Source organism: Geotrypetes seraphini, chromosome 16, assembly GCF_902459505.1.
Source record: "Geotrypetes seraphini chromosome 16, aGeoSer1.1, whole genome shotgun sequence".
In the NCBI taxonomy this organism is placed as follows: Eukaryota; Metazoa; Chordata; class Amphibia; order Gymnophiona; family Dermophiidae; genus Geotrypetes; species Geotrypetes seraphini.
Window position 1 is genome coordinate 52,643,144 of NC_047099.1, and position 113,214 is coordinate 52,756,357.

General features: G+C 43.9%; 4 protein-coding genes across 16 annotated transcripts; 2 read left to right on the forward strand and 2 right to left on the reverse strand.

Annotated features, from left to right (window-relative positions):
- Positions 1-7,522: 7,522 nt before the first annotated feature.
- MCOLN1 (mucolipin 1) lies at positions 7,523-28,897 on the reverse strand. 3 transcript variants are annotated; one of them, XM_033925208.1, is made up of 14 exons: positions 28,742-28,897; positions 24,411-24,622; positions 23,439-23,606; positions 21,974-22,130; positions 21,736-21,826; positions 21,412-21,508; positions 19,195-19,294; positions 18,580-18,686; positions 17,789-17,938; positions 15,690-15,791; positions 12,766-12,888; positions 11,611-11,817; positions 10,175-10,305; positions 7,523-8,131 (listed from the first exon to the last, which is right to left on the reverse strand). In XM_033925208.1, the coding sequence occupies exons 1-14, from the start codon at positions 28,794-28,796 to the stop codon at positions 8,089-8,091; spliced, it is 1,743 nt and encodes a 580-aa protein (XP_033781099.1). In that variant the 5' UTR covers positions 28,797-28,897; the 3' UTR covers positions 7,523-8,088. The 3 variants fall into 3 exon arrangements, with proteins under 3 accessions (XP_033781099.1, XP_033781098.1, XP_033781100.1); XM_033925207.1 differs by having other exon boundaries at positions 21,403-21,508; XM_033925209.1 differs by lacking the exon at positions 12,766-12,888 and having other exon boundaries at positions 21,403-21,508.
- A 1,543-nt stretch (positions 28,898-30,440) lies between these two features.
- On the reverse strand, positions 30,441-36,218 carry TRAPPC5 (trafficking protein particle complex 5). Of its 5 annotated transcripts, none has more exons than XM_033923473.1 (2): positions 36,080-36,218; positions 30,441-32,459 (listed from the first exon to the last, which is right to left on the reverse strand). In XM_033923473.1, the coding sequence occupies exons 1-2, from the start codon at positions 36,113-36,115 to the stop codon at positions 31,890-31,892; spliced, it is 606 nt and encodes a 201-aa protein (XP_033779364.1). In that variant the 5' UTR covers positions 36,116-36,218; the 3' UTR covers positions 30,441-31,889. The 5 variants fall into 5 exon arrangements, with proteins under 5 accessions (XP_033779364.1, XP_033779367.1, XP_033779365.1 ...); XM_033923476.1 differs by lacking the exon at positions 36,080-36,218 and adding an exon at positions 33,899-33,997; XM_033923474.1 differs by lacking the exon at positions 36,080-36,218 and adding an exon at positions 33,847-33,985.
- Positions 36,177-53,262, forward strand: PGLYRP2 (peptidoglycan recognition protein 2). 7 transcript variants are annotated; one of them, XM_033923466.1, is made up of 6 exons: positions 36,177-36,289; positions 40,035-40,248; positions 44,251-45,195; positions 48,914-49,124; positions 49,849-50,143; positions 52,776-53,262. In XM_033923466.1, the coding sequence occupies exons 2-6, from the start codon at positions 40,185-40,187 to the stop codon at positions 52,782-52,784; spliced, it is 1,524 nt and encodes a 507-aa protein (XP_033779357.1). In that variant the 5' UTR covers positions 36,177-36,289; positions 40,035-40,184; the 3' UTR covers positions 52,785-53,262. The 7 variants fall into 7 exon arrangements, with proteins under 7 accessions (XP_033779357.1, XP_033779356.1, XP_033779358.1 ...); XM_033923465.1 differs by lacking the exon at positions 36,177-36,289 and adding an exon at positions 37,039-37,128; XM_033923467.1 differs by lacking the exon at positions 36,177-36,289 and adding an exon at positions 37,068-37,128 and having other exon boundaries at positions 40,076-40,248.
- A 4,315-nt stretch (positions 53,263-57,577) lies between these two features.
- RASAL3 (RAS protein activator like 3) lies at positions 57,578-112,810 on the forward strand. Its single transcript, XM_033923462.1, has 18 exons — positions 57,578-58,052; positions 69,189-69,307; positions 70,253-70,334; positions 75,625-75,716; positions 87,187-87,272; positions 89,713-89,842; positions 91,700-91,798; positions 95,862-96,428; positions 97,502-97,646; positions 98,638-98,782; positions 99,534-99,770; positions 103,553-103,754; positions 104,639-104,742; positions 105,623-105,953; positions 106,278-106,403; positions 108,294-108,493; positions 110,003-110,087; positions 111,549-112,810. The coding sequence occupies exons 1-18, from the start codon at positions 57,584-57,586 to the stop codon at positions 111,699-111,701; spliced, it is 3,372 nt and encodes a 1,123-aa protein (XP_033779353.1). The 5' UTR covers positions 57,578-57,583; the 3' UTR covers positions 111,702-112,810.
- The last annotated feature ends 404 nt before the right edge of the window (positions 112,811-113,214 follow it).

The window sequence follows — 113,214 nt, forward strand, 5'->3', positions numbered from 1 at the left end:
CAGGAAGTAGGGGAGAAGTCAGAGTGAGGCCTGTAACTCCCTGCTAAAAGCTATTGGAGCACCAAAATGAGGCTTGGAACTTACTTGCTCTCAGGCAGTAAGTGAGCAGTCAGAGTGAAGCCTGGAACACCCTGGCACGAACAAAAGCGATTGGAGCCCCAGAACGAGGCTTGGAATTCACTCGCTCTCTGTAGCAATACATCGTGCTTTTTCTATTTGAGCAGTACCAAGCTTGATTGGCCATCAGGGTACATAACATTGTCCAAGACTACTTATACATTGCATAGAGCTTTTGTCCTGGATCACTGAGCACAAGGAGATTAAGCAACCTTGTTTACAGTCAAGTAGTGAGGAGGAACTGGACCATTGGTCTGGCTCAGTAAGGCTATTTTTATGTTACGTTCTTATCTATAGGTGAAGCCATACAAGTCTTAAAGGTAGGGTTACCAGCCATCCAGGAATTTCCTCCAGCATTGGAGGGAGGGGGGGATGGGTGGAACTGGGCGGCTTGCGGGGCAGGTCTAGGGGTCCGGATTTTGCAACAGTAAAAATCCAGTTACGTGGCCCCCAGACTCGCCCTGTTCCACCCAAGTCACGTCACCTTTCCACCCCAGTCCCGCCCCCAAACCTCTTCTCCTTGAGCTTGGAGCTGCGTTTGGAATGCCTCTGAGCATGCGCGGGTGTGACGCAATGATGTCAAATGCCCATGCATGTGACATCACTAAACTAAACTAAACCTTAGGTTTGTATACCGCGCCATCTTCACAAGCATAGAGCTCGGCACGGTTTACAGGGTTAGAAACATAGAAAGATGACGGCAGAAAAGGGCTACAGCCCACCAATGAAGGGTTATAGGAAAGGAGCTAGGAAGATAAAGAGGGACAGGGAACCAAAAAGCGGGAAGTGATATATTTTTGAAAAGAGCCAAGTTTTCAGGTGTTTGCAGAAGGATTGGAGGGAACTTGAAACTCTGAGCGGGGATGTGAGGTTATTCCAGAGTTCTGTGGTTCTAAAGGGAAGGGATGTTCCTAGTTTTCCTACGCGGGATATACCTTTTGTAGAGGGGAATGATAGTTTCAGTTTTTGGGAGGATTTAGTGGAATTAGGGTTAGAGGAATTCCAGAAGAGTGGGATAACGGGAGGGAGGATGCCATGTAGGATCTTGAAGGCTAAACATTTAAAGAGGACTCTGGAGTGAACTGGGAGCCAGTGAAGTTTGGACAGGAGTGGGGAGACGTGGTCGAACTTGCCTTTTGCGAAAATAAGCTTGGCCGCGGCGTTCTGGATTAGCTGAAGTCTATGGAGTTTTTTTTTAGTTAGGCTTAAATAGATGGAGTTGCAATAATCCAGTCTAGAGAGGATGGTGGATTGAACAAGGACGACGAAGTGAGAATGATGAAAGTACGATTTCACTTTCCTCAGCATATGAAGACTATGCCCTCCCGAGGTGACCTGGAGTTCAAAGCTTTTCAAAACCTGGACCAAGTGCCGGGTTTGGAAAAGCCGTCTGGACAGTCCTAAAAAGAGGGCATGGCCGGGTAAATCTAGACATTTGGTAACCCTGTCCTTAATTCTGGACAAAAGCCATCCACATACCATATTTTTCGGACAATTTTAGACGCACTTTTCCCACCCCCAAAAAGGGGGTGCGTCTTATAGACCGAATATACCGCGTGTGCCCCCCCCCGGTACTTTTTTTAAGTGGTGATGGTCCAGCGCGGTCGGTCTCCTGCTGGACAGCTGCCTCTGCAGAACGACGCACAACGCAGGAGCACGACCTTTGCGCTTCCTGCCTGGTCCCGTGCCGCTTTATGCGCAGGACCAGGCAGGAAGCACAAAGGTTGCGCTCCTGCATTGTGCGTCGCTCTGCAGAGATAGGCAGCCGTCCAGCAGGAGACACGCTGAACCACTGCTACTTAAAAAAAAGGTAGCGGGGTGGGGGGGGGGGGAGGCGGCTTCAGGCGGCAGGCTGCTTCTTTGGGCTGTTTCGGGCTTTGGGCTTCCCAGCACCAGACCATCAGATGCACCTATGTGTAGAGGAGAAAAAACCAAGAAGAAAAAAAATCTGAACCAATTCTTTTTTTCTTGTTTTTTCCTCTTCTACAGGTAGGTGCATCTTATGGTCCGAAAAATACGGTATATAGGGAATTTGGCATCTTGAACATCAAAGGATCACATGAATACATTAAAAATAAGGGGTGGGAGGGAGACAAACTTTATAATTTGATTTATTGTTGAATATTAAGTGTTTTATCTAAGCTTAATTGATTGTACTTGTTGATGCACTTATTGTAAGTTTGAAAAATGAATAAAGAGTAAAAAAAAGAAAAAAGATTAATTATTACAGGTGCATACTCTCTTTCACCCCCTTGACTAGGGTTACCAGATGTCTGGGAATACCCAGATATGTCCCCCTTTTACAGGACTGTCCAGGTACCTGGACCAATTTCTAAAACCCAGCAGTTTGTCCGGGTTTTGGAAGGCCCCGGGCTCGAGGCTGCGTCTAGAGGGCTTCCGAGCATAAGCGGACTTATATGTTTTTATTCTCGACTACGTTTGGAGCGTTTTTGTCCCTTTGACCGACGGATGCGTAAGAGTGGCCATCTGATTTGGTTAAACGGAATGTTCAACCTTCGCCATACACAGCTTAGCTTTCCGTGACACCTTTAAGCTGTTATTGCTGGTATTACATGACGTACCCTTCCCCCTCCCATCACAGGTCTCTCAGTCCACTTCCTCACTTGTGGACACTACATCCACCAGGTCCAGGTTGAAAACAGACATTGAGCATCACCAAAAAGTAAGTGACCGGTCTTGTTTATTTAGCAACCCTTCACTGGTAATGGGGGCACACTGCATTGGCTTCAGGTACCGCATATACTCCAAAAAAGGAGAAAAAATGATTGACTTAAATATAAGATGGGCGGCTTAATATTCCAATGTCCTGCAACCCAGCCCCCTTCCCTCCCTCCCATCAGGGTCTGCACCCAGCCCCCTTCCCTCCCCCGATATCCTACATGCCTCCGCCGCCCCTTCCGTATGACCCAAGTACCTGGACTCCCTAGTGATCCTGAGGTGTACTGGGCAGGAGTGAGCTTTCCACGCTCCTACCCCACTGCTGCGAGTTCTGGCAGTTCAGCTGTACCGAGCACAAGTGTGCTTCCCACGCTGCTGCTCGACACCGAGTGGCTTCCTGAATGGCTCCCACAAATTCTCGTGAGATTCGCCGCAGCCATTCAGGAAGCCGCTCAGCACAGAGCACCAGTGCAGGAAACTCTCTCCTGTTCGGTAAAGCTGAACTGCCAGAACTTGCAGGAGTGCGGAAAGCTCACTCCTGCCCGCTACACCTCTGTACCACTAGAGTCCAGGTACGAGGGTCATACGGAAGACTTGGTGGAATGCAGGATATCGGCAGGGAGGAGGTATAATGGAAGGACAGGGAACATAGCCTGGTGACCCGAATGAGGCCTGCCACAAGTCCGGAAGGGGAGCAGGCGGGCGCTGACCCAAATATAAACAGAGATCCCCATTTTTGGGAATTCAGTGTGTCGAGAGTCTGAGGAAGTGCGTAACCCAGTGTGTGAGTCTCAGGCAACAAGTAACTGGTGCTCACTTGTTTTTTGTGCTCTGTGAAGGAGATGCAGTACCTCCGACTCTTCCCCCAACCCAGCCATCCCACCAGGACCAGCCCCATCAGGCACAACAAGAAAGTCACCAGTATCTCATCAGTGGATGATCAGTAGGAAAACATGGGGAGGCTTCCTGATTCGACTTGGGTAAGGAGCAGTGAACCTCTTGTAGATGGCATCACGTGCAACATTCCTTTCAGTTCTAAGATCTGTGTCTGTGTGATGTTGACACAAGCAAAAAAATCCAACAAAACTGCAGTACTATGTCAATTAAACAAAAGCGAAACCTGCAGGGGTGATGTACAAAATGCCAAGGCTTTAATAAGAATCAACCGTTTGTATCTGAGGAATGTAGTTCACATGGGGTTAGAAGCCAGGACCAGACACGGTCTGTGTTTCAAAAAACACTTCTTCCTACGGTGTCCTAAGGGCTTTAAAACCACATCCTAGTGAACCATTTGGTATACAACAATTTTGGTGAACGGATGATAGAAAAGAGAGTCCAGTAGGCTTTCAGCATTGGACTCTGTTTTCTATCATCTATCCACCAAAACTGTTGTATACCAAATGGTTCACTAGGATGTGGTTTTAAAGCCCTTAGGACCCTGGAGGAAGAAGTGTTTTTTGAAACACAGACCCTGTCGGGTCCTGGTTTCTAACCCAACTTGAACTACATTCCTCGGATAGAAACTGTTGACTGATTAAAGCCTTGGCATTTTGTACATCACCCCTGCAGGTTTCTCTTTTGTTTGTTTTCTGTGTGATGTTGTACAATACATAACTCAGACTATAGGAGGCTGGGATGGAGTCTGAACTGCGTGAAATTATTTATAAAGCTCTGCATGTGGTTAAACCGGTCCTTCTAAGAGAGCTTGTGTACAGTGATAGAAGGGCTTAACCTTGCCACATGCTTTGATTTCACCTACAGACATACTTAAAAACATAAGTGTTACCATACTGGATCAGACCAAAGGTCGATCAAGCCCAACAGTGGCCAGTCCAGGTCACAAATACCTGGCAGAATCCCAAGGAGGAGCAAACTTCCAAGCTATCTACCTCCAGGGCTAGGTAGTGGCTTTTCCTCCAGCAACTTGTCCAAATATTTTTTTTAACCCCAGAAACACCACCTGCTGTTACCACATCTTCCATCAATGAGTTATCAAGCTTAACTAATTCATGGAGTGAATAAAAAGCCATCATTTTTCCTATTTGTTTTACAAGTATTACCATAGAACTGCGTGGAGTGTGTCCTAGTCTTGGTGCAGTTTGAAAGAGTGAACAAGTGACGCCAAATTATGCATTTATAGAATTGTTAAGATGGTTGTGATCGCAGCCGAGTACCTGAAAATTTTGAGGAAGAGCATAAGACTAAAGCTTCATGCAAGATGCCCAAATACTCTTGCCCAAGACAGCATGGTAGGCAAGTTCAAATGGACAGACTGTGTTTCTCCCTAGTAATCCAGAGCCACCTGATCACCTGAACCTACGATGATGAAATGTTTACAAATCAGCTCCGTGGAGGGATCTTTTACTTCTTGTAGTGCAGAGAGAAGAAGGTGTCACTTATTATCCTTTATAAGTATACAAGAAAATGACCACACTCACTCCTCAGGACATACCCAGCCTATCGGGTTTGCAGGGCACCCGCAATATACACGAAAGCGACTTGCAAACGAGGAAAGCAGTGCACGCTAATTTATCTCATGCATTTTCATTGTGGCTATCTCAAAAACCAGACTGACTTGATGCATTCCAAGGACTGGATTGAGAACCCCCGATACAACCCAGTTATCCTTCCCCCTCTTCCCTTTCTCATGTATTCCCATCCCAAATAAAAGCACAGCCCAAACCACCACCCTGGCATCAGCACAGGAAAAGAATTTCTCCGAGCATAGAAAAAAAAAAGTTGCACGCTACAACAATATTCTGAAGTCTTTATCGCAGAACTAAAGAATTTAAGTGTTGCAATAGAACAGTGAATATCTTGTGTTTTGTGTCAGTCCTTCCTGTGTGTGTACGCACAGTACATCGGTACCCTGAGCATTGGTTGTGTATTCCCTTGACTCATACCCGTGCCCGACGTGGCCAGTCTTCCGTAAAAGTTACTCCACTGCTTAAAACTTAAAATCTTATCAGATGTAAACACGACTCTTGTCTTTCTTGCTCGCTTGTGCTACATATTAGAGCAGTGGTCTCAAACTCAAATCCTTTGTAGGGCCACATTTTGGATTTGTAGGTACTTGGAGGGCCGCAGAAAAAATAGTTAATGTCTTATTAAAGAAATGACAACTTTGCATGTGGTAAAACTCTTTATAGTTTAAAAATCTTTCCTTTTGGCTAAGTCTTTATAATAATATTGTCATTTATAGCTAAAGAGACATATGATCAAGAAACTGTTTTTATTTTACTTTTGTGATTATGATAAACATACCGAGGGCCTCTAAATAGTACCTGTCGGGCCGCATGTGGCCCCCGGGCCGCGAGTTTGAGACCACTGTATTAGAGGCTTTGTGTTTCAAAGCTCTATACACTATCACTGCTAGGTCACAGCAGATTGCATCAAAGGCATCAGACATTTGTTCCTATCAGCGTCAGGAGCAGTGTGAGGCATTCAGTGCGGATCCCTGTGCTAAAAAAACACTATCACGGTTTAATGAAAGGAGGCCTTAATCTTAAGGGTGTTGAATTTTCCTAAATCCGTCCTTATCTCCCCATTAGATTTCTTAAAAAAATATCTGATTTTAAATATTCTTTTAATGCCTTTTAGCTCCAGCACACTAAACGGAGCAAACGTTTTTCACGGCATATTGCAACTGCCATTTATACTTCTCTAAATGTTCGCTGGCGCGCGCAGCTTCTTCTAAGTGCTGCTTGCGCCGCCCTCGGTTCCCTTCTGATGTCATGTCCTGGTCCCGTGACAGGAAGTGACGTCAGAAAGGAGCCGAGGCTGGCGCGAGTAGCAGGTGAAAGATGCTGCTCACGCTTGTGAACATTTACAGAGGTACACCAGGGAGCAGAAAGCAAGAGGAGCGCCGTTGCCAGCAGTGACTGACTTTTGCGTACATGAAGTACACATCATCTAGTCTAGTATATATTTATTTTATGAATTATTTATTCTAGTATATATTTATTTAATGAATTTAAAAATTAAATTCTGGAATCTCGCCATGGCACACAGCGAGACACTGTTGTAAGTGTATGGTGTGGATTCTGGGAAATAAGTATGTGTTTTATGCTCCAGATCAATTCAGATTTTTTTGGACCTTAAGCAGCTCGCTGGGGGGAATATTGGTTAGCAATATATGGAGAAATTAGGTTCTTACCTGCTAATTGACTTTCTTTTAGCTTCTCCAGACCAGTATAGAAGCTTACAAGCGGGTATATATCTCATCATGACCAACAGGTGGAGATTGAGACTGAGACTCCACCTGCTGGTCATGATGAGATATATACCCGCTTGTAAGCTCCTATACCGGTCTGGAGAGTGCTAAAGGATTTCCTTTTTTTGTCTCCTATATCTAGCCACCCACTTTCCATTTAATGGTCTAAGGAACAGTTTATTTTTCTTTTTGTTTCTTTATTAGAGAGTGGTTTCCTATCAATTTTACTGGGGAGGGTGTTTCTACAAGTGTAATATTGCTTGTTATGTTATTGCAAGACATATAAATAAAATGTAAAAAAAAGAAAAGTGTTGAAACCCAGGGACTCTGTAAAAAGGCTAATGTGTTCCTGAAACACATTTGCTGTGAAATTAAAAAAAAAAAGGGGGCAGCTGTGACCCATATATTACTTCAGCTTATGGGCTAGGGAACAGGACAAACCTTTGTAGAAAAGTTTACGTGTTTCCCGTGGCCTAATTTAAAGGAAAGAAAAGAGGCAGTGGAAGAGGCAGGAAGGTTGACAATATTTTTTTTTTAATTCCTCATCAAGTTTCTTTAAATGTTCAACATCGCAACATCCTCTGATTCTCTTTGATGGTTTAGCTTCATTTGACTTGGAAATTTAAAAAAAAAAAGCAGCATAACAGGTAAAAACATTATAAATAGAATTCTTTTTAAAACCTGTAAAATGCAAAATATTATAAAGCAGGGCACAAACGAGTGTGAAGCTAAGTTACTTCACTATCTTTCACTCTCTCCCAGTCCAAAAAGGGGCATATTCCCTTATTTTCACATGGCAAAAGAGGACAACTTATGGCTGTAAGTCTTGCCTGATGACTCGTTTACAGTCCAAAAGAAAAAGGCGGAATACAGCTTGCTATCTCAGAGTACGACATATGCTCTGGGCAATGGTGTTTATCCTCTCATGTTCTGCTCTCTGTCTCTGGCACAGCAGTGTCCTTGCGAATCAGGGAGCTACCCAACCCCTCTAAAGAGAGGATACGTCATTGGTTTGGGTTCGTCCGGTTTCTGCAAGCTTGGGGATCCTCAAAGAAGTGTCCACCTTGCAGACTGGATGTTCAGTTAACCAAGAGGTCGTCATCTTCTTCCACTACAGATGATCTGTTGAAGAAGAAAAATATGTTCTCAGAGGTAACCGAGAGAGATTTCACCAGCTCTGGAGCAGCATCACTCAAGGGCATCATTCCTCATAAAAGACATATTAGTGTACAGGACAAAACAGGAGACAAACAACTCTGTAAAGTTAAATAAACTCAAAACTAAAGTAGTTTGGTTTGGTCTGACAGATAATTGTCCAAATTCAGTTTTTACACTATTATCCAAGTTTATTTAAAATTTGATAAACTGCTTAATAAGAATCTAAGCGGTGTACAAAAATAATATATATTATCTGGAAAGTCTATGAAGATCAAAGAAAACTAACATTTTGGGTATAATAATAGTTTAACAAATTATACGAGGGCGCACAACATATAATATGTTCATATTCAACTTCCATCAATACATGTGAACCTCCACCTTCCCTCTTATCGTACCCACCAAACCTATTAACTTCAATGACCGGTATATTCCTGAAAATAAAATATTACCTTCCTATTGTATATACTCGAATATTCATGTACATTCTTGTATATTCCTTGTACATTCTTGTATATTTCTATCAACTTCAATGACCTCTACATTCCTAAAATGTTAATTCCAATTATCTCATCGTTTGTAATTTTAATTAATTGCTGTGAACTGCCTAGAACTCTCTGGGTATGGCGGTATACAAAATAAAGTTATTATTATATAATGATTCAAACTGTTGTGTGATCGTGGCACCGAGGTACTCCCCTCTTCAAACCCAGCATGCACCCAAAAGGAGGGAGAAAAAACCTCAAACTAATGTAGCAGTATAGAACCAAAAGGTACAAATCAAAACTGCTTTTGATACTTTCACTGGCAAAAAACTCCCTCACAGAACAGTTCAGGTTTAGATAAGGGCAAAGTCACCCGGAGGCACGTTCAAGGACTTAGCTGACAAAAGACGACTTGAGCTCCAACGCTGTCACTTCTTCTCCAATCTTCCAATCTTAACTGCACAAGCCTCGAACACTTATAATTTCAAAGTGTGACTTTGGACAACTCTGGATTAGAATCTATTCTTATAATGATTCAAAATGTTGTGTGATCGTGGCACTGAGGTACATCTCTCTTCAAACCCAGCAAGCACCCAAAAAGAGGGAGAAAAAGCCTCAGACTAATGTAGCAGTATAGAACCAAAAGGTACAAATCAAAACTGCTTTGATACTTTCACTGGCAAAAAAACTCCCACACAGAACAGTTCAGGTTTAGAAAAGGGCAAAGTCACCCGGAGGCACGTTCAAGGACTTAGCTGACAAAAGACGACTTGAGCTCCAACGCTGTCACTTCTTCTCCAATCTTCCCAACAAGCGACCTCATTTCACCAATGTTTGGCTCGTCAGGGGAACAAACACTACAGCCTTGTTTGTTCCCCTGATGGGCCAAACGTTGGTGAAACAAGTTCGTGTTGGAGCTCAAGTCATCTTTTGTCAGCTAAGTCCTTGAACGTGCCTCCTGGTGTCTTTGCCCTTTTCTAAACCTGAGCTGTTCTGTGAGGGAGTTTTTTTGCCAGTGAAAGTATCAAAAGCAGTTTTGATTTGTACCTTTTGGTTCTATACTGCTACATTAGTCTGAGGCTTTTTCTCCCTCTTTTTGGGTGCTTGCTGGGTTTGAAGAGAGATGTACCTCAGTGCCACGATCACACAACATTTTTGAATCATTATAAGAAGAGATTCTAATCCAGAGTTGTCCAAAGTCACACTTTGAAATTATAAGTGTTCGAGGCTTGTGCAGTTAAGGCAGAGCTTACAGGGACAGTAGAGAATGACACGGGGACAAATTTTTCCCCATCCCAAGGGGAACTTATTTTCCTATACAATGCCGGCAAGTTCTTTTCCTGACCCTGCCCCAGTCCTGCAAGTTCCGTCCTCATCTGCACAAGCCTCAAACACTTTAAAATCATACATGTTCAAGGCTTGTGTAGTTAAGGCAGAGCTTACAGGAATGGAGCAGTCACACACATGCAACACACAGAAAAGCTCCTGGCACTGTTAATATTTTTGCTTGAAGCCCACGTACCGTTTACAGCAGCAGAACAGAGAGCATGCTGAGCTGCCAGTACCACGGAACTTGCCTGACTTGGGGCTGTCTTTGCACTCAGCGATGTAGGCATACAGGGCCGTCACCTGCTCATCCCCGGCGCTCTGGTGCTGGGGATAGGAGAAAAGGAATGACACGGGTTAAGGAGAGCAAGTGGAATGCAGGCTTAATAACCCCCAGAGGTGCCCATCACAGGACAATATGGAAGGAGACTCAGAAGGGATTCTACCAGGGGTGGGCAACCTAGATCCTCGAGGGCCACAACCCAGTCGGGTTTTCAGGATTTCCCCAATGAATATGCATGAGATTTATTTGCATTTACTGCCTCCAGTATATGCAAATAGATCTCATGCATATTCATTAGGAAAATCCTTAACATCCAACTGGGTTGCAGCCCTTGAGAACTGAGGTTGAATACCCCTGGAGTATAAAATGTTTATGGGAAGATACTTCTTAAGCCTCGGGGACCACCTAGCCAGTTAGGTTTTCAGGATATCCACACTGAATTTGCACAAACTTGATTTGCATACACTGTCTCCATTATATGCAAATTTATTTCATGCATATTCATTGTGGATATCCTGAAAATCTGACTGGCAAGGGGGTACTCCAGGACTGAGTTGAGAAACGTTGCTCTAGGGCTGCCAACAGGTCAGGTTTCCAGGATACCCACAACAAATACAAATGGATCGAATCAAGGCTCACGGGATTACCACTCAACTTTTTATGTCGTTGAATCCTAACAGACTTGGAGCTCCTGTAACCAAGAGAACCATCTTATGTAGCTGGCAGACTTTATCTCCTTTGCATATGCTTGGGCTGGGCCGACGCTCGAGCAGCCCATTTCATTCCACACCTATTGAGGACATCTGTAAGGCAGCCCACCTGATCCTCAATCCATACCTTCTCTTCCCATTACTGTTTAGAGAATCATTCCAGATGGGATAATTAGTTTGGGCAAGCTGTTCTTCAAAATTTGTGTCACAGTCTAAGACAGGGATCTCAAAGCCCCTCCTTGAGGGCCGCAATCCAGTCGGGTTTTCAGGATTTCCCCAATGAATATGCATTGAAAGCGGGACATGCACATAGATCTCATGCATATTCATTGGGGGAAATCCTGAAAACCCCACTGGATTCGGAGGGACTTTGGAGATCCCCTGCTCTAGATCGGGTGGGCAACTCCGGTCCTCGAGTGATGGAATCCAGTCGGGTTTTCAGGATTTCCCCAATGAATATGCATTGAAAGCAGTGCATGCACATAGATCTCCTGCATATTTATTGGGGGAAATCCTGAAAACCCCACTGGATTGCGGCCAATGAGAGAGAGATTTGCATACAACAAAAAGTAGGGATATGTTGAAAACCTGACTGGTTGGCTGTAAAGGGGGGGGGGGGGGCTACCCACGAGCACTGACCTTGATTTTTTCATACGAGCCGGTGATGAGGGCGATGAAGAGACTGAGGACCATATAGATGAAGAGACTGATAAAGGTGTACAGGTAAACCTGGCTGAAGAGCCACACCAGATAGTTGTTCTGCTGCATTTCCGAGAAGGTAGCGAACATGTCGTCGCCGTTGATGAGCGAGAAAAGGCACTCGGACACCATAGAGAGAGACCGGAACTGCGAGGGGGCGGAGAAGAGAGCAGTTACATCACTGAGCAGCAATGGGGGACGAGGGAACGAAAGATACCACCGAAGAGGAACAGGGCAGGACGTGGAGCCCTTCAAAAACAAGGCCTACCCCTCCAATGTCCCACAGACATGCAATATAGGGAACATGAGTTTTATTCCAAATTTGTACTTCACAGCCTCAATATTTCTTTTTTTTAACTGTTATTAAAACTTAATATTCTACTTATCACCACAAGAAGTCCTAGAGCAGATTACAAAAAAACAAAACAAAGCCCGTTTTGTCATTATTCACCCCCCACCTCCCTTTTGCTGCAGCACAGAGCGCTAAACGCTCCGACGCTCGTAGGCCCCAGACATAGCTCCGAGCTCAGGGAAAACGAGACAAGGTTCGTGCGGGGGCAGAGAGGTGCTAAAGCAGGAAGTGACACATCGTGTATCCTTCAAGCCCTGGTGGCTCACACGGAATCTGGCCATGGCATACAACGTGCGATTCACTGTTGTTATAGACCTAAAGGTTCCTCCCCATTCAATTCGAGCAGCTGAGTAAGATGGAGCCAGACCAAACAAAGTTTTGTAAAATAAACAATAAAATGCAAACAGTACTCTTGTCTGCATTGGAAGCCAATGAAGTTCCATATAAAAAACCGACACATGGTCAAATTTCTGCGAGAAAATAAGTCTTAACAGCTGTGCTTTGCACAGTTTGTAACTGTTTCATCGGAGTGGAAGAAACAGGAAGATAAGAAACAATGCAATAGTCCAGCATCCCCGATATCAGAGACCGGACTAATAAACAAAACTGAAATCTCTCAAAATAGTTAAGAACATATGGTAAGTTGCGCAACAGTTAAAAAGGATTTGCAAACCACGTTACTGATCTTATCGCTTGGCAGCTGGGATTCTGCAGGTCTGATCAGCCGAAAGCTTTTCCAGTACCTTGATGTGGTATGGCCCCAGCACGATCCAGCCACAGAAACAGTAGCCAAGATAGATGACAGCCACACAGCAGCAAAAACGGATCACATTGGGGAGGGCGACCCGCATCGTTACAATAAGAATCTGCAGGGGCAGACGGAACAGAGGGGAGGAGACAGGTTTATATATTTATTTGAAACACTTGCAGCCCGCATATCAACCATCTATGTGGATAACAACGATACATAGATGATAAAACAGAACATAGCAGATTACAAAAATAACAGCATACAATAAACAACTTACACATGTGCCTTAAAATAAAAAACTATCAAACAGAATAGTGAACGATGTATATCAACTAAATTCAAACAAGTTACTGCAACAGGTTGATAGTACTAGAAATAGCTATGTGGAGGAAAAGATCTCAGATTCACCACTTAGGAAACATGTATGTTTTCTCCCTAAAGCATTGTGGTGTTGGGTCTCTTTCTTTTTTTTTTTTAATATCTTTATTCCTTTTTACATTATACAAACAAGTGTACAATAAATCAAGTCATACTATACATTCTTCACTTGAAACTTTACAATCATCTTATACCATAAATTACCTCCCTCCCTCCCTTTCCAAATATTTTTGTAACTACTCATCCTAATGTCATAAAACCCACCCATCCACCCTCCCACCCTATACATACTAAATGGGGATAAATTCAATTATTTATTATAGTAATCAATTAATGGTCCCCACACATCTTTAAATTTCTTATAATATCCTCTCTTAATCGCCAATGTTTTTTCCATTTCTTACACATGTCACACCGAACTCCACCAGAAACAGTAATTCAACCCCCTGTAGTCTTTCCAATTGTATGTTATTTGTTGGATGGCAACTCCTGTTAAAATCATTAACAGCTTATTATTATTCGAGGAGATTTGACTTTTGGGTCTCTTTCATTGATCAAAAAAACCTCCACTTCACCATAATAGATGTCTTAAATATATAAAATCACTTATCTGCAGAAAAGAAAAATCACTTATGCAAAAAAGAATCGTTCTTAGCTTTGGCATTGGAGCACTCAAGCACTTTACCGGTGACAGGTCAAAAGCGCGCAAGACAATCGCGCGCGGACAAAATCGCGCAGACAACTCAGCGCAAAGACAATTGAGCGCAAGACAAGTAAGCGCAGACAATCCAGCGTAAGACATTTGAGCGCAAGACAATTGAGCGCAGCGACAACTCAGCGCAAGACAGCGCAAGATAACTCAGCGCAATGACAATTCAGCGCGCCACTAGAGGCCGCTTGCCCATCGAAGGACACGCGCACGTACAGCACGTGAACACATCATCACGTCAACGTGTGTTCAGTACGATTCCCTTGACTCTTTGCGTTTTCAACATAAATCACGTGAATGTGCGCAATTGTCTATGAACCCACTTTACCTGCTTCTTCAGCTGCAGATAAGTGATTTTTCTTTCCTGCATATTTGACCATTACCTATTGGTTTTTGGTAGGAGTTTCATTCTTAGATTTGATATAAAATAAGTTAAAAATTTTAAAAAAATATATATATATTTAAGACGTCTATTATGGTGAAGTGGAGGTTTTTTGGATCAATGAAAGAGACCCAACACCACAATGCTTTAGGGAGAAAACATACATGTTCCCTACGTGGTGAATCTGAGATCTTTTCCTCCACATAGGTGTTTCTAGTACTATCAACCTGTTGCAGTAACTTCCTTAAAATAAAAAGCCAAGCAATTACAAGATTACACTTTTATTCAAATGCGCTAACCAATTTAGAGCGCAGTAAATGCTAAGGCATCCATTAGATTCCTCTGGCCATCTTAGCATTTAGTGCACCTTAATAAAAAGGACCCCCCAGATTTGAAAAGGCAAGTCAAAAAAAAAAGAGGTTTTCAAACTTTTCCGAAATGCCAAAAAATCAGAGGTCGGACGGATAGAATCTGGAACCGGGTACTTGGTACACCGTTAACCTCCCACCCCCCGAGTCACAATCAGGGAAGGTCAGGTATCAAAGCAGTGGTACCAATTGCATTGTTCAAACTATCAAGCCTGGAGCAAGAAAAAAAACCCCAGGGACATAAGTTTTATTCCTAATTTGTAATTCACAGCCTCAATATTTATTTTTTAACTGTTATTAAAACTTAATAATCTACTTATCACTACAAGAGGTCCTAGAGCAGATTACAAAAAAAATATATATATATTTTTTAAAAAATTATTATCCCCCTGTTCATAGGAATTCTATGAATGTCGGAGAATTTAGCACTCTGGGCCTTGGCAAAAACCTCTTCCACAGTTTAGTTAAAAAAAAGGGGGGGGGGCGGGGTTTGAAAACTATAAAAGATAATCAGAATTCATATTCAATATAGCAAGATAATGAACAGCTAAAAAAAAAAGCCAAACAAACCCAGGCTTTACATATTTTGTTAAAGTCTAAATATTGCAGCTAAAAATGAATCATCAAAGGAAATAGATTCCAAGGGGAAGTTCCATCGGTGTCTGCAACTCAGCTCCAACCCTAGGCAAAGCTCTATGTAACCTTGAGCAAGTCACTGAGTGGGTAAAACTGTGCAAATGCACTTTTATTACATTTCCTGCTTCATATGGAGGTAAGGTTTGGAACTAGGAGCCTCCTTTTCAATTTTCAGATAACACAAATGCACACGGCTGCTTTCTCTGGGGATAATTTTCAGAGTGAAAGGATGCACAGGCCATGGAGTGCAAAAAGTGTGTGTGCTTTTCCCCATTGTGGACAGCTCTGAATAGATTCCTTTAATTTTACAGAGCCTTAATTTAACTCTTGAGGTGCCTGGCCTGTGGTGGGGCAGCATGTATGCATATGAGGGAACCTGGCACCGCTCTCTCCTCCACTGCATCTGTTCTTGTAACAATTAGAGTGTAAACAAAGTTACCCACATTGTACTTCTGGAAGAAACTGAGGTAACGAATAACTCCGACCCAGACCAGGAGGGTGGACGTGCCCAGCAGAATGCTGCAAACATCGTAGCTGGCGAGGTTCTGCAGAGACAAAAAGCAGAACAATCATGTAGCAGATGACAGAAGATAGGAAGCATTTGGGTCTACCCTGCCTGCCTATTTCCCTCTATTCTATCTGTGCAGTGTAGAGGTTAGGGCAGAGGTCCATCAGTGTAAGGGTTGAGGGTTTGATATCCGCTTTTGGTGTTTGTGGTTACTCTTTTCTTTACTCAATCAATGTGCAATTAAACTCTAGAATTTGTTGTCGGAGAATGTGGTGAAAGCAGGGTTAGCTTAGCAGGGTTTTAAAAAAGTTTGAATAACTTCCTAAAACAAAAGTCCACAGGTCATTATTAAGATGGCTTGGGGAAATCCACTGCTTATTTCTAGGATAAGCAGCATGAAATTTGTTTTGCTTGAGACCTGGGTTGGCCACTGTTAGAAACAAGATACTGGGCTTCATGTTTTAATGTGTATTGTGCTGATACTGTATTTTTCAAACTGTGCCATAATGTGTACTGTTATTTGAATATTTTTACAGCTGTAATTTGTCTTTTGCCTATGTCTTATTCTTGCTGTACAATGTCTTGGATGAATTTATTCAAAAGGTAAAAGCATCCTAACAAATAAATAAAAATTGTGATCCTAGATCTTTCTGGGTGATCTCTACCACCTGCTGGGAGACTTGAGAAATACTGAGTGGATGGGACTCCGCCAGAATTCCGTAGTTCTCTGTCTCCACCCACTTGCTGATACGGAATGCATAACCCATCCATCTAGGGAGGTCTGGAGGGACACTAAGGAAATAGAAATCATAATCCAATACCATTCTGGGTGACTGAGCTAATTTTATAACAATAAAATCTTATTTTTATGTCACTACTGGATGTACGTGGTGCCAAACAGTGGCGATAAGTATTCAGATCCTACACATCCCTATCCTGAAAGGCTTCCTAGTTTAAGTGGAGACTGATAACAGACTAGTTATGTTAGGAGGAAGCACAGCTAGTTGTACTACAGCCGAAAGTTTTGTCTCAGTCTCCACCTGCTGGTCAGGGTGAGCTATTACCCATCAGTGAATTGTGCCGGCCTGGAGAGGTGCTAAAGAAAGGGACCTGCCCAAGGTCAAGTGTTAGTGGGAGAAGTGGAATTTGAATCCTTGTTTCCCGGCCCACTGCTCTAATCTCTGGTCTAACCCCAAGTTCCCTCTAGCTTGGGCAGGGCCATGACTTAGGGACGGATGGGGGCAGCCCCCTGGGGTGGAAGTGCAAGCCTGGCCTGGTAGTTAATGAAAAGCTGGGAAAAATGTTGCTATCTTCTGACCTTCCAGGCTGGGGGATGAGGGTGAGAGATGAAACAACTGCAATGGCGCTTGCCTGCCCCAGGGACTAAAGCGCTTGGTTGAAGTGTTGTGTATGGGCCTACAGTACAGCTCAGTGAAACCCATCAAGTGCCCCTTGACCCAAATACTAACAATTCTTTTATTTCTGAAGCTTGACACCCCACCCTACCCCCACCCGATTTCTTTTAAACCATTTTGGAAGCATAGGGCTGGATTTTTGCCCCTCTCCCCTCAAATGATGCACAATTTAAAAACAAAACATCCCTTGCAACGATATATTTTAATTCCCCAGTACTCTTCCCCAAGTTTGCAAATATTTCAAGCAAGATAATGAAAGCCATGGCTTCACAAACTGATCAAAAATGAACCTCTGCAATTCTGGAAGGTCCCTAGTTTGTTTCCTTTTCTTGGGTCTCCCCACTCCTTGAACTGGTTGGGCATGCTGCCATGTCTACATTCAACCCCCACCCCATGAGGAAGGAAGTCATGGTCAATGCTTAAAGGTGACATCTAGGACCCACAATTAGAAGTGGGAGGAGGACTTCTCTACTTGAAAAGCCCACCCACAACCCCCCTTCCTCCGCCATTTGCCTGCAAGCATCCAAATCGCGATGCAATGAGGGCCCCTATGCACTTGAGATCTCACTCAGATGTGCCCACCCTCCGATGCCCCTCAGAATTAATTCCATTACTTCACCTTGGACTCTATCCCAATCTTCATCACGGTGCCTATCAGAGTCAGGAAATCACTGATGATAAGCAGAAGGTACCAGCCGTTGATGAACTCCATCCGCTCCCAGAGGGACACACCTTGATTGTAATGAGCCTGGAAGAAGCTGGCAAACTCCTGCAGGGAAGATTGAGTAAAAGCCACACACTGACAGATGCTGTTTATGTACCTGTGTAGTTTGTTGTCGATTTTAAGCTATTTTATGTTATAAAGATTATGGATTTTTGTTGTACACTGTCTAGAAGAGAAAGTTTTAAAACAAATAAAGACTTCAGATCACGGGCCAGCCAAAAATAGCAGCGGCAACGGGTTGACACTGTATTCTATAACACAGAGCTACAGCAAAGCAAGGAGCTTTGGATCTGTACAGGATTAATGGCCTTACCTTTGAAAAAGCATCACTTCCGGGTCACGGGGCCTGGAAGTGACATCAGAGGGAAACCCAACGTTGGCACGAGCAGCATATGCAAGAGAAGCCCCTCGTGCTGGCGAAGATTTACAGAGGTACGTGGGGGAAGGGAGAGAGCGAGTGTGGAGAGGGGGCTGGGAAGGAGCGGTGCGGCAGCTTAGCACAGCCAGCTCACTTGAGGCAACGTGATTTCCCCAAGATCAAATGGATTCAGTAACTGAGCCAGAATTAACAGGAGCTCAGCTCCATTCAATTTAATCGCCCAACTTCTCTTCCTCCCTCCCTATCAGCCTCACCACATATGAGATGACCTTTTTCATTTCTCCTCCATGCATACCACAATACTCACATGCTGTAAAACCAGACCCCGAAAGATAGAGCGACTGCAGAGAGCAAAGGATAAAATGCACACGATGATTACCAGGACATCAAAGACAAGACGCGAGTAGTTTTTACCTAGGGGGAAAAGGAACAAATACACACATAAAAAGAAAATAAAGCATAAGAAAAAAGTATTCCTTTGGTCCTCCTCCTAGTGCATGCAGAAATTATACAGAACACAAGAGCCCAGAGCACCTAAAGAGACTTAGACCCTCCCCCTTAGAGCCTGGCACCATGCAGGAGAGGATTAACAGTATGCATTGCAAAGGAGATGAGGATCAGACGGCAGGCGAAGTGGACTCTAAGACCAGTGGTTCCCAACCCTGTCCAGGCCAGTCGGGTTTTTAGGATAGCCCTAATGAATATGCATGAGAGAGATCTGCATATAGTGGAAGTGCCAGGCATGCAAATCTGCTCCATGCATATCCATTAGTGCTATCCCGAAAACCCGACTGGCCTGGCGGTACTCCAGGGTAGGGTTGGGAACCACTGCTCTACAATACATGGTGCTATATCAACTATAATGCCAGATGTGTAGAAAACAGAGAAGTTACAGCTCGGTGCTCTCCTTTGCTGCCCTCACCGTGCCCGTAGACGCTGGGGTCTTTACACTGCTTGATAGTTGCCTCGTTGTCCAGTCGGACCTTCACTTGACCGCTATGAGCTTTGTTGTCAAAGGTGATCTGCAGGAAAAGAAGAAGATGGAAGAGAAATGAGAAAATCAGGATTCTGGGACAGCAAAAATTAATGACAGTGTAATCAGTCTGTAGTTTATTTTGCTTGCTGGAGATGCTCTGTAAGTTCACAAAGAAAGTGTAAATTGTATTGTATAAAATAGTGTTCCACCGCGAATTTGCATTCTCCCTCATTTGCGGTCTGCTACGACCGCCTCTTCCTGTAGTAAAGTCGGGCTACACCAATCAGGAGCTGCGTGCCATAGCAGCTCCTGATTGGTGTAGCCCACCTTTACTACAGGAAGAGGCGGTCGGAGCAGACCACGAGTGATTTTCTTCACCCGCCGGCGCTCCAGCTGCCCTCTCCTGCCTCCCTTGCTTTTTGACAGGCGAAAAACCACACCTCGAACAGAACCCTTACGAATTTTGGGGGAATACTGTATACCAAAACATTAAGCACTACATGGGAATTTTATAACATATGATAAGCTTCCAATGTTAATACAAAAGCTAAACAGATGAAGCTATTAGCATATAATATAATTTTCATATATTAAATTCTGAAAAATGTAATATAATGTTATTCATTTATTCTAATAAACTGAACATAAATATAAACTACCCCCGAGAAAACCACCAAAAAGATTGATCATTGTCCACTGCAAGCACAATAATAATTAAACTAATATATCTTGATAAGTCCCAATCAAGTATCTTCAAAAAAGTCCCGTGAAATATTTCTGTCAATAACTGGTTCACTGAGATCTTCTTTGTCCACAAATAAAACCTATCCCTTTTACAAACGCATAATGCGGGTTTTTGTAAAAAAAGGGGCTAGAACAGGTACAAGTGGATCGATTTTTCACTCCGTCAAAAATGACAAAGACTAGGGGACACTCGATGAAGCTACAGGGAAATACTTTTAAAACCAATAGGAGGAAATTTTTTTTTCACTCAGAGAATAGTTAAGCTCTGGAATGCGTTGCCAGAGGATGTGGTAAAAGCGGATAGCGTAGCTGGTTTTAAGAAAGGTTTGGACAAGTTCCTGGAGGAAAAGTCCATAGTCTGTTATTGAGAAAGACATGGGGAAGCCACTGCTTGCCCTGGATCAGTAGCATGGAATGTTGCTACTTTTTGAGATTGTAGAATCTTGTTACTCTCTGGGATTCCGGAATTTTGCTATTCTTTGAGATTCTGCATGGAATATTGCTACTCTGAGATTCTAGAATCTTGTTACTCTCTGGGATTCCGGAATTTTGATATTCTTTGAGATTCTACATGGAATGTTGCTACTCTTTGGGATTCTAGAATCTTGTTACTATTTGGGATTACGGAATCTTGTTATTCTTTGAGATTCTGTTTGGAATGTTGCTACGGGTTTTGGCCACCATGAGAACGGGCTACTGGGCTTGACCCAGTAAGGCTATTCTTATGTCTTGGTCACCACCAGACTGTGTTTCGCTGAAAGCGTCCTCAGGAGTCAAGACTGCACACGGTTCGTTAGGCTGAATACCTTTCTTCCAACAATATTTATTCTACATAACTAGCATGAGTGGGAAAATTCTCCTTCTTAAAAGCCTTCTCCTGATCATTCATCAAGGTGATTCCAGAATGGACAAGGTTGAATGGTTCCAGAAGTACAGGGAAGAGAAGGGAAGCGGCATATGAAGCCAGAAGGAGGAGGGGGCGGAGAAGGGGCGCCTCTCACCCTTGCTATGCCACCGACTGTAACCCAATAGAGATCAAATTAAATTGAGACAAAATCCCTCCTGACTTAGCACCTTTTAGAAGAGGATTTCCTCAAAACCAGTCTCAAACTTTTTAACTCCCATTCCCTTCAAGTTTTTTCTCATTGTCACCTTTCGGGTTAAACCAAGGGTAGAAAAATGACACAGAAACATGCTGACCCAACACTTCATAGATCCAAGCAATAAAGAGAAGTGGAAGGCCAGAAGTCGCCCAATGGTTCAGGAGGAACGGCCTTGACCTTCCTACCCCCTCACTGCATATGTCACCCCTGACCTGCTGTCAAGCACGCACGCCTTGGCTGGAGTGGTGGGGATGGAGAAGCTCAGACAAGCTTGGGAAAAGAGCACGCACGAGAGCAGCGCGGTCACCTTACTCACGGTGATGGTGAAAGTGTAACAGTCCGGTATCTCGTTATTGATGATGGTCTGGATATTGATCGCCTTCAGTTTGAACTGGATGGTGACGTTGATGAGTCTGTGTAAAGAGATAAGGGGAGGAAAGGTGTCAGAGAGACTTCCGTTTTATAGGCTGCAGGAGAGGATAACTTACATATGGACATCTGGAACACATCTCTAGGCCGTACAGAAGGCCTTACGAAAACAGTGCCATAGGCCGGCAGGTCAATCTGATCACCCAAATTTCAAAACACAGGGAAGAATAAAAGAGACTCGAGTTAACAAAAACCCAGAAGTTTTGCTTACTTGTGAAACTTAAGTGTGAAATTCTTGTAATTGTAGGCGTTATCATCCATCAGTGGAGGGATCTGCTCCATCGGATCTACTCCTACACAGTCTGTGGGAACAGGGGAACACCTTATTTGATAGGCAGTATATCAAAGAAAAGTGAACTAGGTATGAACAATTATTAGCAGTGTGATATCACAATGAAAATTATCTGAACAGTGCTGTCGAGAAGCATTTATCGGGGCAGCCCACTCACCTTCGATGACCTCGGGATCGATGTTAAAAGTGTCATTTGCCGGGTCGATACTCCCCTTCCGGTAATAGTGCTGGCACAACACCAGGGCTGATTGGTTCTTGCCCCGAGGGTGGACATAGGCATATCGTCCTATTGTCTCATTGGGAAGCTCCAAGTACTGCAGGGGGGAGAGAAAAAAATTCAGCAGGGGATCAGGACAGGTAGGACATAGTGCATTCTGTTCAGCACATGCCAGAGAAGCCTGCAGTATCACACCCAATGATCCAGCTTGAGCAAAATCAAATGTCAGAGGTCCGCCTAATGTGCGACGGCAGCCAAAAAAGCAAACAGGATGCTAGGAATTATTAAAAAAGGGATGGTTAACAAGACTAAGAATGTTATAATGCCCCTGTATCGCTCCATGGTGTGACCTCATCTGGAGTATTGCGTTCAATTCTGGTCTCCTTATCTCAAGGAGGATATAGTGGCGCTAGAAAATGTTCAAAGTAGAGCGACCAAGATGGTAAAAGGGATGGAACTTCTCTCGTATGAGGAAAGACTAAAAAGGTTAGGGCTCTTCAGCTTTGAAAAAGAGACGACTGAGGGGAGATAGGACCGAAGTCTACAAAATCCTGAGTGGAGTAGAACGGGTACTAGTGGATTGATTTTTCACTCCGTCAAAAATTATAAAGACTAGGGGACACTTGATGAAGTTACAGGGAAATACTTTTAAAACCAACAGGCGGAAATTTTTTTTGCACTCAGAGAATAGTTAAGCTCTGGAACACTTTGCCAGAGGATGAGGTAAGAGCAGATAGCTTAGCTGTTTTTAAGAAAGGTTTGGACAAATTCCTCTGGAAGAAAGGTCCAGAGTCAATTATTGAGAAAGACATGGACGAAGCCACTGCTTGCCCTGGATCGGTAGCACGGAATGTTGCTACTCTGGGGATTCCATGTGGAATGTTGATACTCTTTGGGGTTCCGGAATCTCACTCACTCATTGAGATTCTGGAATGTTGCTACTCTGGGGATTCCATGTGGAATGTTGATACTCTTTGGGGTTCCGGAATCTCACTCACTCATTGAGATTCTGGAATGTTGCTACTCTTTGGGTTTTGGCCAGGTACTAGGAACCTGGATTGGCCATGATGAGAACAGGTTACTAGGCTTGGTCTGATCCAGTAAGGCTATTCTTATATTCTTACACATAGAGACATCTATGTACCTTCATGCACTAAATGACAAATAAATGCCTTCCTTCTCTACTAATCAAGGCAACTAGTTATAAAATGACCCCCGAGTCCTTGAGGAGTGACTTAATCTCCCTACATTCAGGCTCATCTAACTAAGCTGTTCGAGACAGGGACACTGCAACCACATGAATCGTCTTGTCTGGCACTATAGTATTTGCTGATGGAGTGTGAGCAATCTATTTCACTTTCTCAGGATCTGTTGAAACAGTGTTGTCTTATCGTCTCTTGCTCACCTGATTCACAGCATAATTAATGTAGTCATAAAAATCACTCTGGGTGTACACGGCGTATGTGTCATCAGACCCGTCGGCGTAGTCTTTCAGGAAGAGATGCCGGAAGGCTATCGTGTTTTCTTCTTTGAACGTCACGACCATCTGGTTACTGAGCCCAAAGAGTATGAGCTACGGCAAGAGAAGGGAGGGAGAGGTAGGTCAGTCACACATCTGGACATGAAAGAACAGGAGATGACGCTGGAGAGGAAAAGGGAGACCTATCTGCCCTCGGCACAGACTTCCTCCGGCCAACCTCCAAGACGAGCACAGGCCTGCCATTTTCCACAGGATAACTTTTAACATCTCTCCATACAAAGTATTACTCAGGTATTTATTAATAAATTTATATACCGCATACAACTATACCGTTTCCATAAAATCTTGTTTCCCTACGATTATCACATATAATATAGATATGTCTAAACAACAGCGTTAATCGTCCCCGTTATAAACAGGGATAGAGCACAAATTCAATCAGCTGCTGTCCTGTTTCTTTTTCCTAATTCTGAATTTGTAATTGGCCAATTTTTTCCTCTTTTAGCTCTCTCTCTCTTTGTATTTTAAGCTTGCTTTTATTGTAAACTGCCAAGAAGGTACTACCACAGGTGGAATATCAAGTATCAAATTAACTATAACTGGGTGCCTGTTTGCGACACACCCTGAAGTTGGAAAACACAAGTTATCAAGTCCAACTCAATCCAAACCCAGCCTACGTTCTTCCCATCCTCCTTATAACTTACAAAAATAATCTCTTATACACACACTTCCATCCATTCATCAACATAATCTTGGCTCCCCCTTTCTGATGTTTGTTTAGCTCTCTCAAGCTTCCATGATTCACTAACACACATATAATCCTAACACCACCCACTAAATCTACTACTTTCTCCCCCAGAAATTCCCCCCTCCCCCTATAGGATAACCAGGACTTACCTGAATGGTAAGTATGAGAATTTTGATGACTTGCAAAACTAGCTTGTAGGGTTTCCTGCCCTTGGCTCGGAATTTATCGCAGGGGCTCATGAAGAAATACTTGAGTCTCCTGCGTAGCACTTCCTCCTGGGGGGTCTGGAGTCCTCGTGTTTTGTGGCAACCTCCATCCTGAGATCCATAGTTGTTCACCGAAGTCAGCAGCCGTTCCTTCTCTGTAAAAACAGCAAAAGAGCATGCACTGCCCCTGTCAATGCAGTCAATCTCGCTTATGATCCTAGGAAGAAGAATTCTAATTTTGTTTCCTTTAGTCCCTCCAGACTGGTTTAGAACCCAAGCGTTTCTGGACTGGTCTGAAAGGATAATAAGGAAATTAGATCTTACCTGCTAATTTTCTTTCCTTTAGTCCCTCCAGACTGGTCCAGAACCTGTGCATTTCTGCATTGGTCTGTCGGAGTACTAAGGAATTTCACCTGTTCCTCAAACCTATCTATATAGGTTGCAATCACACAGAGGTGTTCTAATGACATGAAAACAAAAGAGCTGACCAAAGGGGCCAGCTCCCAGGGGAGTCTGAATATGTCTCTTGCCTACGTTTGGTTTAATTCTCACTGTACACCATTTCAGGTGAACTTCTAAAGGCAGTAAATCAATCCAAAATACTACAAATAAATAAATCCCGTTAGAAAAGGTCTTTCCGCTGTAACTGCGAGAGCACTCCTGGGGTAATTCTGCACTGCTGCACATAGCAGAATTTGCACAGAACCCTGCAGCCTGCTTTTGCAGGACAAATATTCCCTTTCCAGCTGCCTCCCCTCCCTCCCAGCACACTTAGGGTCCAGAACGGCAGAGGAGGAACTGCACAGCCGCAAGTCCGGCTGCTTCTTCCTCTGCCACCTTGGTCCCTGGCGGTTCCTTTAAGCCATGTGGCTGTACAGAGGCCCACGAAGCGTAAAGGAACAGCAGGGCCTAGGATGGCAGAGGAGCAAGAAGCAGCTGTGCATCTCCTCCTTTTGCTGGCAAGGAGTGGGGGCTGCTGGAAAAGGTCAATAAGGTGTGTGTAAGAACATAAGAAATGCCGCTACTGGGTCAGGCCCGTGGTCCATCGTGCCCAGTAGTCCACTCATGCGGCAACCCTCTGTTCAAAGACCAGCGCCCTAACTGAAACTAGCCCTACCTGCGTACGTTCCGGTTCAGTAGGTGCTTGTCTAACTTTGTCTTGAATCCCTGGAGGGTGTTTTCCCCTATGACAGGCTCCGGAAGAGCGTTTGAGGTCTGTAGGAAGATGCATGGGAAACTCTGGGGATGGTAGTGGTGGGAGGGGGGTTATTTCATGCCAAGAGGGAGTTGCCAGCACTTACAATGAGGGAATTTTGTGCATTAAGATGCAAAATTCTGCAAACTCTATATATCTGAGAAGAGCTAAACACCAGTGGAGAGAAAAGAGGTGATGGGTTGTCCTATCCAAACTTTGAATGTTGGGTCTCATGGCTCTCTATGAACCTACTTTCATACTGATGCCCAAGTAAAGTAAACAGCTCTGGGCTAAATGCCGTCACTGAGATTCTTTATTTTTGATCATGTGAAATGAGGCATCCCTCTCGCCTTATGATCAAGTTTTGGGGGGGGGGAAAAAAAAGAAGTCTTCTAGAGGGGTGCTGAAAAGTTCTCAGCCCAACCAAGAAGAGAACGAGGTGGCTATGGTTCAATCAACGATCAGAAACAATGTCAAAACACAGAATTTTTCTTCTGCAAATTGGCACTTAACGAAACAAGATCACACTCTTTTCAGCTACTGTGGCAAAATAACGCTCAGAGTGTAGGAAGTCGGTTGGTTGGGCTGAGAACTTTTCAGCACGCTTCTGTATGTGTATATATTGCTACAGGACAGCAGTTTCCCTGTTTACTGTCATTTCCTTTTAAAAGGGGGAACAAACTGCTGCTTGCCACACATGATCTGTGATTTTATCCCAGCCCTAAGACCCTGCTGCTTCATAAGCAGATCTGGATGAATTCTGGGATGTACCGTATTTTTCGCTTCATAAGACACACTTTTTTTCTGTCCAAAATTGGGTAGAAATTTCGGTGCATCTTATGAAGCAAAGGTAACTTTTTAAAATACCCCCACCCACCCCGTCGTACCTTTTTAAAATGTCCCACTCGTTGGGGGTACGCAGGCTGACTGCCGCCCGCGCCACTGTTCCCCACCCTCCTGCCCGCCGCTGCTCCCCACCACTGCGCTGCAACTCCAAGAAAGGAAGGGCCAGCAGACAGCGATTGCACATTGCCGGCCCAAAAGCCTTCCCCCAACGTCAGTTCTGACGTCGGGGAAGGCTTGTGGGCCAGCAACGTGCAATTGCTGCACGCTGGCCCTTCCCTTCCCTTTCTGGAGTTGCGAATCGGCGGTTGGAAGGCAGGCTTTGGCGCGGGAGGACGAAGGACAAAAGCTGGAAGGCAGTGAGGAGGAGGGGGCACGAACTTGGGACATGGGAGGGAGGACAAAGGGCAAAGGCTGGAAGACAGTGAGGTGGAGGGGGCACGAACTTGGGACATGGGAGGGAGGGAATAGAAAGGGACAATTGTTGGGCCTGAGTGAAGAAAGAAAGGAAGGAGACTCATGAAATCACCAGACAAGAAAGGTAGGAAAAATGATTTTATTTTCAATTTAGTGATCAAAATGTGTCAGTTTTGAGAATTTATATCTGCTGTGTGTATATGAAAAATTAAAGAAACAGCCTGGCAGGGAAGGGGGAGACAAGGTGCAGAGCCTGGTATATATTAGTACACAATTTGGTTCAGAATGGTTTTTTTTCTTGTTTTCCTACTCTAAATCTAGGGTGCGTCTTATCAGGGATCTCAAAGTTCCTCCTTGAGGGCCATAATCCAGTCGGGTTTTCAGGATTTCCCCAATGAATATGCATGAGATCTATGTGCATGCACTGCTTTCAACGCATATTCATTGGGGAAATCCTGAAAACCCGACTGGATTGCGCCCCTCAAGGAGGAACTTTGAGATCCCTAGTCTTATGTTGTAGTACGTCTTATGGAGTGAAAAATACTTGCTTGCAAGTAACCTTTGTTTTTGTACACAGTTGCCTGCAAGACAAATCCCACAATTGAACAGAAGAAGAGAACCAAGAAATATTAAAACCTCACGAAAACAAAAAACAAAAAACACCAACTTGATCCAGTAATCACCATTCTCATCTGATAGCATCACATATTGTGTAAGGAATAATTATGGGCATCTGTAATCCTTCATTTGGTCATAGGGCCTGCCTGGTTAAATTGTGATTTAATGCTCACTCAACCAGTTCGAGCTTGTCTGCTCTGCCCTGCCAGGGATCCCTTCACCAGAGGCCAATCTCTGGCCCCCACCAAGTCATAGCAAATGTATTTATCCAACCTGGTAGACAGCTCGTGTCTCTGTAAACCCATTAGTCAGCCCTTTTTCGATTTATTCCTGGTTTTATTCATTATACTGCTTTGGGCAACTCCTCCAGGCTGGGAAAGCAGTATAGAAAGGAATCAGACTGGGACTGACTGGTCTTCACCCAGGGCTTAGCCACAGAAGTTAGAATAGTGTTTCAATTGAGACATAAGATAAAAATGGACCAGATGGGTTCCTCCCCCCCCCCCCCCTTCTTCAGCACCAGCCTAAGGAAAAAATTATGTAGAACCTTTTGCCTGCCTTTACCATCCATGACAGCTCACCCTGTGCCCCCCACACTGGCAGCCAGCCAGATAACCAACCAGATCCACCCAATGCACAGACCTCGCTCCCTTTCCCCGTCATCTACAGCCCCCAACAGCTCACCCACTACCAAAGGCAGCCCTCTTCCATCAGCTCTCCCCAATCTAACAGGCCATTACTGTATTTTTAATCCAGAGATATTTGGGAGTGTGTGGCGCAGTGGTGAGGGTTACAGCCTTAGCACCCTGAGGTTGTGGGTTCAAATCCCTCGCTGCTCCTTATGACCCTGGGCAAGTCACTTAATCCCCTCATTGCCCCAGGTACACTAGATAAAAGAGTTTGAGCCCACTGGGACACATAGGGAAATATGATAAAAGTACCTGAATGTAAACCACTTAGGATAGAAGTGGTATATAAATCAATAAATAACAAATATCCCCCCCCTCCACCCAGCCAGCAAACAGCTCCCCCTCAACATACCATGGTACACAGCTCATTCTCTTGGTTGTCTCCACATCCCCCCCCCCCCCCAAGATATCCAGATCTCTCTTCCTCACCCCCTCCAGACAGACCACATGCCTTCTTCACCTCATCTCCCCCCCCAGCCAATTCCATCTCGCCCCCTCCTAATGCGACTCACCCGAGGGCTCCTGCGCGCTGCACCCGAGGCTTCGGCTCCCCCCGCCCGAGGCCATGTCCTGCGAATGCGGCGGCAGCCCCAGCGAGCCCCTCACGTGACCTCCGCAGCCCGACCCCGCCCATCGCCCGTCACGTGGCCTCCCGGCCAACCCGGAAGAGCGTGTCCTTGCGTGAGCTCCGGGCAGGGTCTAGACTAGAGAAACAGAAACGACCACGTGCGCGCGCAATCCCCGTCCCCCAAACAGCGAAAGAGCAGGGGGGGCAGACCTTTGGTTCTTCCCCCCCCCCCTGCAAAACTGCAAAGTTGAAGCCACTCCAAAAAGCACATGGATTCGGATCGTTTTTGCAGTGGAAGACCATTGCCCCGCCCCCTCCTCCTTTGCTCAGCTGCGATTTTCCCTCCATTCCCTCTACACACCTCAGTCACTAATCAAGAAACACTGGGGGTCTTTTACTAAAGATCAGAACACAGGGACCAGGTTTATTCCTATGGGGCCTGCTGCAGATGACATGAGCTCATCTTTAGGATCTTAGCTCACACCTTTTTATTACTAAGTCAAGGTAGAGAATGACAGAGGAACTCATTTTCCCATCCCTGCAAACTCTGTCATCTGCACAAGCCTCAAATACTTTAAAATCATAAATGTTTAAGGCTTGTGCGGTTAAGGCAGAGCTTAAACAAATTAGACAGGGCCAGCGACAAAACTTGCGGGGACGGGATGGGGAAAAATTTGTCGCTGTGTCATTCTCTAAAGTCAAAGTGCCTTAACATTCAGGGATGCTGGGTATTTCCCTGTTCCTACAGCAATCACAACCTAAGGGCCCCTTTTAGAGAATGACACGGTGACAAAATTCATCACCGTTCCCGTCCCCGCGGATAACTGCGGGAAACCATGTTCACGTCATTCTTTAAGGAGAGAGGGAAGAATCAGAGTATGAATGGCCACAACCACTGACCCGCAAGCTTTGCTCTGCAGAATGCTGGTGTAGAAGGAATGAGGTTGAAATAGACATTAGAAAATGACATGGGATTATTTCCCGCGGTTATCCGCGGGGACGAGAACGGTGATGAATTTTGTCACCGTGTCATTCTCTAGCCCCTTTTACAAAGCCATGGTAGCGATTCCAAGTGCAGCAAACACAACAAAGCCCGTTCAATTTCTTTGAGCTTTGTCACTTTTGCCACACTGGGAATCGCTACCACAGCTTTGTTAAAGGGACCCTAAGTTTGTATCCTAGCTTGGCAAGTGACTTAACTGCTCCACTACTCTTCCATTCAATATAGCAAAATAAAGGGTTCCTTTTACTAAGGCATGCTAGCCATTTTATCATGTACTAAACGCTAATGCATCCATTATAGTCTATGGACGTGTTAGTGGTTAGCACGCACTAAAACAGCTAGCGTGCCTTAGTAAAAGGACCCCAAAGTGTATTAAAAAAGCATGCAAGAGGTTAAAATTAGAAAAAGCCCTACCTGCCCTCAATGTAAATTCACTCCATAGATTCAAAATGTTAAGAGGCAACTTACATTTCAGGGTCTTCTGCATCAATCATTTGCAGACCCTTAAACTCCAAGGTCTGAGATACAGGCCTGGTTTTGAAATCACAATTAACTCCAAAAGATCACCATTCATGCTTCAGGCAACTAGATCCTCTGTTTGGTTTCATGACGAGAAAGAAAGATGCCATTTCACATCCAATTCTCAACAACATGTTCACAGCATTTAGTTTTATTAGAATACAAATTTCCATCTGACAATACAAAGAAGCCTTCTTACAGTTATGGTAGGGAATGAGGATAAACCCTAATATCCCCTTCCCCTTGACCTATGTCAGACATACATAGCTAAACATCATACTCCTTAATCCATATTACTATCCTTGATGTAAAGGGGTTGTGTCTTATTTGGAAATAGGTGAAGATGGAGATTTTTCCAATTAAATAAATCTACACCAAATTATCTCCCCCTCCTGCACACACATCCCAAAAGTCAGTATCCATTAGTTTGACTTGGAACTTTTATTTTCCCCTGGGAGGGAAGGAATGTTTGGATCTCATTTGCTCTTAACTTCCGTATGCTCCTACACTACACTTGATCTTAGCCAAAAGGCAAGTTCCCCATGCCAACTGGATGCAAGATGATACACTTCTTAGTCTTCACTCCCACTACTCAAAGGCATCACCAGATCAAGTTTTCAGAATATCGCTAATATATATAAGATTTCATACAATGGAGATAGTAAGCATGCAAATCTCTCTCATGCATATTCATTTAGGAAAAGTCTAAAAACCTAACTGGCTGGCAGCCCTTGAGTACAAGTGAAGCCTGCTCCAAGGGTAACCCTACAATGCCACTCAGAATGTGATCACATTCAGCTCCTCCTGTAGAAAAAAAAATCCTCCTCTTACCCATATGCTTTGAAATACAAAGAAATCACTGCTCAATATGTTCAATCCCCCCCCCCCCCCCGACACACACACAAAGCAAGAAGTGAGACCAGAGCCTTAATACAAAACCATGCAGCTAGGTCTCAGGACCAACCAAAACTGAGTATTCAGAACTCTCCCAGAAGTTGATTAAAAAAAATTCCTTTAATATGTAGTTGCAAGTTTTATTTTTGGAACAAGCTTTACCAGCTTTTAGAGACTTCCTCCTGCAAAACCAATTGCTACATCTGGCAACATAGCAAAAGTCTGCCCAAAAACAAGGTTATCTGTTTCGGATGATGATGGATAAATCTGTTTCTGTGGCACTACTGAATTTCTGCTGCACTGTCAATAATATTTGGATGAAAATTTGGAAGACAGCAATTTGTCTTTAGGGACCCCAGTGGACATCTGTTTGAGGGATTCATCACAGCAGATCTTTAAAACTACCTGTGTTTTAATAATAGGAGTTTTACTATACCTGTGCATTCATCATTACAGCAAGACTCCACATTACCTGTGCTTAAAAGTTAGTCTCGAGTTATTCGCTTACCATTCTTTTAATTTGATGCAGTTCCTTTCTGTCTCATGTTATTTAATTGTAAATTGTTCTTTACATGTACCATGAAGGGCAGAATACTAAGTACACTGAACATTACAATAAATATACTAGTTAGCTACCCCCCCAGACTGGCTCAACTCCCCTCCTCTTCGGTTCAACTTAACGCCCATCCAGTGCCTTGTCCCGCGCAATGACAGACTCATCAAATTTGATCATCAAGGTGGTGCCCTTGTGCCAATGGGCAGTGACCTTAGCTGGGAAGCCACTGTACGAAAGGATAGCCTCCACTATGCCCGCTGTGAAGGAGGCGCAGTTGAGGGTGCTGTTCTCTTTCGGTACTGAGATGTAGGTATTGATCAGAGGCTCTTTCTCGATTATATAATAGGTCTTGTCATCATCATTGGCCTGTTCCAGCTTGTCGGCCTCTTTCCCAAACAGCGCCTTCCACACATTGACTTTGATGAAGAGGAGAATGTTGATGACTTTGGTCTCCCGCTTGCCATTCTTCTCCCGCATCACCAGCACGTCCAGCATCCGAGCCCCCACCTGCTGGCCCAGCTCCGATAACTTGTTCTGGAGTTCCGAGACAGAGTACACCCGGTTTTGACAGTACTGGACGATCTCAGAGAAGAGCAGGGTGAAGGCGCTGAGACTGACCTCGGTCTTGGGTCGTGTCAGAGACCGCTCCAGGATAGCGGACTTGCCTCTGGTGAATCGAGCATCCATTGTCTACAAGAAAACAAATACTTAAATAAATAAATATAATTAGAATCTATCACCTGCCTTATCACTACTGCTACTAATTATAATTTCTATAACTCTACAAGATGCATGCAGCGCTGTACATTAACACATAAGTTCAAGGCAAGGTGCAAACCCCCCCCCCAAACAATATATAAAATTTCAAACAATGCATAAATAATAATATAAGAAATAACAGAATTCCAGGCAACTAAATAAGATACCCTTAAATTGCTCTATGCTCCCTTGGGAAAAAATTCTCAGAAACAAGACTACAAATGATGCAGTTTGGATCCTAGTAGCTGTACTGGTGTGAAGAAAGCTAGGTTCTTTGCAGATTGCGAGATCTTTTGTGTCCCCTAACATAAAATTGTTATGTTTCTAAACTGGCTTCCTGGTAACTACCATGAGCTGACACAGTAGATATCATTTCTCTGGGACCAAAGAAGCACAAACTGAGCAACAGAACAAAGAGCATACTGGGGAAGAGAAAAATTTAAAATAAAACACGGAAAACAGAGAACATTGAAGGGAAGTAAAGACAAGGTTAGACAAGTTCCTGCTGAACCAGAACATACAGCAGGTAAGGCTAGACTCAATCAGGGCACTGGTCTTTGACCTAGGGGCCGCCATGTGAGCGGCCTGCTGGGCACGATGGACCACTGGTTTGACCCAGCAGTGGCAATTCTAAAAACCAAATGACCTATCTGGTCTGCCTACCCATGAAACTGGGAAAGTTATTTGCAACTGGACATCCCTTGAAAACGTCACTATCATCGTGGTTCTGTTTAGGCAAGAGACTAGAGATCCCAGCAAAACCCGAGATACTTCCTAGAGCAGATTGCAGAACACTGGCTAACTGAAAACTTTCAACGGTGTCTTTCAGCCCCTACAAAAATAAAGCAATGTTTCTGGCCATAGTAGATAGATAGATAAGCTGTAGGGGTCAGAAGGACAAAGTCTGGGAATCCTTCGCTTTGGGAAAGGGAGAGTTAGAACTAAGGCCTTAACTTTGATGGGGGGGGGGAGCGAGAGGTAAAGCCTGGGATACGCACAGGGAATCGGATATTGATTTGACATTTTTGGTAATTCGATTCATTGTAAGCTTTTTCGAGCAGGGACAAATCGTGGTGGAACCCTTAGCTTGGGAGGTAAAGCCTGGGATGCAGAGGGGGCGGAGCCTGGGGAAGGCGCTGCGCGCGCGGGGGGTCTCCGGAAGTCGCTGAGCATCACGGGGGCATTTGCAAAGTCCTTGGGCCGCCTCGCGCTCCGCCTCCACCTTAGCAACGGGGCCAGTTGTCAGGAGAGCGCGAGAAACACAGACGCGTACACAAGACCCCCCCACCCCCTCTCCCTCGGGTCCTTCTCGCTCTACCTTCGCGCTCCCTCTTTCCGTCCGCGAGAAGCCGGCAACGGCAGTCACTCACGCCAGCCCCGGAGCCTTCCGGCTGTTGCGTCCCACCCCCGTGACGCAACTTCCTCCTTCCGGCCGCCGGCCACTGGCTAGGGGAGATGGGAGGCGTGGCTATTGGCTGTGATCCCTAGACCGGGAGGGGTGGGGTGGGATGGCGAGAGATGATGACTCTGGACCTACAGAGACGGAGAGAGGCTGGACCGTAGGAGGGTGAAGGGGAGAGGGAGTAGGTGGTGGAGAGACATGTTGGACGATGAGACTGAGAGAGAGAGGTTGGACTACAGGTGCAGAGAAAGAGAGAGATGCTGGATCAAGGGGGGAGAAAAGAGGTGCAGGAGGGAGGAGGAGAAAGGTTGGACTACAAGCGCAGAGAGAGACAAGGAGAGATGCTGGATCAAGGGGAAAAAGAGAGATGCTGGAGGGTGGAGGGGAGTGGGGGCAGGGGCATGCTGGACCATGAGTAAGGGGGAGGAGGTTGAGAGACATGCTGGACCCGAGTGAGAGATGTTGAAGAACAGGTGGAGAGAGAGAGACCCTGACAGATGCAGGATCAAGGGGAAAAAGAGAGATGCTGGAGGGAGGAGGGGAGTGGGGGCAGGGGCATGCTGGACCATGAGTAAGAGGGAGGAGGGGAGGAGGTTGAGAGACATGCTGGACCCGAGTGAGAGATGTTGAAGAACAGGTGGAGAGAGAGAGAGACCCTGACAGATGCAGGATCAAGGGGAAAAAGAGAGATGCTGGAGGGAGGAGGGGAGTGGGGGCAGGGGCATGCTGGACCATGAGTAAGAGGGAGGAGGTTGAGAGACATGCTGGACCCGAGTGAGAGATGTTGAAGAACAGGTGGAGAGAGAGAGACCCTGACAGATGCAGGATCAAGGGGAAAAAGAGAGATGCTGGAGGGAGGAGGGGAGTGGGGGCCGGGACATGCTGGACCATGTGCAAGAGGGAGGAGGGGAGTAGGTTGAGAGACATGCTGGACGCTGGACCCGAGTGAGAGATGTTGAAGAACAGGTGGAGAGAGAGAGACCGTGACAGATGCTGGATCAAGGGGAAAAAGAGAGATGCTGGAGGGAGGAGGAGAAAGGTTGGACTACAAGTGCAGAGAGAGACAGAGAGAGATCCTGGATCAAGGGAAAAAAGAGAGATGCTGGAGGGAGGAGGGGAGTGGGGGCAGGGACATGCTGGACCATGAGCAAGAGGGAGGAGACTAAGGGGAGCAGTAGGGAATAGATGTTGTACTGCAGGTTTGGTGGGGAGAACAGAGGGGAAGAAATGCAGGACCAATGGAAGGAAGGAAGGGAGAATTAATGGTAAAGAGATACCAGGCCATGAGCAGAAAGGGAAGGGAGTGGAGAAAGAGGTGGTGGGCCCATGGGTAGAAGGAGGGGAGATAGAGATTTTGACCTCTAGACTTAAGATAGGTTTGAGGGTGGGGAGGAAGGCTGAGAAGGGGGAATAGAACAGTGGTTGGCCCTCAGGGCAGGGAAGAAAGTGTCCTATGCTATGACTTAAAATTCACCACCAATCAATCACTTTTCCTGAGTAAGAAGAGAAGGTTAACATACAGTATTTTCCAACCAAGGCTTAGCAAAAGCTTACAAATAAACACCATTTCAGACAAGATAACCTCAATCGTACACCTAAGAGAAATATTTGGATATTCTGGGAGCTGGAAAGCAGTTTTAGTGAGGATCATTCCCACAAAGACAAAAATTAGCCTTTTGCAGAGATGAGGAAAGTGCTCTTAAGTTCTCCATACCTCTCCCTGTGTTGCACAAACTGCATAACCTTTTGAGTCTGAGGTTTGTTTTTTTTTTAAATGTATATTATTTTGTAACTCGCTCTGGGCGCGTCATGGGTAGAGCGGGCTAAATACATGAATAAATAAATACATAGCCTTGCAGTCAGTGCACCAGGACAGAGAAACCCAATTTAAATCCCACTGCTGCTCCTTGTGATCCTGGACAAGTCACTTAACCCTTCATTGCCTCAAGTAAAAGCTTAGATTGTGAACCCTCTTTGACGCAGAGAAATACCTCTTCAACTAATAATAAAAATAATGTGAAATAAATCCGAATAAACAAATATGCTCAAGAAAAGAGATTAAACTCACAAACAGTACTATTTGTTTTAATTATCATTGTTAGATGATATAGCATTGTTTCTTGACAATATTTTTGTTTGTCAGACCTACATAGTGTTTAGAACAGCAGAGACTGCTTGCAAGCATGTCCCCTGAAGAAGGTGTCTTCGAAACAGTGAAACTGGGATCCTTGTTGAGACTTTTTGTTTTGAATAGACTTCATTCTTGGTTGAAAAGACATCTCCCTTGCTTTTTCTTGTTCTTCTGTTTGTACATCAGGACGAGGGGCTCTTCTGCCTGTTGAAATGAAATTGCAAAGAGGTAAAACTTAAAAGCATGTAAAGTACTCTAGTTCTGTAGCTTCCGTTTTTGAAAACGATTTGTTTACTCAATTCCTTTAACATATGAGATGATTCCCTTTCAATACAAATTTATCTTCGGCTTATTAAGAACATACGCATTGCCTCTGCCGGGTCAGACCAGGAGTCCATCGTGCCCAGCAGTCCGCTCCTGCGGCGGCCCCCCCAGGTCCATGACCTGTAAGTGGTCCTTTACCTACAACGTGTATCCCCTATTCATTTAGTGTCCTGTAAAATTACCCTCTATCTGTACCCTTCAAACCCCTTCTCCTTCAGGAAGTCATCCAATCCCTTTTTGAAACCCAATATTGTATTCTGTCCTATCACCTCTTCTGGGAGCACATCTCCCTTGCCTTTTCTTGTTGTTCAGTTTCATTCCAACATCAGGAAAGACTTTTTCATAGAAAGGGTTGTAGATGCCTGGAACAACCCCCCAGTAGAGGTGGTGGGGATAAAACCAGATATAATTTAAAAAGATGTAAGATAAATACAGAGAATCCCTGTCTAACAAGAGAATGGGATCAAAGCAAAACAAATGATATAGAGGGGTGTAACCTGCGTGGAATGGGAGATTTAATCCTAAACAAAGGCTCATTGACTGTTCCTGTTTACCCATGGTGCCCCTGTTTCTATTTATCCATGTTATAGACAGCTATCTCCTCTCTAAACAAAAGTGCCCTAACTTGTTTGGGCTTTCATCATAAGGGAGGTGTTCTGTCCTCCTGCTGCTGCCTTTAACTGGGAGGAGGTTAGAAGAGAGAGAATACGGAAAGAAAGCGATTCCACAATCCGAACTGCCAGGTAGGGACGAGGAACCTCTGCTAGTGTTGATTTGAAGAGGCTGCAATAATCTCTCAATATCCTACTTCAAGAGAAGGGAGATAGTGCCTGGACCAAGCCACCCATGGGTAGCAAGGCTTCAGGCAGGACTGGGCTTCATGTGGGGAAATTGCACAGGTGTACAGGAACCGTAACTGACAGCAGGTAAGGAGCAGCACGGTCCATCTAGTTTGCAAAGTAGGTAGAGTCCTCGCTGTCACTCTGTGCAAAAAAGTGCAGGTTACCTCTTCTATATGTGCCTTTATTTATTTGCAAAAACTTAATATACATTTCTTGCAAAGGAGGGGGGGGGGGGAGTTTCTTCCTTGAGTAAAGAAGAATTTGAGGTCCAGGAGAGGAATGAGGGGAAAATCCTCTCATTGATAGTAGAGGGGTTCACTACAGGATCACCAGGAATTTTCTGGTCCTGTGTGCCAATGGAGTGAAAGAAGAAACGTTGGTCATACTTTCAGTGTCTATCTGGTACAATTTTGGGAGGAGAGAGGTCTTCGTAGCCTGTGAAATGAGAACGTTTACATGACAGGGTCTCTGGTTTGGGCTCCAATGGAGTGGGAAGGGACAGATCCATAAGGCTATCAGATTGAGGTAAGGGAAGTCACAGAGGTTTCCAATACTTTACTTCCAGAATCTCAAAAGCAAAGCTGTGACCTGAGATATCCGAACAGAAGGGACCTTGGTATTACTCTCTGCTTGGAGGGCGTAAGAGCTGGTGACTGACTCCCCGGAAACTGTGTTTAGGGTCTTCTACCAAAAATGCTCTTCCATTCAGGAGAGGAGGCCACCCAGGGCCAGATGCACTAAACAGGATCAGTAAGACCGTGTGGGTCCACTCTGATCTGATTTTTGGCTGATTCTAGTTTCAAGTTTATTAAAAATTTGATTAATCGCTTAATCCACATTCTAAGCGATTTACATATTATTAAAATTACAATAAAAAGGGGAATAATACACTGAATAGAACTGAACATACTATTGACAAAAAAAAAACATGAGGAAAAGCATGGGTAAAAGTTACAATATGTTTTAAAGATAGAAAAACAAGTAGGGAAACTACATAAGGAGAGGGAAAAGGCTAAATGTTTCAGTGAAAGATTAGAAGTAAAAGAATTATTATTAATTAGTGTAGAAATGATTAACCAGAAAAGGCATCTTTAAAGAGAAAACTCTTCAGCTTACCTTTGAATTTTTCTATGTTTGTTTCTTCCCTTAAATAGATAGGGAGAGAATTCCAGGTTTGGGGGGCTGAAACAGAAAAGATAGCTTGTCGTCTAGTGTTTATGAATTTAAGAGAGGGAACCGATAGAAGATTCTAAAAGAGCTATTGATGCCCTAAACATTTTGCATGCAAATTATTTGCGCGGAGGTTCGTCATAATCCTCGTCTCTCCCATCCAATTGATCGCTGTGAGAATGACTGCAAAGATGGCAGGGGAAGCCCCAAAGCAGCCTCCTGCCACTCAGCAGTTCGGGGCAGAAAACATTTTTTTAAAAATGGGCACAGATGCTATGTGTGTGTTACATACGCACAATTTCTGCTCACATGATGCACCGGGGAGGCAAAGGCCCGTCATTTTGTACTGGCGGTCCTCTGGAGCAGGTGGGACTGCATCCCTCCTGCTCCTAACTTGTGAAAAAGGTACCGGGTGGATTCGGGGGGAGGGTTGAGTTTGGGGGAGCATCCGGTGGCAGGAGGGAATGGGCATCCCTCCTGCCCCTTTTTTCGGAGGGGGAGGGGATGGTTCAGGGTGGGCTGCTTGGCATGGGGGAGGAGTGGGCATCGCTCCTGCCATTTTTTCTCGTGCAGAGGGGAGGTGTCGGCAGGAGTGGGTCTCCCTCCTGCCTTTTTTTCTGCTGCAAGGGGAGGAGGGGTTGGTTCTTGGTGCTGGTTCATTAGAGGGAACATCAGGGAGGGTTGTCATCAGCGGGATGGAGGATGCTTTTTTTTCTTTAATGAGGCAGATATTGTGCATGTATAACACGCACAGCATCTGTACCCATTTGAAAATAAAGGGTTAAAGTATGGTTAGACAGGTAAGCGACTGATCTTGACCAGTTGTTTTTTTTGGGATCGCTAAAAGCGATCACTTTTTTTTGTGCATCGGGAAGCCATGTTAGAGCAACAATCACTCTTGCTAGTTTACATGGCATTTCAATATTAATGAGCTTATTTGCATGGTCAGATCGGAGAATGAGCGATCGTTTAGAAAACCATGCGGTGAGCCATTTTCTGCATCGGGTCGGTAAATGTGATCGTCGCTAAACCAGTCAAAACTGGTTTAGCGACAACTGTTATATGATCACTTAGTTAAGTGCATCTGGCCCCCAGTGATTAGATCAAGGATTCCCAACCCAATCCTCAGGTTACACCCAGCGAATCAGGTTTTCAGAATACCCACAATGAATATGCATGAATTTGCATATACTGCCTCCATTGTATGTAAATCTCTCTCATGCATATTCAGTGTGGATATCTTGAAAAATAGATGGACTGGGTTAGAGCTATGGGTTCAAAACCTACCTCTTCCACTCCTTGTGATTTGGGGTAAGTTACCGACTCCCATTGACTCAGAAAACTATAAGCTCTTTTGAGAAGGACACATTGTACCTGAACTCGTACAACACTGGTTTCATCCAATAAAACTGTACAAATAAGTATTATTTATGTGAGCTTGCACCTGCTATATAGGGTGGTCAGGAAAGGGGATTTCTGACCTGAGTCAGTCTGAAAATCTATGAGCCCAAAGTGAGTGGAGGTGCAAAATGTGAGCCTTGCTCAAAACTTTAGTTCTTCAAATCCCTTCCCTTAATAATTCCAGTGGCCTAAATATGACCCTTCAAAAAAAAAAAAATCTCTTGTTTGCTAACCAGGTTCAGGATGCTGAACTTTAGCATTTACCGATCTTATCCAGGATTATTTTGGCTCCGACTACTTTAAAACAACAACCAGTCTCCATCCCCACAGTGACAAATCCAGCAGCGGCGTGAACTCCTGAAGCCACGGTCACTCCTCGCTGAGCCATGGCTGCCTCTACCATCCGTAATTTGCTCCTCTGTGTCTGCATTCTGGCCAAACCCACTCGTGGTAAGAATATAAGGACAGATTCCATTTATTTAATGTTTTAGGGGTGCGGCTGGGTGGCTGTTTTGCCCTCTGCTACCATGTGAAGAAAAACGCAGCGTTTGGCTTGGGGTCATTTTGTCTTATGACACTTTGCTGATTTGCAAGAAATTGCTTTTGGTTGCAGTGTTTAATGAAGAGTGGTGCCCGCTGTCCTGGGGGTGATGGAAGAGATCAGATATGATAGAGAGAAAGGATATGAAATCAGAGGGAATTTATTGAATCTTTCTACACAAGAGTTATTAGGACAGTTATTGGTAGTGTAACTGTGTCCTAGTGTAATTGTAGTGACATTAGCAATTAGCATTATTAGTGGGAGAGTGTGGTGCAGGGGTTCAAATCCCTTGCTGCTTCTTGTGACCTTGGGCAAGTCACTTAATCCCCTCATTGCCCCAGGTACACTAGATAGAGTTTGAGCCTGCCGGGACAGATAGGGAAATATGATAAACCTGAATGTAAACCACTTAGGATATAAGTGGTATATAAGTAATTAAAATATAAATAAATATGTTGTTTGAGCTGATATTTTTAGCAGAAGCAAAGGCAAAAACTTGAGTGCTAGTAGCTAGAAATGTCAGCTCAAACACCAATTAAAATAAGTTGGTGAAAAATTCTCTCTGTACACTATAAAATTTCATTTAAAAAAATATAAAAATTTCTAATTTTTGATGGTGGTGCTCGTTAAATCCGAGGTGAGTTGATGTATAGTCAAATATATTTTATTGAGCAAACAAGAAAGTAACAGTACACGCAACAATGTACAAAACCAGCTCAACAGATTTTGAAATGGCCCCAAAAGAACCCCCCCATCCCAACCCAAACCCCCACCCCCCACCTTCCCACCCCCGGGTCCTCCTTCCAAAACACAGCAGTTAAGGATTAAAAGAGAATCAATACATGAAATAAAGATAAAAGAAAATACAAAATAAGAATCAGCAGTTAAGTATCCGGCTACGAGCCAGAGGGGTCAAAGTAGTCCAAAAAGGTTCCCAAGTACTCTGAAAAAAGCGGCCCTGGCGAGAAGACAGATCTTTCACATCCTTCCTCTCCCACATCAGGAGAGAAATCATGCGGCATCTCCACAGGGAATAGTCCGGAGCTTCAGCCTCAAGCCATTTCAACAAAATGCATTTCAGAGCAATCAGGACAGTCCACTTGAGGAAAGTTGCAACTCCTTTAGAACGAGGGAAATAACGAGGAACAGTCCCAAACAAAAGTAGAGGAGAGCTGCGAATGGTAATGTGCCAAAGGTTCTCAACAAAAGTAAAGATAGCAGTCCAGAAAAGCTGAACCCTAGGGCAGGTCCAGAACATGTGTCCCAATCCCGCTTCCGGAGCCTGGCAACGTAGGCAGGCAGCGCTAAGACAGAAGTGGGACAAATAAGCCCTTTTAGGAGAGATGTATAAACGAAAAATCAATTTAAAATGTTGTTCCCAAAAGGTAGTGTATTTGCGAAAAGTAGGCAGTCGACGGACAGCCTGAAGGAGCACATCAGAGGGCAATTCAACAGCAAGATCGGTGAGTTGATGTATAAAACCCACATTGGTAGCACTCACTGAAATCTTTTTCTCCCATATTTTATGCCGATGATCTAATTGTTATTTAAATTACCTGTATTTGATTAGTGTGTTACTCCACATCTGCCATCCAAATCACACAATCCTTCCACAACTCAAGGACAGTCCAGTGATGGAAACTACCGGAAGGCTCTCTTTGAGACCATCTTCAAGTTTCAGGAGCCCAGGAACAACCTCCTGGGCAGCCTTCGACAAACACCCACATACTTCCAACTTCAGGAAAGCACTGAAAACTCACCTTTTTTTCCTCAATGCGTCGACCCATTCCTAGGGTTACCAGATTTTCTGTCTGGAAAATCCGGACCCCCGCCCCATTGTCTAGTTTATCATCCCCCTCCTTTACAAAGCTGCGCTAGCGTTTTTAGCGCCAGCCGCTGTGGTAACAGCTGATTACTGCTGTGGCCGGCGCTAAAAACGCTAGCGTAGCTTCGTAAAGGAGGGGATATGTAACTATAACATTAATCTAGAATGAACACACTATATTACCTGTGAATGTTAACTTCCCTTCCCCTTTTATGAAGCTGCGTTAGACTTTTTTTTTTAATCGCTGGCCGTGGTGGTATTAGCTCCAATGCTCATAGAATTCCTATGGGCGTTGGAGCTAATACTGTGACTGGCGATAAAAAAAGCCTAACACAGCTTCATAAAAGAGTTAATTTAGGAAGTATAAACTGTACTATGAAATGCCACTGTAACCTGTTTGGCATCCTTCCTCCCCTAATCCCACTATCTTATAACTCCTCGACTCCTGTCCTGACTCCACCAGACCCACCTAAAGATATAAACTATCTTTCCCCTCTCTACATGGTATTCTCTATGCTGGTAAATTGGGAAAATCCCTCCTTTTCAAAATCACAGGGCTTTGGAATGATCTTACTATCCCGCTGGGAAACCTGGGCTCCCTCCAATTATTCCGTAAGCAACTGAAAACTTGGCTTTTCACTAAAATGTAATTCACTCTTCCCCCCCCTGTACGCAACCCTACCCTTATTCTTTTCTTCCTATATTTAAGTTCATGTAAACCTTTTCCTTCTCTTCCTATATTTAAGTTCTTGTAAACCTTTTCCTTCTCTTCCTATATTTAAGTTCTTGTAAACCTTTTCCTTCTCTTCCTATATTTAAGTTCTTGTAAACCTTTTCCTTCTCTTCCTATATTTAAGTTCTTGTAAACCTTTTCCTTCTCTTCCTATATTTAAGTTCATGTAAACCTTTTCCTTCTCTTCCTATATTTAAGTTCTTGTAAACCTTTTCCTTCTCTTCCTATATTTAAGTTCTTGTAAACCTTTTCCTTCTCTTCCTATATTTAAGTTCTTGTAAACCTTTTCCTTCTCTTCCTATATTTAAGTTCTTGTAAACCTTTTCCTTCTCTTCCTATATTTAAGTTCTTGTAAACCTTTTCCTTCTCTTCCTATATTTAAGTTCTTGTAAACCTTTTCCTTCTCTTCCTATATTTAAGTTCATGTAAACCTTTTCCTTCTCTTCCTATATTTAAGTTCTTGTAAACCTTTTCCTTCTCTTCCTATATTTAAGTTCTTGTAAACCTTTTCCTTCTCTTCCTATATTTAAGTTCTTGTAAACCTTTTCCTTCTCTTCCTATATTTAAGTTCTTGTAAACCTTTTCCTTCTCTTCCTATATTTAAATTCATGTAAACCTTTTCCTTCTCTTCCTATATTTAAGTTCTTGTAAATCTTTTCCTTCTCTTCCTATATTTAAGTTCTTGTAAACCTTTTCCTTCTCTTCCTATATTTAAGTTCTTGTAAACCTTTTCCTTCTCTTCCTATATTTAAGTTCTTGTAAACCTTTTCCTTCTCTTCCTATATTTAAGTTCTTGCAAACCTTTTCCTTCTCTTCCTATATTTAAATTCATGTAAACCTTTTCCTTCTCTTCCTATATTTAAGTTCATGTAAACCTTTTCCTTCTCTTCCTATATTTAAGTTCTTGTAAATCTTTTCCTTCTCTTCCTATATTTAAGTTCTTGTAAACCTTTTCCTTCTCTTCCTATATTTAAGTTCTTGTAAACCGTGCCGAACTCCACATCTGTGGAGATGATGCGGTATATAAACTTAATTAGATTAGATTAGACTAGACTAATTACTACTATGTAACTCGTTCTGCCTAAGTGTTATGTACGTTACCTTGTAACCTGTTCTTAGCACTCTGGAGAGGATGGGATATGAAGTGAATTAATGTATTTTATAGAACAGCACCATGAGCAAACACCAATTATTGGTATCTCTAATGAGAATATAAGTTAGTAGTTGGGCAATGGATGATTTTCCCGCTTGTGTCCTGATTCTCTGCTTGTCTGATAATGGAGGGTGGTCAGAGTGGTTACAATCTACACATTCCGCCCCCACTGACGGTCTGTTTCCATCATTTGTTTTTAGGCACTGTCACGTTCCACATGAACAATTTCATCGATGTCCTTGAAGAGCTAGAAACGCATCTCGCAGCCTCATCAATGCTAGCAGTGATAGAGCTTCTGCAGGAACTCGGCGACTGTGCCAGTGATGACTTCCACCGATATGTCCTTGGTAGGCCTTCAGCGCCAGAACTGAACCTGCCCTCCCAAGCCAAAGAGCAGAAATCCCTCATCCGACTTCTGATGAAGCACGAAGTGGGGCCTTCCACGGAGAATGGGGTGGTTCTAGTGCCAGATGGGACCACTGTAGCGCTGTGCCCTCTCATTTCTGGGCTGGAAGCTGGGCTCAAGAGGAACCGTGATGTGCCTCTGCCAGATGTGAAGGAAGTTGTGGACCACTTTGAATCCTTAACCCTCAAGGATGGTGTGTCATCTAGCACTGTAGACAATCTTTACTCTGCAACGATAGCAAAAGACTTGGGTTTGGCTTTCTTTGAGTTCCAGGAGAACAAAACCCAGACGGCCATGGGCCCTGATGGATGCTGGGATGATGTGTCAATGCCCCGGGTATTTACCCTACTGGGCGATCCTTCCCCTGTCACCAATGCATTCGTCAATGGAGCACTAGATGGCATCATTCTAGGACATTACATCAGCGAAGGGAGCAAGGTTAGAACCCCACGTAGAATTAGCACTTTAGGGAGCAAGGTTGGAACCCCAAGTAGAATTAGCACTTTACTAAAAGACTATTACAACAATGATGGTGTGGCCGCAGACATGACTCTGAGGAGCAATTTCAGGCGTAAAAACTTTCTGAAGATCACCAGCCTGGAGAAGTTAGAAAAAACAGTGAAAATCTCATTGATCCTGTACAGAACTATCATGAATATCTCCTTTCCCGGCTCAGAAGACAAAGAAGAGGGAAACTTAGCCAGCAATGCAGTTCAGGAATTTCATCAATTTTTTCTAGGTACATTACACATTAAAAAAACAAAAAACTTTTAAAGCTAAAAGAAAGCAGGTAAAGCAGTCAAGCAGGTCTCCTGTAGGATTATCATCACATCCAAATCAACTCAAAAAAGTTGATTCAGCCTGAATTCTTTTTTGGTTATTTTTTATTTATTGTTGTTGTTTCTGTTTTATTTTATCTTTTTTTTTTAATGTTGATTTGTGGTTGCGTTTGTTTGTTTGTTTTTGTTTTGTGGGTTTTTTTTTTTTTTTTTGGGGGGGGGTTGTTGGTTTTTATTTTATTTTTTTGTTTTTCTTTGCCTCATGGCACGCATGGAGATGTAAGTCTGCTTTTCTTAAGAAATGTAAGAGATTACATTTCCGGACATACTACAGAACAAACCTAGACTTGGATGGACCTCTTCAGGTTGACCTGACTAAGGTGGCTCTGCCAGTATCCAGTAATCTTACCACATCAACATAATTGCACCAGAGCAGTTAGTCTCAGAAGTATGAACTAGAAATATGATGGCAGATAAAGGCCAAATGGCCCATCTAGTCTGCCCATCCGCAGTAACCATTATCTTTCTCATAGAAACATGATGGCACATACCACAAGGCTCCGGAAAAAGGAGGACAGATTGAGACATCTGGGTTTTACTTCAGTTGAAAGCAATGGAAGTAAGGAGGACAGATTGAGATAAATGGGTTTTATGTCCATCAGTGGTATTTATATACCACAATACCATTAACTCCCTGTTTTACGAAGCCACGCAGCAACAACCCCGAAGCCCTTTAAATCTCTATGGGCTTCAGGGCCGATACTGTACTACAGCCGCTAGTGCGGCTTTGTAAAACAGGCCCTAAGTTCTATGCAGTTTACAAAATAGAATAAAAAACTGCAGATATACAGTTGAAAATAATACATTAATTTCCTAAAAATCTTGTAAACCAATGCGTTTTCAATTGTCTCCTGAAATGCTGATGTGAGCAAGAGGTCGCTATTAGAGAATTCAAATCTTTATCCCATATTGCAGCTTGAAACGACAGGAGATAAGAACATAAGAATTGACGCTGCTAGGTCAGACCAGTGGTCCATCGTGCCCAGCAGTCCGCTCACGCGGCGGCCCTTAGGTCAAAGACCAGTGCCCTGATTATATTTTTTTTATTGATAATCTTTGACTGAAAGAAAGGTAGATACAAGATGCGTGTGTCGAGAGTGCTTTGAATTTACAAATGTGAACAAATCCACAAGATAATTAGGTGCAAGGCTGAACAGTACCTTATAACAAATGCAACCAAATTTAAATTTCACACGAGCCTCGACTGGCAACCAGTGCAATTCATGGAAAAAAGTGTGACATGATCAAACTTTTTCAGATTAAAGCTCAGTTGAATGGTAACATTCTGAATAGTGCACAATCTACATAGATTTTTTTGGTAACCAGCAAAGTAGACAATATTACAATAATCCAACTGGCTCAGAACCAATGACTGAACCAATAATCTAAAAGATGAGACATCAAAATATGCTTTAATGACGCGTAATTTCCACAACGTGTGGAAACCCTTCCGTACCAAAGTGTACCAAGGTGAAACATGGCTGTCTCAATCCATCCTCCTTTTTCTGGAGCCATATGGTAACCTTAAATATGAAAACACAAAAAGTGGAACAAAAGTTCTGGATGTTCAAGAAACATCTAGTGTAAAACTTTATTAGTCCCAGAAAGTCATACGATAAAAACAAAAAACGCTTGGATACCAAAAGTCTATGTCCGAGTTATACAGTAATTTCACCATATGATTAATGTTCACAGGATTTATCACGAAAACTGGACCCTACACGGGTTTTGTCAGTACTTTGCCTTCCTCTGGGGTCCTGATGACGCATAACCTGGGATTAAGCGATTAACCAATATTCTTCATAAATCATAGTTATTCGGCTTCTCCACTAACCATTTGGGTTTAAGATCAAACTCACAACGTCATTCGTTTGTCTCAAGGTTTCACTAGGTTCTAGTTCCTTGGAACTGTGTCACTTAACCACAGCAATTTTGCTTAATCTCAGGTTATGCGTCATCAGGACCCCTGAGGAAGGCAAAGCACTGCCGAAACATGGCCTGTGTAGGGTCCAGTTTTCACGATAAGTCCTTCGAGCATTTATCACATGGTGGAATTATTGTATAATTCTGACAAAGACTTTTGGTATACAAGTGCCTTTCATTGTTAGTACCATATGACTTTCTGGGACTAATAAAGTTTCGTACTAGAAGTTTCCTGAACATCCAGAACTTTTGTTCCACTTTTTGTGTCTTTGGATCCATCGTTCTTGTTGTGGAACATCAGTCCTTTCTTCCAGGTTTTGTGCTTAACCTAAAGTATGACCCACATATCTCCACTAAGGATAGCACCTGTAAAGTAATCCAGAACAGGATTCATATGTTCCAGTTCTCATTTTAACGCCAAGCTCAGAGTTATGTGTGGTTGGGTGAACCAAAAAAAGGCAGCTTTCTCCTGGCAAGATTTTGCAATGGTACAGAGGATGTCATATCTTGCAACTTCTGGAAGGGATGAACAATCCATGGGAAAATAATCTACAGAAGGGATTGTGGAATGTTTTGACCCAAATGGCTTCATTTTAAGTATCAGGCAACACCCCCCCCCTCCCCCAGCACTTTCTTTCAAAGACTGTGCTTACATAAATTAGATCTTTTCCCAACAAGTTTGGTTTTTCCATTCCAAAGGTTGCTGGACAGAATCCTAGAAGCAATAGGTGCAGCTGTTTCAAAACCACGACGCTAAATTGGCTGTGGGGTTTCTATACTTTGGCCGTTAGCTGGATTTTAGGAAGTTGACGTTTAGCATGAACTGGCAGTGTGTAATGCTATGAAATCTACACTGATCCTTCCACTGGCAGCGTGGCCTGTGTGAACAGAGGGCATGCAGTGCAGAAAATGTGAAAAAGTACCAAGGCATGAAAAAAATGAGGAAGCCGACAAGTTGTTACGAAAGGAGTAGCAAACCTTTGTTTGCCAAATGGCTGTAGAATCAGCACAAAAATAATCCAGGTCCTGTGTCTGCCACCCATTTATTAATATATGAAATTCAAACATTCCCTTTAGATCTCTGACCATGGAACACATAATTTAAATGCACTTGCAAAGATCTAATGAAAGATTCTCACAGGTTAGTGGGTGATTTAATGCATTGAACCGCAAGGTAATGACGGAATAGAAATCTCTAATGTAATGTAATTTCTGCAGTAGCCTGTTTTATGTATTAACATCCTTTAGTCAAAGGGCTTCTAAAGTCTCTGTAAATGTGATTCTTCAGGTAAAATTTGTGCACTACGGTGATTCTATGACTCCCATCTCACCCCTACTCGGTTTCCATTTAAAACAAAATAATATTTTTCTGTTTGTTTGGTTCCTGCAGAGTAACACTGGCATGCAAAGCTCAGAATGTGTTCTTTGCAAGCAGGTAACCTTGGATAGTAGTAACACAGTCATAGTTCAATGAGCTGTCCGATATCGCATGCTCCAAGTTTGGTATCTTGATTTCCCAGTGAAATTATCTAATATATATATATATATATATTTATTTATTTAATTTTATTTTCATTTAAATAATAGGGTGAGTAGTTGCACAGGTATTACCTAAGGTCTGTTTACACAATAATATTAGTCAGAAGAGATGGTCTGGATCGCCCTGGTATTAAAATTTTTTGGACTTGGTTTCAGAATGTCCAGCAATCATACCACGCTGCATGTGGGGTGCCAGGCCGTTCAAGGGCACCCCCACCCTCCTCACCCTACCCCTGGAATTCCTCTACATTCATCACACCTATGAGCCCAGCCGCCCATGTACGACCTTCCCGGCCTGTTCAGCAGACATGAGAAGCATGCAGCAGTTCCACCAGAAGGACCGGGGCTGGAGCGACATTGGATATAGGTGAACTACAGTGTGTGCTTACTCCTTCCCATCTGGCTCTTATCAGGAACCATCATCATACACATCCTTTCTCCTCATTTCCTCCTATCCAGCCCTCATGCATGGCCTCCCTTCTCACTGCTTTCTACTGAGCTTTCATCAAGGAATTCTCACAACCTACTGCCCAGCTCTTATTAGGGAACCATCACACATGGTCTCTCTCCTTATGGTTCCCACTCAGCTCTAGTCAGGAAATCATATGCTGTCTCTTCTTACTCCTATTTTGGCACTAATGACGCTGCTAGGTCCCTTCCGAACATATCAGAAGTGATGTTGTGGCTCTGGGAAAGAAGGTGAAGCAGTCAGGTGCACAGGTCGAGCCTCCCTATCAGGGGTAAAGGCCCGGGCAGAGACGCTCACATCCTAGCCACAAATGTGTGGATAGTGTTGTCGAGAGCCATCCCTGTACTGTTCTGTGGCAGCAGATGGAGCATACGGTCACAAATGTCTGGGTGGGTGGGATAGGGTTGCTAATTGGCTCCAGATTTTCCCAACAGGGTTCAGTCCAGATTTTGCATCACTGCATGCAGGGACTTGTAGGCTTGCTTGTCTTAGGGAATGCAAGGGAGAAATCAGAACTACATGTCTCTGCATGCATTGGGGTAAAACCTAAAGTGGATCAACCCCGTTGGGCGAATCTGGAGCCACATGCTTGCTTTAATGAATGTCACATTATTTTTTTCAGCTTCGTTGTGGGCTCGGATGGCTACCTCTATGAAGGGCGGGGCTGGTACTGGCTGGGAGCTCACACCAGAGGTCACAACACCAGAGGCTATGGCGTGAGCTTCATTGGGAACTACACTGCCACTCTACCAGAAGCATTCTCCCTGGAGCTGGTTCGGGATAACTTCCAAAAGTGTGCCGTAAGGGGTGGCAAATTGATCAGCACCTTCTCCATTCAGGGCCATCGGCAGGTGGTGGCTACTTCCTGCCCTGGAGATGCGCTCTTTGCAGAGATAAAGACATGGAATCGATTCAAGGTATGGTCAATCTAATCTGTTGGTGCTGTAAAATGATGGAATCAAGGTTCAGTGCCAGCCCTGGGCTTTGGCTTTATGGGCTGACATGAAGTTAGAAAAGGTTGCAACCTAGATCCAGATTCACCTGAAAGGGTTGATACAGTCCTTGGTTTACCCCATAGCCTGCAGGAATTTGTGGTTGTGATTTCATAGGAACATAAGCATTTCCATACTGGGATAGCTAGAAGGTCCATCAAGTTCAATAGCCTGTTTCCAACAATGGCCAATCCAAGTCACAAGCACTTGGCAAGATCCCAAAACCGTAAAACAGATTTTATGCTGCTTATCCTATAAATAAGCAGTAAATTTTCCCAAGTCCATCATAAAAATTGTTTATGGATTTTTCTTTTAGGAAATTATCCAAACCTTTTTAAAACCCTGCTAAGCTAACTGCTTTTACCACCTTCTCTGACAATGAATTTCACAGTTTAATTACATGTTGAGTGAAGAAATATTTTCTCCAATTTGTTTTAAATTTACTACTAAGTCTGCATTGCATGCTCCCTAGATCTTGTGTTTTTGGAAAAAGTAAACAAGTAATTCATGTCTACTCCCCTCAGTATTTTGTAGACCTTTGTCAAATCTCCTCTCAACTGTTTCTTCTCCATGTTGCCCTAGCTGCTTTCCATATAGAGAAGTCGTCTCATCCCTTTTATCATTTTCAACAACCTTTTCTGGATCTTTTCTAATTTCCCCATTGAATCCCCTAAGTCCCTGCATGCAATGTGGTAAACCCAGAACTGGATCAGTCTTATTAGGTAAATCTGGATCTAGTTGGCAACTTAAATTTAGAGCACTGATGGAGGGAGAGAAACAGGCATCTTTCCTGCTCAAGAATTTCAATTTCCATGTAATCGGCTGAGAATTTGTGGAAATGTGCTAAAGGGGTCTATCATTTTTGGCAAAAGCCCCCCCTATAGTTCTCCATCAAAAAATTCAGCCTTAACCCCCTCATAGTTCCAATTTCCAAATTTATTTGTTATTTGATATACCGTTTATCAAGAAATACCTAAACGGTTTACAAAAATATAATGTACTTAAAAAACTAAGAAACATATAAAATCAATCAAAAGAAGAAAAAAATTTGCAAAGGGGGACATATAATAACAGAGACTGACTGGAACAATAGGGAAGAAGGGAAGCAGGAAAGCAAAAAATACATCGAAGTCAAAAGAAAAAAAGGGGGGAGGGAAGAGAAAGAGCAATGAGCACAATAAGGAGGGGTTTGCTTCTAAAGACGCATTTACCTTTCTGGGCTTGCAGAAAGTGCAAACTTCAAAGGAAAGCGTTTCAGGGGTTGAAGGCATCCCTAAAAAAGGAATGTTTTTCATTTTGATTTGAATTTGTCCAGCGAGGGCTCTAACTTAATGTCTATTGGGAGGGAGTTCCAGAGCGAGGGAGGTGAGACCCAAAAAATGGTTTTACGGGTGGTATCGTAGAAGATCTCTTGCATTGACGGAATGGCTAGCAAATGCTGATTGGTTGATCGTAATGTCCTGGGGAGGGGGGTTTATAGGGGATTAAATGTTTATCAATGAAAGTAGGTGTATTAGTGTGGATGGTTTTGTATGTGAGTAGAATTATTTTATAAGTTATACGGTGGGTGATGGGGTAACCAGAGGGCATCGTGGAGGAAGGGAGTGATGTGATCACATTTTTTTTTTTTTGCCCAGGGTCAGTTTAACCATTAAGGCAGACTAGGTAATTGCCAAGGGCAACATGTACAGTGGATGGGAGAGATGCAAAGAGCAGCTGCAGTAAAATGAAAACAAATCCTGACAGCCACAGAAACTCAAAGAACATCAGCCTATCCTTTAATCTCCTTTACCCTGTCTTCTCTCCCCTTCCTCTCCCTTTTACCTATCCACCTCCTCTGTCTCCCCTCTTACCAGTTGCCTTGAGCCTGTATGAGCGACGCAGAAATAGAAGATTAGATTATCCTCTAGGGGGCGGTACAGGTTTCAAATAGCCTCTTGGAAAGTGTCCTCAATATGTATGCATTTATGAAAAAAAAAAAATTTACTATTTACACATAGGATGTTCAATTATGCAGTTTTAAAGGGCCGTTCTGGGACTCAAGACGTGTGGTGTTGGGCTGATCATAATTAATGTGTTTAATTATCAAAATTTAAGGGTGGGGCCTGAAAATTAATTGAGGTGTGTACAAGGTTGAAGATTTGTGTAAGTTGCCTAATACATAGGGTTACCGGACGTGTCCTGAAAGGTTTTACAAAACCAGGCAGTTTGTCTGGGTTTTGGAAGACCCTGAACGCGGGGCCACATATGGAGGTGTGTCCTGTGAGCGTTGGGAGTAGCGCAGAGCATTCAGCATGGTTCCCTGCACTAATAACCACTTTTATGGGGGGGGGGTGTTAAGGCACCTTTTTATGTTTAGTGCAGTGACCATGGTGGCACTATCCGTCTGGTAGATGAATGAACACAGCTACCAAGGGATCATTTTTGGGCTCCTTTTTTTTTTTTAATATCTGAAACCGTTTTGGCTGGATTTTGAAATGAACAGAAAACAACCAAACAAACCCATCGTCTAGGCTCTTTCTCCTGCTAACATCTTTCCTTTTCTCCTCCATTTTAGGAGACCTGAGCTTTAGGAGAAGATTGGCCAGGGCTGGAAGCTGAAAATGGGACAGGGCGCCATTAAAAGACATCAACAATTCGAAAAGTACCTTTGAAAAAGAGCAGGTCGTAGTACGTTCCCAATCATTTTTTACAGTCAAAGGCTGTACTCAGAGAAGACGCATTAACTGACTCTTATCATACCCAACCGCTTCCAGGGAATGGTTAGAATATCAACCTCATATAATAATAACTTTATTCTTCTATACCGCCACAATCTTGCGACTTCCAGGCGGTTTACAGTCAAGAGAGCTGGACATTCAGCGAGTTACAATATGCAGATAGTCAGAGGAAATACAGAAACTTTAAGAAAGCAAAAAATAAAATAAACAGTTTGTTAAGAAAATTTCCGAGAGGACTTGTTTGAGAGAGGTCGCGAATTGCAAAAAATACAGCGAATGTTATACATGCATTTTAGAAAGCTATTAAAAACCCAACTGTTCTCAGAATTCTTGCAATCCCTCCAAAGCAGCCTATTAAGGTGAAACTATTGTTAACCTGTTGATGCCAATGGTCAGCTCATCTCTTTTGCAGTATATAAATAAAAATTTATGTTATGTTACAGCCCTATATAACATCCCCTGTAAAACCCCTGATTAATGATATGAGCGCCAGGATTGTCCCGAGCCGGAAACACGCCCTGTGCTACTTGCTTCCTGAGCTCTTATCCTGCATTGAAGCCAAGCAAGACCCAATTTTGGAGCCCCCCACCTCCCTTGCACCCTGTGAGGCTGCACTGCCCCCACATAGCTTGCTACGGCCGTGCTAATTGGATCTTTATCAAATCTTACAGAGTTTATGTCCAGCGAAGTTACTGACCTGTAACGGAAGTTCTCCGTGGACAGCAGGATGAGTCAGCCACAAGTTAAATCTATCCGAATTGGGAGCGTCGGATATCGTCACCGGCGTGTGGCTGACTCATCCTGCTTGTCCATGTAGAACAAGGGTGTCAAAGTCCCTCCTTGAGGGCCACAATCCAGTCGGGTTTTCAGGATTTCCTCAATGAATATGCATGAGATCTATTTGCATGCTCTGCTTTCATTGTACGCTAATAGAGTTCATGCATATTCATTGAGGAAATCCTGAAAACCCAAATGGATTGCGGCCCTCGAGGAGGGACTTTGACACCCCTGATGTAGAATTTCTTCTCCCCTCCCTGTCTCAGCTGCACGCTACATCCCCAATCCAGTCTGGGTCCAAGAGGCAGCACAGGTAACTACACTGTGGACTCACACCTGGCACCCTACTCTCTTTTCTGTGTCTGTTTCAAATGGGGGATGGAATGTGTTGCCAGTTCAGCCCAAATCGACTGAACTGTCAAATCCAGGCCTGATTTTGCCCTGTTATTTGCATGGAGATTTAGTTCTCCTTGTGTAAGGGGGACATCAGACCTAAAACAGGGACCGTCCAAACCCATTTCTTACAACCCAGAGCTTGTTCATCAAACCTTGACCAATAAGAACATAAGAAATGCCTGCACCGGATCAGACCATGGGTCCATCTAGTCCGGCGATCCGCACACACGGAGGCCCAGCCAGGCATACCCTGGCGAATACCTTAGTTACTCAATGTGTCTTTCAAGAAGATATGCATCTAACTTGCCCTTAAATCCTGGAATGGTGGTTTTCTCCACAACCTCTTCCGGGAGAGCGTTCCAGGCATTCACCACTTGCTGTGTGAAGCAGAACTTTCTGACATTTGTCCTGGTCCTGTCTCCCCACAGCTTCAGTCCATGTCTGAGTCACCTTCGACAATGTGAATAAAGGTGTTTCCTGTTCTATTTTGTCGAATCCTTTCAGTATTTTAAAAGTCTCGATCAGATCCCCTTACAGTCTCCTCTTCTCGAGGGTGAAAAGTTCCAGTTTTCTGAGGCGATCTTTGTAGCTCAAATTCTCCATACCTTTTACCTCTATAAATAATATGTAGCAGCAAGAGATGCACCTCAGCCTTGCCTGCTGGTGAGTGATAGCTGTTTTGTGATTGGTTAGAATTAAGTGTCTGTGATGTCACATGAGCAGGTGAAAGTGGGTCTGTGACATCACAAACCTTTCAAACGCAAGGGGGAATAAAAAAGAAGGCTGGCACCGTTCCTAGATCGGCTGTTTCGGCCTTTGTTATTTCCATTTGAAAAATTCATTAAAAATTGTTTGAACTGATACCGAGGTTCATCGTGTGCAAGTTAAGGGAAAGCTATAATGGAGGAGAAAATGCTTAACATTAAGTACAGTGTGAAGCCCCAGTTCCCTCAGGGCATCAAGGATGGAAATGTTCACAATCTTCAGGATTACCATTGTGCATATTGTGTCGCCAGCGGTTACTTGCGTCTCAGGACAGCTGAGCGTGCCCTTGATCAGCTCTCCACATGCCACTCAAATCAATTCCCAGAGAGCAAAACCACAAATATTTTGTTAGAATGGCCCAAAATAAACTGACGTCAGAACAGTCTAAGGCAGTGGTCTCAAACTCAAACCTTTTGCAGGGCCACATTTTGGATTTGTAGGCACTCGGAGGGCCTCAGAAAAAATAGTTAATGTCTTATTAAAGAAATGACAATTTTGCATGAGGTAAAACTCTTTATAGTTTATAAATCTTTCCTTTTGGCCAAGTCTTAATAATAATATTGTAATTTATAGCTAAAGAGACATATGATCAAGAAACTGTTTTATTTTACTTTTGTGATTATGATAAACATACCGAGGGTCTCAAAATAGTACTTGGCGGGCCGCATGTGGTCCCCGGGCCGCGATTTTGAGACCACTGGTCTAAGGCATGTTTCAAGACAAATTCTCTTTATTTCTTCAAACAAAAATAATGGACCACTTTCATCAGGATGGAGACAATATCTTTGCAGTACATTCACCAATACCAAGCATAGTGGCTTCAGTTCAGCCAAATAATGGGCAAAACAAAGCCCTAAAGCTGGGCACAGATCAGTTACTTCAAGGTTTCATAATACACCAGTGATGCCTTTCCCAGCACTGATACTTTAAGGGGATAAAAAAACCAGCTTTCACTTTGTGGCTCAAACAGTCTGTTCTGGAGAGTTCACTCTCCAAACAAACCTTAGCAGATAAACCAATAATCATAGCTTGTGCAAACGTTTCTTCAGCAGGTAAAAAGTAAGCACTTGGGCCTAGATTTTTAAAAAAATACAATGGGCTACTATCGCAGCCATTCTGGTAGCGATTTTAAAAAAAGCGAGTCATTCTCCATAAAACGCACATGCAAATAAGGTTGGCAGAGGGTAGTGAAGACTCGTTAAATTTGCATGTGTCCGTCGCTGATGATAGCGATGGGCACATGCACAGAATAAATGCAAAAACAAAACAAAAAAATCATAACAGCGGGAGAGATGTCTACTATCTCCCGCTGAGAACCAACACCCCCCTGCATTGGGAGAGATGCCCATTCTCTCCTGCTACAACCCCTCCCCCCATACCTCTGATGACCAGCACCCTCTCCCCCTTACCTTGATTTAGTTGACCGGAGGGATGCCTACTCCCTCGGCCAGCTGGCCCGCCTCTTCAAAATGGGCCTTCCCCTTCCCGGTGCATCCTGGGATACACCAGGGAGGAGCCTGAGGCTCTGATTGGCCAAGGTTGTTTAAGGCCCCTCCAATGGGTGGGGTCTTAGGCGTCCGGGCCAATCAGAGCCTTAGGCTCCTCGCCAATACATCTGGGGAGGGACCTAAGGCTGTGATTGGCCCAGACGTATAATGGCCAATCAGAGCTTTAGGCCCCTCCCTGGTGCATCCCAGGATGCACCGGGAAGAGGAAGGCCTATTTTGAAGAGGCCGGAGGAAGTAGGCATCCCTTCGGTCAGCCATCTAAATCAAGGTAAGGGAGAGGTCGTCAGAGGCATGGGGGGGGGGGTGTTGCATGGCAGCGGGAGAGAATGGGCATCTCTCCTGTTGCTGGGGGGGGGGGGCAGAACAGGGTGGGGTTGGGTGGGTGGAACTGAGGATGGGACCACATGTCTGGATTTGACAGGCCTAAAATCTGGTAATCCTAGTTGAGAGATAAGGGAATATCCGAAGGGGCATGATGATAGAAAAAGGAAGAAAACTAGAGGGGAGAGGAAGTAGTGAGAGAAATGAAGGAGATGAAGGGAGAGAAGAGAGGAGAGAGAAGAAAAGCAGGACAGAGATAAAGGGAGAGAGGAAAGTAGGGAGAGCATCTACAATGCCTGAGGAGAAAACAGGCAGCAAAGGAAAACAGACAGAGTCACATACCCCATATGTCATGGGATATTTTCCTTCTTGCTTCTCAGTCTGCCCCTCTTCTGTCTCTCACATCTCTCAGCTGCCCCCTCCACCAAGCAGGCTTTTAGCTGAAGAGGTATTTTCTCTGGGTTGTTCAGCCAAGCACAGTTTCCACCAAGTGCTTCCATCACCAAAGCTCTGCATTTCCGTGCATGCCACTTCATGCCCCCTGTTGCATGCCATCTTCTTCACTGTCAGAGAGCCAGGCCTTCACCACCTTTCGTGTGTGTTTTCTGCCAACAAGGTTCTTCTTCAGGCATCAACCCAAAAGAAAACCACATACATCTCAACATTGTCTGCGCAGGGCTCAGGAAGTCAGTATACCTCCCCTACTTCCTTTTGAGAGGAAAAAAAAACTAGCTTAAAAGAAGTGAAAGAGAAAACCCTCAAAAGTCAGGCAGACAGAGCTAAACCAAGAGCTGTAGTCTTGTCTCTAGGATTTGGAGAGGAGCATAAACTCAGAATCTTGATCGCTCACATAGAGGATTAATAGAACTACATCTGCAATGGAAGAAGAGAAAGAGCAGGTTGAAGACACGACTCAGTCCCAAACAAGGTTTCTCCTAAGGTCCTATCGGTGGCATTCGAATGTCAAAACTGAGCAGAAGGGATCAGAAAAGGGTCTCCACACTACAACCCAGGGCAACAGCAGCAGTAAATGGAGCAAACTGCAAAGCTGGAAGCGGGTGCATAGCCACCCAGAGACTGCAGCAAGGGATGATGCCAAAGCAGCCAAGATCGATCCTGGCAATGCTGTGGCATCACAGTCACCAGAGTCCAGGGTGGCTCTTAAGAGATCCCTGTTCCAGAGGGCATTCTCAGCTCCTGACAAGGGGCACAGAGAGCCTAGCAGGAGCCAAGAGAATTGTGGCGGCAGCAAGATCAAACTAAGGAAGTATTTTCAGTCTATGTCTGGCAGGTTGGCAAAGAAGAACACGACCAAGCAGGTGCAAGAGTCTGCAGTGAGTGAGGAAGGTAAGAGAACCTTCTAACAGTATCACTAACTCAGTCAGCTCACAGAACAGGGTTTCCATCTTCCAAAGGCAGCACTGCCAAATCTGCTTAAGGAAGACATTTAGCTTGGGGGTAGAGGGGCACATGTTTATATCCTGTGACATGACTGAAGTCACAAAATAAAGCAGTGTCTAACTAGCCCATGGGGTTGCAGCAGGGAAGGGCAGACCTGTTGTGTATTTGTCTCAAAATCTTCTTCCCTCAGAGCTGTGATACCATAGGAACCAGCTTTGTGGGTGCTTGAGCACCCCCAATATTGAGCAAACTCCTTGACTGTGAATAGGGAGGGGTAACTTCCACTGGATTTAGCACCCAATCATTTTGAAAAGTCAGACGCTTTGCTTGATACCATGAGCCACGGCTGGCAAAAATTAACTGAGGGAGTCAATGCAGTTACCTTACATTAGAGCTGAAGTTCAGCATAAGGTTTCCTAATGTAAACATAATGGAAAAACTTTGCTCCTCAGTGCTGCAAGCAAATAGACCAAAAAATGTGTGCTAACATGGGTTTGTGTTAGTGGCAAATAAAAATATTGTGTTGGCACCCGGAATGCACATTGCACTCAGACTTCTTGAGTCCTGCATACTTCTCTGCATCTGTGCAGAATAGCTAACTGCTTCATTTGCATGGATTTAACTGTGCTGTGTGCTAATGTCTACTCAAAGCTTTGTGCACAGTTAGCTCATGTGCAAAAAAAAAATCAACCCCAGAGCTAGTCTGGGTGCAAAGTCTAGCGAGGTGTGCACTTTATTCTACCAGCCCCCTGAGTCTGTTGTCCCTAACCTGGGTTGCACAGGACAATCATTCTTTTTGTGGACTAGCGATTAGGAAACCATCAGGAACAGCCGCTCTCTCTACCACTTCCCATCTAGCCCCCATCAAGCACAGCCACTCTTTTTGCTACTTCTCATCAGGGAATCAGCACACATTGCCATTTTCCTTACTGCTTCTTATCCAGCTTGCATCAGGGAGCCACCACATACAGCCGCACTCCTTTTACTTTTTTCCCCATTTGCCTTGCACCAGGATGTCATCATACCAATTCCTTTTATCTCTTCTCCCTCTCACCCCCCAGTTTCCACTGCAGCACTCTCTATATCAGTGGTCTCAAACTCAAATCCTTTGTAGGGCCATATTTTGGATGTGTAGGTACTTGGAGGGCCGCAGAAAAAAATAGTTAATGTCTTATTAAAGAAATGACAATTTTGCATGAGATAAAACTCTTTTTAGTTTATAAATCTTAACCCCCCCCCCGAAGGCCTGCATGTTATCCCCTTCTTTGCAGCGTCTTCCAGCTTCCCCCAGGCCTCACGGTCTTAGTTTCCGCTAATTACCACAGCCTGCAGAGAGGATTGCTGGTGCTGTAGCATTCCTTGCAGGCTACTATTGGCCTCTGCAGCATGTTCCCTCTGCCGTGGTCCCGCCCCCTCCTCTGACATCAGGGGCAGGATCGCGGCAGCCTGCAAGGATTGCTACAGCACCGGCAATCCTCTCTGCAGGCTGTGGTAATTATCTGAAGGTAAGAACGGGAGGCCAGGGGGGAAGCCGGAGGACGCTGAAAAGAGCGGGCAGCACTAGTGCAAACCGCGGGCAGCATGTGGCCCCTGGGCCACAAGTTTGAGACCACTGCCCTATATGATCTTTGATATATAATATCTTCTGCTGACCACTGGGTGTCACCATAACAGCAGTGATGGGCTCTCCTTCATGCAGGGTCTGTGAGTGCTAAGTCTGCAGCCTTCTTTCCATCCCTATCCCAATCAGCTTGAGCAGAAATTTCTTGAGCCTGGATCCAGAGTCTCTTGTGTGTAGCAGCAGTGAGGGTTGGCCCAGATCATAGGGCTCTGAGACTAGAAAGCTTGCTGCTCACAAGGAGCACACAACCTCCATAATTTTATAAGGCATAAACAGCCCTGAGCAGGCAAAAGCTTTTGAAACTTAAAATGTTCTACCCCCAAAGTTTACCATGTGGAGCTGTGCTATTCACTCCCTGACCTCTCAGGCTAGCAAAGAATTAGGTTTATAGGATATCCACAATTAATATGTTTGAGAGAGATCTGCATACAGTGGAAATAATAGAAATGCAACTCTCTCCTGCAGATTGATTAGGGATATCCTGAAAACCTGACCTCCAGGCTGCCTTTTAGGACTGGCAGTGTACCATAGCTCTGGAGAGTGACAAGATGCACAGAGAACCACTGCACTAAGGGAAAGAGGAAGCCAAGATCACCAAGTTAGTTTGTAAAGAGGCAGAGTATGGGATCTTGCTAAGGTTGCCAGCTGGATCCAGATTCACAGGACAGGATTGATCCAGTCCTGGGTCTCCCCCAGTGTATACTGGGACTTGTAGTCTTGTTGATCTTGGGGTATGCAATGGGAAAATCAGAACTACAAGTCCCAGAGGATCAACTCTTTCCTGCGTATCTGGATCCAGTTGTCATCCTTCAATTTTGCAGAAATCTCACATCCTAGCAACCCGGGATTACTTCTGCCTGGCTTGCTGCGCGCCACATTACTAATCAAATCTACTGTGTTATAGAGTTGCAAGCACAGTTCAAACCATGAGCTGGTGTGTTTTAAATCACACTAGCCACACCCTCCGTAGGCCTCACTTGCTTGACTTGGAGAAGACTTAGAGGGGATATGATAGTATGATAGAGACTTATAAGATCATGAAGGGCATAGAGAGAGTAGAGAGGGACAGATTCTTCAAACTTTCGAATAATAAAAGAACAAGAGGGCATTCGGAAAAGTTGAAAGGGGACAGATTCAAAACGAATGCTAGGAAGTTCTTCTTTACCCAACATGTGGTGGACACCTGGAATGCGCTTCCAGAGGACGTAATAGGGCAGAGTACGGTACTGGGGTTTAAGAAAGGATTGGACAATTTCCTGCTGGAAAAGGGGATAGAGGGGTATAGATAGAGGATTACTGCACAGGTCCTGGACCTGTTGGGCCGCCGCGTGAGCGGACTGCTGGGCACGATGGACCTCAGGTCTGACCCAGCGGAGGCATTGCTTATGTTCTTATCCTACATCCCCTTCACACTCCTTACCTTATGCCTTGAGCAAATGACTCAGGTCAGGCAGCAGAAGCAGGCATCCTACAACTATTGATTCTGATCCAGTCATTCCCAGGAAAATATTAGGGGATAGCATGCCCTCTGAGTCAAACATTGACACAGCATCCCAGCATGGCATTAGGGAACACTCTTCCTTCCGACCCAGTGTCCCAGCATGATCCGGATTCCAGCACAGTGTTAAAGGACACTCTGCCCTCTGGAGCAGTACTGACCTGTTACTCCAATCAGGCTGTTTAGGAACTTCCTACTGATCCAGCAGTATGGAACAAGAACATTGGTTCTTATAGCCAAAGGACTGTTAGAATTTATAAATGGATTCATTTCTGAAGAAATTAGATTTTCTGTGGGTTCAAGACGTGACCCATTCATGGGAGGCTTCTTTGTTCGCATCGTGTGGCATTTCATATTTGGAGAATCAGTGTCTGTGGCAGCAGGATGTGGTTTTGCTGTCGCTGTAGATTTTAAACTGTCAACACTACCAACATCCTACTTTTGAGTCAAGAGTCTGGATGTCTAGAAGTGTATGTGTGAACCTTGTTAATTTTGTGTATGTGGGTAGCATATGTGTGAAAGGATGTAAGTGTGGGTCGGTGGGCATAGACACTGCTAGCTTTATGTGAGTGTATGTATGTCTGGACGCAGCCCGGGGGGGGGGGGGTGCCAGGGCCATCTTCCCTCACTCTATCGCTGATCCCTGTTTCTCCTCTTATTCTTTAAAGGCAATTTTAAGAGCAGACACTTAAATTTAGGCCATAGCCATGTGCCTGCCTTAGAGAATCATAGTGCTTAAATGCATGATTGGCGCTAATAATTGTGTTTAACCAGTAGACATTAATCTATAAATGGTGCACCTAAATCGCTTAGTACATGTGTCAGGGGGATATGCCTGTGGGCGGAGCATGAGTGTGTTGCCTAGCAACACATGCAACTTCTAGAATACTTAATCAGTTGTGCTCATTGTGTGGTGCACTTATGCCAGACATTGACCTGTCATAAGCAGGCATGCCTAACTTTTGGCATTCCAATGTGGCTTTGCGCTAAAGCACAGTTACTTACCGTAACAGGTGTTATCCAGGGACAGCAGGCAGATATTCTTTACGCATGGGTGACGTCACCGACGGAGCCCACGGTACGGACCTTTTTACTAGAAAGTTCTAGTTGGCCGCACCGCGCGTGCGCGAGTGCCTTCCCGCCCGACGGAGGAGTGCGTGGTCCCCAGTTAGTATAAGCCAGCTAAGAAGCCAACCCGGGGAGGAGGGTGGGACGTAAGAATATCTGCCTGCTGTCCCTGGATAACACCTGTTACGGTAAGTAACTGTGCTTTATCCCAGGACAAGCAGGCAGCATATTCTTTACGCATGGGTGACCTCCAAGCTAACAAAGAGGGAGGAGGGATGGTTGGCCATTAGGAAAATAAATTCTGAAGTACAGATTGGCCGAAGTGCCCATCCCGTCTGGAGAAAGCATCCAGACAGTAGTGAGTAGTGAATGTGTGAACTGAGGACCAGGTGGCCGCCTTGCAGATTTCCTCAATGGGTGTGGAACAGAGGAAAGCAACAGAAGCGGCCATAGCTCTTACCCTGTGGGCCGTGACAGCACCGTCTAGTGACAGACCGGCCCGAGCGTAACAGAACGCGATGCAAGCGGCAAGCCAGTTGGATAGCGTCCGTTTAGAGACCGGTCGACCCAAACGATTCGGGTCGAAGGTCAGGAAGAGCTGAGGGGACAAGCGGTGAGCCCTTGTACGATCGAGATAGTAAGCCAGGGCACGCTTGCAGTCAAGACTGTGCAATGCCTGTTCTCCGGGATGTGAATGAGGTTTCGGGAAGAACACAGGCAAAACAATGGACTGGTTGAGGTGAAAAGCTGAGACCACCTTTGGAAGGAACTTTGGATGGGTGCGCAGAACCACCTTGTCATGGTGAAAAATAGTGAACGGTGGATCGGCAACCAGTGCATGAAGCTCACTAACCCTCCTGGCAGAGGTGATGGCAATGAGGAAAAGAACCTTCCATGTCAGAAATTTGAGCGAAGTTGTGGCAAGTGGCTCAAAGGGAGGTTTCATGAGGGCAGACAAAACCACATTCAGGTCCCAGACGACCGGAGGAGGCTTCAGAGGTGGTTTGATGTTGAAGAGGCCCCTCATGAATCGGGAAACCAGAGGGTGAGCCGTGAGAGGTTTTCCTAGGACAGGCTCATGAAATGCCGTGATGGCACTGAGATGGACTCTGATTGAGGTAGACTTGAGGCCTGCGTTGGACAGGGAGAGTAAGTAGTCCAGAACAGTTTCCACCGCTAAGGAGGTGGGATTGTGATGATGACGGAGGCACCAAGAGGAGAACCTGGTCCACTTCTGATGGTAACATTGGAGGGTGGCCGGTTTCCTGGAGGCGTCCAAAATGAGACGGACAGGCTGAGACAGATTTCCTGAAGAGGTCAGCCCGAGAGAAACCAAGCTGTCAGGTGGAGGGAAGACAGATTGGGATGTAGTAGAGACTGATGTTGCTGTGTAAGTAGAGTAGGAAACACAGGTAGAGGAATGGGCTCCCTGGAGCTGAGTTGAAGTAGAAGGGAGAACCAGTGTTGACGAGGCCACCGGGGAGCTATGAGGATCATGGTGGCTCCGTCCCTGCGGAGTTTGGATAAAGTCCGCAACATCAGAGGTAGAGGAGGAAAGGCATAGAGGAACCGATCCGTCCAGTCGAGAAGGAATGCATCCGGGGCCAGACGATGAGGAGAGAAGAGTCTGGAGCAGAACTGGGGCAGCTGATGGTTGTGAGGAGCTGCGAATAGGTCCATCTGCGGAGTGCCCCAGCGAGCAAAGATGGAGTGGAGCGTGGGAGGATCCAAAGTCCACTCGTGAGGTTGAAGGACGCGGCTGAGATTGTCGGCCAGGGAGTTCTGTTCGCCCTGGATGTAGACCGCCTTGAGGAAGAGACTGCGGGCCGTGGCCCAGGTCCAAATACGAAGAGCCTCCTGACAAAGGAGGCGAGATCCTGTGCCGCCCTGTTTGTTTATGTAGTACATGGCGACTTGGTTGTCCGTGCACAGGAGCAGAACCTGAGGACAAAGAAGGTGCTGGAAGGCCTTGAGAGCATAGAACATGGCTCGTAGTTCTAGAAAATTGATGTGATGTCGACGCTCCTGTGGGGTCCAAAGACCCTGGGTGCGTAGGTCTCCCAGGTGAGCTCCCCATGCATAAGGGGAGGCATCCGTGGTGATGATCATGGAATGTGGGGGCAGATGCAACAGAAGGCCCCTGGAAAGGTTTGAGGAGTTCAACCACCATTGTAGAGATCGCTGAAGAGATGATGTCACAGAGATGGGATGAGAAAGAAGATTCGAGGTCTGTGACCACTGGTCGGCCAGAGTCCATTGAGGTGTCCTGAGGTGGAGTCGTGCTAAGGGAAGCACATGCACCGTTGATGCCATGTGTCCCAGGAGGACCATCATCTGTCGAGCTGGGATGGTGTGATGAAGGAGCACCTGATGACAGAGGTGGAGCAGAGTCCGTCGACGATCGGAGGGGAGGAATGCCCTCATTAGTGTGGTATCGAGAACTGCTCCGATGAACTGAAGGCGCTGTGTGGGAAGCAGATGCGACTTGGGGTAGTTGATCTCGAACCCCAGTAGATGGAGAAGAGAGATGGTATGTTGAGTGGCTTGTAGCACAAGAGGAGACGTAGGAGCTTTCACTAACCAATCGTCCAAGTAGGGAAACACTTGGAGGTTGTGAGACCTGAGGAAGGCCGCCGCCACAATGAGGCATTTGGTGAACACCCTGGGTGATGAAGCGAGGCCAAAAGGTAGCACCTTGTACTGATAATGGCGATGGTGCACCTGGAATCGCAGGTAGCGACGTGAAGTTGGATTGATTGGTATGTGAGTGTAGGCCTCTTTGAGGTCCAGGGAACATAGCCAGTCGTTGTGAGAGAGATGAGGGTAAAGCGTGGCAAGGGAGAGCATTCTGAACTTCTCCTTGACTAGACACTTGTTGAGGTCCCTGAGATCGAGAATGGGACGAAGGTCTCCTGTCTTTTTGGGTACCAGGAAGTAGCGGGAGTAGAATCCCTGACCCCTTTGATCTGGAGGTACTTCTTCGATGGCATTGAGAAGGAGGAGGGATTGAACCTCCCTCAGGAGGAGGGGGGTTTGAGTTGAGAGAGAAGCAGACTCGACGGGAGGATTGTCTGGCGGAAGAGTCTGGAAGTTGAGGGAGTAGCCGTGGCGGATGATGTTGAGGACCCACTGGTCCGATGTGATGACCTCCCAACGGCTGAAGAAAATGTGGAGCCTGCCTCCGATTGGCTGAGGAAGAGGCAATGAGGGTGGAAGACTGGCTAAGCCCTGGAGAGAGGAGTCAAAAGGGCTGAGAAGGTTTGGCAGGAGGAAGAGGCTTTGCAGGTTGATTAGGCTGGGCACGAGCCTGGGTGTGTTGGTGCTGGCGGGCCCGCCTAGGTTGCTGTGCAGGTGGGTTGAGCGGTCTGGCAGAGAACCGGCGTTGATATGATGTCTGCGGTCTATAAGGACGAGCAGGAGGAGTCTTTTTCTTTGGTTTAATGAGAGTATCCCATCTGGTCTCATGGGCGGAGAGCTTCTGAGTGGTGGTATCCAGGGACTCTCCGAATAGTTCATCTCCCAGACATGGGGCGTTGGCTAGACGGTCCTGATGGTTGACGTCTAGATCAGAGACCCTGAGCCAGGCCAGGCGGCGCATAGCCACAGCGATGGCAGATGCACGGGAGGAGAGCTCAAAGGAGTCATAGACAGAGCGCACCATGAACTTCCTCAGTTGAAGCAGGCTGGAGATGTGCTGCTGGAAAAGAGGGACCTTGTGCTCCGGCATGTATTTTTGCATGGAGGAGAGTTGCATTACCAGATGTTTCAGGTAGAAGGAAAAATGGAAGGAGTAGTTGTTTGCCCTATTGGCAAGCATGGCATTTTGGTAGAGCCGTTTGCCAAATTTGTCCATAGTTTTTCCTTCTCTGCCAGGAGGGGTGGAGGCATACACACTGGTGCCCTGAGTCTTTTTCAAGGTGGATTCTACCAGGAGAGACTCGTGGGGCAGTTGGGGTTTATCAAAACCTGGGATTGGTATGACCCTATAGAGACTGTCCAATTTACGGGGGGCCCCAGGGACAGTTAGCGGGTTCTCCCAATTTTTATAAAAAGTTTCCCGTAGGATATCGTGAACAGGTAACTTTAGGAACTCCTTGGGAGGTTGATCGAAATCCAGAGCCTCCAGGAAAGCTTGTGACTTTTTGGAGTCAGATTCCAATGGCAAAGACAAAGCCCCTGACAACTCCCTGAGAAATTTAGAGAAGGAAGATTGTTCAGGTTTGGAAGTGGTCTCGGGTGCGGAAGGCTCTTCGTCCGACGACGATGCATCCTCCTCGGTACCGGGGGGGGATTCTTCCCATAGGTCCGGGTCTCTGACATCGGTGGTTGCGTGTCGAGAGACCGGAGTGGACGGGTCGGCATGGTGAGTCTTAGACAAAGACTTGCCTGAGCGTACCGAGACATTCCCTGGCGATGTAGACCTGTGTCTGTCCCGATCCCGGGAAGAACGGTGCCGGTCTGGGTCTTGGGAAGACCGGTGCCGGTCCGGGTCATGGGAAGACCGGTGTCCTGCTCGGTCCCGAGGAGGATCCGTCGTCGTTAAGGCGACTGGCTCGGTATGGGAATGGAGATGCGGTGCCGAGAGAATGGGCATGGAAGAGTCCATAGGTACCAATGGAGTGGATACCGGTTGGACGGTGCGGGGCTCGGGCCGGTCTGGTACCGAGAGCAGCGGTGCCAAGATAGATGGTAAGAGCTGCTGAAGTTGCTGGTGGAGTTGCTCTTGCAACTTGTCCTGGAGGATGGCCGCAATGCGGTCATCCAGGGGAGGCACCGGAACCACTTTTTTCTTTTTTGGTTCCTTGGGTGCCGCTCTACACTCCGGCGATGAGGGAGCCGATGACGAGGCACTCACCGATATCGGAGTGGAGCGTTTCTTGGCCCGGCGTGGAGCCGAGAGGACTGGTGCCGTCCCCGAGGTGGGAGGGCGCTCAAGGGTGGAAGGCTTCTTAGCCGGCTTACCTGGCGCCGGAGGCGCCGACGTCGTCTCAGGCGTCGTCGAAGTGGTCGGTGTCGATTTCGACGGTGCCGCAGATGAAGATGTCGAATCCATAGACGGGCCGGTGCCGAAAAGTAAATTCTGTTGGATTTGACGATTCTTCAACGTGCGCTTTTTAAGAGTGGCACAGCGGGTGCAGGAGTCCGCCCGATGCTCTGGTCCCAGACACTGCAAGCACCAATTGTGTGGGTCAGTGAGGGAGATCGGGCGTGCACACCGCTGGCACTTCTTAAAACCTGGTTGCGGGGGCATGAATGGAAACACGGCCTCCGCAAAATCAAACCCCGAGGCCTGGATCGTGGCAATAGGCCCCGCCGGGGTAGGAACGAAAAAATAAAACAAAAGAAAGATTTTTTTTTTTTTTTTTTTTTGGAATTGGGAAGAAAAAAGTACCCGAAGGTGAAAAACCGAAAAAAATAACGCGAGCGGGAAGGCAAAAGGAGGATTTCAACTCTGTTGAAAAAACACACGTCTTCTTCGCTCCGCGGAAATGAAGAAACTGGGGACCACGCACTCCTCCGTCGGGCGGGAAGGCACTCGCGCACGCGCGGTGCGGCCAACTAGAACTTTCTAGTAAAAAGGTCCGTACCGTGGGCTCCGTCGGTGACGTCACCCATGCGTAAAGAATATGCTGCCTGCTTGTCCTGGGATAATACAGATTATTCTCGCTTTACGACCTACCTGTTTAACAACTGCACGGACTTACGACCAGGGGGTGGAATTAATTTTTCCACAGGAGTGTACCTTTTTTTTCTCTATTCAGCCGCACTGCTCTCTGTCTCTTCAAAGGCCTCCGGCAGCTCTCCCTACACGCTGCTGGCGGCTGACCTGGAAGCCTTCCCTCTGATGCAAACACGTCTTCCGGATCAGCGTGTAGGGAGAGCTACTGGATACCTTTGAAGAGAACAGAGCAGCTGAACAGAGAAAAAAATGTACACTGCTGTGGGAGCTCGGGAAAGGGAGGGGAAGAAATGCTACATGGGCTGGAAAGGAAGGGAAAATATGCTGTATGAATGGGGGAAGGGAGGGGAAGAAATTCTGCATGGGCTGGGAAGGGAAAAGATGCTGCATGACTGGGGGGAAGGGAGGGGAAGAAATGCTGCATGGGCTGGGAAGGGAAAAGATGCTGCATGATTGGGGGGAAGGGAGGGGAAGAGATACTGAATGGGTTGGGAAGGGAAAAGATGCTGCATGATTGGGGGGAAGGGAGGGAAAGAGATGCTGCATGAGCTGGGAAGGGAAAAGATGCTGCATGATTGGGGGAAGAGAGGGAAAGAGATGCTGCACGGGCTGGGGGGATGTGGGTAAATACTATCTCGGTAAGTGGTGGCTCTTCGCTTAACAACCTAGTCGTAAGAACGGAACTTGGTTGTTAAGTGAGGAGTGTCCATATTCTATAATGGCTTAGGCATACTTTTAAACCACTATAGAACTGGCATTAAGCACGCCACTTTGTGGCGCAGAAAATGAGGTGACAATTTATAGTATTTACATTGTTATGTCTCTTCTCCTTTGTAACCTTTGATTGAAAACAGTCCAGTAGCACTCTACTGTGATTAGTGATATATCAAGCCCTTGTAAACTAATAAAAAAAGGGAAAAGTATGCATGATCATCCCCTGAAGAGAGCTGGATTGAAAGGGATAAGGAGAAGCAAATAAGAAAGTGTAAGTAGAGAGGTGACAGATGATAAATGTTTGTATTGTTATTGAGATTTATTAACTGCCATTATGAAGAGATTCACCCAAGGTGGTGTACAGCAAGATGACTCCCTGAGAAGAGCAGGAGGTGGGGGGAGAAGGACAGGAAAACAGTTCTGTACAATGATTCCTGGAGAGGAGGGCGATTATAAACCAGAAAAAAATCGCCATTCAGAGAGATCACTGTGTTGTTACAGATGGGTTCTCTCCTGTGCCTCGAATGCCCCTGACTCCATCACCAGAGGTGCCCGTCTGGGACGTCTCGAGCTTCACTTTAATGGACGGACAGCTGATGCTGGTGACGCACGACGAGGAGGTAACTGTGAGAAGCATTACATACGGAGATCTGAGAGACTCAGCCAATGAGATGCCAGGATAGGCCGTGACGTGCCCTTTCTATCTTGTACAAATTTCTTCGGTTACTCCTTCTGTATCCCTAACCCAGGGGTGTCACACTGCAGTCCTGGAGGGGTGTAAACCAGGCAGGTTTTTAGGCTATGCCTAATGAACATGCATAAAATATATTTGCATGCACTGCCTCCGTTATATATAAATATATGTATAACAATAAGGATAGCCTGAAAACCACAATGTTTTAATAATAATAATAATAATAATATAACAGTTTATATACCGCAGGACCGTGAAGTTCTATGCGGTTTACAATAATTAAAAGATGTTACAGATTGAATGGATTTAACAATGTTCTGCCGGTAAATTGATTGAAAGATGCTACAAATTGAGTGGATTTAACAAAGTTAGAAATAGTTATTGTGGGATGAGGTTAGTTGCCTAAGTACTTTAGGAACAGATATGTTTTTTTAGGCGTTTCCTAAATTCGCCATAAGTAGTAGATGTAAGCAATTGTTCTAGATCGGCCTGGTGTGAGAGGAGATGTTGATGATGTTTTATGAGTATTATGTTGGTTTTAATGTCAGGGTTTTATGTTTTGATTTTGTATGTTCTCTGTTACCCACATAGATTTTCGGATATGCAGGATATAGATGTCTTAAATAAATAAAATAGTCTGAAGCCCTCTAGGATTGCTGTCTGACAACATTCCTCTTGGACAATTTTCCCTGTAATGCAGCCCCTGGACATGATAATAATTTGCTCTCCATATAGTGCCCCCTCTTCCAGTATGGCCACTGGTCCCTGTATCACTGCTTGCTTTCCATGTGGTCCCTGTCTCCTGTACCATTGCTTGCTTCCCATATTCTCCCCTTCTGCCAATGACAGTGACAACACCCTCTCATTACAGCAGTCCTTCAGAACCCGAAACAGAACCGGCAGCTGTATATCAGACAGCGTCCTGCAGCCACTCTGTAACAGAATCGATCCAGGTGAGCAACCTAAGGCCTTCTAATCTCTCTTCCACAGGTTTCTACCAAGGCCACCAGTCAGTTGCTCTTAGGGATTTCCCTAGCATTACCAGCATTGTAGTCAACGGGGAATGTAATTGACAACAAATGTCCACCTTTCAGTCACTATTTCCTGGTGTCGCCATGAAATTTCCCGCCCCTGAGTTTGAGCGGATGCCCTCTTGTGGCTGAGGATCTCAAAGGATTCTCAGCCACAAGAGGGCATCCGCTCAAACTCAGGGGTGGGAAATTTCATGGCGACACCAGGAAATATTTCTTCACCGAGAGAGTGGTTGATCCTTGGAACGAGCTCCCGGTGCAGGTGATCGAGGCAAACAGCGTGCAAGAATTTAAGAGCAAATGGGATGCCCATGTGGGATCCCCTAGAGGATTAAGCCAAGGGAACTGTCACCAGGAGTGGGATCCCTAGGATAGTAGACTTGGGGGTGGGTCAGTAGAATGGGCAGACCTGATGGGCTAGGGCCCTTATCTGCTGTCATCTTCTATGTTTCTATGTAGGCACCACCTTTCCACTGCAGGATTTGTTTCTTGCGTAGGTTGGGGATGGGGAGAAAATATATTATTTATGGACCTCAGTGGCAACTCGTTGCAGATGGGCTCCTGTTGAGCCGTGACTTGCCTGCCTTCTCATTACACCTTCCATAAATTAATTCAATTACACAGAGATAAGTACAACAATTAGAGTCATGTGGAATAATATACATTTTATATTGGGATTTCCAAAAATATACAAAATTTGTTTTAAATTAAATTGTGGAAGGATCAATGATGAGGCAGGTGAGTCACAGGTCAACTGGAGTCTGGGTGAAATGAGTGGTGGCATCTGTTCACTACTGAGTGCTGGACAATTTAATTGAAAACAAACAAAAGTCCAATGGGTCTGCAGTGATGAACGAACCAAATAAAAACCAAAGGAAACTGCAGACGATGTACAAGATGTTAGGACTTTATCGAGGCCAATCAAAACGTTGTAGCCCAAAGATTGGTTCACTTAAGTAAAAATCCAGGACCCGACATGGACCATGTTTCAAAAAAACTCCTTCCTCAGGGGTCTGAGATCTTGTATTACTCAAATGAACTGAACCAAATGGAATGCAACCATGTAGAAAATCAGGCTGAATGAGCGGCGAAAGAATGCAATAGTAATGTCTTCGTGTAAAACTATCTTGTACATCGTTTCTGCAGTTTCCTTTGGACAATTTAATTGACTATGTATGTATCTTCAAGTGGCAGTTTCTTATTTTTATAACAGGAAATTGAAATTCCTGCCCACCTCCCACCCCAGAAAAAAAAAAAATCCTAAGATATGGTAAAGAAGATATTGGGTAGAAGCTGTCTTTGGGTGACCTGGTTTTCTCTCTCTTTCCCAAACATACTCTGGCTTTACCTTTCCAAATTACAAGATGCCACACAATGGAGAAGATCTGAGCAAGCACCTTTTTATTCCTTTATAGACTGGGGTGAGGAACTTCCCTCAAAGAAGCAGAAAGTAACAACTCACAACTGCAATGGGTATCAAATCAGGACCATCTCAGTCCAATGCAGCCACCCAGTGATTTCTGGGTTACAGATACTCCAACTGATGCACCATTAAAAGGAGATCAAACCAATATAATCCTTCATTCCCTGGATGGATGATGGATTTCCAATAAAATCTGTCTAAACCTTGGGACCTGGGTTGGTCACTGTTGGAAACAGGATACTGGGTTTGATGGACCTTCAGTCTGTCCTAGTATAGCAACTCTTATGTGAGCCAAGCATAGGGCAATCGAGCCATTGTGACATCACTGATGAGGTTGGCTCTTAGGCACTGGTGGAATGAAGCATTATGACATCACAATCTCAGCTCTGGAATGTTGCTACTCTTTGGGTTTCTGCCAGGTACTTGGGACCTGGGTTGGCCACTGTTGGAAACAGGATACTAGGCTTGATGGACCTTCCCAGTATGGCAATTCTTATGGTCTTAAACATATGCTACTGGAAGTTTATTCCATCACTGAACAGTCTTCTTCAAGTTTCCCTTCAACTTCCTCTGAAGTCCACATCTGGGGGTTTCAAGCTAGCAAACCTTAGGCTGATAGTCCTTGTATGTATTCCCATTTTCAGAAGCCTCATCAAGGGAAGAGAGAAGATGTCTCAACCGCTGTTTCCTCTAAGTCAAGTGAGAGTCCTCCAACTGCATTACTGCCAGTGGGGTGGGGTGCTTTGATACTGTGCTTTCGAAATTACTCTAGCAGTTTGCTTTTCTAAATTTTTTAGCTAAATTTTTACTTATTTATTTATGACAGAAGGCTGTGGAACTTTGTACATTTCTTTGTTCTGATGCAGCATAATGTTGCAGGGGTGGTACTGACATTCACATGGTCCTTGTGTATAAAGGTTGCTTACCTCTGGCTTACAGGGAGCAGTGACCTCAGGTCCTATGAATCCTCTATCCCAAGCTGTGTGTCCTCCTGCAATCTTTCTCCAGCTGTTTCTAGCACATTTGCTCTATAATTGCACCAGCAAGAACATATTCCCATCTAGGTTCAGTTTCCAGATTGGTCTCTCTCTCTCTCTCTCTCTCATTCTGCTCAAAAGAGCTTTATGCAAGTTATCTGCTTTCTTGATAGAGCACCAGTGAGGCTAAACACACTGAAGGTGAAATGAAAATTAGGCAGTCCTGCTCAGTGAAAGGCAAACCCAGAAAAAGCAGTATAGCAGAAGGAGCCTATTTATTAGAGTTAAAACATTGTAAAACGCAACACAGCTGCGTTTCAGCTTCTGCCTTCCTTAGAGGTAATAAGTTCTCAGATTTAGGTTGCAAAGGATCAATATTGCAAATTCCTTTTCTGTCTGGTTTTAAAATGATCGCAGTAGCACGACACAGTGGGTCAGAAACAAGGAAGCATTAAATACTGACTCCTTTCTGATGTTTGTGGAGCACTTAAAGTGATCATGATTCTTCAGTTTCTTTTGTCACCATAAGTGTGTCACAGTTAGCCTCCCTGTTGCTGAACTGCTATGTGGTACTTCTGTGATATTTTTTAAAAATCAGACAGAAAGAGAATTTGAAGGAGCCGAAATGCAGGCATGTTGGGTTTCCAGTGTTTTCATTGTGCTCTTTCTGTCAGACTGCTTTTTCTGGATTTAGCATTCTTTGTTCGAATGGGCATAACTCCCACCTGACCTTTCAGACCAGTCATATTCACTTGAGAACCACTCAGTGCCTGGTGTCCAGCACTGGAGAAACCATTATTCTCTCTCTAAAATCAGGACCCATAACCATGTGCTCTTGGCACTAATGATGTTCCAGCTCACTGAACTAGGCCACCCAGCACCCTAATTTGGCTGGGGATGGAAACACTCAAGATCCAAGCAAGAAAGCATTTCTACACAAAAAATATGGAGGGTGGTATATGAGAAACATAGAAGATGACGGCAGAAAAGGGCTACAGCCCATCAAGTCTGCCCACTCTGCTTACCCACCCCCTGTCTATGCCCTAATGACCCAATTTCCTTATCTTGACCCTCGTAGGGATCCCACATGGGTATCCCATTTCTTCTTAAAGTCTGGCACGCTGTCTGCCTCGATCACCTGCACTGGAAGCTTGTTCCAATGATCAACCACTCTCTCTGCTGAAAAGCAAAATGGTAGGGGCTAAGCATGGAGGATCCTTAGCAAGGGAGATGGAAATGATACTTCATAGATGTTCATCTCCCACGTAGACATAACAAAATTTGTTTGCTGCACAGAGGTGATAACAGGAAATACATACAGGGGGTAGATTGAAAGAACTTCTCTACAGGCAACTTCCTCTGTGCCATTTCCGCTGGCCTGTGAGATACGAGAGGAGAGACTGATACATCGCAGCCAAGCAGTGTCCCATCCTCTGGGCCCAATGCCCGTATAAGTAGCTGGCTTGGGGCAAGGGTGGGAGGGAGGGGAGAGGGCTGCTACTGTCACAGTGATGGGGTTGAAGCTTTGCTACGCCAGGCTCAATTAATGCTAATAGACTGGTTCTTCCTGCTCCTAAATTTGCCCATTATGAATCCACAAGAAAATCAGCTTTCTTTACTTATTTCACCCTTTTTGTGGAATAGCTTACCTCCTCAGATTCAGGCTGAACAATCATTTACTAAATTTAAGTCTCTTTTAAAAACACATTAAAAAAAAATGGCTTTCAACTGTTCCTTTCAGCAAGACTGATCAGAATTAGATGTGGAAATTTGTACGATGGTTACTTGTATGTGTGAACCTTACTTTTATTTTTTGGCGTTCCTTTCATTGATTTTATGTATTTATTGTAAGCCGGCTATGACCTTATGCACTGGCAGGGTATCAAATAAATAATAAACGTAAACATTTATATTCCACCTATCAAAGTAATCAAATCTTCTACGAGGATTACAACGGTAAATTCACAATAGTCACTAAACAGATGTAATCTTTTAAAAATGTAAAACAAAAATGTCAATAAAACACAATACAGTGTTCCCCCGCGAATTCACGGACTCAGTTATTCGTGGTATTTTCTGACTGCCTCTTCCGGTTAGAAAATACAGGGAATGAGTCCGCAAATCAGCCTTCTGCACAGCCAATTCCCCCTCCTCTCCCCCCCGGAGCATATCAGGTATGATTTACTGCACCCGCCAGTGCCCCAGCTGCCCTCTCCTGCCTTTTTACAGACTCAAAAACCGTATTTTCGGTTTTTTGAAATTTGCCTCGCGAATTTCAGGGGAGTACTGTACTCTACAAAAAATTAACACATGTCAATCTTTATGTTGCCTTGTACACTTGCTGAGATAACAAGGTCTTTAATCCTTTCTTAAACTCTTACATTCTGTAATGTTTTAAGCTGATTAGGTAAAGAATTCCAGAGCTTTGGTCCAGTGGTAATGAAAATAGATGAGCAATACTGCTCAAGCCAGACTGTCTGAAAAGAAGGACTGATCCAATATGGTCAAATTTGCAGATCTGAAAAATATGGCTGGCTAATATAATGTTCTTAATTTGCAGAAAACCTGACTAATCACTTTTTGCATTTGATGCCTCATAGATAAATCGGAGTCACTGCGTGGACAGGTACACGTTATCTCTTTCTGCTCTTGCCTCGTTTATTCTGAAAAGAAGGTATATTGATTCTAAGGTCCTGCAGTAGGTACTTCACTGAGACGCCACCTACACACAGTGCAGACAGATAGAGCTTGCTGATTGGCTGCGAGGCCTAGCAGTCCAATGTCAACACCCATGTTTCTATACTTTCCACAGAACCTTCCTTGGATCCAAAGAGTCAAACACCAACACGTGCCCCCGGGAGACATGATGAATTGGAGTCGACATCTCAGTTCAACAATGTGAAGGTAACGAAGTGTTCCTTCCAAAATCATGTATATTTTCAGTGTGGTATTTCAAAAGTAACACGTCCACATCCATTCATTTTGATTATTTCAGCTTCCAGCAAAACTACAACCAACCTCTACTAGGCTGAACTTCATTTTATTATGTGGGGTCATTCCACAGTGGCAGGCTTGGGTGGGAGCCAGTGAAGCCACGATTCCCTCCACAAACTAATAAATGTGTTTCCTACCTCTGTCCATTAGCCCCCAGACTCTATAAAGCTGTGTGCCTAAATTTCCAACTAGTGCACAAATTTATTCTATAACTCACAAATGTGAGTTATAGAATAATGCCAAGTAGTGTACCAAGGCAGTGGTATAGTTAGGGGGGGGGGAAGCAGGGGGGGCAGTCTGTACTGGGCACAGTCTTCCTAAGGGTGTAACACCCCTGCTTTGGCAAGACAAATAAGGAAAGTAAAATTTAAGTTTTCCTGTTAATTTCTTTTCCTTGAGTCCTACCGAACTAGTCCAGAACCTGCCAAGACAACTGAGTATAAAAGCTCTGTTGTACCTATTTTTTATCTGTAAATCACTTAGCAATTTAAATTAAGCGATTCAACAAGTTAAAAATAAACTTGAAACTTGAATTAATACATTGTTGTCCATTCTTAACTTACTCAAGAATAAGATTTATCCTTTGTTTCCCAATCTCGTCTCATTATTAGGAAAGGGATGGAAAACAAAGATGAAAATGTTATAATGCCCTTGTATCGCTTCATGCATTCTCAAATACTGTGTGCAATTCTGGTCACTGTATCTCAAAAATGATATCGCAGAATTAGAAAAGGTATAGCGAAGGGCGACAAAAATGCTAAAAGGGATGGGACGACTTCCTTATGAGGAGAGGCCAAAGCGGCTAGGGCTCTTCAGCTTGGAGAAGACGCGGCTCAGGGGTGATATGATAGAGGTCTAGAAAATAATGAGTGGAGTGGAAAGGGTAGATGTAAATCGCTTGATCACTCTTTCCCAAAATACTAGGACCAGGGGACGTGTGATGAAGCTACTAAGTAGTATTTGTGGGTTTTAAACAAACCAGAGAAAATGTTTCTTTACAGAATGTATAAGTAAACTTTGGAATTCGTTACCGCAGAATGTGGTGAAATCAGTTAGTTTAAAAGGGTTTAAAAGGTTTGGATAATTTCTTAAAAGAGAAATCCATAGGCCATTATTGAGATGACTTGGGGAAATTCACTGTTTATTCCAAGGATAAGCAGCATAAAATCTGTTTTACTATTTGGGATCTGGCTAGGTACTTGGGACCTGGGTTGGCCACTGTTGGAAACAGGATACTGGGCTTGATGGACCTTTGCTCTGTCCCACTAGGGCAATTCATATGCTCTTATGTAGGCTAGGATGAAAACTAGAACTGTGATACAGGGAAATAAAATAACTCACTCACCCCAAGGTCACTCAATGGTTGAGCTGAGGATTAGAACTGAGGCACAGGGATAAAGTGAATTAACTTGAGTCATGGGCAAACCTGAGGATTAACATAGAAACATAGAAATAGACGGCAGATAAGGGCCACGGCCCATCTAGTCTGCTCATCCCAATGACCCTCCCCTACCTTTCTCTGTGAATAGATCCCACGTGTCGATCCCATTTGGCCTTAAAATCAGGCACGCTGCTGGCCTCAATCACTTGAAGTGGAAGACCATTCCAGCGATCGACCACCCTTTCAGTGAAAAAGAATTTCCTGGTGTCCCCGTGCAGTTTCCCGCCCCTGATTTTCCACGGATGCCCCTTTGTTGCCGCGGGACCCTTGAAAAAGTACAGGACTGAATCTGAGCTCAGAGAGTCAGTGGCAAAGCGAGAACATAAGAACATATAAATAGCCTGCTGGGACAGACTGAAGGTCCATTAAGCCCAGTAACCCATTCTCATGATGGCCAATCCAGGTCACTAATAATAATAACAACTTTATTCTTTTATACTGCCATTACCAGCAGTTCTAGAATACAACTGTATGCAAATACATGGCTACTTCCTCGAAGAGGAGTTTACATTAAGATAATAAAAACAATCATTTAGGACACGGCTAAGAGAATAGATACTACTGTCAAACAGATTAAATTTTTCTAAATCCTAATAAACAGTTCTATAATGAAATACATGATTAAAATTTCAAAACCATCAGGTTTAGGCAATACATTTTTTGAAAAGACTAGTCTTCCCTAGTTTCCGAAAAGAACAGTATGACGAGGCTTGATGGATACATTCGCCCAGGGCCGCCATCAGAAATTTCTGGGCCCCTTACTGAGCAATCCTATTGGGCCCCCCACGCACCCCTTCCCCCCCCCCCGATGCCCCCCCCTTTCTTCCATGGGCCGAATACACACATACTTTTCTGCTAATGCTCCACCTAAGCCAGTCCCGTAAAATCTTCTCACGTCCATTGGGTGATTTGGCATAGAGGAGATATTCATAAAAAGAACGTCCGTCAAGATCTTTACTCGTAGACTGTGCCATTTGCTTTAAATCATCTTCCATCATTAATCCAAATTGCACAATTCTTTCTCTGTCTTTGTCCTGAATGACATCTGGCCACATTGCTGGATCCTTCCAGTTAACAAATTTATGAGCAGGCGCGGAGAACGCATTTTTAAACAAATGTAGTTTATCCTTGTACTCCTTATGTAATTTTAATCATCTATGGATATGTTTGTATGTTTATTGTTCAAATGGTTTTATTTATTTCCCCAAATTTATTTTTGTTATACGCATTGAAAATATTTGATATTGCGTTTAAATCAAAATCTCAATAAACTTGAAACTTGAAACGAGTGCCCGTGAGATTGTGGGAGGGTTAAATACTCAAAACTTAGAAGAATAACAATTTACTTAAAGTTTTTGCTACGCCAGCTTTCTGGTATCTTTACATACAGTGGCGTACGTAGCATATGTAACACCCGGGGCCCATCATTTTTTGGCACCCCCCATCTGTAAGAAAAACATGATTTTTAGTAACAAACCACACGTCACACATGAGTACCTAGGAAAAGGCAGCATCTTACATATTGCAGTGAGCAGTACATCAGTACACCCATTGTAAAACTAAACAAGCCAGACCAGCACAGATCAATCCTACACCGTCAATCCTAACAGAAACCATGTCTTTCGAACACACCGAACACAGAAAACACCTTCGCCTAGTATGGAATATGTCATCACAAACTAACCCCTCCCCCTTTTACAAAACTGTAGTGTGGATTTTAGCCACGGGAACAGCCCTGACACTCATAGAATTCTGAGTATCAGAGCTGCTACCACCACGGCTGGCGCTAAAAAACGCTCCACAGTTTTGTAAAAGGGGGGATAAAATAGAAATACACAGTTTCAACGCTCTAGCTCAGAGGTGCCCAAACCTTTTGAGCTTGTGAGCTACTTTAAAATGACCAAGTCAAAATGATCTACCAACAATAAAATTAAAAAACACAAAGCACACTATACGCTGAGAAAATGTTAATTATCATTCCTATTCTGGGTTTTTTTCAAAGAGGTCAAGGCAGATGACTCTATGCATTGTCACCTCAGTAACAACCATACAAAAATAGACAAATATACCCTCCATCCTTTTTATTAAACCACAATAGCAGTTTTTAGCGCAGGGAGCTGCGCTGAATGCCCAGCGCTGCTCTTGACGCTCATAGGCTCCCTGCGCTAAAAACCACTATTGCGGTTTGGTAAAAGGGGACCATATTGTAAAATATAGACAGCAGATATAAATTCAGAACTGTGCATAGTAAGTGAAGGGAAGTTTTCATCTCTGGGAATTTACCCAGTTAACTATTAAGTTATTTGGGCAAATTCCTTTGAAAACTGTGGTAATACTGCTTCCACTTTGCTAAATTTAAAATAATATCATTTTTCCTACCTTGTCTGGTGATTTCATGAGTCTCTGGTTGCACTTTCTTCTTCTGACTGTGCATCCAATCTTTCTTCCCTTCTATCAGCCTGTATGCTTTCTCTCCTCCACACCTCATTCCCTCCCCCAACTTTTTCTTCCTCTCTTCATGCCCCCTTTCTTTTTTTCTGTTTCTCTTCTTTCCTTCTGTCTCCCTGCCTGCCCCCTTTCTTTCTTTCTTCCTGCCGTTCCCCAAGCCACTGCCACTGCTGCTGCCATCGGGGAACAGGACCCACCAATGGATAACAGGCCCCAAAGCCGACGCCGACGCATGCTCTCCCTGCTTCGGGCCGATCAGTCTTCCTCTCCCCGACGTCAATTCTGCCATCGGAGAGGAAGTTCCGCCCAGCTAGGCAGCGATTGGCTGGCCCGAACTTCCTCTCCGACTGCAGAATTGACGTCGGGGAGAGGAAGACTGATCAGCCCGATAGATTAGAACGCCAAGACAAAGTGAGTCCTGGGTGATCGACTCACTTTGCCTTGGCGAGCTACTGGCGCCCCTGCCTTAGAACACTGCCTAGGACCCTGGGGGAGCCCGGGCCCCCTGTCAGCTCCGGGCCCCTGAATGCAGGACTGGTAGTACTGCCCTGATGGCGGCCCTGCATTCGCCTAACCAAGTTTGCAGTTTGCCTGCTTGAAATGCAAGCGTCTGGTCCAGGAACGACTTATAGCAGCAGGATTTTATCTTAGGATAGGAAAAAAGATGGAAATTACGGGTATCTCTTGTAATAATAATAATAACAATAATTTTATTCTTATATACTGCCAAAGCCGTAATAGTTCAAGGCGGTTTACAATAAGAAGAACTGGACAACCAGCGATGATAGGCACAATGTAAAGACATTGAATACATGTAAGTATGTTACAGAGATAAGAGGAGCTGGAACAATCAGCGAAAATAGGCACAATGTAAAGACATTGAGTACATGTAAGTAGAGTACTGAGAAGGCTTGAGAGTTCTTGGTTACAAATCGGTTAGACTATAAAGAGAAAGGGCTTTAAGAGTTCTTAGGTTACAAATCGGTTGTACAAGTTAGTTTTTACTAGTTTCTACAACTTAGATAGGATGAGGAGTGCGTAATGATGTTACCCAGCCAATTGTTCAGATGGCCTGCTTGGAAAGCAAGTGTTCTATCCAGGTATCTTTCATATCTATCGATAGGCCTTTATTGTTGGATGGGTAAACATGTGAACTCTGCGTGTCGGCCTAATAGAACAATCCAAGTTGAAATGAGAGACCAATTAAGTGGGGGCCGAACCAAGGATAGATTTGAAACAAAGACAGGTAAATTTGAACAGAACTCTTGCCTTCAGGGGCAGCCAGTGAAGTTTTTGATAATAGGGGGGTTATGTGATCCCATTTTTTTATACCAAAAATCAATCGTACTGCCGAGTTTTGAATAATTCGGAGTCTTTGAATGGTTTTCTTGAAAGACCCTAAATAAATGATGTTGCAGTAATCGAGCATGCTTAGAATGGAGGATTGCATCAGTAAACAGAATGAAGTTGCATCGAAGTACTTTCTGATAGTTCTTAGTTTCCATAATGTCGAGAAGCCTTTTCTAACCAATAACTCCGTGTAGGCCTGTATAGCTCAAAATGAGAGGAAAGGTATATGGGAGACAGTCCAAATATCAATTTAAAGCATATTCAAGCAAATTTAAACAAAACCCTTGCTTCGATGGGTGTAATTGGCGGTAATATGGACCGACATGGTCCTGCTTTTTCAAACCAAATATTAATCTAACAGCTGTATTTTGGATTACTCTCAATCTTCTTAAGTTCTTTATAAAAGAACCCAGATAAATTATATTACAATAATCCAATATAGATAGAATCATCGTCTGTACTAACAATCTGAATGTTACAAAGTCAAAGTATTTTTTAATGGTTCGAATTTCCACAAAGCAAAAAAAATTTCTTTACCAGTATAAATCTGTAAGTATGTTCAGTGAAAGTTAGATGACGATCTAGCGTAACTCCCAAGATTTTGATGGAGATCGCTATTGGATATTCATGTCCATTAAGCTGAATTGATGTATCAGTGATTTTTCCATTTGGACTAGTGAGAAAAAAAATCTGGTTTTTTCAGCATTAAGTTTTAACCTAAAATTGTTAGTCCAGTATTCAATCTGGTTCAAGATAGAAGATAACTGATTTATGATTTCAACAGTGAAAGAAGTAGTAAGTAGTAGTAAGACAGTAATATCATCTGCGTAAATGTGGAATTTTATGTTTAAATTGTTTTATTAGAAAACAGAGCAACAGTACAAAAGCAAAATCTCAAGTCCAATTGGTTTCTTGTTACAACAGTATCAACCCACTATGGAGGACTGTACTCTTATATCCGTGGAATTTTAAATTCAAACTCTGCAACAGAGTTCCAAGGGAAGCACCATAAATGTTAAATAGTGTAGGTGACAAAGGTGATCCTTGGGGCACCCCACGTGGGTTGCTCCAAGTATGGGAAAACTTGCCATCACTAACAACAGAGTCTCAAAGAGTAGCGAGATTCCGGAACCCCAAAGAGTAGCAATATTCCAAGTTTCCAAGTTTATTAGTTTTTAATATCCCGACCATCAAGCGAATATCTGGCCGGTTAACAATGTTTTGTAGAGGCTAAAAATGTTATAAGATAGAGTGAACATAGATGACATAGACTAGACAAACTGGACAGTGAGGAAAGTGAGGGGAGGAGGGGAGAAGTTACAAAATTTAGTGAAAAAGGGGGGGGTGGGGAAGGGATAGGACGTGAGGGATAGGGTGGCATTGTTGAAGCAAGTACTTATTCGCAGTAAGAGGTAGAAAAAGAAAGAGACAAAAAAGAGAAGATTTGAAAGGTGAACAAGAGTGATCTAGGTTCAATTGAAAGCATCTTGAAATAAGAAAGTCTTTAAGCCAGACTTGAATTTGATTAGATTTTGTTCGTCCCGTAGAAATTGTGGGAGAGAATTCCATAGTGTGGGGGCAGTTACTGCGAAGTTGGTTTTTCGGGTGTAGTAGAATTCTTTTAAAGAGGGAATAAACAAGAGTTTTTGGTCGGTGGATCTTAATATACGGGGGGAACTTTGTGGAATTAGTAGTTTGTCAAGGAATAGTGGTTGATGGAGAAGTTTAATTTTAAAAGAGAGTAGGATGATTTTGTAGGTGATGATTTTGTATTCCATGCTACCGATCCAGGGCAAGCAGTGGCTTCCCCCCCATGTCATTGTCAATTACAGACTATGGACTTTTCCTCTAGGAACTTGTCCAAACCTTTCTTAATACCAGCTACGCTATCCACTCTTACCACAACCTCTTGCAACGCATTCCAGAGCTTAATAACTATTCTCCGATTGAAAAAATATTTTCTCCTATTGGTTTTAAAAGTATTTCCCTGTAACTTCATCGAGTGTCCCCCAGTCTTTGTCATTTTTGACGGAGTGAAAAATCGATCCACTTGTACCCGAGGGATTAGAACTGAGGTACAGGTGGTAAAGTGACTCAACTCACAGTCAAAGAAAGGCACTGAAAGGGCAGAAGCAAAGGAATAAAGTTACTCAACCTGACTCAGTGGCAGAGCCGGGGATTACAAGAGAGCTATGGGAAAATGAAGGTCACTGACAGTTGGTGACGGAGCTGGGGTTAGAACTGAGTCACAGGGAGCCAGTGTGGCTTGTTCCAGGGTCATAGACATGGCAGATTGTAGGAATGAGCTGACAGGGTTCCCTAGAGGTTTCTTCCCTTTCTAAGGCTGTTGCTGTTTATAATTTTCTGAAACTACCCAGAATGAAGAGCCACAGATAGTCAGGTTTCTATCACACATGCATTCTTCCTTTGTACATTTTCTACTCTTTGCCACACCAACAAATTTCTTCAGACCACAGTGCAGAGAAAGGAAATCCAGTCATATCAGTACCTGCTTAAGGGTCACACGGCAGAAAAGCAAGGTGGAGGCAAAGATAAGTGATCCTGATGCAACCTACTGAGGTCACCGTCTTCCGGGTACAACATATCATGCACTGTCTTAGAAAAACCTGCTTATACACTTTAATTGAATTTTAAAGTCTTTTTTTAAAAATAAGGACAGATTATTTTCTAACCTTTCTAAACCCAAGCTCCTGGTGAGTTACATTTACGTATAGAAGTATTTAAATTCTTGAAACACTAACCTAAACTCAAGATTTTATAGACTACATAATCCCAGAGATGCTCACACTTGCCAATCAAAGAAACCAGTGCATTCAATGAGAAATTACAATTCAAATAAATTTATCAAGCAATAAATAATTAACATAGAAACATAGGAAAAATAAGGCAGATAAAGACCATATGGCCTATCTGGTCTGCCTAACCATAACATCTACTATCCTTTCCTCTCCCTTAGAGATCCACCACCTCCACTGGGAGGCCATTCCACAAATTCACCATCCTGTCTATGAAGAAGTATTTCCTTAGGTTACCCCAAGTCAGTCTCCTTTCACCTTCATTCTTTACCTCCTCATTCCAGAGCTTCCTTGTCTCCCATGCATTTATACTACAGAGGTATTTAAACATCTCTATCATATCTCCCCCTTCTCCTGCCTTTCTTCCAAAGTATGTCCTCATACACCTTATGATGAAGACCACAACCATTTTAGTAGCCTTCCTCTGGACCGACTCCATCCTGTTTTTATCTTTTTGAAGGTATGATCTCCAAAAATGTATACAATATTCTAAATGAAATCTCAAGAGAGTTATAATGGGGCATCATCACCTCCTTTTTCCTACTGGCCATTCTTCTCCCTATGCACTCAAGTATCCTTCTAGCTTTCACCATCGTCTTTTCTACCTGTTTGACCACGTACATAATAAGAAACATAGAAACATGACAGGAGATAAAGGCCAAATGGTCCATTCAGTCTGCCCATCCGCAATATCCACTATCTCTTCTTCTCCATAAGAGATCTCACATGCCTGTCCCACGCTTTCTTGAGTTCAGACACAGTCTTTGTTTTCACCACCTCTATCAGGAGACTAGTCCATGAATCTACCACCCTTTCTGTAGAAACGTATTTCCTTAGATTACTCCTGAGCCTATCACCTCTTATGCTCTCTCATTCCAGAGCTTCCTTTCAAATGAAAGAGATTTGCCTCATGCGCATTTATGCCACGCAGGTATTTAAACGTCTCTATCATATCTCCCCTCTCCTATCTTTACTCCAGAGCATACATATTTGTAAACTGTACTGTTGCTAAAACTAAGTGTGGTTAAAAAGTTTTAATAAACATAAACATATTGAGATCTTGAAGTCTGTCCTCATATGCCTTATGATAAAGACTTACCGACAATTTTAGTAGCCTTCCTCTGGACTGATTCCATCCTATTCATATCTTTTTGAAGGTGCTGTCTCCAGAATTGTACACAATATTGTAAATGAGGTCTCACCAGAGTCTTATACAGAGGAATCAATACCTCCTTTTTCCCACTGGCCATACCTTTTCCTATGCACCCAAGCATCCTTCAACTTTCGCCGTCGCCTTTTCAACCTGTTTGGCCACCTTAAGATCATCACATACTATCATACCCAAGTTTCACTCTTCTTTCGTTTACAAAAGTTCTTCACTCCCTCAGGTTTTTGCAGCTCAAATGCATGACTTTGCATTTCTTAGCATCAAATCTTAGCCGCCAAATTCCAGACCATATTTCACGCTTCACTAGGTCCTACCAAATGTTATTCACACCATCAAGGGTGTCTTCCCTATTGCAGATTTTGATACCATCCACAAAGGGGCAAATCTTACCTGACAGCCCTTCAGCAATATCACTTATAAAAATGTTAAAAAGAACAGGCCCAAGAACTGAACCTTGAGGCACACCACTGGTAGCATCCCTTTCCTCAGAGAGATCTCCATTGACCACTACCCTCTGTCGCCTTCCACTCAACCAGTTCCTGACCCAGTTTGTCATTTTGGGGCCCATCCCAAGGAAACTCAGTTTATTTATTAGATGCCTGTGCGGAACACTGTCAAAGGCTTTGCTAAAATCTGAATACACTACATCTTGTGCAATTCAATTCTTTGGTCACCCAGTCAAAGAAATTGATCTGATTTGTCTGACAAGACCTGCCTCTAGTGAATCCATGTTGCCTCGGATCCTGTAATCCACTGGATGCCAGTAATGTCACTATTCTCTTTTTTTTTTTTTTTTTTTAAGTGTTTCCATTAATTTACTTGTGAAGTCAGGCTTACTGGCCTGTAGTTCCCTATGTCTTCTTTACTTCTGCTTTTGATTAGAGAGATCACATCTGCCCTTTTCCATTCCTCTTCCAACTCTAAAGAAGCATTAAAAAGGTCAGCCAGCAGAGCTGCTAGAACTTCCCTAAAAATGGCCTTACTGGGTCAGACCATCTAGAAAAAGTATCCTGTTTCCAACAGTAGCCAATCTATAGCACAAATATCTGGCAGAAACCCAAAAAGTAACAATATTCCAGAATCTCAAATATTAAGAACATTCCAGAATCCCAAAGATTCTGGAACCCCAAATAGTAGCAACATTCAATGCGGAATCCCCAAATAGTAATAAGATTCCATGCTACTGATCTCAGGGCAAGCAGTGGTTTCCCCCATGTCTATCTCAATAGCAGACTATGGACTTTTCCTCCATGAACTTGTCCAAATGTAGGTTTGTTTGGGAGAAGAGTTTGGGTAGGACGCAGGCAGAATTGTGAACTACAATTGTATTTTCTAAAATATACATATATGTGTACATTCACAGCTACGCATAAGTGGGTATAAATGTATATAAGTGCAAGTTAGCAGCAATTTCTGCAGGCTTTGTGAGGCTCTTTTATAAAGACCCATATGTGTCTTTATAAAATATTTCCAAACTAAGTGCCTACTTGGAACCCCATCCCTGGAGCCTCTTATATGATTAGCCTCTTAGCTGAATCTGTGTATATGATCCTTAATAAACAAAAGAGGGTGCCAGAGTCCCTGGAGGCGAAGGACAGAGAGAACTAGGAGAGAAAGTGTAGGGTAGAGCAGAGAGGTAGGTTAACATAACATGCTAGACACCTGAAGGAGTGGAGTAAGGAAGGGAAAGGGTTACCTGAGGAGAGAGAACAGAAGGTGAGTTGTTGGATCGAGAAGGGAGAGACTTAAGCTGCCTCCAGAGAGGTTTTCAGGATAACCACAATGAATATGCATGAGATAGATTTGCATTTCAAGGAGGCAGTGCATGCAAATCAATCTCATACATATTCATTGTGGATATCCTGAAAACCTGACTTGCCTATGGCTCTTGAGGACCGGAATTGCCTACCCCTGGCCTAGAGTGTCAGATACTCTTGGGACACCCCTTTATCCAAAGGGTTTATCATGCAAGGTTCAGCACAGGATGCACAAAAGGTGGTAGCTGAGCGTAGGGTCTTTTCTTCTCCCCTGCTGCTTCTGAACAGGTTTAGGCCATACGGAAAATAAGAAGTCATATGATAGGTTTTAGTCTCTTTTTACAGGCCAGGTCTATTCCAACTCTTCTTCAGGTGACAGAACTTTGTTAACCTCCCTCAGGGCTTAATCCGGAAACGCATCAAGAACATCACAAGTAGTCCCCTGAGGACGAAGCATACGGCCCTTACTTCCCAGAACCATTACAGGTAAAAAGAACCAGTACTTCTTGAAAATAAAATCTGCATGCTATGTAATCAGGACAGGAGATGGGAACTAGGACTGATTGTGGTAGCTCTTTTGTTTCCCTAATATTTTGGGCAAGGGTCACAACCCTGGATCCAGGCTGGTGCAGTCCTGGTTTTTTTATGCATGAAGTCATAATTACCAATGTTCTTACAGAATGCAATATCATCTGGAAACCCCCATTACAGCAACCAAACTGATCTAGCCTAAGATGACAGTTTTGTATGAAAACGGAGTAGATTTATCTAAATCCAATATGTATATAATTCTACACCATATGGCGTTCCAGTAGGATTGTACATTAGAGTAGTGAAATAAGAGGTGCGCTAATGTACCAAGCTCTTTGGAGCAGGACCAATATAGGATTGGAGGGAATTAGAGCAATTTTATTTGGAGTCCAGTAAGACTTATGTATGATGAAAAAAATTGGTTAGCCTCCAGGCTGACATAGTGGGACAGGCTGAGTGGTCCAAAAATGAATCCAATCAATTTTATGAGATTTTAATTCTAGTTCCAACGTCCAGAAGGATTCAGTTGAAGAATTGTGTTGGGCATTAATTTCTTGGAATTTTTTGTATATCTTGTAGGCTTTTCTTCTTACATTACATTAGTGATTTCTATTCCGCCATTACCTTGCGGTTCAAGGCGGATTACATATGAGTTGTACATTAGGAGTTGTTTGGACATTTTCATAGGTGCTAAAGGGTGAAGTGGATTGCAAATGGGGACTTGAGATGGATCTTGCTGTGTTAGTTTGTCTTTATGGAGTTTTTGAATAGCAGGGTTTTTATTTCTTTTCTGAAGGTTTTGTAGTAAGTTGGAGGTCTAGTTTTGCTGCTTGGGTGGCTAGGAGGGCATCGTACATTTTCTTTCGTTTGACGTTTTTGATTGGAGGGTGCGTGAATGGTGTGTGGGTTCTCCTGTGTCTGGCTGTGGTGGTTTGAATTAGTCGGTTGTTCCAGTAGGCTGGGCTGTCTCCGTTTATGGCTTTGAATAGTAGGCAGTAGAATTTGAAATGTATTCTTGATGTATTGGGAGCCAGTGTGAGTCGAGATATGCCACTGTGATGTGATCGTATTTCCTCAGTGAGTAGATAAGTCTTAGAGCTGTGTTTTGTACTGTTTGTAGTTGTTTTATTATGGTTGTGGGGCAGGGGAGATAGAGGATGTTGCAGTAGTCTAGTAGACCAAGGACTAGGGATTGGACCACTAGCTGGAATTGTTTTCTGCCAAAGAATTTTCGAACTTGTCTTAGATTTCTCATGACTGTGAATAATTTTTGTATTGTTTTGTTGATTTGTGGTTGCATGGTACAGCCTCTGTTTTTCAGCATTTCCAGAAGTTTTAGAGTGGGTTGATTGGGGTATGTGATAGAGTTTATTACTAGATTTGTCATGGCTATTTTCAAGGAGGATGAATTTTGTTTTGTCAGGATTTGTTTCTTGCCAATTGAAATATGTTTAATAAAGTCAGAAAAGTTACTTGTGTCAATGTGTGATGAAGGTAGTAAGTATTCCGTTAATCCAATGATGTAGTTTATCCCACATGTATAATGGTATAGGGGAAATATTATAGGTAGAAGATAAATCAGTAACACTTAGGATTTCGCCATCAAGTATTAATTGGTGGGTTGACCAAATATGGTTTGATTGCCATTGCTCTTTGAAGGGCTCTAAATCGGGTATTTTGATTTTGGAGTTGTTCCAAATGGGGAAATTTTCTGTTGCAATGGTTTTGTTATTTATTGATTGATAAAAATCATTTATTAAGATTGCAGAGGATTTTAAAAGTCTTAATGGTTCAGTATATTTGAAGTCATCCATAAAGGAGGGCAGATGAATCGGATAAGGGAATATTAACGATCCTGACAATATCTTCCATCTGGGTGTATCGTAATTATCTGATACAAAAAACCATTTTAAAGCTTGAGGGAGTCTAAAAGCAGAGCGATAGTCTTTAAAGTTGGGCATATTTAATGCTCCATTAGTTTTTGGAAGTTTTATTTTTTTAAGTGCTATTCTAGGGAGCTTACCTTTCCATATAAATTTATTCATCAATTTGTCTAAAGACTTATAAAGGCTATTTGAAAAGGAGAAGGGTATCATCATGTTTTTAACCTACATCCCAAAGCAGTATGGGATTTGTAGTCTCTGATTCTACCCCTTGAAATCAATATTGCAAGTCCCATAATGCACTATTATAGAGTTGTCAGAAATCTAGGACTGGCTTAAAATCTCCCACTGGGAAGTGATTTTCTGCCCAATCCTTGGGATCCACTAAGTTCTGTCAGGCTCTCAGCCTATTCACAGTAAATAGGCATGAGGTTTGTTTGCCCCACATATCATGATATAAATGTTGCACTTGGCACATAACAAGAGGTTGTTGCACTGTTTCTCCACTCTAGAGTCCAGACCACACACAGCTCACATGAGTCTCTGGTGACAGTGGTGGAACTGCTAGACCTCAATGCGGAGAAAGACGTTACTATCAGGCATCTGCACAGCAGCATTCTGGGGGAGAAATACTGCTTTGAGGTAACTGCACAATATTTCTTCACTTACCTCTGCCCCCACCCCCCCACACACAGCCCAACTGAGTATTTCCCTGACCTAGGATTGCCAAATGGCTTCAGATTCACCCATGTTGATCCAGTTCTGGGTTTTCCCCACTGCATACAAGAATTTGTAGTTTCACTTTTCCTAGGGAATGCTGTTGGAAAATCAGAAGTACAAGTCTCTGCATGCATCGGGGTAAAACCAGAACTGGATCAACTCTGTTGGGAAGTATGAAGGCAGTTGGCAACCCTATGATGGTATAGTCCCAATATTGTCCTCCTCATCTATCTGCAGTGGAAGTGCAGCCCATCCAAGAGGGATATGAAGTGAGAAAATCAAGACCTAGAATAGATTATAATCTTGAGGATCAGATCTTCCCCTGCTCTCCTTTACCCTCCACATACAGTACATTGCCTTGATTATGGTGGTGACCATATGATTCCAGAAAAATGAGGATGGATTGAGACCTCTGGATTTTACTTCCATTGTCTCAATCCATCCTCTTTTTTTTCTGGAGCCATATAGTCCATCTAGCCCAGAATCCTGTTTGCAACAGTGGCCAACCCAGGTCCCAAGTACCTGGCAGAAACCCAAAGAGTAGCAACATTCCAGAGCTGAGATTGTGATGTCATAATGCCTCATTCCACCAATGCCTAAGAGCCAACCTCAGCAGTGATGTCACAATGGCTTGATTCTCCTATACTTGGCCTACATAAGAATATAAGAGTTGACAGACTGAGGGTCCATCAAGCCCAGTATCCTGTTTCCAACAGTGGCCAACCCAAGTCCCAAGTACCTGGCAGAAACCCAAATAGTAGCAACATTCCAGAGCTGAGATTGTGATGTCACAATGCCTAAGAGCCAACCTCACAAGTGATGTCACAATGGCTTGATCGTCCTAGACTTGGCTCACATAAGAACATAAGAGTTGCCATACTGGGACAGACTGAAGGTCCATCAAGCCCAGGATCCTGTTTCCAACAGTGGCCAACCCAGGTCCCCAGTATCTGGCAGAAACCCAAATAGTAGCAACATTCCAGAGCTGAGATTGTGATGTCATAATGCCTCATTCTACCAATGTCTAAGAGCCAACCTCATCAGTGATGTCACAATGGCTTCATTGTCCTAGACTTGGCTCACATAAGAACATAAGAGTTGCCATACAGGTCCATCAAGCCCAGTATCGTGTTTCCAACAGTGGCTAATCCAGGTCACAAATACCTACAAGTCATTAGATGCAGTAGAGAAGACTAAACCAGGACTGGTGCAGAGTGTTCCAGAACTGTCAAATAACCCAGTTGTAAATCATCAGACCTACAGCACTAATTTGAATGAATAGAATCAGGGACTGTAGTTCAAATCTCACACTGCTTTGGGATACAAGTTCAAAACCAGGACTGGCTAATAAGTCTCCGGTCTGGATCTGGATAACTTGGTATCTCTGCTTATTTGGTTCTGCTATAGCAAGAAGAAGTAGGAGAATTCAGCAGAGCTGACAAGTTACCCAGTTCCAGGAGAAAGAGTTTTTGTTTAATCCTGGTTTGGAATATACTTTCCAAAGCAGGATGGGATTTGTAGGCCTTCTGAACTCAGTGCTACAGGTCCTGTGATGCATCTGAATGGGGTTGCCAAAATTCCAGGACTGGCCTGAAATTTTTCTCTGGAACTCAGTCATTTGGCAGCTCAGATTGAGAGAAATCTGATCAAAGGCTACAATCACAATGACAACCACGACATGAAGTATGAAAATATTAACACGCAGTAATCCATTCCTCCTCTTTGGGGGGGGGGTGTTCTTTCTTTTTTTCCTGGGTGTTCCTTGGACATACAACACAGATAATTAACTCCGAAGGAAGCAGGTGTTTTGGGTGCAGCTCCATCGCTGAGCGAGACCGGTGGATAGAGAACCTTAGGCGGACAGTGCAACCAAACAAGGTAAAGGAAAGAGTCCTCATTATCCTGCCCCCCCTTTAGTAATTATCCGGAGGCACTCACGTGGTCAGTTTTCAGGGAATCATTTTGGAAATAATTGGAAGCATCTAATTTAAATTATCCCTATACAGTATTCAGTGGCAGTTTACATACATCTGGCACTGCTAACATGCAAATATCAATTATACTTACAAGTTTCAAGTTTTATTAAAAATTTGATGAAATTGTAATATCAAATTTCAAAGCGTTGTACAATTGAGATAAAAATCCAGGGAGCAAAAAACACTTAAAGACGAATATAGAAAGTGGGGAGAACTACAATAAATTAAAGAAAAGAAGAATGAAAAAAGGAACATAGTGACGTAGTAGATGACGGCAGATAAGACCCGAATGGTCCAATCAGTCTGCCCAACCTGATTCAATTAAAATTTTTTTAAAATTTTTTCTTCTTAGCCTCTGTGCAAGAATCCAAAGCTCTACCCGGTACTGTGAGGAGTTTTTTTTAATTGTTCCTAGTAAAAGAGGCCTCGTATAAGTTTAAGAGTACATATTCTGTATTTATGCATAGAAAATCTGCATATCAATACAATTTTTATTTGTATACCACAAATACCTTAAAAGAAGTTCAAAGTGGTTAACAAAGACAATAAGCAATATAATAAAAACATTAAAAAATTACAGCTTTTTCAAAACATATTCCTTAAACAAATGAGTTTTCAAGGCCTTCCTAAAGCTCTTATAATCTGATCTGGCAAAGTTTTCCAGAGTTTGGCAGCTTGATAGGCTAGAGTGGAAGTGAACATTTTGGTATATTTTAACTCTCTTACTTCCGGAAATCGAAAGAGCACGTATGGTCTCAAACCATATAATATAGTATCAGAATAACACAACAATGGGGGCAAATAAGATGGTACCTCCCCTTGATGTATTTTAAACACCAAACAGAAAACCTTGAGCTGAATCCTAGCTTCAACAGGGAGCCAGGGCGGCTTTAACAAATATGGTGCAATTTTGTCACTTTTTTTCAATCCAAATATCAGCTTAATTGTTGTATTTTGCAACATTTCCAATTTGCGCAATATTATTTTATGACCGCTCCAAAAAAGTGATATTGCAATAATATATCAGTAATAACAACACAGATTAAACTAATAAACGAAATTGATAATGATCAATTGATCATAGCCTTCATGTATAAGATTATATATATAAGACATATACTGACACCCCCTCCCCTGATACATCCCACTCTTCCTTCCTCACTGACTTTGACTCCTGGCTTTCCTCCTTCCTCGAGCCCTCATCCCCTTCTCTCATCCTTGGTGACTTCAATATCCATGTCTATGACCCCTCTGTTTCCTTCGCCTCTAAATTCCTTGCCCTAACATCTTCAATGTCTTGCTGTGCTCCACCACCCCCTACACACCAGAAAGGCACTGCCTAGACCTAATTCTTTCCTCCAACTCAACCACCAAATTCTGAAATAACACCCTTCCCCTCTTTGACCATCACCTGTTAACATTCACTATTCATTACCCTACGCCCCAGATCTGTCACCAACACGTTCAGGAACTTTCAGGCTATTGACCCCAGAGCCTTCTCCACTGCTGCCTCATCCCTCTTCTCAACTACTATATCACACAAGACTGTCAACAAAGCCATCCTCTCTTAAAATACCATTCTCTCCTCTGCTCTAGATACCCTTGCTCCTCAAATCTCACATCCTGTTAGGTGTGCCAAACCCCAACCCTGACTCACATGCCCCCCCCCTCCCTACGCTCATGTGCCCTTTACGCTGAACGTCTCTGGCTTAAATTTCATGCGCTCACCGACTTCATACACTTCAAATTCATGCTGACATTATTCCAGTCTGCCCTCTCGCTGGCTAAACAAGAATACTATATCCACTTAACCACTTCTCTTAGCTCCAATCCTCGCCGTCTCTTTACCACATTAAACTCCCTATTCAAAACACCCTCGCCGCCTACCCCCCACTTCAATTAATCCCCAGCCAATGGCAGCATTCTTCTACAATAAGATTCAGAAGATTTACCTTGAGCTCTCAACCAGGCTACTTCCCCCTCCATCCATCTGCCCCTTCTACTAACCTCCCCTTGACACCTGCCACACTCTCCTTTTTCTCTGAGATCACTGAGGAGGAAACTATACATCTTCTCTCATCATCCAAACCCACTACCTGCTCCTCCGATCAGATTCCCACTCATCTCGCTCTCTGTCTCGCCCTCTGTCATCCCTCCTATTTGTCACATTCTCAACCTATTGCTCTCCACTGCAACTGTTCCTGATGCCTTCAAATATGCCGTTGTCACACCCCTCCTCAAGAAACCCTCACCTGATCCCACATCCTTCCAACTCTCACCCCATCTCCCTCCTCCCTTTCTTATCCAAGTTATTGAACGTTCTGTTCACCGCCATTGTCTGGACTTCCTCTCATCCCATGCTATTCTGGATCCACTTCAGTCAGGCTTTCGCCTGCTGCATTCCACGGAAACTACCTTTACTAAAGTTTCCAACTACCTGTTCTTGGCCAGATCAAAAGGCCTCTACTCTATCCTCATCCTTCTCGATGTGTATGCCACCTTTGATCATCGCCTACTCCTTGATGCGCTGTCCTTGTTGGGATTCCAGGGCTCTGCCCTCTCCTGATTTTCTTCCTATTTTTCCCATTGCACCTTCAGTGTATGCAATGGTGGTTCCTCCTCCACAGCCTTCCCGTTATCCATTGGTGTACCTCAAGGCTCTGTCCTTGGACCATTCCTTTTCTCAATCTACACTTACTCATTTGGAGCACTGATCTCCTCCCATGATTTCCAGTATTACCTCTATACTGATGCCTCCCAGATCTACCTCTCTGTGCCAAATATCTCTACTGTAATCCAGACCAGAGTCTTAGTCTGCCTCTCTGACATTGCCACCTGGATGTTTCATCACCATCTAAAATTGAATATGGCTAAAACAGAGTTGCTCATCTTCCCACCTAAACTCACCTCTCCGCTTCCTTCATTCTCTGTCTCTTTGGACAACACTCTCATCCTTCCTGTTTTGTCTGTTCATAATCTTGGGGCCATCTTTGACTCCTCTTTCTCCTTCACCACCCAGACACAACATATTGTTAAAACCTGCCACTTCTTCCTCTATAACATTACCAAAATCAGACCCTTCCTCTCTGAGCATACTACCAAAACATTTATCCATACCCTTACCACCTCTTGTTTAGACTACTGCAACTCGCTACTCTCAGGCCTTCTAATTAGACTTTTTGCTCCGCTCCAATCCGTCCAGAATTCGGCTGTACAACTCATATATCAGGAGAGCCGCTCACAGTACTCCTCTCCTAAAGTCACATCATTGGCTTCCCATTCATTTCTGAATACAATTCAAACTCCTCTTACTGACCTACAAATGAACTCACTCAGCTGTCCCTCACAATCTCTCTTCACTTATCTCCCCCTATGACTCCCCCCCCCGGTAAGTCTCTCCTATCTGTACCCTTCTCTTCAACTGCCAACTCCAAACTCTGTCCCTTCTGCCTTGCTGCACACTATATGCTTGGAACAAGCTGCCCGAATCCCTATGGTGGGCTCCTTCTGTGGCAGTGTTCAAGGCCCGTTTAAAAGCCCACCTCTTTGAGAATGCTATTGACTCCTAACTTCTCTCACCTTGGGTTCTGCATCTCCTACCTTCTATGTCATGTCTGTCTGTCAAACTTAGATTGTATGCTCTTCCAAGAAGGGACCTTCTATAAATGTCAAAATGTACAGTGCTGCATATGCCTTTCAGCACTATATAAGTGATAAGTAGTAGTAGTAGTAGTAGTAGTAGTAGTACATGGATAACTTATTCATTTTGGCTCAGATAGCCCCCGTCATACCTGATTTTCCCTTGTCTGAATCAAATGTATCATCTATATGTGCAGAAGTCGAATATCAGAGACTGTACATTTCTTCTTTATGTATTTGCAGCCCCGGCACTGGGATGCCGTCACCCTGTCCATTTTACTGTATATATAAGAACTCTTATGTAATTCCCCTTTTTCTCTCTTCAGGACAACTGCGATCGAGTCGAGAACATCTTGAGCCTCTGGATATATGAGGCCAAGGACCTGCCCCCTTCCTCCAGGCGGAGATATTTCTGTGAGCTGCATCTAGATGGTTCCCTCTATGCCCGCACCACCAGTAAACAGTCAAATGCCAGTGGCCTCTTCTGGGGTGAGCACTTCGAATTCGACAACCTACCTCAGGTCAATGAGGTGACAGTCCACCTCCTGCGGGAGGAGGACAAGAAAAACAAGGACCCCACCCCGCTGGGAGGCATTACCATTCCACTGGCTGACTTATCCTCCCGGCTGCATGTGGAGAAATGGTATCCTATCACCAGCACAGGGATGACAAAGGAAAAGCCAGCAACAGCAACGGCGGCCTCCATAAGGATCAAAGGTCGACACCAGAGAATTGAGGTCCTGCCCATTGTGCAGTACAAAGAATTTGCTGAATACTTGACTTTTCACTATAAGGAGTTGTGCAGGTGGCTGGAGCCAGCACTGACAGTCAAGGACAAGGAGGAACTAGCTTGTTCTCTGGTGCGTGTACTTCAGAGCACTGGAAAAGCCAAGGTAAGGACAGGCTGCCAGCGGTGGCACGGCATGTTTGGGAGAGGGCCAAGTGAAATGTCTGGCTGCAATGTAGGTTATTTTAATTATTTTTCTGATGAATAAAATTCTAAAAAAGATATCTTGTGTAATCACATGATAATGTGTAAGGTCATAAGAACATAAGAATAGCCTTACTGAGTCAGACCAGACCAAAGGTCCATCAAGCTCAGTAGCTCGTTCTCATGGTGGCCAATCCAGGTCATAACCTAAAGAGTAGCAACATTCCAGAATCTCAAAGAGGAAGCGAGATTCTGGGACCCCCAAAGAGTAGCAACATTCCATGCTACTGACCCCAGTAGCCTGTCCTCACAGTCACCAATCCAGGTCACTAATACCTGGCCAAAACACCAAAAAGAGTAGCCACATTCTATGCTACCAATCCAGGGGAAGTAGTGGCTTCCCCCATGTCTTTCTCAGGCAATATTATAATACCAGGGGAGTCAATTATAGGTCAATAGGTATTTTCTGTGAATGTAGCAGACATATAATACCATGGAATAAGAGAACTCCAATGACCACATAGCTCAAAGGCACCTATTTATGCCCATAGTGCATTAGCAAAGAGTAAAAGGTAAATTTGCATTATAAGAAATGTTTGGTATATGAATATACAAACAAACCTTTTCCGGAGATGGGAAAGCAGTAGAACTAGAGGACATGAACTGAGGTTGCAAGGAGGGGTGTTGACTCAGAAAGTACTTTTTCAAGGAGAGGGTGGTAGATGCCTGGAATACCTTCCTGCAGAAGGTGCTGGAGATGAAAATGGTAATGGAATTAAAAAACGCATGGGATGAAAACAAAGGAATAGTGTATGGAAAGAGAGGTCCAAAGAGAGAGGGGGTATCCAGTCATAAAAAAGAGAGGAAACAGAAGTTGTGATAGTCAGTGCAGAACAGAATGGGAGAGGCACAAAGAAGGGTGGGGTGACATGCTAGGATTTAGATATTCCCTCTTCAGGGGTGGCACAATTAAGCCTGGGTCATCCTTCCTCTTATCAAGAAGTTATGCTTATAAGCTGCTTGTTTGCTTTTTAGGCTTTCCTGATTGATCTAGGGATAGCAGAGGTGGACCGCTTTGATGAGAAGGAGTCACTGATCTTCAGGGAAAACACGCTTGCAACAAAAGCCATTGATGAATACATGAAGCTGGTGGGACAGAAGTACCTGCTAGATACACTGGGTAAAGATTCCTCCTTTGTACTTCATTAATCTCCACTCCCTCTCTATGTAGAGGTGACACTCTCATAGGTATGCAGACAGATGACTTCAATATTCACCTGAATATATCTTCAATGGATATTGTCTTTAGATTATTTTCTTCCATACTGCATCATTCACTTCCATGGACTCCAGTGGTGTCACCCTCTTAAATATTGCCTCCCCTCATCATTCACCCCATAGACTTCAATGGTGTCACCCTCTTAAATAAAGTGAGGTTTCTTTTTAAGCTGTTCTTGTGATTCCATAAAACATCTCACTGAAAACCTCTTTTCTAGTTTGAGGTTAATTTCTAAGACTTGAGAACCAGTCTTGATGTTCACCCATTGCTTGCTAATTCAAGAGAATCTTAAAGCTGCCTTGCTTACAAATATTTTTTTTAAATTAAACTGGTTTTGTTCATCCCAGAGACCTTTAACAGAAGTTGGATAGAATTGTGCAAAAGAGGTTGAAATTGTCTGTCTGTACGATTGTCTAAGGGCACAATAACTCTCAGAAAATTTAACAGAAGGCGGGCATGAGAGAAAAACTAGTTAAAATGTATGAATTTGAAAAATGTGCCAAATAAAGACCTTATGCATCTCTATAGGACTTCCAGTTTCTGTAGCAGAGAATAATGAACAAAACAGAATAGGATGAAACTTGGAATGTGGGAGGAAAAAACCCCACTAAAAACCCCCCCAACAACACTATTGTCCTGTAAACTTCTCTCGCAAAGCAACTCTGAGTGAGTGAAATGTAGCAGTTAGATAAAAGGCCAAGAAAATTTAAAAACTGGAATTTCCTGCTCTACCAAACCCCCTTCACAATTGCACCACTCTCCAAACTGCCCCCACATCCCAATAAATATCCCCCTCCAACTCCAACTGCAATCTGCCCAATTGGAGCATCCTATATGCATGAGAAATAATTTCTTTAAAATGTGACAATTACCAGAGTACTCTCTTCCCCAGGGGATTTCATTGCTCATCTGTACGAATCTGAAGACTGTTGTGAAGTGGACGCAAGCAAATGCCAGCCGAATGACCTCTCTGACAACCAGAACAACCTTCGGCAGAGCTGTGAGGAAGCCTTCAGGAAAATCACAGAGTCCTACTAGTAAGATTATGGCTTTCGCTGGCCCATGGAGAAATTAATGAGATGGCTTAGACTATGGTTGTCGTGAGATGATTGTCAAAGAAGTTTATAATTGGTTGTAATTCATAGAGGAGTTAGAGGGAGTATAGGGAAGTGTAAATATTAGGAAGGACTGACTAGAATGAGCTACATTTGCCAAAGAGGTCTGTGGCTGGGAGGTGGGAGGGAGGACCTAGATTGTTACAGAAGTTATTAACAAGGGGCAATCCATTTTAGATAAGTTTGTAACAGGAATGCTGAAATTTAAGTTATAAAGTGAGCGTATCTCAATACACTCAAGAACAAACTGCATCAGGAAATAGCAACAGGGCTATATTTATCATATTTGGGCTTTGGACTCAAATTGAGAAAGGGAGTGAGTAGCATCCCCTTATGAGCAATACGAGAGAACAAGAACAGAACAAAATGCAATATATTACCATAAAACAGAACATTGCCACCTGGTGGCCTTTCAATAGATTGCAGCCTTCAATATAGCAGGCTTTAAGTTATAGCTGTTGAATATTTCAGCAATTTATATAATAACATAGAAACTCTTTGATGGGAGGAATGACTGCTAAATAAGTCTGGGTCTGGATCATGATGTTTAAAGAAGTCAGGAATGAAGCTGAAGACCCTAGACACATCTGTGATGCAGGACCATGACTTTTCTTTTTAGTGTTTTATCACACTGCATGGAAATAATTCTCACTGAAGCCACTTCTCTCCACAGCAACTTTCCAGCAGAGCTGAATGAGATATTTGCAGCCTGGCAGAAGGAATGCCAGGATCGGGAGAAGGAAGGCATCGGGCAGCGACTTATCTGTGCATCTCTCTTTCTACGCTTCCTCTGCCCTGCCATCATGTCACCAAGTCTGTTTCATCTTACTCAGGAGTACCCAGGGGATGGTACCTCTCGCACCCTCACCCTTGTGGCCAAAGTAATCCAGAACCTGGCCAACTTCACCATGTATGTAATTACAGCAATCATTAGCCCTAAAGCACCATGAGGGTACACAGATCTACATGAGATCATTCAGAGTTGCGATTAAAATTTGAGCATAGGGTAGTCACGCAGTAAGCAGAGGAATCAAGACAGAGGCAACAGGTTGAACTATAGTTTAGATTCACACGCTGCTGTTTAGTATCTTTCTGTCTCTGTCATTGCTTTGCTGTTGAAAATCAGTCATGTACACGTCCAACCCAGGTGCATGATTCCTTCCCAGTGCTGAAGGATAAACAATGCCAAGACAAAATCCTATCAAAGGTCTGTTGTGGTCAGACTATAATGTTAGAATAAACTTAAATTAAAAATACATGAACTACTGTATACAGACTTGGAGGATGGGGTTCAAAACAGTTTGTTGTAGAAATTACAGCGCTAATATTAGGAGTCCTTTGGCTTCTATATTTCTACAAATATTTAAGAGGGTGACAGCATTGAAGCCCATGGAGGTGAATTACATGGGGAAGAGATAGTTAAGAGGTTGATGTCAGTGAAGTCTATGAAGGTGAATGATGTGAGGAAAAGATATTTAAGAGGGTGAAACCATTGAAGTCTATGGGGGTGAATGATGAGGGGAAGAGATATTTAAGAGGGTGAAATCATTGAAGTCTATGGGGGTGAATGATGAGGGGAAGAGATATTTAAGAGGGTGACACCATTGAAGTCTATGGGGATGGATGACATGGGGAAGAGATATTTAAGAGGGTCATGCCATGAGTCTATGAAGATGAATGACATGGAGAAGAGATATTTAAAACACCATTACGACTAGGGTCTGTAGAAGTGAGCAATATGGTTATGGTCCATTGAGAGCTAAGTGCTAGGTAATAAGAATGTTGACATATAGACTCCAGAAGGTTCAAGGTTATAAGGCAGGAATTAAGTCTGCCATATTTTCAAACTGCAAATTCCTGGTCATTGTCTCTAAAGGTTTTCTCACTGAAGGCAGAGCTATAGGTTCACATGAGCAATGGGATGAAACCAGCTCCATCTCAGATCGACTTTAATGAGCTGGAGTTATTATCTAACTCAGTGGACTCACCATGCCCATTTTCTTCAAACCATGTTTAGAGATGACTTGTCAGAGTAATAGATAATACTCAGCCATATAACTGCACTAGGGTAACTCTATTAAGTCTCCATCTTAAGAAGATAAGAACATACAAACTGCCATACTGCGCCCATCTCTCTCCATCCCTCACCTATTATCAATTCCGGAAAGATCTTAAAACTTATCTATTCAAAAAAATATGAAATACAAAATTGATTTTATTTTTTAAATTTATTAAGGTATTAAGCGTCGAATCAATTTATGATTATTCGAACAAACAACTATTTACTATATTGTAATTAATTGTACTGTGTTATCACTATCTTCTACAAGTTTTACAAGGTTGTATCTTTTCCCTAGTGCTTTTATTCTGAATTGTGTTTTCTCCTATTTTAAAAATTGTTTTATGACTTTGTATTTCTATTCCCTAGTGTAATATCATTGTGTAAACCACCACAAACTGATGGTTTGGTGGTATATAAAAATAAATTATTATTATTATTAACAGTGGCTCGTCCAGAATCCCAAAGAGTTAATAAGATTCTGGAATCCCAAAGATTAGCAAGATTCCATGCTACCAATACTAGGGATAAGAGATGGCTTTTCCCAGATCTACCTTAATAATGGCTTATGGACTTTTCCTCCAAGAATTTGTCTGAACCTTTTTTGAACCCAGCAACATTAACCACTTATACCTCTTGCTCCAGCAATGAGTTCCAGAGTTTATCTATTTGTTGAGTGAAACAAATATTTTCTCCTATTGTTTTAAGTATTATCATGTAACTTTGCACTTTATGAAAGAACTAGTTTTATAGCCCGTTACATTAACGGGTGCTAGAATATATGTGTGTGTGTCTGTCTTTATTTCTTTCTCTCTCTCTGCCGCTTTCTTACTTTCTGTCTTTCTTTTTCCTTGGCTGTCCATCACCACCCCTTGCCTGCTCCCCCTGTCCATTGTCCCTTCCTTTTACCTCCCCTGTGTCCACCACTACCCCTTCACTGCTCTCCTTATGCAACAGCAGCCCTTCTCCCTTTGTTTTACCTCCCCCTCTTTCCTTCTCCCCCTGTCCAACATTAGGCCTCTGTTCCTTTTTCTTCACCCTCCCTGTCCATCAGCACTTCTTTCCTTCTCCCCCTGTCCAGTAGTAGGTGTCCCTTCCTTTTTCTCCCCCTCCTCCTTCTTATTCCTATGATATACTTACCTTGCTCTGCCCCTGATCAGAGGTTCCCGACAGCCGCCCAGTTGCACCCATTGGAAAAGTTCCCTCTGCCGCATCCCGCACTCCTCCTGACGCGACTCCCGCTGACTTTCTTTCTATCTGTCTCTGTCCCTGGCCCCCTTTGTTTGTCGGTCTCCCTGACCCTGTGTCTTTCTGTCTCCCTTCCTCCCTCTGTCTATCTGTCCGAAGCAGCATTTCCTCCCCCTCCATTTCCCTCCCCCCACACCAGTTCCCTGTGCACCTGCCACTGTATCTTTCTTCTTTTCTTTCTGTCTCCCTTCCTCCCTCTGTCTGTCTGTCCAAAGCAGCATTCCCTCCCCCTCCATTTCCCTCCCCCCACACCAGTTCCCTGTGCAGCAGCATTAGCATTTCCTCTACCCCCCTTTCCCTTCCCACGGTCCCGACTACAAACGCGGTCCCAAGTCCTTTGCCGCCCCCTCCTTCCCTTCCCGCAGGCCCGACTACAAACCTGGCGATTCAAGCAGCATGTGCAGCAGTCTTCACATGCTGCTTCGGGTCCTTCTACTGCCCTGATGTACTCTGGCACATCCCTGATGACATCATCAGAGACGCGGCAGAGCAAATCAGGGCAGTAGAAGGACCCGAAGCAACGTGTGAAGACTGCTGCACACGCTGCTTAAATCAGAAGGTTTGTAGTCGGGCCTGCAGGAAGGGAAGGGGGGGGCGGCAAAGGACTCGGGTCCCGGGCAGCGGAAAGTTGCTGGGCTCCTCGGTGGGGGCGCTGAGCGGCCGCGATCCCTCTCCTCCGAGACCCCCCCACTGGAGGAACGGAGATCGGCGGCTGGCTGTGGTCCTGGCTTGTGGAGGCGATCGGCGGCTGGTGACGTATAAGCGCGCATGCGCACTCCTGCGACCACAGACCTACTGATCATGGAAGCACGCAAATAGGAGTGCGCATGCGCGGCTACCCTTTTATTATATAGGATAGTCAAGTTTGTGTTTACCCGCTCCATTCCATTAAGGATTTTTTAGAATATCATATCTCTCCTCAGCTGTCTCTTCTCCAAGCTGAAGAGATTGCACCATGGTGCAATACTGTGGCATTAAGATCGTTTTTTTAAAAAATTATTTTTCTAGTAATTCCTAACATTCTGTCTGTCTTGGTTTTTTTTACTACAAGGGTTGCAATAGAACTTACCCTGTATACAGGGGAAAAACAAAATCGCTGGTCACTTTTTCTGATTTTTCTTGAGGTGGGCAATGTGGGGGTCTGAGCACCAAAATCATGCCAAATGACCCCCATTGACTCCCATAATGACCCTACGATGAGTCCTCCAGATAGAAAGGTTTAAGAGAGAAGCTGTTCCTGATGAGACCTGCATTTGGCAGAGTTGGACCATGTATGGGATCTAGACATATTGCTTTTTCAGTGCATAAGTACAGACCAGTGACTGTATATTGATACACTTAGGATAAGTCTGATGATGATTATTTACCGATTTGTGACCGTACAGATTTGGTGATAAAGAAGAATACATGGGATTTATGAATGACTTTCTGGAGCAGAACCAGGAGACCATGACGGAGTTTCTGCAGAACATCTCCAGCACAGACAGCGACGCAGCCATGGTACACTACGACGGGTACATTGATCTAGGCTCCTCCCTGTCCATCTTGCATTCCATTCTCTGCAGAATAGTCACCAACTTGGATCAGGTATTAGACAAGAGGATTTCTATAGACTTGGAGAGTGGTGAAATTATGAAAAGCAAATCAGGCACTTTCTTTACAAAAACGATTATCAGTGATAGTGATGAGGGTCGTCAGACTCTAGGTAAATATGCTAATTAAAGAATGACACGGGGACAAATTTTTCTCTGTCCCTGCAGGAACTCAATTTCCCCGACCCATCCCTGCGAGTTTTGTTGTTGTCCCTGTCCCATTCCTGTAAGCTCTGCCTTAACCGCACAAGCCTCGAACACTTATGATTTCAAAGTGTTTGAGGCTTGTGCAGATGAGGAGCTTGCAGGAATGGGGCAGGCACAGGGACAGAACTCACCGGGACGGGAAAATTAGTTCCCGCAGGGACAGAGAAAAATTTGTCCACGTGTCATTCTCTAATGCTAATTCAAGAAGCTTTGGTATCAGAGGAGGGTTTTATTAATATTCTTGCCTACGCTCAAAAATCAGTAAAGACTTGATTAGTCTTAATTGTTGATTGGCGTAGGAATTGCGTTAAGAGCCGTCATAAAAACATAAGAATAGCCTTACTGAGTCAGACCAATGTTCCACCAAGCCCAGTAGCCCATCCTCACAGTGGCCAATACAGGTCCCTAGTACCTGGCCAAAACCCAAAGAGTAGCAATAATCCACGTGGAATCCCCAGAGTAGCAACATTCATTGCTATCGATCCAAGGCAAGCAGTGGCTTCCTCGTGTCTTTCTCAAATAATAGACTTTGGACTTTTCCTCCAGGAAATTGGCCAAACCTGTCTTAAAACCAGCTACGCTCAATCAGAGCAGCCTTCTTATCAGCATGCCCAAGTTTTGTCTTTTCTTAGCCCTCTAAGAAGTAACTCTTTGCACATCACCTCCTCCTAGCAAACCAAGAATAAGCTGGAGCCTCTGCCTACCATCCTCACTGCTATCCAGGAGGGGACGCCAGTGCCGGCTTCCATCTGGATTGGTCCCAAGGGTGAACATGGGTAAGCCAAGTGTTGCCTTTCGGTAACATTTTATAATTTTGGTGATCTTGAGACGCTGTAGTAGAATCTCACTTGTTTCTCCCATCACCAATATTCATCCCTCCTATCACATGAAAAGTCCAAACCTAAATGATCTCTGTTGAACTCACCGACTAGGCCATAATGCTAAGTTCCTCACCAAAGCATGTATAGTTAATTAAAGTATCTCGGATATTAATACCTATAATTGATCAGTGTATCTCAGACGCTCATATCTACTTTAGCATGTACTCAGCTGTTCTCTATTTACCATAACTCAGTCATTGTACCACTCGCTTTCCAAATACGTCTTGTCCATATTTGTCTTGACTATTCTATGTATGTACTTAAGTTTCAAGTTTATTAAATTTTACTATGCTGACTATCAACAAGTATCTAGCCGGTTTACAAGTTAAAATAAGATAAAAAATAAAATTAATACAATATATAAGATAATTAAAAAGAAAAAGAAAAGGGGATTGTGAACATTTAGACTTTAACTAGACATACTGGAAAGTGATGGCAGGGAATAAAGAAATGGAAGGGGAGAAAAAAAAGGAAATGGAAAAGGGAAGGATGAGACATAAGGAATGGGATCGCTTCCTAAAAGCGGTTGAATTGTTGAAGAATAGATTATATTTGGGAGCAGGAAAACGCGTCTTGGAATAGGAAAGTTTTTAATTTAGCCTTAAATTTATCAATTGCTATCTCGTGGCGAATATGGGATGGCAATGCGTTCCATAGGGTAGGAGCGACAACCTGTTCTGGGCTCTTTTGGGAGGATGGGCTAAATAAATAAATAAATAAAAGCCTAAAGTTTGGCGTGTAACTGGATATTTACATTAGTGTTCTTGGTCTACAGGTATGTGGAGCTGGAGAAGCCAGGGTTCTTGGCTCCCCGGGACCTGAGCAAGCACAGCCCACTTGTGAACAAAAGCCAGTCGATGATCAGCATACAGAAACAGAAGGAAAGGGAGGAGGACCGCTGCCTACGCAGCCTGCTCCGCTCACACAGCCTTGCCAGGGACAGGAAGCACGTACAGCGGACGCAGAGTGTACCCTCCCAAGGCAAGGCCCATCGTATCCAAAAGCACTGCAGCAGCGAACATCTGCCAGAGTCACTGGAGGAGCAGGATGCATGCCGTAATCGTGCACATTCAACACTGCGCACTGCAGGAGAGAGGTCAGCTCAGGTAACACCCTTTTTTTAACTGGGGCTGACCAGAAAACCATCAGGTACAGCTGCTCTGCTTACTCCTTTCATTTGCTTCTCATTGAGAAATCATCATTCACAGCCTCTCTCATCAGGAAGTCAACAATTAACTAAGATTGAACGGGTTCAGAAATGATATTAAAAAGATTCATAAAGACTTTTACCTAGTTGTACAAAGTAGACTGTGCCCCCTTAGACTCTCATTTGTCAGCTGGCTAAGTTTTCATTTACTCTCTTGACTGCTTTGTGTCCAAAGGCAAAAATTCACCAGCTATTAACAGTATGTTTCTTTTTCTGTTCTAAGATGCGAGAAAGGCTAAGGACCTCAGCATCTCTCCCCAGAAGAAAATCTACAGTGCCCTGGGAATTCCAGTCTGGGGAGAATGACAGGGATTTTCTCGAAATGGATCAAAACCAGTCCTCACAGCAGGTAACAGCTAGCACTGGTCTCAGTAGAATTTTAGCATGGGGTAATTGAGTCACACAGTGATAACAAAGGCCATGGGACAAATCAGTGAATCCTCTCATTAGCATGTGCCATGAGATAACTGGTGCACTTAGAACTAGAAGTAGAGATTTGAGGACAGCAAATTAAGAGACCTATCACTTTCTCAACTGCATTTGAGGGCATTACTAGGTATTAGTACAAAGGGGCTGGGCCCCAACTCTGATGGCCAATGTTCTGAATCTCAGAGAGAAGACAGTTGTTAAGCTGTTCCTGTCCCTCCCCTCCACTAACAATGCTAGAAACAAGAAGAGAGGGGCTACAGAGAGGAGATGATCCAATGTTTAAGCACAAGACCCCACAGATAACCATCCTGTGTCATTCTTTAGTGTCTATCTCAACTTCAATCCTTCTACACCAGCATTCTTCAATGCAAGGCTTGAGGGTCTGGTTGTGTTCATTCATACTCTGAGTCTTCCCACTCTCCTTAAAGAATGACCTGGGGATGGTTTCCCATGGGGATGGGGACAATTTTGTCCCTGTGTCTAAGATGCCTCTGACAATAGTTTTGATCTACAGACTTTGGGTCAGGGCATGGCCAACAGGATCTGCATCACCACCTCCATTCTATACAGAAAGTCCTTTATTGGGGGGGGGGGGGGGGAGGCAGGGAGGCCAGCTGGCTTCTCCCAGCTCATGACATTAGATTCTTTATAATGCATACTCTACAGCTGTTGGGTGCTTTGTTATATATCAGTGTGTTAAACTAAACTAAACTAAACCTTAGGTTTGTATATCTCACCTTCTCCGCAATCGTAGAGCTTGGCACGGTTTACAGGGCTGAAATAGAAAGGAACTCCAATGGAGGGTTATAGGATTACGTGTAAAGAAGATAGAGGGTTATAGGGTGCTAGAGAGGGGGGAAGTGTTACAACCAGGGCTTTGGAGTCAGTCGGACGCAAATATGGGTGGAGTTAAGAGTCAGAGTTGGTAAAAATGAACCAACTCCAACTTCAAAATTTAAAAACATTATAAAATATGTTAAATGTATCATTTTATACTTATATATACATATATTTATCCTGGATCTGATATTTACCAATACTTTAGATTCAGAATAAAAAATGTAAAGCCTAATATCAGTAGAAGTCAAAGTCAGAGTTGGACAGTAGAAAAACAGGAGATGGAGCGAGAGTTGAAGGTTTGGTGCACTGACTCCATAACCCTATCTACAATTGATAAGTTTGGTGTCGGAGGGGTTATATCTGTCTATCCAGTGTAAGGCAACACAACAAAATCAAAAGGAAGATCCAATATTCCACAGTGAAACAATCCAACGATAAAAACGAAAGACTGTGGATGTTCTGAAAGATGATTTATTATTCGCTCTTCACAGTAAAAACATAAAAATACAAGTATAAGTACATATTACATATGTAATTGTCCAACCGGACCCTACACGGTCCATGTTTCAGTGAACACGCCTTCCTCAGGGGTCCAAATGATATAGGGTATACAGATAATAGTATAGACTAAAAGCAGGGTAGGTGTCTTTGAGCAGATAACTGAAAATGGCTTAAGACAAGCAAAGTCCATATTTTTATCTGTGTACCCTATATCATCTGGACCCCTGAGGAAGGCACAGACCATGTAGGATCAAGTTGGACAATCACATGTGTACTACATACTTAGACTTGTATTTTTATGTTTTTACTGTGAAGAGCGAATAATAAATCATCTTTCAGAACATCCACATCCAGTCTTGTATTTCTGGATTTTCAGAAGGCGTATGACATGGTTTCATGCCTATCATAGATCCTTTCTAAATCCACGGTTCCTCTGTGTGTCTCCCTTTCTCCTTCCCCCCCCCCCTAGTACCAGAAAAATATTGGCATGTTACGGGCCGCACTGGAGGACACACGGGAGAAACACCGCAGCCTGGAAACACAGCTGAGAATGTTGGCAGATCAGGTCCAGGCGCTGGCAGAGCAGCAGGTATTACTGCAGAAGGGCGAGGAGCAGCTCAGACGCCGCCTGGAGGCAAAGGAGACACTGTTAGCACAGATTGGGAGCAGGTGAGGCCTTGCCCTGTGCCACTTCATGCCCAGACATAGGTAATGGCTAGGGTTACCAGATGTCCGGGAAACTTTTAGAAGATTTTCAGGTACCCAGAAGGACTTCCAAAACCCGGCAGTTTGTCGTGGGTTTTAGAAGACCCGAGCTTGAAGAAAGAGCCACGTGGTTCGTTTGGGGGCAGGGCTGGGGGTGGAGCAGGGTGAGACTGGGGGATGGGCAGAGCTGGAGCGGATCCAGGCGTCCTCTTTTTTTTAAAGAGGAAATCTGGTAACCCTAGTAATGGCTAAAAGTACTAGAGGTCAATGTTCAAAGGGATTTAACCAGCCAGAAACAGCTCCTGGCTGATGAAATTGCTTGTTCAGAGCTAACTGGTCACTTTCAGCACCACTTAACCAGTTAGTGCTTAACTCAAAAGCAGCTATTTTTGGGGTGTTCCAGGAATCGAGTTAGCATTTGGCTGGTTAAGTGCCCATAATCAGCACTTAACTGGCAAAAATAGCTACATAAAAGTCAATATACTACTACTGTTTATCATGTCTACAGTGATGAAAGGCATATGCAGTGCTAATTTTATGCAGTTCTCCATAGCCGGTTAAACGCTGAATATCGCATTTGGCTGGTTATGGCTTCACTGGCTTCATAAACTTGGAAATTCCCAGAACCTGGATGTGACCCAGCAATGAATTTCCAGGTACAATACTGGTGGCAGTCAGCAAAACGCTGAGTGCTGCCGGCTGATCAACTCCTATCTAGACGTACATATATGTGTGTATGTCATTGAGTGGTTATCAGCTGGGGCTCCTTCCCAATCCTTGAAAATATGCACTATACACTTGACCACTAGGTGGTGCCCAAGTATAGTAACTAAGATTCCCCCCTCCCCTTGGTCCAGGGACTCTGTCTGTACTGTCTCCATTATACCCTTGGACAATCCAGGGAGGGGAAAACCTTAGCCGTGAACTGAACTCTGCCATGAAATCACTGGACTGCCTGTAGGCTAGCTCTTTCTACTTGTATAGGCAGGGAATACTTTAAGTCTCCTTTGGGGGAATATTTGGTTCTGACCCAGGTTTTAAGCTGATACGAATTGTATATATCAGAAACCTCGCCCTCAGTAAAAGCTGGCACAGGTGAAACTGCTATGGAATGAGAAGAACGAGCAACTGATAAGTTATTTCTTTCTTTACTGACTTTCCAAAAATAGCTCAAAGCAGTTGATAGCAAAAATCTTACAATACAGTGTAATAATTAAAATTTAAGACCATGTTATCTTCTTCCCTTCCTTAGGGCTGCATGAATTCCTGTAGCATCATCCACAGCCCCAGAGGAGCTCAGAAACCCTGCCTCTTTTAATCTTGTAGTTCTGTATGATTGAAAATTGGTTTAATAATGCAGTTTCAAAGATGCTTAAAGAGAGACGTGTGAATTGGAAATACATTGTTTTGTGAACTTTAATAAAAAGATTTAAACATAAAGGGTGCTGAAAATCCTTTCTGATTTTTACCCAGGCTCACGGCAGTGGAGGAGGAAAAGAAAAAAGAGCAGGGGGAATGGACAAGTCACCACAAAGCCAAAGAAAGAGTGATAGATTTGGTAAGCACGTATGAAACAGACCGAGAGCGTCGGAGCATTTACCACAGCAGCCGGAGAAAAAAAAAACTCCTAACACAACTGGATAAAAGGGGGCCTTAGTTGTCAGATTTAGGCATTAATATTTACACCTGCCTTTTTACATGGCGTTAAGTGTTGGTGCCGAAAGGCCAACTTAAGCTCTTTTCTGTGATCTGGGTGCCCAGATACTGTTTTAGAATACTTTCTTAGCACAAAGATTTTGGGTGCTTAATTTTTAGCATCCTCTATAGAATTGCTAGAGGGGAAGATCCATTAAACTAACAAATATGAGAAGTATGTTTTCATCCTATGTGCAATTAAGACGAGGAACTTGTCAGAGGAAGTGGTCAAGGCAGTAGCTGGATTTAGACAATTTCCAGGTCAACTTGAGAAAGCCACACCTGTCTCTGAATAGGACTGAGAAGACTGGATCTAATCTTTGTGATCCTAGCAGCTACTTGCAACTGGCCTATCCAGGAAAACCGGACATGTCCTCTTTTTAGAGGGCTGTCCGGGTTCCCGGATGGACTTTCCAAAACCAAGCAGTTGGTCTGAGTTTTGGAAAGCCCTGAGCTCCAGCCGTATCTGGAGGGCCTTCAACAAGCATGAGCGGATAACCTCATCCGCGCTTGCTGGAAGCCTTTCAGACGTGGTCTGGAGGTCAGGAAAAAAAGAGACGCGTTTTTTGGGGGCAGGGCTGGAGGCAGAATGGGGAGAACTAGAGGCTGAACAAGGCAGGCTGGGGACAGAACAGGGTGAGACCATGCATCCGGGTTTTACCATTTGCAAAAATGGCAACTATTCCAAGGACCATTGGTGCTCATTTAGCTGTTTTCATATTTTCAAGTTTCAATTTATTTGATATTCCGCAAATACAACCACAGTCAGTCTAAGCGGTTTACAATAATAATATATTATTAAAAGAAAATTAAAACAAAAATTGAAAAGACATAACAAGGGAGGCAATAAACAAAAACACAAGTTCAACCAACATACAAGCAAAAATGGGTACAAGGGGGATAAAGAAAGGGGAGGTTACAATAAAAAAAACCAAAAGGTTGGGGAAGGAGTGGAACAAAAGGTAGGGGAAATCACAGTGAAATTCTGCCCAAACAATTAAGGATATAAGCTAAGAAGTCAAAGAAGAAAGGGTGATCCATAGCATGAGTAAGGTAAGGAAAAAGGTCAAGAGCAGAAAGCCAAAGAAAAATAGTATAACTTAAATTGCGCCTTAAGTCACAAAAGATTTTTCGATGCGGAGGTAGTAGGGTAAGGAATTCCAAAGGATGGGAGCCATAGCGGAGAAAGAGGAATTCCTATGAAAATCGAGAATATAGTCACAGATATAGTCCTGATAAATCTCTTGGGAATACTGTTTTGGAGTAAAAGCGTGGTAATCAGATGTGGACGATAAAGACTGTTCCGATTTCCTTTTTTTTCTAGGAGCAGCGCTTGGCAGTGATGGAGCGGGAGCACCAGGAGGTGTTACATGCTTTCCGTCAGCTACCAAGCAGTGCAGAAAAGCAGGTCAACTGCTTCCTGGCCTCTCCCGATCCCTGCAGCCCGGCTGTAACTGGACACAGCAACGGCTCGTAGTGCCTGATGGAGGTTGTACTAGACTGGCATGCTGAAGTCACTTTGCCATCCCCAGGCCTGGATTAAAGTAAAGGCATCATAGATAAGGACCTAGGGCACCGCAGATCAGGCTTCAAGTCCCCAGGCCAAAAAGAAGCCTTTTCCCAGAAAACTTATCTGAAATCTAGCCCTGGGCATCCCAATCCGACTGTCCTAAGAGGGACCCCTCTCATCCTGATCTTTTGGAATCTCTGCATTTCTGCCTGGTAAACAAAGGGTTTGATAAAAAAAAAGTCTCCAGGGGCCTCCATTCTGCACATTTTCTCTACCTGCTGCACTGATGAAACAATAATTCTGGCTTTTCCCATCAATCCCTACTGCTAAGGAACCTCTGTGCATGTCCCAGGCTTTAGCCCTCATTCCCCTGCTGCTAGGGTTACCAACTGGATCCAGATTTGTCTAACACGGTTGATCCAGTCCTAGGTTTAGTCCACTGCATACAGGGACTTGTAGTTCTGATTTCCCTATCGCATTCCCTAAGAAAAGCAAGGCTACAACTCCCTGCATGCAGTAGGGTAAACTCAGTACTGGATCAACCCTTTTTGGGCGAATCTGGAGCCAGCTGGCAACCTTCCCCATTGCTGATGAATCTCAGTGCCTGCCTCGTGCTTTACCCCTTACGTCCTCACTGTTGAGGAACCTCTGTGCCTGTCCCAGGCTTTACCTGTTGCTCCCCCACTGAGGATCCTCTATGACTGTCTCAAGATTTCTTTAGTTCTGTTACTGGAAGAGAGTTTCATGTATCCACCACCCTTTCCATGAAGATTATGTTACTTGGGCATCCTTCGTTCCATGGCCTCTTGTTCTAGAACTTTCTTTCCACTGAGAAAGGTTTTTTTTAACCGACATATGACAAAGTTTCCAGAAATTTTTTTTTTTGGGGGGGTTTCTGGCTGTATTTTTGGGTGTTTTTTTTGGGCTGTAATTTTTTACACCCTGTATACTGTATACTCTTGCTATATGAAATGTCATCTCTCCTTTTCCCCCTGACTAAAGTACTGTGAAGTTGGCACAGTAGATGACTTGAATATGTTGAGATGAAAGTCAAGAAATAAATTGTTAGTAACAACTCTTTATTGAACAAATTTCCAAACTTTGCACTTAATTCTCTTAGGCTTCCATGGCTGGTAACAGTTCTTGCGGTTATCCAGGTTGTGCCATGTTTGCGTTTGCTTAATCAACATTTCAGCCATTTTGCTGTGGGTTTCTTCAGGGTTGGAATATGTGCTATTTATTTTTTCATGCATATTTACAGATTTTGAAGTTGACAATAAATAAACTGAGGGATCCTTTTACTAAACCATGGAAGAGCTTCTTACTGCGGTATGGCGAGGTAAATGCTCCGACGCTCATTCTATTCCTATGAGCGTCGGAGCATTTACCTCGCTGGTTCACGGTAAGAAGCTCTTCCGCAGTTTAGTAAAACCCAGCATAAGCAATATGAATGTAAAACATAAAATATAAACATTAATTG

Bases quoted from the DNA above. Each gene is read 5' to 3' on its own strand.
- MCOLN1 (XM_033925207.1), bottom strand. From the start codon at position 28,796: ATGGCCTCGGGCGGGGGGAGCCGAAGCCTCGGGTGCAGCGCGCAGGAG. The intron at 15,792-17,788 runs GTGAAGTAATGG...TTGTCTCTGCAG, and splicing joins AGATTGGGATAGAGTCCAAG to AACCTCGCCAGCTACGATGT. The intron at 12,889-15,689 runs GTGGGTAACTTT...CTGCCCCTGCAG, and splicing joins GTTTCTTCCAGAAGTACAAT to ATTCTTATTGTAACGATGCG.
- TRAPPC5 (XM_033923472.1), bottom strand. From the start codon at position 33,248: ATGATAGTGACGTTTTCAAGGGATGTCCAGTTGCAAATAACTTTCCCA. The intron at 32,460-33,191 runs GTAGGCAGACCA...GTTTTCTTGTAG, and splicing joins TAACTTTCCCAGTTTCATGG to ACAATGGATGCTCGATTCAC.
- PGLYRP2 (XM_033923463.1), top strand. From the start codon at position 41,709: ATGTTGTTCCCAAAAGGTAGTGTATTTGCGAAAAGTAGGCAGTCGACG. The intron at 41,803-44,250 runs GTGAGTTGATGT...ATTTGTTTTTAG, and splicing joins GCAATTCAACAGCAAGATCG to GCACTGTCACGTTCCACATG. The intron at 49,125-49,848 runs GTGAACTACAGT...TATTTTTTTCAG, and splicing joins TGGAGCGACATTGGATATAG to CTTCGTTGTGGGCTCGGATG.
- RASAL3 (XM_033923462.1), top strand. From the start codon at position 57,584: ATGGAAGAAGAGAAAGAGCAGGTTGAAGACACGACTCAGTCCCAAACA. The intron at 69,308-70,252 runs GTAACTGTGAGA...CTCTCATTACAG, and splicing joins TGGTGACGCACGACGAGGAG to CAGTCCTTCAGAACCCGAAA. The intron at 87,273-89,712 runs GTAAAAAGAACC...TCTCCACTCTAG, and splicing joins ACTTCCCAGAACCATTACAG to AGTCCAGACCACACACAGCT.